Source organism: Amyelois transitella, chromosome 23 (genome assembly GCF_032362555.1).
Source record: "Amyelois transitella isolate CPQ chromosome 23, ilAmyTran1.1, whole genome shotgun sequence".
NCBI lineage: Eukaryota > Metazoa > Arthropoda > Insecta > Lepidoptera > Pyralidae > Amyelois > Amyelois transitella.
In genome coordinates this window covers 4,058,066-4,202,244 of record NC_083526.1, presented here as the reverse complement: position 1 = coordinate 4,202,244, position 144,179 = coordinate 4,058,066, and the positions used below count along the sequence as shown (strand labels likewise).

Here is a 144,179-nt window from a genome sequence, read left to right as displayed (position 1 = left end):
ACGAGTGCATATAACCAACTTAAATTTGGAGGCAATTATTAAATTAACATTTTGTAGGAGGATAATAGTGTCGAATAAAAATAGGATTCTAACTTACTCCTGTCTGCCAGAACAGTTTATTTAGCTAAATTGAAAAAAAAAATCTTCTTTAACAAAATATTTTTTTTGTAACCAATCACATCATCAATATTTCATTCATTGTGAACGCCAAGTTTGAAATTGGAATTGGTCTCAAACCGGCTCCGCAAATAGCTCCATCCAAGTCTCACCACCGTTTAGTGTAACTTGCGCAGTTCTATCTCAATTACTGCGATAGGGCTTAACTTATATCGATATCGATTTGAATGTTATTTGTTTCTTGTTGTCGCCCGTGGTTCCCATGTAAAAAGAACCCTTTGTCCTTCGTACTCCTCTTATGTGTTCGCAAAATTTCATGGAAATGGGTTTTGTCGTGAAAGAAATACACAAAAACAATCACATTTATATAATTGGTATGGATAAATAATTATTTGGTTAAACAATTTGGTTGAAATAATTGGGCAGAAAAAGTACCGAATTATTAAAAAAAGACACAAACAGGTTGTTTTAATTTTTAACAAAATTTATTGTGTCAGTGTGTTTTGTTAAAGTTTCTCGCATACCTATATACCTACCTTAGATGAATGTGAAAAAGTGTTAAAGTTTTTTTATTGGATTGGTGGTGTCGTTATTGTTAACTGTAGGTATTACAATAGTAAAAGTCACTAATATACGAAATGATTAAAAGAAGATTTCTTTGAAATTAATTTGAAGAAAAAAAATTGGTACCGATTATTTCTATACAATTTTCATTGAATTTTAATGAATTCGGATTAAGAAAATAACGAGAAACCCATCATCAGATATCGATATCTGGATGTTGGCAGTGAGACATCACTAATCGTTGTAAGAATGAGATGCCCTAAACTTAAATTCGATTCCCGCCATCGCATAATCTGTTCCATCGAACGAACCAATCAGAATTCAAGAGGGCGGCGCGCCATGACTAATCCTGACTTCCCATTGGTCCAAATCGTTAAACGGGTTGCCTGTAATAAAAAAAATACAAGTAAAGCTTACAATTGAGTGCTACTTTTTGCTCGTGTTAAATTGATGAAAAAAGACTGCGAAAAATTGGTACAGAGATGAAATAAAAAATGATTTATTATACCAGTCCGGTAAATTTTTAACTTATTGGACATTAATGACTTTTGATTTTGCACGGCGCGTTTTATAATTCGTGCTTCTGGCGATTTTATTTTTATAAATCCGACAATTTTGATTTGGATGCATGTACTGAATGGAAATTCCTTTATTGTTCTGTTCTTTATGACATTAATAATGCATGATTGCATTCGACAGATTTTTGCCTGTAGGTATATTTGAGAACAATAAAGAAATAGCCTATATCTACCTCAATTAGTGATATGCTTAATGATACTGATATGAAAAATTATAAGCCTCATGGTACCGAGAACGTACTAACGAACAAAGGTTTGAAATAATTTTGTTTTAAGCGATGTCTATACGAGTAGAACTATTGGAACAGGTAGGTAATATTTGTTCAGATTTCTATGTTAAACAGACAATCAAAAAATTGACAGTTTTTTTTAAATAAATTCTTTTACCTAAGTAAGTAATCTACGAAGTTCTTACTGCAGCCATACTTTTCTTTCAGTTTTATAAGTATCTATTTATGTATGATGTTGTTATACCTAAGTTCGTCATATAATTTAATTTCCTTTAACATTTATAAATATGTGCTGACTAACATTATTATTTTATCTAATCATTTGTATGAAGATATTCTCAAAGAGACAAAAATAATAAAGTAAAGTAAAACACGAGCTTCTACGAGATAGGGTGAAACAGACGACGAATCCCTGAATAAAGCATAGTATGCATGTAGGTATTCCATATTTTTAAGGCTTTCAATCATTGCAAAATTATGCGACAGAAAAATGCTATTTTTATGAAAATAAGTTGAAGCAACACTGTCATTACTTATTTTAATTCCAACATCAAGCCTTGATAATATGTAGGTAGGTATGTATGTTAGTATTTAGTTTAAGTTTTATATAAGAAAATTACCAACAGATAAGAATTGAATTGAATTTTGAATTTGAATCTTACAATACAATACAAATTATCTTTGAAACATACATTATGAATATGTTGAGCAAAGGCGGACTTATCGCTAAGCAATCTCTTCCAGCCAACCTTTGGGTAGTGAAAGGTAAAATCCTAGAACCAAGGGGGCAGCATACTTAAGAGATGTTAGTTAATCTTATGTCTATGTGTCTATGCCGCAAGGTACCTACCTAAGGACGTGCTTTGAGCGTGTAGGTAGGTATAGGTAAAAAAAACTGAATAAGTAAGTGTGTACAATCCTAAACAGTTTATAAGACGCGTGGGAAGTCGACGATACGATATCGTGACGACTTTATTCGCGCTCGAGCGATTTATTTGTCGCGTCGTGTCGCGTCGCAAGATAGCCCTGATTTGAAGCTTACACTATCTGGTTTATGCAGTTTCCATTCTGAAGGTTCATTTTATTGGAGAGCAAAATGTTTTGATGTTTGAGGATCGTGCTTTTGTAGTGAAAACTGAGAAACATCTGGTAATGAAAATATTTCATTTCCTACTCATATATGTACATACATAAATTACTAACGTCTTTATTCCTGATGCAGTAGCCAGAGCTTTGAGCCTCAAAAAGACTGAAATGCCATGATGATATTTATTTTTGTCAATGAATTCCAAAAAAATAAATCTGTCAGAAAAATGTATTTAATTTTTTCTTGTTATTCTCTTGGCATTGGTTTTAAAGTTCTTATGTAACTATCAATTTTTATTTTAAAATTTACTTACCTACGGGTTGTTCTGAGTATTTGGTTGATTTTTAAAAAGCATGATGCAAACGATGAAAGCAAAAAACTTGACATGATGTGCGTGGACCACTGCAGTGTCATTATCAAACATAAGCAAGGTTTAATATTTTCAATAAATATATAATTTGTCCCGTATATATTTATATACGGGACAAATTACACTGATTGAGTTAGCCTCTATCTACCTATCTTTTTGGTTAAACCATCCTCCTCCCTCGTGCATCTAGAAAAGAGGCGAAATTTTATATAGAGTATGTAACAATATGTAGGTATTCAATGACCCAGCTAGGTTTAAAATTAATTCTGCGGATGAACTGAAAGGAGAAATATACGAAAGCGGATCCATGCCCCAAAGCATAACGATGGAGGGTGCAACTGGGAACATGCAAAGATGAGAGAGGGAGCGAGAGAACATTAAAATATATTGTCAACAAGCATTCTATTTTTTACGAATCGATCGATATTAACCTTTTTTCGGAGGTCAAGCAACCCTTGACCATGGCATCATGGAAGTGGGTCGGTAACAGTCTAAATTTAAATTTATCCTTTTTTATGTTTTTCTCATTTGTAATTCATACTAGCGACCCACCCTTCCCACTTCGCACGGGTAGCATTTGTAAATATAAACCTTCTTCGGAAATCCCTCTCCACAACATTTCAAACAGGAACATAATCCATCCACAACTTTAGGAAATAAGCGCATACATACATACATACAGATAGAGGGATTTGATAATATGTAGTAACTCTGTACTACAACACTATAACTAAGTCACATGACTCAATAGCCACGTAAAATGCATTAATATAATTAATAATACTATTATAATACAATACACGTTAGTTATTGATTGTATTCAAACAATAATAAATATGATGAAAACCATTCGCCTTATATTGAGATTCTTCTTGTAGGCGAGAGGCTGCTAGGAATCTGTCACAATTTGAATCTAAAGTCCATACAGTTGAACGTGGTGTTTTAGTCTTTTTAACACTGTTGGCTTTATATACCCCACAAGGGATTTAGACGTGATATCACGGTGATCATATGTATGTATGATAGAAGTAATCATATATTTTGGGAAAGGTAATGAGCCATTTATTTGAAATTAGTAAAGTAAGTAGTTTCACAACACAAATCTAGAGTAAACCTGTTGTAATTATAATGTCGCGTAGAGGGGTCTACGAACATCTACAATGCCTACGGCGTAGCACATAAGACAAACGAGAAAACGACTTTGCATAGCAAAATCTTAAATTTACATCGATTAATAAAATTATCCTCATTCCCTGAGGAGAAGCAAAGACTACATATTCCATTTGACGCGATTCCTGCATACAACATTCGCTTCATTCACGTTCATCACATTAATTCATCATGCAAGCTCGTTTTATAAGGCACCTGACCTGTACTTATACCAGATCGCTCTCAAAATAACGCTCTTTTAATATTTTTAAAACTGTAGTTGCTAGAGATTTCCGTTTCTTATTTGGTTCCTATAAAAGATAGTATAATCAGTAACTCTACTGGTATTTAATGAGTATCCGAAGGTAATAAATAGAAAAAAAAAACTCAATTCGACTTTTCATCTTAATTCTTATTCCGTCTCACTAATGCTAAATTTTATGACGATAAGTATAAAATACCACATGCGCTACAATTTTACGCGGACGAAGCCGCGGGCGGGAGCGTCAGAGAGTCATAATTTATTTTATTTCTTTTCTATATTACGGCTTCCACCGGACTTTCGGTGATTCTGCCAATGTCATGTTTTAAAGAGACAAGAAGTTACAAAACTGGACGGTATACAATCTGAAAGGAGAGTCATAATTTGGAGAATAGCTTGTTAAATCAGCCGCCTGACAGCTACACACAGCTACACATGTAGTTGTGGACTACACACAAAGCTACACGTGTGTCGGTACATCGCTCTTTATCGCGCGTTCATTTGAATGCCATCGTCTTGTCGCGACAGCGCGCGGTATGGCCGCGCGAAAGTACTGCCTGCACATTTTTTTTAATTTGGTAAATAAACATAGTGCCGTGTGGTTCCGGACACTAAAGAGAAGGACCTCTCTTAACTAGCCATGGACGTCGTAAAATGCGACTAAGGGATAGGCTCATAAACTAGGGATTCTACGTGTAGTGCAATGGGCTAGCAACCTTAATGTTTGATTGTTACAATGACTTTTTTAATGAAAATATTTCCCTTACAGCGACTTAGTCTTGGATACTAACAACACTAGGTATAATACACACTTGAATTCTACCAAAATTAAGCTTGTTCAGGAAAATATCAATAAAAGAAAGAACACCTGTTTTATCTTTGATTCTACTAATATATATTGGTTACTTTCCATATTTTACTATCATTAAGTTCGATTTTATATTGTAAAAAAACCTTAACTTATTAAACAATAATCGCCCCACCAACTAAACGTAAACACTCTTAAATATATTGTTCAAATTTTTTTTTCTATTTTTTATTCAAATTAACCCACAAAGCCCGAAATTCACGCCCGCCATACCGAACCTCCATAATAAAGTTTGTAAGAAACATAATATTAAATAGCTTTTAACATTCCTCCAGTTATCTTAACGTCTCTCCGAGACATTTATATTTAGTCCAATATGTGTTCAATGTTTACCTTGCTGACTCTTTATCGGGCCCTTTTTATTTTATCTTCTGATTTTGGGTTCCATATTAAATTGTGTTTCGAACAGTGTGGGATAAACTAATGCCGTGTGGTTCCCGGCACCAATACAAAAAAGAATAGGACCACTCCATCTCTTTCCCATGGATGTCGTAAAAAGCGACTAAGGGATAGGGTTACAGACTTGGGATTCCTTTTTAGGCGATGGGCTAGCAACCTGTCACTAATTGAATCTCAATTCTATCATTAAGCCAAATAGCTGAGCGTGGCTATTTAGTCTTTTCAAGACTGTTGGCTCTGTCTTCCCCACAAGGGATATAGACGTGACCATATGTATGTATGTATGGGATGAACTAAATAACAATAACGATAACCAAACTGTATGAAACTGTCACATCTCAGGCAAAAATAGTTTTGCACGATTTACTATTGACACCTTTATTGATAACGCTATAGTGTAATTAGACGTAAGCTGTAATCAAGCCTTTTAAAAAGCTTCTACGCCTATTAGAAGTTATATTTTAAAGAGACACATAATTTATTTTTGCTCATACGGTGAGTGCAAAATTGCACAATAAAAGATTTAGTTCCCTCCTACGTTAGGTAACGGAGGAGGAAAAAGAAATAAACAATAAAAAAATAATTTTATTTAAAATTTAACTATAAAATTATTACTTACTAGTGATTTCGTTGCCGGTAAACATTTGAAGAAACTTTATCGAAGTCTGCTGATGATTTCACTGTTAGGTAAAAAGTATATTTATTGTTAATTTGATGAAAAAAAATTATTTTTGAACCTGCAAAAATAATTCCAATTTAATGTCACGTGATACGGAACCCACTGTCTCGGTTGCTGTACCACACCGAATGCTAACTATGGAGTGATTTACGAGTTTTCGCTTCACATATTGAATGTTTTAAAACCTTTTAAGTTTGGCTCAGGCGCCGATAAAATCGTTATAAAACTGTAATTAATTGGACGTATTAAATCGTGTATATATTTTGTTGGTATAAATCTTCTTTAGTCATAAGTTATATATTGAATTGAATTAAATCTTAAGGGGAAAAGTAATTGACCTTTTATTTTTATTGTACTATAGTTTTTATAAAACTTTTTCATACAGGGCCAATCATATACATAGGTTGAGCTAGCCCTGGAGTAAGGTCGAGACTTGTGTCATGGGATACAAACTCAACGATCTTAGAATACCTATTTTATAATAAATACTTACTAAAAATACATAATCATAAAAGAACTAGACCAATAAGAAAAACTTTTTCCATTACGACCTGACCGGGAATCAGACATTTCGGTTCAGAGGCGAGAATCCGATAACTACGCCAAACAGACCATCAAATAGTATAAAAAACAATTACTAACGTGTTCGTATAAAAATTTAATTAACCTAACGATAGTACACATACATACATAAAATCACGTCTCTTTCCAGGAGGGGTAGGCAGAGACTACCTCTTTCCACTTGCCACGATCTCTGCATACTTCCTACGCTTCATCCACATTCATAACTCTCTTCATACAAGCTCGACGGTTTCGGGTACTTTTGACCTGACCCTTTACCAGGACGTTCTTAATTTGATCAAGATACGTTCGTCTAGGTCTTCCCACTCCGAACTTTCCCTCCACACTCTCCTTGTATATCTGCTTAGTCAACCTGCTTTCATTCATCCTCTCCACATGTAATAGTACACGCTTACTAAATAGGTATAAACAGTACCCACCAACCAACCGTTCAATTCGCCAATACCATTGTAATCATAAGGTAAGCGTTCCACCGACCACGTACCAGTAAGAAATGTGCCCGCAGCGTCGTAAATGTCCGACACAAATTATATAACAATAACATACACTCGAACCGGCCTTGTTACACGCGCTTCGTAGGCGAGGCACGTTTCTATGGCGTTTTCGGCTGCCTTTCGGTGGTAGACGGATCGATATTCTTGATCGTTGTTGTATTAAAAATTCTATTAAAGATATTTTATAATTAATAAACTTGGGTTTAAAGTTAATAAACGTTTTTTGGGCGATTGGCCAGCAATTTGCCAACATCTGAATTTCCATTCTACCATTAATTAAAACTGAAAGATGAAAAGCCTAAATACTGAATACCGTTTAGTAAAAAAATGCAAAGGCGGGATCGATGGGGACATTTTTACAATTTCATTAAATGTTGTCCATAGTATTTAGATATAGGTATTTATACAAAAATGTTCAGCTTTCTGTACAAGGTATGTTCAAACGTTAAAAAGGGCTTGGCTATTAAATAGTTTTGTTAATTTGAAAACAACAGTTAATTAAAATTTTTGTATACTAAGATATAGTAAACCGAGGCCAAACACAGACTGCTTATTTATAACCGAAGACAAACTTAAAAAAACTCATTCCTATATATGTTTCTTATATCTAAAATTTTTTTGTTCGTACCTATTTAACTATACTAATTACAACGAACAAGTGTCAAGACTACAAGTCGCGGTATCACACAAGAAACGGCACCGAAATACTGTATTTAGACGATACGCGTATCATTTACAACATAACCTCCAATCACAATACAATACATTACAATACAGTGGGACTGACGATAACTATAAACCTTGATAGTGTATTGTAAGAAACGGGTGTAAATAAAATAGAGGAATTACTTATATGTTAAGGGTTAGTCAGAAGTCTTGCGGTTTGTTGACATTTTATTGCAAGGGAGGTAAGCTAGGTTAGTAAGTAAATGCTTTATTGTTAAATAAAGGAGCACATTACAAATATAAAGCAGTAGTACAGTACAAAGGCGGTCTTATCCCTAAGTCCTCGTCCACCCAATCTAACATTAAGTTTGTTTCAAGGTAATGTTAAGGTTGATTTATGCCTTAAGAAATGTCTTCAGATCCACCAGGAGATAAAGGCACAGGTAATAGAGAAAAAGGAATAGAATTAACTTTAGATACCAACAAGAGCTAGTTATGTAGCTAATATTAGAAAATTTATACTAATTTCCAGTCTACTAGTAAATGTTTATAGAGGTACTAAATCAAATAAAAAAAGTATTTTCAATGAAAATTCATTCAAAAGCGATCTCGTCCAGATATGAAGATTCACTAAATTGGAATATGATAAGTATGGAGGTTACTGAAACCAGTTAATTAACTTGAACAACAACAGATATTCTCCTTTTAAAGTCTTTTAAGTTCTCCATGTATACCACAGACCAATACATGTATGCACATTTAAATTGAAACATATTGCGTACTATGTACGGCATCCGCAAATTTTTACCAATCAAGTAGGTATGTGAAAGCGCGTAATGGCAACACTGACTGCGAGGGACATGTCATGAAACAAAATATTTAACCTAAACAAAAACACAACCTTCTCTTTTTAAAGTCGGCCAACCACAGACTCGTAAATATGATCGCATCTGAAACATATCGAGTATTGGCGCATGAAACATGCATGGCATGGCATCCCCAGATTTCTACCAATCCAGTACGTGCAAGTACCTACATTTTATGGCAACACTGATTGCGAGGGATATGACATGAAAAATGTAACCTCCATAGAGAAATAGCTCATTGCCTGAAAGGATATTGCGATCTTGTACAAGGTTATTGATTTACTAGCATTTGCACGCGATATAAAATAACTTTAATGTCGAAGTACATAGTATTTTCTACAAGTCAATTAAAAACTTCAGGTACTTGTAGAAGGTAGGTTTGAGAACCGTAGGTAACTAGTCATTTGTATGAGTTTGTCTTCTCATCCCTTTTATTTTTGCTTCCTTAAGGACTTATGTAGGTACAACGAGGTTCAATTTATAACTATCACTAATTTCCAAAGCAGCATAGCGTCAAACATAATTAATATCATCTTATACAGTATTTTTCTCATTTAATAAGCAGTCTCTATGTAAGTGTCAGCAGACTTTTGCTTAAAAATCAACGAGAAAGATTATAAACCTAATTAAAACATTCTCAAAAATAATTACTTCACCACCACTATCAACTCGAAACACAGCAATAACGTTAATGACACCATTATATTTATTATCAATAAAACTACAGCCACCCTAAAAGCATTAAGTTTTAGCAAACCGCCCGAATGGCCTACGCAACCATTGGCGTTAAGTAATTATCCATAGTGGCTTTATTAATTGTAGTATTAAAATTGCTATTAGTCTACTACTCGAGATACATCTTGATTGGTTTTACTTTTCAGTTAGTTTGTCCCTTCATAATAGTCAAAGTTTAAAAGTCTACTAAATCATTTTCATTGATTCTTCGTTACAAGTGATGGATAAATAAAAAACTGAACCTGTTAGATTAAAAATAGGAGTGTGCCCAAAAAAAAAGGTATTTAAAAGCCATCAGAGCAATATTTCACAAAATTTTAATATAACACTCATATCATTTTTTAATTGGAAATTTGGAATTCATATTCAATATACATAATTATATTTTATTAAAATACAGTTCGGGCGACTAAAACAGTATAGTCAAATGCAGATCACGGGACACCACTCCGGGTTATAGGCCAAAAGAATAACGATAATTTTAAACATCCAAAGTGAGGTAGTCGGCTAATGCAGCCGCCGCTAACAGCGTCAGATTCCAAACGCAATTACCGCGTAATTCCGCGCGCTGTTCAAATTTATCTCCGCCGCGTAATCAGATTAGCGTTGCGGAGTTATTGATCATTGCCGACGCGATCGCTCCGGGTATTGTTATGACTCAATACATTTTTAATAGCTGTAATCATAAGGAATGTTGGGTAAGACAATGGGCGTTAATATACATAGGTAAGCAGTAGTTGCAAGTTTTAGTGGAAGCCGGACTAAAATTAATAGATGTGTTGTATTTTTTGCGCTTACTAAATTTTTATGTGGATAGAGGCATTCCCCTTTACTTAGAGTTTGTTAGAATTCCTAAAATCTTATCCTTGTGCAGTCTTATACCAACCAAGTAACATGATCATGTGTTTTTATCACAAATTTTGTAAATAATCATTCTCCCTTGGTGTTCTGCTACACTAACCGAGAAACAGGAAAGCATCGTCCACGAGAAGTTATTTATTATTATTTATCAGAAGACTACATTTTTGTCTGAGAAATCTGTCTGATCATGATCACAAAATGTTGGAAATAAAAATATTTTAGAAATTAGATAGAACCCCGGGTCTAATGTACACATGTGTAGTGCAGGTATTGTGCTTCAGGAGTACTGTGACGTATTTAGAGGATGTAAATTATATTAGTAACAAAGCATACTATAACCCTTTTAGGCATTGTGCATGCAATAATGCATTATTTTTCTCGCATTTTTAATTACAAGAACACGAAAACGCATGTGAGATAGAATTAAGAACATGAATAATCCTATTGACAATATAAATTTTAATTTTTCACATTAAATAAAGTAATTCATCAATCAAAAGCTAAATCCTTGTTAAATAATCTATTCCAGGATTCAACACCTGAAATCGTAGACGAACCGCCCTCCGAGGACCAGACTCCGAGCTGTTTCCAGAAGTTTGTCCAAATTGCTCTCCGCAGAGGCCTGTCTTAATTAATATCTATCAGGAGAGCTATTTAAGGATCTGACGTTACTATAACTAGATATAGGTATGTAATTGTTCCATTTTAATAGTCTTGTCTAAATTGTCGCGTGATAACTTATAGCCTTGTTTCTATAACAAAATGTGATTTGAATCTTTCGATGAAAGGAAATAACTGTCACAATATACTGATATAGACGTGATTATATGTATGTATGTATGTATGCACATACATACATACATATAATCACGTCTATATCCCTTGCGGGGTAGACAGAGCCAACAGTCTTGAAAAGACTGATAGGCCACGTTCAGCTATTTGGCTTTATGATGGAATGAAGAAGAATATCAAGTAATTATATAAGCCTATCCTTTAGTCGCCTTTTACGACATCCATGGGAACGAGATGGAGTGGTCCTATTATTTTTTTCATTGGTGCCGGGAACCACATGACACGTCACGTCACGTCACAATCTGCATTACAATTAATTTACTTATCTAATCTTCATATTCCTCTTAAATGTGTAACGTTTATATAATATTGTGTCTGTCAGTTAGTGTATAGCGAGAACTGATTTAACTGACTTCGTGATTGTGCTTTGTTTGGTGAAAGAGCTAAATATATAATAAATTTTCTTTAACAAAGCGTGATTCATAAGATCAAAATACTATATCTGGGTTTACGCACCGCCTTGTTTGTAGGCGTCATTAAATACAAATTATAATGACACTTGATTTATATTTCACAATCGTGTCAGCGACCGCGGATTGTATCAGCTTAATGAGCATGCAATAATTAACGCACAACTGATGATTAATTAACACTCAATTGAAATGAAAACTCACTTGAAATGAAAACTCAATTTATGGCTGTTTTCATTTTCGACAGATATTTAATAGGTCTAGTTCAAAGTTTTTTTTTTTGACAAATTATTATGGGCATAATGATGCAGAGCTACATAAGGTGCTTATTTTAAATATATATATATAATTCCAACGCCTCCAAGAGGAAGAATAGTAAAGTAAAGTACCTAGATAATAAAGTCTTATTATAACCATATTAAAGGAATAAATTAATATGAAAAGCCAGGATGCCATACAATCATTGATTTTATTTTAATACACGTACTTACATAATATAATTATCTTATTTTATGATAGGTACTAACTTTACCCACAGTTAAAACAAACAACAAAACTATCTGCCCTGTCCGAGTTCCAATTGGACCAATCGAATGACTTATTCGCCCCCTTTTTAATTCGTCAAACCTAATCCTGTGATCAGCTCCCCTTTCAACTGCAAATTCAATTACAGTACTATAAAACACTATGATGAATGATTGCAATTTTTAATTCTTGCTCGACTAAAATTATATATTCTTTAGTTAATCTGGTGGGTCTATAAGTATCTCCTCCCATTATGCCCGATTATGTTGACTGTTCTTTCCCATGGATATCGTAAAAGGCAACGGAGGGCAAAGCTTATAACTTGGGTTTCTTTTTGTATAGGCGACGGGGCTACAAATTGTCACTATTTTCATCTCAATTTCATCATTGCACCGTACGCTGAACGCGTCTTCAACACTGTTGGCTCTGTCTAGGAATATAGGCGTGATTTTAAGCATGTATATATTTTCAGTTGTTATTTGCGAAAGGTTAAGTGTCCGCTAAAAATTGTTTGGCAGCCCTTCTGACATCCTTAATCTGACTTTGGGACATTTTCACATATTTTGAAGTATTTATTGTTATTAATCAATTAAGGGAAAGTTGATGGGTTAACAACCTGTCACTATTTAATTTGAAACTCAATTTCCATCTAACCCTAACATGAACCCGGCCTTCGCGTCTTGGGTAATTGTTGGCTCTGTGGGCCCTGCAAAGGATGAAGACGTGATAAATGTTTGTATTAATTTAATTAATCCTCAATTTAATGCTCCGGATTTTATGAAATTTCGTAGAATGACCTGTTCTTGAAAATGTCTTTATGAAATATATGAAACACTTTCATTATGAATTTTTTTTTTAACTTAGATATTATTCGCTATTGCCCGTGGCAATGGCCCACGTAAAATGCACCCATTTACTCTACCTATAAGTATGTTTAAAAAAATTCATGGAGATCGGTTTAGTAATTTTGAAGTGAAAGACGGAGAAGCAAACAGACTGTCACATTATTAATATTGGTTTAATTTTAAGGTTTATTTTTTATATTATTATAACTGCCACAGATAGTAATAATTTGAATACTTAATAACGAGTCTTACTAAAACAAACCTTAACGATACTCTCATGTTGTTCCGGTTATGGGGAACGATTAACTTATTGCACTGTTTGAGGGGTTGTCCATAGAGTTGACAATGTTATAGAGGCCGACTTTTTAACCCAATCTTACACCTACACCATATAAATCAGAAATATGTATCAAAACAGTGAATATAAAAATTTTAACCAATTATTTATCTGATTTTGTGTAGTAATTGTGATATGATAAAGAAGGCACCGAATATAAAAATAATTGTTGAAAAAAAAATAAGTATTTAACTTATTTCTTAGTTAAAAAGCAATGGAAAAATATATGCGGTTACAATAAGTGGTAATTGTAAAAAGATGCTTTTTAATTATTATTAGAAATGGTCCCGGTTCTATCTAATCGTTTTAATCTCTATTTACTAAAACCAGATAACCCCGCTCTATTGAGTTTTAATGCGCTTTTGAGGGTTAAATAATGTGTCCAGTATAATATGAGCCGCTGACCTCTAACTTTTCTTTGAATTTACAAAAGACTAATAGCTCAATGTAACCTGGATCAGTAAACAATTTGATAAAATATTTATTTGTTCTTGATCAAATTATAATCGACTGTACTTCGTGATAAGAATTTTGATGAAAATAAACAAATAAATAGTGAAATTTCGCTCAAAAGTTACCACGAAAGTAGTTTTATGATATAAGAACTATATAACTTAGCTTAATTTATTTATCAGAAATAAAAAACTTTTAACGCCACGACGATTTTATTTCAATCTTCAATTTTGATAAGAAAATGACGATAAAAGTATGAAAGAAGCTTTACATTATTTAAAATTATCGATGTAAAAACATCGAAAAGCTGACCCTTTGCCCCGAGAAATAGTGATGTCGTACGTTTGAGTCAGAATTTCCTATCCACCAGCCAAAACACGAAAAAATGCGTAAAAAAGTTGTAAGTCTTTTCTCACAGACTGAGGCTCTGCCCACCCCATTCGGGAAAATGTGCGAATATAAGAGTGCGGCGATACGTTTCTGGGTGGAAATCATTTTAAACGACCATTTCGACATAAAAATTTGTCCTCATGCTATATTTAAAAAAATATTATCAATTCTACTGCAACGAATACATACAACTATAGAATTATACCTTGCCTAGCTTAATAAATATAATGTATTGTTTTTTTGTACCAGTATTTAATAATATCCTTCTTTTTTCACACCGAACCGGAATTTTCTCCATACAAAATATTTTGTCCTATTCACGACTTGCGTTACAAAATACAACCGAATAAAAATTCTAGTAACGATATTAAAACAATTTGTTTTTTTTCGGTATATATTATGATTTGTAATTGATATCAGGGAAAGCTAATTACATTTATATATATTTTTATAATAAATATTAATTTATAAATTGATGTCTATAATTATCTTCCATTTTATTATTCATTTTTGTCACGACGAAATTTTGGTAATATTTGATATTTGTAATTGTCAACACCTGCTCTACGAGTAGCCAATCAGGACGCTAGAAGCTACTTGGATCGGCCATTTTGTCATCGTATGTAAAAGTGTGTGCAGGCGTGTTTCCTTATTCTTCGTGAAAATTCCAATTTAAATTAATCAGCTTTGTTGTTTTCAACAAACAATACAGGTAAGCGAATACATAATTTTAGTTATTGATTTATAGACAACCATTGTCGACTATTATTAAGGTTGAAGGTGCTTTAACTTATTGCAACTCTTGTTTCATTAAAAATATTTAAAGTTATATTCTAAGCACAATATGTTTTCATTTTTGTTATGTTTCGTTACTTTTTTTTGTAACGTCACAAAAATGATATAACAAAAATGAAAGAAAGCCGCATCCACACAGCAATAAGAAGCTGATTTTTGTATTTTTTTATTTTTAAAATGGCGGTAAGTTATATTAACCTATAAACATTGTTCCTGATTTTTTTTTATCTTTTTAGAATGCCGATGTCAGCAGCTGAACGTCAACGACTATACAGACAACGATTGAAAGACCAGGATCCACAAAGAATTAAGATTAAAAAATTTAAATAGAATAAAAAAAAATTATGTAAAAGTTTCCAAACTAACAGAAAATCATTTTTTTATTTGAATTATTGATTATTGATTAAACGAATTATAAAAAGTAAGGTGTTTTAGTATTATTATACTTTATCAATCAATGAAAATAATTATTTAGGTACCTATAGTATGTCCGTATTATTTATGCGAATTGTGAAGAGACCCTAATAATTTCATTTTTGTTATTTTTTGTTACGATTTTCATTTTTGTTATGATTTCATTTTTGTGACAATGGTCGTTTAAAATGATTTTCACCCTTCTGTACAAATCTAAATATCTGAAAAATAAACTTATATCAATTGACAAATATATCTAAAACTAGCTGACCCGGCAAACTTTGTTTTGCCATATAAATATAAGTAATTTCTAGTTAAAAGAAAATGTTAAGTGTGGACAACCCTTATCACTAAGGGGTATGACAAATAGATGTTGGCCGTTTCTCAGAACAACTCAATATGCTCGCAAAATTTCATGAGAATCGGTCAAGCCGTTTCGGAGGAGTACGGGAACGAATATTGTGACACGAGAATTTTATATAAGAAGACAATGAACATTAAACAATTGTTTATAATAAAATATTACAGTTACAAGTGAGCAGTCTGTCACGTTAACAAACAAATAGTTGATTGTCTATGTGCCACACTGAACTGGATTAAAAAGTTAAAATAGGGTTGTTGCATTATTTAAAACATTTAAATTTAAGTGACGAGAGATATTAATGTGTATGAAGCGTAAGAACTTTGTAGGGATGGTAGCAAGTGGAAAGATGTAGTCTCCGCCTACCACTTTGGCAAAGAGGCGTGAATTTATATATGTATATGTAAGGAATTTAACTAAAGGCAAAAATAAATTATTATCTTATACTGACTACATATCTTACATAGAAATATCATTTAGTGCCTGTTTTGATTTATTTTTAAATTTATTACAAAACCTAGGCTAGTCGTTAAACGTGTCAACTACTAGAATTAATATTATTATAATATATAAAATTCCTTTTTAAAAGTATTTATTTCTATACTATTAACATACTCCAGCTAAGAAGGAAATGTATCCTTCCAGATAATAGTTGTCGCCAAATCCAAAAAAAAAACACTAAAAATACAAACCGTGTCTAAATTCGATATAAATTTGTACGGCCCTAGACTGAAGCGTACAAAGTTACACCCAGCTAATACAGTGGCAGACAATAAAAATGGCCCAGCGGAGGGTCCTGATTGAATTATCCCATAATATAATACGTCTGTAATATGCAACAGTGCATCTGATATCATTGTTGGGGTGTGCGAATTAAATTATTAATTTATTTATTGTTATATTGATCAACAATGTAATGGAGTGAACGACTATCAAGTGATGCGTTTCGTTTGACCGATGCGATTGTAATTAAAATGTATTGGTTTGTCGTGGCACAGTTGCGAAATTAATTTTCTTAACTTCATTGGTTGATCCACACATTGGTTTAATAAAACTATAGCTAATGAAAGTCTGTATTTTTTTTATAATTTTTGTTCATTTTCAAGTCTTTCATCAACAAAGCCTCCAGTTCCTTTTTCAATTTGATAAATAAACTCTTGGACACTTTGAATGCAAGATATTATTAATCCATGATTCAGGAATAAGAGTCTATAGGTATATACCAGACAGCGCCAGAAGAGCATTATTTCTTTTCATGTGTCTTACTTCAAATAGATAGATAAAATGTTTATTCGACAGTGCTAAAACACAAACAAGTATAACAATAACAAATCCTTAAAACTAACACAAGTATGCTGTAGCAAGTCGAAATGGTCATAACTCAGTGATCTTTTTGCACTGAAAGAGTACAAAAACGCTGATTTTCAGTTATCACCATTTGATGTAACAAATAGATTCTTAGCGGACATTTTTATAGACCAAGACGTTTCAGATGGAACAACAACTGTGTATATTAAAAAGCTAAAAATTGCAAGTTTAATTTATCCTTTCACTTAGTGTTATATTAATGTATGGAACCTTTGGCGCACGAATTGAAAACAATTGTGCCGTCCTAACTATGACCAAAGTGGTCAGAACTTGTGAAGCACTCATATCTCAATGGCCAGAACAAATGTTTGAACCATCAAAATTAGCCGGTCCATTGCCTTCTAATCTGCCAAGTGAGCCGTGAGAAAGTGGCGAATATGATACAGTCGTCAATGTACACCAGTGGGACAATCGCTCACGCACCCCTTCTGTCCTCCAACAAGATGTTATCCAAACATCGCTTCTGTACCTACAGTCAAGTGCAAAATTTAGTACAGCACCATGCGTTACAGATTATGGGAATCACGCCTTACTTTTTGATTACAAAACGTTTGAAAAACGAACATTCTAGAGTTTTAATCTGTGTCTAGTCTTCTTATTTTGAGAGCCGAAATTGCCTTGAGTTTTGAAACGCTAACAGCAATTACGTCTTTTGAATCTAAAACCAACAAAGTCTCACTTGAATTATTTTTGAATTCCAATCTTATGAGGATAGCATTAAAATAGGAAATGGAATGACACATAGAATCAATATCAAGTGCCAGTTAACACTGGTAATCCCTGGGGGCTAGGAACCTCAAAGCTTTGTGGGGTCCAGATGGAAGTTTATGGGGCGCACTTGTTAGCCAGGGGAATTACAAAAACCGTGTTATTGTTTTGTATCGGAGGGTAGGTTTTACGAGTTAATAAAAAGTGGGGAAGTAATGCGGCGCTGTGAGATCCGTATGATGCCGTTTTGATAAATGTGATTGGTGTTAGCTCTGCAGTGTGGCTTATGAATTGTTTATTGCTCATTGCCTTTGTTTACGCTTCTTCGTACGTTTTAATAGCAATCACACCGTTGAATTAAAGTTATATTACCTATTTATACCTGAATAATTATCAAGGTATTGGCTTTTAAATCTGGTGATACATGTGAAGCCACAAGTTTAAATCTTTTTTGATTTATTACACTAATTCAATTGCAAACCGATGCTCTTACGATGAGAAGGAGGAAACCTACACAGTTTTCTGTTTGTGTAACAACGACACGACCCTTGCAGAGGTTGCGGAGGTCAGACGAGAGTTGCTTCGTGTAAAGATTTGACTCATACAATCTACGAACATCATAATGTATACCCCAGGATGTCTCACTTCAGAGGAGTGAACGAAATCGGGATTTAAACCAGGAGGATGACGTTTGACGTATAAAATTCAGTATTACTTAATATTATCATTTATGCCTTAATTAGATTAATTAATATTGAACTTTATTAAATTTGTTTAATTGATACAGACATACATACGAGCTTGTACGGGTCTATGGTCTGATAGGTTGTGTCTGAATAAAACAGAATTTTGGATGTTCAAGCCGTCGTCTTATTGTCGTATTTGTCTTAGTTTTGATTGTCCTTATTTTCATCCGTCTGTCAGTCAGTTTTGTTCATCTAGAATGTCAAGTCAAAGTGTCTGTCTGTCCATGGAGGCTGAACGGCCGCTACATTGTACATGTACATATAGGTACGTCAATATTCCTGACGCGGTGTTCAGAATCAGCTGTCTTGAAAAGACTTTAAAGGTCGCATCATCTATATAGCTGATGGAATTCAGATTCAAATACAAGATTAAACAATACATAGACCACACATACAACTTTACGCCTCTATCACAGAGTGAAACCGTGGGAGTGACTCAAATCGGCGTGACGATTTCCAAACTTTACTATTTGTCTCTTGAGAATTCCATAATTTTAGGGGTCGTTGTTTAATCACCACTATAACTTGACCGATCTTCCTTTAATCTTACACACGCAAATGAGCTCCCGTTATACTGGTTGTTTTCTATGGCTGTTTACAGAATTCGCACGGCTATCTGATCCTATGAGAATATGGAGTATATGATATAATTGCTGATACGGTGTGGGTCAAAAGAATCCCAAGAGATAATTACTGGATTACGACTGGGTCCAATTCAATGTTAATTTGTGTATGATGTTATCAAGGATAATAGCACAGAAACCTGATTGATCTAGCTTATAATATTTAGATTTCTTTTAATAACTCTTTTTTTTTGTTTCGTGTGTGTGGTTGATTGTTTGTTTAAAAATGGAAGTCGAAAGCTAAAGAGATTACTTATTATTTCTCGTAAACCGTTAAACATACAAAAATCAACTAAATATCAAAACACCTATTTTCGATAGCAATAAAAATATTTGGAGGTACAATATATTACAAAAAATAGTTTTTAATTTAAATTAATTATGATATGATTAATTTTTGTAATTTTTGTGCTGTTGAAGAAAACGCTGCAGTATAGTTTGTTCTTCTTTACTTGCGCTTCGAAAACGGAAGTATGTAGCTATAATTATATCTGTATTATTATACCTATATCGACTCCAATATTATGAAATAAAAAAAAAAAACTTCAACTTCAAAGCACCATATGCTCACTTCAAATTTCATATCCTCAAATTGGCACGCGTTTATTTCAGAAGTTTGCTATTTATATGACTGCACCTACATCAAGTGTTGACACCCCCTGAATTTTTGAGAAGAAGACACCGGGTCACCTCCTCGTGTCATCCGTCAAAGTCAATTTAAACTTAAAACTCTTTATTCAATTTTTTTTCTGCGGGGGAACGAATAAAAGCGTTATCGAGTAAGGGCGTTGAATAATAGGGGATATTTCAAGTGAATTAATATTGAATGGGACTGTTCTGTACCTAGATTTTTGCTATGCCCGATGTTCCTAATGTAATATAGATGGACCTAAATGGCCCCCGAATTAGGTTTTATATTGACCTTAATTGGTTGAAGCTTTTTTTTTAATGAATGCACTTAGCACGTCCAAAAAGAGTGTCTGTAAAACCATTCGTTTCAGCATTTATTGCACTCTGCCATTTAGCCAATTAACCAATGAGTTTGTAGATGGCAGAGGGAATATTAAAATTTGGTACATACTGGAACATTTTTTAACTAAAATTAGATTAAACATTGTTATCTACTAAAACGTTACTATTGCTGTACGTTGTATAAAAGCCCAACATTATTCCTATTGTATTTTGACAATCTAGTTTTCATGATACATTAATCATAGAAAATTAACACCAGTTCAAATATTATAAAGGCATAGAATTGCATACAGGTCTACTGTGGCTTGTTAATGAGACTGATGAATCCTGCTTGATCCCCGTCCGCGATGTGCTAAACTTTTGTAGAGTTTCTAATTACTTAAAATAAGGAGGTGAGAAGAAAACATTTAAATTAGTCGCTAACTATCTGTAACAATTTGAAGGAAGTATAAGATAAATAAACGAGAACTGAATTTTCTTTTTAGAAAGAAGTTCTTTTAAAAAGAAAAATCAGTTTCCTTTTACTGGTTTTTTTCACTCTTTCCTTCACTATGATAATGAATGTCGTAATGTCGCATTCAACAACTGCTATCGGAAGTGCAGTGTAAGTTGAAAAGCCGTTCCTCTATTTCCCGATACCTACAACTAAGGGATTTATAAGGTCAGAGTGAATAGGCATCAGGCAGATTAGGTTCAAATTCACTCGATTCCCAATAAAAAAAAGTTAACACAATGTCGATGCACACTTACGTTCTTATAAAACACATCCTACGTACTAAATCTTTGACCAAATATTTGCGAACTCCATTCCTTTCCAGTGCTCGGTATCTGTGTGAAATTGCGCGCCAACTCCTGGATTATATTTGAAGCCCCGCTAATCAGTCTCACTTACCAGCTAATTGCTTCCCGCAGGTTCACTAAATAATTGCTGGCTGTTTATGATGATGTTTCTTTGCTGGAAATTAATTTGGGTTGAATAGAATTGTAGATTACCTAGTAGATAATTGGTTTGGATGCTTAGAGGGATTCTGGTCATTGAACTAATCATTCTACGGTCTCTCAACTAAACATAGCTTATTCAATATTTTCAGCTTTTCGTCTACACTCCGAGTCATCACCACCAATATCTTTTAAATAAGTAAATCTGACATACATGAAACTGGAAGAGATCCCATCATGGGATAAGTCCGCCATTGCAAGTGATTTGTTTCTTTTATACAAGTAACTATGTACTATTTTATTGTTACTGTGTAAATTTACATGCATAAAAGAACATTACAAACAAACAAACATGCGTACCACCTACGCCGTGTCATATATTTTTCCTTTAAACGGAATAACGATTTTATTGGGTTAGGAAATCTGTATTTTAACGATAATTATGAATGTATATGAACTTGGTGCACTAGTATTTTAAATTTTTACATACTTATTTGCTTGTAAAACAAGGTGTTTGTTTACCTTATATCAATACGTAATGAGAAGACTTCTTCTTGTTTGTGACTCAAACACAAACTACAGACCGATTTTAATGATTTGGGCACAGAGATAGTCAAAATATCTTTCTACATATAATTGATTGCAGTTGAAAAAGTTAGGAAAATAAGTAGGTAGGTATGCACCTTAATTAGCATCTCGTGACAAATTATCCGTCACGATAAACAGAATCTTTTGACATCAAACACCACTTAATAAGCTTGAAAAATTTCCAAATTTGCCTGTGATTGTCCCAAAATAATAGAAAAACTCTGGAAGTAGGTCTTCAACTGTCTATAATGATTGCTCGTTTCCAGCCTCGTGGCGTGACAACGAAATTGTGCACGAAGATGTGACTGCCGACAAATTTTGTAATTTTCGTAGTCTATTTGTTGTGTTTTGGAATGAAATATAATAGGGAAAAAACATACATACTAAAAATAGTCTATATACATCTGTGTCCCTTGCGGGGCAGACCAGCAGTCTGGAAAAAAATGAGGGGATACATTCAGCTGTAAGGTCTAATGATAGAATTGCGATTCAAATAGTGACAAATGTAAATACATAGAGTGACGTAAATATATACATACTTATATGTATCCCTTACGGGGTAGACAGATCAGTCTCGAAAAAAAATAATCAGCTGTATGACCGCAGGTCAGATCTCAATTTTTATTAGGAAGAGTCTTAAAGGCTGCAAGACCTAATGATGAAATTGCGAAGCAAATAGTGACAGGTTGATAGCCCATCGCCTACAAAAGGAATCCTAAGTTTATGAGCCTTCCTCTTGGTCGCCTTTTACGACATTCATGGTAATGATATGGAGTGGTCTTTTTTTAAATTCTGGAAACCACATGTGAAGCACACTTATAAAATAAACTATAACAGCCATTATATATATATTTATTTATAATAAAATTTAACCAATTCGAGACATCACCACTACAGTGAATGACAACATAGTTCGCACGCCACCGCGATTAAAACGACGGTCGTGGGTTTGATTCCCGACTCGCCCTTACGTCTCATTATACGACTAATTTGTATAAACGTCACGCGATCTCTGAACACAGTTTTTTTAAAAGTAATTTCAAACTTTTTGTAAAATAAAGACGTTTCTTAGAAAGTTTGTCATTTTAATCACAAAGGATTTGACAATAGATGGTTTAATCGAAAATGCCATAAATATTAGCTTGGGTTGTTCAGACAAACAGTAGTTATACAGAATTTCTATGTAGAGAAAATATTTATCATTCATTTATCCATTCACATAATCACGTTTATTTCCCGTGCGGGGTAGACAGCGCTAGCAGTGTTGAAAAACTAACAGGCCACGTTCAGCTGTGAAGCTTAATGATAGAATTAAGATTCAAATAGTGACATCTATGGGAAAGAGATGGTGTGGTCCTATTCTTTTTTATATTGGTGCCGGGAACCACACGGCACACTGGTATTTTATTTAAAATAATAATCAAAACGTAAAATAAACAATTACCAGACCAAAGATTAGATAATATTAATTTTTCAACATACAGAAAATCTCTTGGATTATGCAAAGTACAGAATAAGTAAATACAGTTTTTTTACTTATGTTTCGAGATACAAAATTATTTGCATGAGTATTAATGTATAAATTTTAATTTATATTGGAATACGGACACGAAAATAATAAATAAAATATACATATATATCATTAGTTTGTTATATGTATCGTTTGGGTCCAAACTAAAAAATATAGGAACCCTTCTTCCTGTAAACGTCGAAACATACTGCTTAAGGGTAAATCACTTACAAATTATGAATCAACCTTTGTCAAGCAAAAAATATCAAAGGAACTAGATAAAATGCATCTCTCTTGGTGTAAGTCTCGACTAAATCCTGACCTCTCTGGAGAGGATCTAGGAGGACGGATAAATACATTTTCATTACACTGGAATTAGTCACGTAGTAGTCTTCTTTCACGATGATTGTTCAGTATATGTACTACTCTGTCAAGAAAGTAGCAGGAAAAGATCAATAATACACAAACTGTTTGTTATTCATCCAAATTTATTTTATCACCTTCAAAATATGCTCCTTTAGAAACGATACACTTACGCCAACGAATAATCCAATCATCAAAACATTTTTTAAACGCTGTTTCCGGAATTGAGGTCAGTTCTCGCCGCGAATTCTCTTTTATGTCTTCTACCGATTGAAAACGGGTGCCACGAAGTGGTAATTTGAGTTTAGGAAAAAGAAAAAAGTCGGCTGGAGCCATATCTGGTGAATATGGTGGTTGCTCGATGGTATTTGTTGAGTGTTTGGTTAAAAATTCGTTCACAATGATGGCCTTGTGCGAAGGTGCATTATCATGGTGCAAAATCCAAGAATTTTCTTTCCACAAATCTGGTCTTTTTCGTCGGATTTGCTCTCTTAAACGCCGCATAACACTCAAATAATATTCCTTATTTACCGTTTGACCTTCCGGCAAGAATTCCGAGTGCACAACACCGCGATAGTCAAAGAAAACAGTCAACATGACTTTGACTTTTGAACGACTTTGGCGTGGTTTTTTCGGTTTCGGTTCAGTTGGAAGGCGCCACTCCGAAGCTTGTTGACTAGTTTGCATGTCAAACTCGTAAACCCACGTCTCGTCACCAGTAACAATGCGTTTCATGAATGTTGGGTCGGAATTGACTCGTTCTAGCATGTCCTCAGCGACTCTCATGCGATTGAGTTTTTGAAAAAAATTCAGGTCTTTTGGGACTAGCCGAGCGGCAACATGTTTCATACCCAAATTATTAGTTAAAATGGTACGGATCGACTCGTGAGATACAGAAAGTTCGGTGGCTATCTCTCTCAAAGTTGAATGAGGATTTTCAGTCACTATTTCCTTCACTTTTGCGATGTTAACTTCAGTTGCAGACGTTGATGGCCTACCAGAGCGAGGCAAATCTTCCATCACATCTCGACCGCTTTTGAACGCTTTGTACCACTCATAAGCACGAGTTTTTGATAAAGTCGATTCACCGTAAGCCTTCTGTAACATTTTCAGTGACTCCGAACACGATATTCCATTGGCAATGCAAAATTTAAGACAAACTCTTTGTTCGATGTTTTTATCCATTATGAAATTAGCAATACACACTAGATATGATATAACTAAAAATAGCACTGTATTTAATGTAAACAACAGATGCAACTCAAACTCCGCGCCAAAATGGAAAACAGTTGTGCCAATCTAACAACAACAAAAAAAACAAAAATTTGAATTTGGAACCATAAATAAATAATCCATTCCCGATACTTTTCTGACTGAATGTATATGTGATTTATGTATTGTATATGTATGTTAACTATTTAAAGTGAATGATTAAGACTGAGATGGATAAAAATCTACAAATTACTTGACCCTTTTCGTAGGAAGGTGACGTCACCGGAAAATGCCGCCTCTTTTTGCCGCTTTATATCGATTACAGGGACATCCTTTCGAGAATCATTTCAAACTATCATCACTCCATGCGATATTATAGCTAATGTATTGTTACGGCATTCTTAAACTTCATCGCTGCTTTTGTTATGGTGTTATAAAGTTAGAACTAAATACCCCAGCATTGGATTACATAATTGCGATGTAATTTTTTTACTGTGGTTTTGTGGTAAAGGTATATTAGGGGTTTACAAAATAATCCGTTTATTTTTTCTAAAAACAAATGTAATGATGGCACAGAAGTCACGTCTGCTATAATGCTTTGTTATTACGTTGCCCACGGGATATTAAAATTGTATTACAATCGTAATAGGGGTCCTAATTGTCGCTAAACAGAACGTTTTCGACGACAGAAATCATTTAAATCGATTCCGTAGTTTAAGGACTGGAGCTGATGTTCAATTTTTTTTAAATGTTTATTGCCAGTTTTAACCGACTGAAGAGTTGTTGTTCAATTTTAGAACACATTAAAATAATGATGATTTAAACGTCTCCGTTGTTGTTAAATTTGAAGGAAAATAAGAACTTTTTGTAAATTCATGATATTGCCAAACAGGTTAATTTGGCCTTTCAGTCTTTTCGAAACCGTAGGCTCTATCTACCCTGCAAGGAATATATGTTATTATAAGTAATCTATGTGTATTAATTACAGTTTTTCAAGCATAACATTGTTGCATTTGTTTGATTATAGTCTGCCAAAAATGATAATTTGTCAAGTGATTTGGCAAGTTTTTAGGTTCGCTGTTTGCCTGTACCTACAAGAAAATTTCCATCAGCAAGAGCTCGGCAATTTTCTAAAACCTGCTTCCATAATAAATTATCAAGTCTTCTTATTTAATAATTCCATTTAAAAAATAGTTGAACGTGGACTTTGAGTCGTTTAGAGACTGTTTGGTTCTATGTACCCCGTAAGAGATAAAAACTTTAATGTAAGTATGAACTTATGTATTGATTAAAGTGTGGTCAAAAAGCGTACCCAGGGCTCCTCTACAGAGAAGTGAGGATGTAACACCAGGAGGAAGAAGAATTTATTTAATGAGCCATATGTTTAATCTATACTAATATTATAAAGCTGAACAGTTTGTTTGTTTGTTTGAACGCGCTAATCTCAGGAACTACTGGTTCTAATTGAAAAATTCTTTTTGTGTTTAACAGATTATTTATCGAGGAAGGCTTTAGGCTATATAACATCACGTTGCAACTATTAGAAGCGTAGAAATATTGGAAAATGTGAAAAAAAACGGGGAAAATTATTCATTGTTGTGGGCTTCAATGATGCCCAAAATAACTATTACACGCGGACATAGTCGCGGGCGCAGCTAGTATTTTATAACATATTTTGATTTTGATACTGCATACCCTAGTGTTTAAACTTTATCGCTTTGTATATCTTTTCCATGGATGTTCTAAAAGGCGACTAAGGGCTTGGTTTATAAACTTGGCATTCTGTTTGTAGCTGATGGACGAGCAACCTGTCACTATTTGAATCTCAATTTCAACATAAAGTTTCAGTTTTTCGAGACAGCTCTGTCTACCCCGCAAGAAATAAAGGCGAGACTATGTGCGTGTGTTACTTACTCTAGAAACAACAAAACAAAGACAATTATAAAAAACCTTTATTTAAAATGGCTGAAGTCCATATTTTTTTCAGAAATTCTTTTTCCGTAGTCTCAAGATCATCCCTGTACTATCTGAGCAGTCAATATCTTAGGCCTACCCTCATAATTTCCTGAAGTGTATTGAGCTAATATTGCCAAGTCTATACGATGTGCATGAGCTGACTTGGAGTGAGAGTGGAGACACTTTTATAATTCTGTCTCTCTTATATACTTCTTTCTCTCTCTCTCCTTAATGTTTTGTTTTAAAGCCCTTGTCTATGAAAGCAGAATGACACACAACCTACAGTCTATTGTTTTGGAAAATTGTTTCGGTTTTTAGTTGTTGTAGTTCAGAATTTAGGTATAAAATTAAAAACATTTTGATTTTTTTTTCATATTTTATTAAAATTTTCAGCATTTGTTGTGGCAGCGTATTTTTAAACATGTAAAAGAATTCGGTTGAAGTATATAAATTGTAACACAAACTTTTAAAGAAACAACACAATTTAAATTTTGCATTATTAAATTGGTACAATTCAAGTAAGTAGGTACTTTATATTTTGGCTAAAAATGTAATAAAAAAACAGTCTAAGTACAATTTTTTCCATATTTATTTCTTTTTACATGATTGATGGATGATGTGAGTGTGATTATAAGAATAAAACTAAATAAATGCGTAATATTTACACCTTACTATTTCTACATGGAATGTCTACCATTTAATTTTAGTATTTTACAAATTGTAAATAAGTATTTTTTGCAATTAATAAAGAATAATCAGAGAATAGCAGTTTTGAAAATATTTGAAAAGTTAGGTAGTTAATAAGTAACTTTTTAATAAATTTTTAAATTAGCGATTTTGATTTGTGAACCAAATTATACTTATAAAAAGTCTGGAAGTCTGATATTAGAAGTTAATATTTAAACATTTCAGGTTTTCAATTACCTATATGTTACTTTTTAGTATGTACATAAAACAATGCTAAAGCAAGAATTTTACATGATTTTAAAATTTAAATTTACAGTTACTCGTATATTACCACCAATTTATTTCACATTAACTATAATACTGTTAAAATAGCTATATAATGCTATAAATAGGTTACTGTACACATTCAACTTTCAAAAAGAGGCATAGCTAAAAATGTTAAACTTTGTAAGAACACAAAATGGTTATTTTTTCTACTACATAACCCACCTCCATAATCTGCATATTATGAAATAAAGGTAATATATTTTTAATCTAATTAAGTATTTACAATTGAATAAAATAACTTAAGAGCATACGATCAGCCTCAAGATAATATAAAAAAAAAAAAACAAATTTGAGATCGCATAGTCAATATTTACAATGTAGCTAGCTTACATTTTATAGCGTCAATTTAAGAATATTAATTTCTAATTTTGAATTATTTAACATATTGGGGAGGCGACGGGTGGGGGGTGAGGAGGTGGCGCGGTCGTTGGCGGGCCGTTGAGAAATCCATTTTGGTTTCCAGCCCATGGCTGTAGATTTTGTAAAGCGCTTAAAGCGGTGTTCGAGGGCGGTGCAGCAGATGCGTTCGCTGGATTTTGATAATGTAGCGCTGACAGCGGCGCAGCACCTGGTGGTTCTGGGATATACCCTTTGCTAAGCGCTTCAGCTTGTAGTGATAACATCAAGCGATTAGCGGCTTGACGTTCAGCCTCCCTTTCTTCAGCTGTTTGCCGTCTGTAACAAAAATAAATTATCATTACATTATTTTGTCAGTCATCTCTTTCTCCACAAGTTTTTTTGGTTTAAATTTTTTCGTTCTGTTCGTTCGCTTGTGGTCTCATAAGCCGTATCTTTCAAAAATTTTAACAATCAGAAAACTGCCTGACATGAGTACCTACTAAATACTTTAAAACCATGAATTGTTAAATCTGGTCCCCCGACTTCTACGGTAAAAAGATTATATAAACTTCTCTGCTAGAATCTTTATTACCTAATTATGATACGGAGTAACTATAATAATGTAATACGAATACAAATGTTTCTATTTATATGTGTGCCATTATATCGTTTGTACTAACCATAATTAAGCTAACTAACAAGTGCCCACTAGATATTGGTCCTGAACCAAACCAGCAGTATACTAGTTAAATATATCAGCAGGCCAATTAAACGCGGAGGTTCATTACTAGAACAACGTTTGTATACACGCTAATGGTCGCTCTGAATTATTGAGCAATAGACGGGAATTGGTGCTGACTGATGAATTTTGCAGCTAAAATGATAATTCTACCTCGTCCGTCCGGTGTACATTATGATTAATACTTATAATTATTTGAAATATTTAGGAGATTTGAATATAGAACAAAATTGATTTTGAATTTAGAAAGGAATTTAATTATTTAACTAGAACTGACTTAGATAATTCGCAAATATAGTTCGTCACTACATAGTATAAAACAAAGTCGCTATTTTAGTCTGTTTGTCTGTATGCTTAAATCTTTAAAATTACGCAACGGATTTTGATGCGGTTTTTTGTAACAGGTAGAGTGATTCAAGAGGAAGGTTTTTATGTATAATAACATTTATAATTTTGCACCCGTGCGAAGCCGGGGCGGGTCGCTAGTTTCTTATAAATCTATGATAGTATGTTACAGTTTTACGTAGAATTATTTATGTGTGTAGTCAGAGACTTTATTTTAAGCATTTATAAATATGTAAAAAATTTAATGTGCCGTTTGGTTCCCGGCACCAGTACAAAAATAATAGGACCACTCCATCTCTTTCCTATGGATGTCGTAAAAGGCGACTAAGGGCTATGCTTACAAAGTTGGGATTCTTTTTTAGGCGATGGTCTAGCAACCTGTCTCTATTTGAATCTCAATTCTATCATTAAGCCAAATAGCTGAGCGTGGCCTATCAGTCTTTTCAAGACTGTTGGCTCTGTCTACCCCACAAGGGATATAGACGTGACCATAATATATATGTATGTATAAAAAATTAAACATATAAAGATATAAACCTTCAACCAAGTGATAATTAAACCTCTTAACTTTAAAACCCGTGCATATAGTATCACTTTAATATTTAACAAGGTGTTAGGTGACCCTATCAAACAACACTGAAACAATTATCTCAGACTGATACTGTTGAGCTTTTGTAGTTGTATGTTTTAGAGTGTGCGTTGGTTTGCTCAAAATAGAATTTAATCCAACTATAATGGTATTGCACTTATCAGTTCACAAATAAATCATATCACAAACTTAATAAGAGGAACGACGACTAGTGAACTTTTTCTTTTAAGAATTCAGTTAAAAATGGTGTAGGTTCGGCTTATAGTTTGAGAGTAAAAATTAATTATATTATAGAAAATACATCTCTTATACACCAATCGTCAAAGATTGATGTAACATGCCAACTTAGCTGAGTACTAGCATTAAGAAACCGTGTACAATCTTTGTTATCTATTTACACTATATTATGGATTATGGATAATATTATTATGGATTTCCCTAAAGTTGATGTCGATGAAGTTCGCATGGTATGCGCTCTATTAATATGATGGTTACTCTGAACATCCGACTACATTTTAAGCGGGACCATCTGAAAGGCTGTAAATAATCCATGAGGTTCAAAATGGCGTTTCGCTTCTAATCCGATTTGCGTCAATTAGCTAATCATGTTTAAATGACGACAGGACGATTTGTCTGCGTTACATAAGGATGGTTATACACAATTGATTTTCATGATATAAAAATACAGGTTTATTATTAGTTCGGGTTAAGGTAAAAGGCCTATTGTTAAAAATAATAACCTTTGCTTGTTGGTAAAAAATCAAGCAAACAAATGTTTTATAATGATGAAAACTTGTATAATTAAAAAATAAGTTTTAAAATATCACACATTTAATAAAATTGGCAAATTCATATTCTTATCAAATAGATTCTCCGTACATACAAAAAATTTCATATTCAATCAGAAAATGGCGCATATGGACTGTGTTACTGCATATCATCAGTTGATCCCAGGAGTCAAACGCACCGTCTGGAACCGTAAACTTGGTCTGCGGGAGACCCCGCTCTTTACACCCACCCCTTCGGTGCATATTTTATGATAAAGTACACGATCTATCGTCATACTAGTCTGCAGACTTATCTTGTCAACAATACATACCGTTGTTTACATGGATGATGTTTTGTTTGCACACTTTTTGTTGACTGTGAAATGTTATTTGTCTTATTTTGATTTAAAAAATCACATTTTTAAAGTGAATGCATATAACCATATCTTTATATCTTAAGGGGTAGACAGAGCTAACAATCTCGAAAAAAGTGGAAGGCCAGTTCAAGTTTGAAAGTTAGGTAATGATAGAATTCAAAGTACTTGGAAAAAATATTGGAGAGCTTTATCTTGAATTTGATCAATTCAAAAATATATAATAATTGAAATGAAGTAAATGTTAAATATTTGATAACAATGTTGTCTTATAAGGTTGTTGAAACGTTTTTTGTGACTCACTAAACTTCAAAATATAATAGCTTCAAATAGAACAAGAATTACTTTTGGTCTTTGTGTGATGCTACTATTATATAAATCTTCAACCTTGGTTATCATAATCGTGGAGTCACCACAATTTAACCACAATCCAAATTTGGATCTGTTGAGCAACAGATCGACCTCGGATATTATAATTTAAGACCATTTTCAACAACGAATAAAACGCTGCTAGAAATGGCTGTGTATTTTGACTTTCAATGATTATTTTATGTAAAACAAAGTGTCTTGTCAGGGATTTAAAATTTAACGGTTTTATTATTTTTGTTATATTGTTCATATTTGTTGAACAATATTTTCTTTAATACTATTTTGTACAACAAGGAATTTTAAAACGAACTAACAGTTAGCATTTAACGTTCTCTCAACACAACTGTAAATACTTATATCGTAAAATTATAATTTATTTGGATCTTTATCAAAATCAGTCATTTCTTGCCATAAGCTTTAATTCTTTGCAAAGTAGAACATTGTGCTTAAACAACTTAACTCTTAGTGGCCTTTTCTTAAAAGAGGTGAACACACTTTAGTCTAAGTATCTCTTAACATTAAATTTTAATTCACTGAGAAGGTTTGAACTTTTGCGTAGCGAAATTAATAGACATCTTACCTAAAGTGCCTTCTAATATCAAACATGTTTAAAATAAGACAATACATATGATGGTACATAAAACAACAGGTAAAACAATTTATAAAATAATATACCCACTTATAACCGAAATTTTAGTAAATAAGTCATTATCGACCAAGCCTTCACGAAATTATTAAGGTATTATTAAAAAAATACTTGATAAAATCAACCACATGTCAAAAGGGATAGATTTACGGAAACTGCTACAACAGTATTTATGTCGTATTATTTTAAACACACTGATTTTAAAGCTTACAGCTGAGAATTCATCGGATTTGACATAATATCAAAAGAGAGAAAAAATATACGATTTACAGACAAATAACAACTCATCAGTTACATAACATGAACTCTGGTCCTTATTAAGTCTAACGGACCCTCACGAACTCATGATTCAGTGTTCCTCGTCATTAAGATACACTGCTACTAAGTACATGTCCTTATGTCTGACTAATTAAGATACCAACTCTACTCCGAGTGGTCTGTTTAACATTAATTTGCATGTAAGAAACAAATTTATACATGACTATTTCACTGACTTTAAATATAAAGCCGTAAGGTTTAATACTGCATGGTTTGCTGCAAATGAGCTTTGCAAGTCGAATGATGCTTTTAAGCTCGGGAGAATTATCGTGCTGCGTCGACTAACTTAAAGAGACTCAATTATATAGAATGCTTTTATCGTAATTGAAATTTTTCTCTTGCAAGCCGATAATAATTGCGACACTTAACTTTAAATGTTCATTAGGGTAACATGAGCATCGGCTTTGGGTGATATCGGCTGGTGATAAGCCAGTGATAATGGAGTGTGTTATTAATAATATATAAAGGATTGGTTTAAAGTAATTAAATTTATGCAAGGTGATTTATAATAAACTTAACATGTATGCATTGAGGATAATTTTATTATGTACTGTTTAAAAGTAAAATGCATTAATAAAGTGTTATAGTCTATGTAAGTACGTATTACGAGGGAAGCCATGGCGGGCCGCCAGAATTACATACTACTTAATTTTTTGGATTTCAAGATTCATATTGTGTACTTCCATATAAAATTGTTGAAAAAATAGTTAATTTTGCTGGCGCACAAATTAATTATATTTTCAACAATATATCTACTAACAAGGAAAGAAGGCTGCCTTTGAAATTATAATTTTTATTCACGATTAAATTTGACACCATCAAGTTTTAATCAAATAAAGAGAGCAACACACCTCCTTTCTTACAGTCTGGTAAAAACAAGAACGAACGACGTAACAAACTCCCAATGTATTCATGGGCCAAGAAACTTTGACGCCATAACTCAAGTTTATTAAAACCGACAAGCGGTATGAATATAAAGTTAATTCAAAGTTTGTGATATATGAGCGGCCCGGAGCCTCCATATTGGTTTATCCACCTAATTACTAGCCTCCCTGGTAATGAGGATTTAAACAAGGGCTGAGGGTTGGGTTTCAATTCAAATCAATTTATTTTGGTGGTTAAATTTTGTATTTAGGTTATATTAGAATGGGTATATTGATAAAATTAATATTTCATTTGTTCACATATTAAGTAAGGTACTGAATTTCCCATTTTTTATTTTTTCTTTCCCATGGAATTCGAAGGGAGGTGCAATGAATTTCAAAACGGACTGGTACCGAATAAAAACATAATTTGCGCTAATTACTTCCTATCCTTCACCAATGTAAAAGTCAATTCAGGAAAGAGCTTATGGAATTCTTCTTTATTGCGCTATCGTTAAAAAAGAAGAATTCCATAATTAACAACCTTCAATATATCTGAAACTCAAATCCATTATTGATCCATCCAGTTTAACGTAGCTTTTGAATTTTGTGACGTAATCACAAGTTGTGTTTTTCACGATAATTTAGATTTTACAGGGAAGTTTTCCCGCGTAACTTAGACAAGTTATAAAAAGAAAAGTTTTCAACACTTCAAAATATTGGACCAAATTTGATGGTTTCGACATTAAGACAGGCAAAATTATCATGAGTGACATAGGTTACCTTTTTCTGAAAATTGCCAGGGTAGCGATGCTAGTTGTTCCTAATGGTAGTCGTGTCAATTCAGGAGTAGACTGGTTCAATCCCCAAAGTACGTTTGGGCAGCCCTTAAGGGTACCCATTATGATAGGAGTTCTAATTACCCAGGGCGGAGAGACCGGCTATAATGAATGATTGAACAAGGCGTTAAGTCTATTATCAAGGAACTTTATTAGGCCGGTTAATGTACGAGTGGAGATTAGAGTTGGGACACTTTTGTCGATATCGATATTTTAAATCTATACTTTGGCAATTGTGAAAATATGTGACAGTCCCCTGCAGAAAATAGTGGCCACCGTAAATACGAGCCAAAACCATAGACATTGACGTCTTCTGTGGCGCAGCGGTAATACGCTTGTGTGTGACACCGGAGGTCCCGGTCAGGGCATGATGAAAAACGAACTTTCTCTGATTGGTCTGGGTGTTGGATGTTTATCTATCTAAGTATTTATTATAAAATAGGTATAATATCGTTGAGTTAGTATCTCGTAACACAAGTTTCAAACTTTCTTCGAGGCTGATTCAATCTGTGTAATTTGTCACGTACATATATATTTATTTATTTTATAGGGGATCTAGTTTCTCTGCAGGTAACTGTACTTCAGGCGGGATCCTAGAACTGGCAGCAGACGATCTTGGCAGGATTGCTGGAAGGAGATGGATAAGCTCAAAAAAGAAAAGAGTCGCGTTCATTGCTAGAGATGTACCTACCAACATTCAGCGTGTAGTATGTAAAAGTTAATAACAACTAAGTAGCTTCTTACGGCTTAAATGCTTGATGTTGAACATTATCAGATGTCACACATTGATTTGAGAAAGGTCGATACAAATTATAGTGCTGTTTTTATAACAACAAAAGATTACATAAAACAAAAACTATTACGTGGTAAAATATCATATACATATATATAAGTAGAGACGATTAAACATTAAAATAAATGATATATTTTTTAATTAAAGTAAGTAAGGTATTAAATGCGGTAAGTTACCTAGTAACATTTTTTTTATCAAATAATTATCAGCAATACAAAATAAATAAACAGCTACATATCGATAGAAATCCCAGCACTAACGATTCGCGGCAAATTCCGTGTTAAGCCGTCTTTATAATTAGATAAAGTGAGGTACAATTAAACTTTCCTTAAATAAGCCAAACGTAGAGGCCCCCAAATTAGAATTTCAGGCTGATTATTTTATAAGTCTTCCCGCGGATGACAGGAAACTGGAAGTGGTTGAATTGTTTTCTTAACTTGGCTAATGATGATTTCCAATTGTCGAGTACTCATGCGCCACTTTCAAAGAAAATCTGCCTTGACAAGTTCACACTGTTTAAAAATCGAAATACGAGTTCTTAATTTTGAATCGGAGGTATTCGATTCCCGGTCAGGTCAACTCGTAAATTACTTATTTTAGATTTTGTATGTATTTATTTGTATCGAAACAAAAAAAATCCATTGATTTAGTGCACCTACGCCCTCGAGGGTAAGTCTTCGTGATTTCATGCCCCTCGTAAAATACAACCAAAAACATTAATAAATTTTAGATGGAGCAGACCTGCTTAGTGAAACATTTTACAATAAAAAAATATGTCCCTCATTCAGTCAGATTAGCTCATTATTTTAGCTTTTGATTTTATATTCCAAAAACCTCCTCCATGAAATCACATCCAGTCGCGGTCTCATTTCACCGTCGGCACTCGAAACGGCAGCAGAGGAATTCAACAAATTTATAGATGATTAAAATCTGCTTTATTAATTACTTTCGTAACCAGCATTTTTTTTATTTATATTAAACGTCTGGACAAGTTAATTTGCGCCAAAATAAATTTTGAAAAGCTTCAAAAATGAATTCAATGAGGAATCTTTAGTTTATGTTTGTTCTGTTATGTCCCATTTAGTAACACCGATTTGTTTGATAGTCATTGCAAATAATTAAGGAGGAGTTATAGCCTTTAATTTAAAGATTTCACTATTGGACCGAGTTTGAAACTACAAAAAGAATTGTTGTTCAATACGTTAAGCTCAAGAATGTTATGGTAATTTTTGGTTCATTATATTTCTTAGATTTTATTTTTAAAGATTGGCAGGGATTTAAATCTTTTTTATTTTTTACTATACCTATAAAACCAACTAGTATAGATTTATATGAGATTTTAATACGAATACTAACTTGATAGATAGCTTAAGTTGTTAAAACTAAAAATCATGTCTTTTTATTCTAAAACTTTCTCTAGATTAATTAACAAAAACAACCGTAAACATCATGTTTTATCTTATACCTACTAAGACAACAAGATATAAAATTTTCTTAAGATGAATCCGGCAATAAAAAAGCCAAATATTTATCTGAAACTGGCAGTTATCAGAACACTCGAATAAATCCAAAGTTAAATCTTGAAGCGGCGGACTTAAAAACTCCATGCATTATAGATGAACCTCTGAATTTATGATCATTTCCAAATTTTCTGCAAAGCGACCTGCTTTGTTTAGAGAAAATTAATATGAATGAGGGAGAAAGAAATCAAACGTGGCAAACGACGGAAAATAAGTGTTTATTTAAAATAACATCTTTATTTAAATCGACATTAAATATGTTCTCAGCAGTTTTAAAGAAGAATCAATTGATCACATTCGGTATATGTTTAAGGACAACATCAAAAACTAGTGTATCGAAATTAACTATGTCTTAGATTATGTAATGTATGTAAATTATGTAAAAGTATAAGACAAGAGATAGGCCGTTTTGTTTCATATGATAAGAGACTGAAATGAAAATTTCTTACGGAGAGGTAACTCCTTTTAATGCTCACAAAATAACTAAGATGGGGCGTGTGTTACGACATCAGCTGAGCTGCCAAAGACGAAGTGCAATAAAAATTAACGAGAGAAAAACACACGTTCTCCCCTCGTATCAATCGGCAAACGGATTTGTTTCCTAATTCACGAAGAGACAGCCTACACGCAGCAATTATCCGAAGACATCTCTCACAACACAAACACACAATACAGAACCTTATCTTCACGAAATAAAATCCTTTATACATTGAACATGAGAAAATCTACCAGAAATTAAAGGGAACCCAAAAATCTCAAGCAAAAATAAACCTTTACGTGTAGTGATAACAACTAGATTTGAACCCTCGGAAATTCACCGAGTTTTAATATTCTTATACAAGGGAAAGAATTACGGAGAGAAAATGAGGCTATGTTAATAAATAATAGCATTTATGTACGTAGTGGTGGGAGCATTACGTGTTAGATCAAGTGAATTCGATTTGTCGATTGTCAGAATCGAATCCTCAGACACTGCTGCCGACCTTTAGGTATAAATACAAAGAAATTGCCCGCGTCAGTTGTAATCGTTTCAGGGAATTGAAAGGTTAGGGCTATATTGTGAAAGAGTTCGATAAAGTTCTACTACGTTATATAAGGAGCTATAAACATTCGTGAGAAAAAATCCGCTACGTCTATTATCACCGAAAAAAAAAAGTTTTTTTTTATTAGATATTTATTAACTTTTTTGAGGAGAATTTTCACTGTCAAACAGTATTAACTAAATTCAGTACAAATCTATCAACCAGCATCTGTATAAACTAGTTATTAAATATTATAATATATGTATTCGTATCTATTGCAAATTCTTATTACATTACATAGGTAATTTTAGATTATAGATTGCAGAAAATTATTTATCTTAAATTAACGAATTCTATTTTCAAATACTTTATTCACTAAAACGAACTCTCAACAATTACAATGACGAAAAAGCGGCCATAGATAACAAGAGGTACTCGTTAAAGTCACAAAAATAGGTAATAAAGCAAACGAACGGGACAATGCATGTAAAAATTCGAGTGTTCGTCTTTCTGTCGTAAATAATTGATCACGCAAACTGCCGAGTTGTGTTCTTCATACAATATTTAGCTCCCTAGCCACCCTGCGTTACCGCTTGAATATATACTGTACTATATGTTAACCGTGGTACTTTGTTGCGATTCAGCCTTTTTTACATTGCAAATGTTGTTTTTTTACAGGATTTTTGCTCTTGTAGTAATATTTCTGAGGTGAGAGTTTTTAAATCGTTATGTTAAAATTAAAAACATAGGTAATTTTAATACTGTATTTATCTCTAGAATAAAGTAGCTTTTAACAAAATGAACACAAGAAAACAATGTGCTATTATTCGTTCGTTTGGTTATACGACAATGAAAGGACAGTATGTATAAATTATTTTGTTATAAACTAAATCAAAATGGTATATAATATTATAATAAATACATCCTCGTGATTATGGAATCTAATAGCTTATTTTGGAAATGGATAAACCAACTTTCAAATATTTATCTAAAATCCACTACAATTTAAAAATAACTTTTAAAAAGGCCACAAATAAATCCTCGAGTCAGATTCTTAAAAACTTAAAATACGTACAATAAAAATAAAAAAAATATTGTTTACTATTACTACGTCTTGTACATATATATACTCTGTGCTACAACCAAAGTAATCGATATTGAATCAAATTACGCAAGCATACGAGCACGAATTATCGATACCTCATTTATTTCAATGTCACATCCTTATCTGTTTGTATAAGATATAGGATAGGTGTGGATCTTAACGTATGATTCCATTGTCTTCTTTCCAATCGCATTTTAAACTATTACTTACGTGCTCGTATATCTCACGATTCATAATATTACATGGTTATTGTTTTACAATTACAATGGTATTGTATTGATGCGTTTTTGTTTGTTTGGTGACATATGTTGTGTGTATTTTATAATTTTGATTAATTTATTTGAAATCATTGTAAAACACAAATACGAAAAGGTGTAGAATTAAATCTACCTCAATATTATTTTAGATTCTTATGGAAGCGAACAAAACAGCTTGTAAAAAAGTGTTTTCTTTGAAGCAGCTCAGATTTACAACAAATTACCCTCTAGCATAAAAACGCAGTCGTTTCATAACTTTAAATCAAAGTGGCGCATTTGTCTCACTGATAACTGCTGCTGCGTCTATAACTGATATCACTTGAAATTCTTTGTCAGTACAGTGCCTGCTTTTAGTATATTGTTCTCATGTTAAGTAGATTTATATGTAATCTTTAATGAGAATAAATTATTTATACCTAAACCTATTTCAGAGGCATTATTCTTAAAGTTAAAAAAACGCAATGTATGAAGGATATCCCCCAATTAACCAAATTAGTTGACAGGTCTCCCATTAATATATTTTATCACCAATAAGATTCCCTTACCTCTATCTCAACAGTAGCCCTATATTTTCTCTCAATCATCATCACTAGAAAGCTGATATATGAGGTCCATTTGTCATAGATAAAGTGCCACTTAATTTGGGTGTCAATGTGCTTTTAATCTATATTGGATTCAGTTGTCATCTTAATAAAAAACTACCGTTCCATCTTTAAAATTGTTTAGAGAAAGGAACAGCACAGATTATATTTAGCCGATTTGTTTACACTTATCAAAGAATTTCAGTCCACACATGTTATAAAAAAATGAAGTATAAAATAATTTACGTAAGTAGGTATTTGTTTATCGAATACAATAGTTTTTTTTTAGAATATAACTCAAAAATTTGACATGTCAAGCCATCAATACTCTTATTTATAAAGATCTATAAATTTAAAGGTAGGTACATATGTATAAATTCTAAAATATTTTTCTTTTAAAAGTGCTTTTTCATAATTATTTTGTCTTAAATACGTAAACATAATTTATTTATTTACTTATATATAATAACAGAATCTCTTCTACTAAGGAAACTACTCTGCCATTTACGTCATAGTAAGAAACAAATGGCTATCAAAGTGTTCCAATTCCTACAATGAATTCTTTTATCGTTATCTTTTAAAAGAGGATTTTATTTTAAAGTTGTCTCGATGGTATCGTCAGCGCTGGTCCAAATTCCTTAGCTCTGTTAAAATTGTTCAAACGTGGTGTTGGTATTTTGAAAAGGCTTAAGTATGTTTCTTTGATTTTGTGAGCTCTGATCTCTGTTTTATCGGAGTTACATTTTTGGCTGTGATGCCGCGTTCCCGTAAACCACTCGGTGATAAAATAAAAATTCTTTACATGACAATTATTATAATTTTTGGATGTGTACTTATTTACACCAAGCTGTTTAATGTTAAAAACAAATCTTTAAAGATAAAATAAAAAATAATTATTCTTAAAGCAAAATTAAATATCGAAATAAAAGGCCGATTTAAATTCGAATTTAAATTTGGAATATGCTCAGTTGCTAGATGTATATTCTTATTAGCAAAACATTATAAGCGCAAGACATAATATGTACAGTCAGGCATATACCTAAAACGCTAAGACAAAGTCGAAAAAGGCTGACATTTACTGGTAAGTAACATTTAAAAATACTATTATCCTCTCCGCTCTAGCCGTCGCCTCTGGTTAGATAACCCGACTTTTAATAAAGCACAACAAAACAACATCAAGGACCCAGAGATAAGGTGACCATTAACACAGTTGGTTAATATAAAGAGACGGCTGATAAATTAGACGAAAATGTTTCTGTCGTCAAAATATGTAGGAAGAATTAGAAAATGGAACAAGACATTCAAGTTACCAGCCAGACCATTTAAAATTCCTCATAATCGTGATTCTACATTTAATTATTATTATTATTTTTATTTTTTAGATTTTCCTGCCAGTTTCACTTTTATTGTAATATGTAAATACAAAAACTGTTGTTGTAAAAGTTACTCATGCTAAATCAATAATTCCTTCCTGTTTTGGTTTCGCAGAAGTCGAGTATATGTGGAACATTATCAATGAATAAATTTAATAAGAGCACGTATAGGCGAATATTAATCTTCTAAGATAATTCTGTGGCTATCTGAACAGCAAAACTCGCTGCAAGGTATCGGAGCATAATCAGACAATAGATCATGAGTGTTCAATATATTTTTAGGGTTCCTTAGAGAAGATATATACGTTAATATATATGGTCCTTTTGGGAATAAAATAAATAGGTAAATATAAAGAGAATTGAGTTATTGCTTCAATTCTTTCTCTCATCTTTGCGTATTCAGGTTGCATCCTGCAGTGTAGTGCTTTGGTGCCCGGGGTTTCCCTTCCAATTTTTCTCTTTCCACTTGGCACGGTATTCGACGTCCTCAGATTTAAGTTTACCTAATCCTTCGCAATATTGAGGGCTTAGGCTAAATGAGGTCTTGCTCCCAGAATAAAACCTCCTTCAAACTTATAAAGAACCCCGTACCCAACATTAACCCTTGCCCGTCTTTTTGTACCGGTGGCCTGGCGCCGGCGTATCGACCGGCTTATCAGGGCCCTACACAACATAGCTTGTCCATTAGAACGCAGTCGGTAGTGATGCCACCAACCAACAAGGCGACTCGCATTGTCTCGCAGTTTTTGAATTTGGAATCCTGTTTTATCTGTTCGAAATGTTTTAAAGAGTTGTTTGGATTTAGAAGGGATTAATTCCTTTGCATATTCGATATTTGTATTGATATGACAGAAATTAATGTACCTACGTAACTACTTATTGTTTTTGGTTGTATTTTCGCTTTTTAATTCCAATTTATTATTATTACCCTCGATAATTAGTGTATACCTACCATAGATAAATAAGGCTATATAAGTGGATAGTTTTGAACAAATGATGACCCTTATGTAGGTATGACTGTTATATAAAAATTAGGAAATAAATAGTATTCGAATTTTTACAAAATTCAAAATATCTTATATACTTATAAAATTCTTGTGTCACAATGTTTGTCTCCGTACTCCTCCGAAACGGCTTGACCGATTCTCATGAAATTTTGTGAGCATATTCAGTAGGTCTGAGAATCGGCCAACATCTATTTTTCATATCCCTTAGTGATAAGGGTTGTCCACCCTTACATTTTTCTTTAACTAGAAATTACTTAAAAATTATTTATATGGCAAAACAACGTTTGCCGGGACAGCTAGTAAAATTGTAAAAAAGCTCAGCCAGTAAGATTATTGAAGATTGATTTTTTTAATTGAATCCAAATTATATATCATAGTGACAAGAGTAAAACACATAATATTCTGCACTAGACAGATTTACTAATAAATAGCCATAAACAAGTTTAGCTATCATGTCAAACAGAGAGGTGCAGATAACGATATAACGAGCCTAATGAATTATTACACAACATGTCTTTACACTATAAAACACCTTTTAAAAGTTTTAAAGTCAATAAAAATGAAATACATCGTAAAAGCCTGATAACCTGTTAATAGTCTAGTTACATTAGCATAATTAATATAAAAACTAAAAGATTTGTTTGTATTGATTTAAAGTTGTTTTCGATATAGCATTATGTTTGATAATATATTTTCCCTTGATTTTTTTAAACTATTTTATTGTGCGCTACATCGTAGGTTAGGACTAAGGTTCAAAATTGACCAAAGTTACTAATGGAACTTTTCAGGTTGATGTGATATAGAGTGCAAGTTATACTAGATGGGTTATTCGATAACACATGGTTTAAAAATGTTAAGCGCAATGGCCGCTTTCAAATAAGTAATATCAAATATATATATATATATATTTGTATGGATGTATGGATGTTTGTTACTCTTTCACGCAAAAACTACTGAACCGATTACCATGAAATTTGGTATGTAGGTAGCTGAAGACCCAGAATAACACATAGGCTACTTTTTATCCCAGAGTTCTCGCGGGATTGATAGGGTTTCCATGCGGACGAAGTCGCGGGCGGCCTCTAGTAAGTAATATTTTTATGGACGTCAATTTTTAATACTTTTATTTTGCACTCAATAGTATTTGAGAAATTTTTGTTACGACTTTTTTTTTTTACCAACATGCTATATTACATTTTTACCAATAAAAATACAAAGTATAACATTAATGTCGTTAAATTTTAAAACACGTGTACCATTTAAAACCTTTTACTTGTTGATTGAACGCTATTAATTAAATGATGTTCATTATCAATGATAAATTATCGTCAGATGGCGTGTTGGAGATCAATTTTAATGATGATAGCAGATTTTAATAGGATCCATTTATACGTGGTTTTTGCCTGAGTTTTTTTTTCCGTACTTTTATCGGTAAAGGCTGTATCTTGACTTATTAAAACGCGCGACGCCGTTTTTATCGCGCGAGAAGGCTATAAGTATAATAACAGTGATTTTGACCAAATTCAATTCTATCATTAAACCAAATAGCTGTACGTGGCCTATCAGTCTTCTCAATCAGTTGACTCTGTCTACCCCACTAGGGATAGATATAGACGTGAACATATATATGTATTTTGACCAATGCGGTTGTGTGTGTGGTGCCGTGTGGTTCCCGGCACCAATAGAAAAACAAAGAATAGGACTACTCCATTTCTTTCCCATGGATGTCGTAAAAGGCGACTAAGGGATAGGCTAATAAACTTGGGATTCTTCGTTTAGGGCTAGCAACCTAAAGCTATTTGAATATAAATTTTTAAGCCCAACAACTGAACGTGGTCCTTCAGTCTTTTCAACACTGTTTGCGCTGTCTGCCCCGCAAGGGATATAAACGTGATTTTGTATGTTTATATTCAACTAATGTCGTTTGCATAAACGTCAATAGCATTTGATTGTAATCTGATTGGTAGATAACATTGCGTGCCTGCCAATCAGTATTGATTTGTATTTTAACATAATTAAATGGTTTTTAAGCTGGATTCGTTAGCTTTCTATATAGCAGCTAAAACTGTTTGTTTATTTGTGTCTAGCTATTGACTTTATATAATGGTAATTGAAATAATAACAACTGTAAACCAATTTGACCTAAGTACGCCGATAGAAATTTTAATTCAGTATACTTTTAACTTACGAGTAGCATGCTCCTACGGTTCTAGTAAAAATAGTATGATTTTATTAAAAAGTTAAAAAAAAAACTGCCACAAATTTGAGTAAATGGTTGATTTGAACAATGGCCAGCAATGTCAGTATTCAAGTTTGGACTCTGTCTATCCCTTAATCGTCAAATATCAATACATTATATTTATATTTCACGATATAAGGTATAGAAAAAAGGTAATGTCATGTAGCAACAATTATTGTTGTCGTTCATGAAAGAAAACTGGCAAATAATATTAGTTGTTCGTTGATGTCTTTTAAATGCCGACGGGTAAGTATTATTTAGGTAGGAATAGAGGAACAAGAATAAATTAATTTATGAGATGATTTTTTCTTTCGAACTCAAAGCGTGACATGTCGTATCTTTCCGTACTAACATTAATATTGTGAAAGTGTGGGAATATGTTTGTCTTTCGCGCCAAAAAATACCTACGTCTAAATTTTCTTATTGCATAAAGCGTGATACGGAGAAGGATATAATAGTTTCTCACGCGGGTGGTGCCGCGTGATAATTCTAGTTCGCTATAAATAAAAGGTTTTAATGACGTCATCGTTAACTTAGGCGTTATCTCAAAGACGTCATGTAAGAGTTCTACGCCGGCTAAGATTGACACCTTGACGCGGACGGCAATAATAAATTCACTTTAAATAATTACAGGCATATTTAAAGTGAATTTATTAGTCAGACTGAAACATACTTATGTAAGTATTAGCATGTATGTATAGTTAAATATGTTAAACGATATAATAAACCGTGTGGTTCCTGGCACCAATACAAAAAAGAATAGGACCACTCCATCTCTTTCCCATGGATGTCGTAAAAGGCAACTAAGGGATAGGCTTACAAACTTGGGACTCATTATTAGGCGATAGGCTAGCAACCTGTCACTATTTGAATCTCAATTCTATTATTAAACCAAATAGCTGAACGTGGCCATTCAGTCTTTTCAAGACTGTTGGCTCTGACTACCCCGCTAGGGATATAGACGTGATCATATGTATGTATGTATGTATATAACGATATTTATGCTCACGTCATACCGCTACAATATTCATCTCTCCTCTCATGGGTCTACTGGAAGAGATTTCTATAGAAATAAGTAGCAGCACCTTTGTACTAGAATTACTGTATTAAATGCTTCTGTATATAATTTTGTGTACATAAATAAATAAATGAAATTGTGTCCGAAAATTTTCCTCATAACGAAATATGAAATTTATATTTGAAAATAATAAATACCCACTTTAAAATAAATTTAAACCTTTCCCTAGCTAAAACTTCTTGGAAGCGAAGCTTGTTGTTTTGTAGTAGCATGCTCGTAGAATATTTGTATTTTTGGATAGGTATCTGCATTTTTAGTTATAACTTACACTACACAAACAATAAAGAGCCCGGTTTGACTAAATCTGGCACAATTAAATCCAATCAAACTCTTATTCCTAAAACTTCCCACGGAAACGAAACCCAAGGCACAATTCTAAATGTTAATATTTCACTCATGAGTACCTACTTTCTATTATTTTGTTAATAAATTACCATTTTTCTGATAGAAGACTTAATTGATATCTAACTAAATAAAAACATACCTCCACTTAGTCCTGCGATTCTGGAACCAGGTCTTGACCTGAGCGTCCGTCATCTTCAAGGTCTTGGCTAGGGAGGCCCTCTCAGCCGAAGCCAGATACTTCTGCTTGTGGAACCGCTTCTCCAGCTCGGCGATCTGAAGCCTGGTGAAGGAAGTCCTGGGTTTCTTCCTCTTGGGGGGCGTCCGGTTCTGGTACGGGTGCCCGATCCGCCTCGTGATGGGGAATGATGCTGAAAAGTAAAAATTTCATTTCAGTTACTTTTTTAACTTCTCTTCAAAATATTCTCTGACTTAGAATCGAACTTGAGGCTTCAGTTTCAAGAACTATGCTACAAAAGATCAAGTCTGTAAAAAAAGCTTGTCGGTAGCTTCTTTATTTTATTTAAGTATATGAACACATAGTTAATCGGTAATTATTTTTATACACTTGACGCCCTGAGCCAATAAATAGGAGTTGGTTAACATATCACAAATCACATCAACAGACGAAGACATTGAACAGATATCACTATTTTAGTGATTCCTGACAATGTAGGCTAAGAAGAAGAAAATTAGAAATTACTATACAGTTTCTATACGTTGGTGTCAGACCTAAATTAAACTTTGAAAGCCAGTTGTTACTAATAATTCAAGTGAACAACAAAATGAACTTAACATTTTCATCAGCTCTATAAGCAAAGGCTACCTTAATTCAACTTTAATATGACTTCAACCTATCATTAAAACTTATAGTAGGTCTTACAGAACATTAAATCCTATCTTGGTAATTGAAATCACGAATTTACAATGCAAAGAAATATAAATAAAAAATCTTATTTCCTTTTATAGTTGTTGAACTGCCTACATATAAATTGAAATTACCATAGTCCATTATTTATATTGTACTCAGTGGTATACGTCAATTATAGTGAGCAATCACAATGTAGGTACATGTAAAATTACTAGTTTCTTGTGTTAATTATTGCTTGTATGATGTATGCATTGAATAAAGTAATGGAGAAATTATAAAAGTATTCAGAAATAGGTCAAAGCTACATAATTATAATTATACTTTTCCATACTAAACATTATAAAGAGGAAATGTTTGTGAGTTTGTTTGTAGGGAATATTTGGAACTACTCAACCAAATAAAAAAATAAATCTTGCGCCGTTAAGGAGAAAAGCGTATTAGGATGATGTTTTTTCTAGTACAATTTATTCCAAATATTTATTCAAGATCTTTTTATTTAATTAGTTCATCTGTTCATATTGTAATCGTGTAAAATATACCTATAAGTTACGACAAAATAGTGAAATTTTTACATAGATTTATGTAGTTTTCTTCTCTCTGCTCATCTCAAGTTGATTGATCATGTGGTACAGGATTCACACGAGCAAACCTACAGACAAGAGCTAGTTTATGTATAAGAATTTATTATTTAGATTTAAATAGTCTAACTAACGATATCTGACAAAATTAATCTCTAAATGCTCTTCTAAGAAACACCCAGTAGTTTCAGCTTTACGGCAGTAAGTCAGAATTCAATTATTTATAGATTGATTATTGATTACATAGAACGTGGGACGTGAAAGTAACTGTCATTATTTTCTATAAGTATTTCTCTTTCAATCTTTAAAAATATTACTATAAAAGTGGCGAGGATAGGACGAAGTGAAGAAAAGACGTTGATAGGCAGACTTTGAATAAAGGAATATACCTATTCTTTTCGTAAAAAAATATTTATAACATCAATCGAACCATTTTTGCTGTAAATTCACTTCAGGAGTTGACATATACATATATTGAAACACCGTGTGATGCTGAATTATTCTTGCGAGTGCAGTGAAGCCCAATTTTAAAGTCAAGTAAATTCTATATATGTATTCAAAATGATTGAGTAAATGCCGTATACTCTCTTCAAAATTACCCAAGATGGCGGCGAGTGGTTACTTTTTTAAAATTCGAAACTCTATAAATTACATTCGTTTAAACGGAGCTCTGTGATTGGTCGGTTGGTCGGTAATGGCGGTGTTTTTCATAATAGACCTATTTGCATTAAATCGACCGTGGAAGTACCTTATATCGTTAAGTACAAATTTGATTCAATGTCGATTGGAAAATCATAATCAACATGAAAATGATGATAAAATGATTCCGGTATAATATGTTTTGAATCCGTAGACCGTAAAATTAAGGTTATATTAATATGTTTTTCAAATAAAGAACATAAAAAAGTAAATGTTTTTCAGCAATTGCTATGCTATTTTTAGGAGTCAGTGCCATTTTTTGACATAATACAGTAAGTATTTTTGGAAGTATTAAACTAAAAGCGACGACAATATAACCACAGTCAACGCTACACTTATTCCAAAGGTTTAAATAACGTTCTTTTTTCTTTTTCAAATATGGAATCATATTAAACCGCGCGCTCTTATTGGCCAGTTCTTAATGGCTCGCTCACGTGACCGCAAATTGTTCGACAATTGCCGGGGTAAGCATAGTTTAAGACCGACTTTAATATTCACCTAACCATTTAAGTTTTACTTCTCGTAATTTATTTTTGATTGCATGCTTGCCTACATTATTTTTGAGGGTTATTTATTACTTATGTGTTTCGTTGATCACTATTAGAGATAAAGCCTTATTTTATGTGTAAGCTAGGTACTTAGAACGTCATTAATGTATGTAATATGAGCTAAATAACACATAAACAGGTTTTGATAACAAAAAAGTAATCATTTTGTCTGATCTATACTGTTATAACTATATTAGCATAAAATCTATTTTATAGAACATCATAATTTATTTGTAGCTAACAGTTTATTCTGTATGCCAAAAGTACCTAAATTAACAAAATTTTTCACTCCTTTATCACTCTTAATTGCATACTTCTTTTTACTCAATTAAAATACCTACCAGAAGCCCATAAAAACAATATTAAGTTATTACTAACACACTCCGTACACGGTGAAGCTTATTCACCAACGCACCAATACATATAGTGTCACATAGTATCAGGGCCGAAAAGGGTGCGTAACAAGATTCCGTGGTCCTAATCTTGTTAACGTGTATGATTCATGAGTGTAGCGAGATCGCGTGCGGATCGCGGGGTTTACAGAATAGGGATGTTTGTAGCCTTTTATGCTTATTATTTGAACGAGTGAGCACTTTCATTTTATAATTATTTTTTGCTAGATTCGTACTTATACTAGCAAAAAACCTAACTAATATTATAATTGCGAAAGTTAGTTTGTTTGTTCGCTACCTCTTCACGCGTTATCTACTCAACCAATCAACCAACTACTCGTTAGAGCCTGAAAAAGTACAAATGGTGTCTTTCATCCCGGTAAAAACTAAAGATTTTTCCGTGGGGTGTACTCTTTTGTAGGTCTCTAACTACTCCGTAACGACCCCTAAAGAACAATTGTAGTTTCTTACATGCATACTTTTAGTTTACATTATGTTTATGTTGACCTGTAACAATTTAAATTAATTTTGCACAAGATTGTTCTTTAAATAAAAAATAAACATAAAATTATTTTTATTTTCCAAAATTAAAATCTTATTTGGAAGTTTCAAATAGGAGGTTGTCATAAAGTGATGTAAATAATTGAGGATGGCTAACCGTAGGGCGGAAGGGTTGGGTAATATCGTAAGGATCACCCTTGACGGTTAAGCTTTCAAAGTTAATTTGTTTGTTAATTTTTCTTACCGTTTATCTCTGATATAATCTGGTTAAGCGTTTGATAAAGGGGGCGCGTTTTGTTACTTTTGTGCAATTTGATTATATTGTCTTCTATAATAATAATAAAAATGTGAAATTCTGTTTGTATGTAATATAAAAGATTAAAAAACTTATTTTTGAAAACTTGTTCTGTTTTTGTTCTACTCTCTTCTTCTACGATTCTTGGAAAGGCTTGGTAAAACCTGCACTAGGTGAGCCTATTCCTTTAGTCGCGTTTTACAACATCTATGTGAAATAGATGTCAAGTGCTGAAGTGCCGGCATTATTAAATTTCAGCTTTCGAGCACTACCTTAGAGCTAATTTTTTTAAAGTATTTATCTAAGTAAATTGAGCTCACAAATTTAATATAAAAGGAAAGAGGCACTCGGCTTCTTGCGAAATTTTATATAATTCGCTGTTAACCTGTATGAATTAACAACAACATACAGTCATATAAGTTCAGCTATAGCAAACATTAAATATTTAACTATCCAATATTCAAACACCAAACAAAAACAGTTTAAAAATTCGCACAACGTTTTTAAAGCTCCCACTTTTCCCCGAAATCCGGGTAAACTGGGCAAGACGAATGCCTGACGTCTAATTGGGCCGGGACGTCCCCCGGGATTGCGGGGAGACGGGGCCTCCATCACTCAGATGGCGGCATTTGTCCGCGCCTCCTCACTGTTATGATTCACCGACTTTTCTTACTAAATTCTCGTATGAATAAAGGAAAAGCCAAGTGACTGATTCACAACCGGAAAAACAAACGCTGATACAAAAATATAATTTGTAAACCATTCACCCATCTTAATTAACTTAATACAGCATAAATATAATAACTTATTTATTCCTTACTGCGTAGACAGAGCTAATCGTTTCGAAAAGATTCGAGGGTCACATTTTGTTGAATGTTGGCATTGAGATGCAGAGATACAGAGATGTAGTAAATTCATATAATTCGAATCTTGCGACAATTCACCCAGTCTATCCTGCAAGGGATCTAGACGTAAAACCTATGTTATCGAGTATGTATTTCGTGAAGCCACCAGAAATACGCCGAAACAATAGCACCAACATAAAAATCAAAGTGCACGCACACATTTTTCAATTACACCGGACAGTGGGGTGAACGGAAAAATAAATGGACAAAATCTCATACATATTTGAAGCAACAAGCTATACCAATTCCCACTAGTTACGGCTACAAACGAACAGACACTCATGGAATATTCAGAAAGCCGGAATGCAATCGGAATGGCTAAGACTGAGGACATGTTGGTAAAGCGATGGCGTGTTACAGCGATTTGGTTTTGCGTCAACTATAGATATGATTTTTCAATAGGCTTAGAGAAGCCTTGTAAGTAATTCATGTGCAAAACCTGATTTACTGACTTCAAGATCGTGGTCATAGTTGGACTTCTCTCTAAGAAGAGGAAGAGTGTACTGTGTTCACAAAAATTCTTGTGGTTTCTGGCATTTTAGAACCATTTAATATCTATTCCATGGATGTCGTAAAAGGCGACTGAAGGATTGGCTTATAAACTTGTGATTCCTCTTGTAGGCAATGGGCTAGCAACCTAGCTAAAAAAACCAATTCCAAATTCAAACAGTGGTCTCTCAGGTTTTTCAAGACTGATAGCTCTGTCTTCCCTGCAAGGGATAAATACGTGATAATATGTGTGTATGTATCGATAACATACAGTCGCGACTTCTACGTGTGAAAAGGTAAAAATTTGTAAATGAATGATTATTATGTAATGTTTTTTTAAAAACCATAGCACGAAGAGAAGATTTAACGATATTTTTCTAAGGTAACAGCTGTATGAATTGGTCGTCTAACGTCGGCAAAGCTGCGAACACATTTTAATTTAAGAAATCTAGGTAGATAAGTAATTGATTAAAATTGCGATGCGCTCGCTATCGACTGTTCGCATGACCACGACCTTATTTTGCATTTTTGTAGCGCAAACAGAGACGGCCTTTATGACGCTGCAGTGTTAGACATTGCAGGCGCTCCAACGCTTCATATATTAATTTAATTTTCGTTTTACATAATGGCGTCCGGGATTCAAAAAAATATAAATATTTGCGTACAGTAGGTACATACATAATTTTTTGCATTCCAGATGCCATTTACCGAGGATTTAATTGTTTTATAGATAAAAAGGAAGATATTTTTTTAAAACTTATCTACTGTTTTATTAACTAACAAGTCTAAAAAAATATGACGTAACAAAGTCTTGTTCAAAGCATAAAAACCAGGCCAAGTGAGAGTTGGTCCCACACACAAAGATATCCGTATAATATATTTTTATCCTATAGTATAAGCATACTCACAATAAACTTGATGGATTTTATTTTAACAATTTTTCAAAACCAGAGGTACCATTAATAAAAATATCAATTTAGGATCGTAGTCATAGGAGCACCCAGACTCCAGGTAGGACAGCAAACGGAAGATCGCACGAATAGAATAGAATAGATTTATTTTCAAAATTGGATACAAGGTATCACTTATTGACGTCACATCACATAAATCTAATTATAACTACTACTGCTTCCAAAGCGCATATGTAGAAGAAACGGCGGAACAAACTACACTGCAGCATTTTCTTCATTTAATTTTCTCAAGTCAAGTCTTCAAAATTCATTCAAGGAAGATTTAAACTAAATAAGTAAATCTTATAAGTTAGTTTGTAGAAAGTGATTTAAGTCAGTCGGTCAAGAAATATTAAAGGTCTAAGTTTTTTTACACAATGGTTGTCTAGTTTGAATAACAATAGTTCATTGTTTGTCCGCAATAGTTTAAGCAATTCGAATATGCCATAATCATTACATCATTGTAATAATTTTATTTTACTTTTAATTTTCGATTGATAGGTATTGTTTCGATACTATATGGTTAAGGTTATGGATGGATTCTTGTATTAAAAAATATATCTCAAAATCAAATAATATCGTTTATCTAATAAATCAGTTTATTTATATTATTATAATCAAATCAAATAAAAAGAAGAATCCCAAGATTATAAGCCTATCACTTATCAGCTAAGGGAGTCGCCTTCTACGACATCCATGGGAAAGAGTTGGAACAGTCCTATTCTTTTTCTATTTATGCCGGGAACCACACGAATTTTAGTTGTTCTTCTAGATTGCAGTGAGCGAACCCCACTACTCAATGACAAGATTCAGTCACCACGTGTCCATCAAAAGTGTAATATCCTACTACTATTATAAAGGCGAAAGTTTGTATGGATGTTTGTTACTCTTTCACGCAAAAACTACTGAACCGATTACCATGAAATTTGGTATGTAGGTAGCTGAAGACCCAGAATAACACATAGGCTACTTTTTATCCCAGAGTTCCCGCGGGATTGATAGGGTTTCCATGCGGACGAAGTCGCGGGCGGCCTCTAGTTCTTCATATAAATGTCAGTTAGCATCTGCACTAGCAATGCCAGCGGCCCCGAGCGCCGGCGTTACGTAATATCACTTAACGCGCCCCGACTTTGCCAATCTTTTTAAGCAAAGTATGAATACGATATAATATTTTATGTAGCATGTCGCGTACTCGTATATTTCTGTGAAATACGCGCGCTTTTACAACCTCCTTGCTTATGGATTGGCGATAAAATATTATCAATGTATTTATGCCGGTTTGTAGTCTTTTCAAGACTGTTGGCTCTGTCTACCCCACAAGGGATATAAATGTGACCATATGTATGTTTGTAATGATTACTAGAGCCCGACCGCAACTTCGTCTGCGTGAAATCGATCCCGTAAGAACTCCGGGATAAAAAGTAGTCTATGTGTTATTCTGGGTCTTCAGCTACCTACATAAATTTCATCGTAAAGCCAACAGTCTGTAAATACAGATTTTTATTAAGTTGCTTACAGTATTGAAAATGTTTTAAACAATTTGATAAAAACCTTTACCGTTTACTTCGGTGACTTATAATTTCCAATACATAGGAGCTGCTCTTGTTCTTGTTGAGAATAATCAAATCGTTCTTCTTTTCAAGTCCCACTTTCATTTTTGTTTAGAGTCAAATTTATATTAAAAAACTCAGTTAAAATTCTTATTGCATCAATGTCTTTAGGGGAGATGGGGGTATAATTTCACACATACCATAACGCGAGGCATATCATCGCATATAGCCATCAAATTTTCATAGCGCCTGCGCCCCCGAGGGGGCAGACCCGTTTTAGTGTATCGATGATTTTCTGCCACCTCCCATAAAAAGGTATCATAAAATTGGGTAAAACCGCTTGTGGGTAAATATTGGGAATATTCATGTTATAGAAGGGTTAGGTTATTAGTAGGTACCGATGTTGTAGTACGTACGGTTTGCAATGTTTCAATGAAGTTTTACTCATTATTGAATTGATGTGGATGAAGCAATAGAAGTATGAAGGGAGCTTGGCAAGTGGATGGATGTAATCTCTGCCTACCTCTCCGGGAAAGAGACGTGACTTATGTATCTATATATATATTTTCATTATAATTCACAGAGCAAAGCACTCATACCGTACAGTCCAATCGGATCCATAGTCTAAGGCATACCCCGGGCTCCTCTCCAGAGGGGTGAGGATACAACCGTGACTAAAGCTAGGAGGAAGGAGATATCTACCTACATACATCACCATAAAAGCGTCTACATTTTTGTATAAAATCGAAAAAACACACAATAAAAAACGTTATCATACAACAAATTTTACAACAAATCCTCACAATAATTATTTTATTACACAGGCGATCTTTTCATCTCTCTATGTAAATGCCGTCTAAATTACATAATTATTTAATTAAGCTACCAGTAGGTAATTACTTTTCTAGTGTTGTATTACGATATTATGTTTATTTTATAGAGACGGCTAATTTTGGTCTATAAATGTTGAGGTATAAAACATTTAATTTGCCTACCGGTCGGTTTAATGTTATTTTATTGTAAGTAATTGTGGGTAACATTTTAATTTACTCATGTTATTGATTTTGTTTAAACGTGAGAATTCTATTAATCGACTTAATTGGTACAAATTGTATTTAATTTTATGATTGTAAATTTTCACACGATCTTTTATTGATCAGGGGCCTTCCATCTTTAAATTTTGGCGGTAAACATGTGAAGTTAATCGCCTTTTACGACATACACTAGAGTTAATCCTAGTTCTCTGCCGGAAGTGACACCTGAAATTGTATTATACGGATCCTATTATATTAGTCATAAAATCTTCGAACTCATCCAAATAACAGCTCAGTAATGAAGCCTGGTTGTTTGGTAGTAAAATGCGGTCAGTTTAATGATTCAATGACGGAAATGGTCCATTACTAGAAATATCATTACACTTAAGTTGAGGATCGATTTTTTTTTTTTACAAATTTTACGTAAACTCTTGTACAGATGAATGAATAAAGATTCGGTAATATTTCTTATGTAATTCGGTTTCATGGTTTCATTACATAAGTCAATAAGTACTTTTATAGAAATAGATTTATTTTAGAAATATGCTACAAATTAGGATAGTACCTATCATTCGATAATCCTAATGACGGCAACACAACTTATAATTAAATACCTACCGCTTGTAAAGCGGGGAAGCGGTTGAACAAACTGCACCGCAGCATTTTTCTCTCTAAGCAGTATGTGATAGTTATTATCTTACATTAATTAATTAATTAGATGTAGTCTCTGAAAAACAGAAAAAGGCGTGATTTTGTGTATATTATCTTATAAAACTTATCTTTTAAAGTTTCCTATGTCAGTGTAGCAAGGATTTTTTTTTTTATAAAAATTTAACCAATAACTCTGCTATATTTCTATCAAATTTATATCACAAACTTGACGCGGCTTTGTGTTCAAAAGCGGAAAAACCCACAAAAACCATAGTAAAAACCACAGAAGTACGGGTCTCGTCGGGACGTCACGCTTCGCGACTAGTCGGTAACGATTACAGTTAGCGTTCTACGTAGGTAAATACTTGTAATCCGCTCTTGAAAACCCTTCGCGCTTCGTTTGTCTTTTGATCTTGTTTTTTTGATTAAAAGATATTTAATCATTAATAGTTGGAACTTATGTAAAATGGAAAATATTTGTCAGTATTTTAAATCTCCGTAACCGAATAAATACAACCAATACAGTAGTTAAGGGAAGCAAAAAGTTTTGTTTTAGAATATTTTTGACCCAAAAAAATTGGCGTGACGGAAAGACAGCTAATCCTAAGGCTAGCGAAGCCGTACATAGGAGAAAGAGGAGCCTAGGGTGCGCTTTTTGGCCATGATCCTGTTACACAACGCCTCCCCAACCTTTGTGATCCCCCGATTTCGTCCGTGTGGAATAGTTATTTTGGGCATCATTGAAGCCCTCAAAAATGAATAATTAACACCGTTTTTTTTTTACATTTTCCATTATTTCTTCGCTCCTTATAGTTGCAGCATGATGTTATATAGCCTAAAGCCTTCCTTGATAAATGGTCTATTCAACACAAAAAGATTTTTTCAATACGAACGAGTAGTTCCTGAGATTAGCGCGTTCAAACAAACTAACAAACTCTTCAGCCTAAGCTAAAAGCAGCATTAGAAGAGTGTGCCTATTTCCTATTAAGTCGACTTTTGCAACATCCATGGGAAAGAGATGGAGAGATCCCATTCTAAAGTGCCAGCAACCTTACAATAATGTCTTTTACACCATTTCCAACCTAGTTCCAAAAGTTGATCAGCTAAGAACACAACTAAAGCTCAAAGCGATTAAAAAACATCAGTCATTTGTATCACCACTTAAGCATTTCCGATTCACGCACGGTCCGGCGCTATAGACTCAATTACAGAGCGGAGACTTCCTCTTTGCCGGTGGTCGCAAAAAAAAAAGAAAAAAAAAAACTAAGTGGGCCCCACGCGCCAACATTTTGTGTTCTAATTGTTTGGCTTGGCAAATTGTCACGGTCCCAGTCGGTTAAAAAAAATGTTGATTTCTTTACTCTACATACATATATATAATAACATCTATATCCCTTGCGAGTCAGACAGAGGCAACACTTGAGAGAGGCTACGTCTTGAAACGACTGATAGGCAATGTTCAGCTGATTAATGATAGAATTTTAAAATTATAAGTACCTAATATGACATACTTGTCAGTAAAGATCGATCGACCCCGAGAATCAGAAGATCAAAATTAAAATACCTACTGTTTGTAAAGGATATTTGCTTAAAGGCTTTATTAAAATTTTCTTTAAAAGTATTATTAATGATTAAGTTAAGATTTAAATTATAGTACCTACTATTCTGTCAATCTTTCAAGACCGCTGGCTCCGTCTACCCCACAAGGTATATATAAGTATTAAAAAAACAAAAAAGGATCAGTTCCATATAAAATACAGTTTCTCTTACATGTCTTTTAATTACAAGCTCTATTTTCTGGTTATTTTACGATACAATCCATATTATCGTTGGCATTAAAAATTTTCAAAATTTATGTTGGTAAATACACTTATATTCCAGAATCCCAGCCCAATATGTTACAAAAGCACAATAAATTATAAAACTGCAACACTAGCCCAATAAAATTCAAGTCATAGACAACGCCATTTTTTTTTTAATCATAGTGTCGATTTCCTACCAACGTGAGTAGACGTGTCAACCAATTGACCCAAAAAAGTCATTCGGCGGTGTCCATAGACAAATTACAATGGAGCAGGCGCCTCCGATCCCGCTTGCCGACGGGGTTTATTAAAAAAAAATTATTTCTTGTGTCATCGTCATCACACGCTAGGGGTATAATAATCACTAAGGATATTGCCACTACTCTTTTTGGGGTGCTGTGCTGTAAAATTGTATATTGGAACCACAAATATACTTAAGATATTTTGTTTTTTTTTTTATCTGCTAAAATGTGTTATCTGTTAAAAAGTTGTAGAATTATTTTTATTGTCTGCCTAATACTATAAAATGAGAAAAAATTGTGGCGAATACTTAAAAAAACCTAAACAAAAGTAGAAAAAATTACCTTTAGTAAAAAAACTTTACTATATTCTTAAAAAAAACAAAGAATATACTTACCTTAAAAATATATAAACAGAACTTAAGCTACTCAGCAACCCGAATACCAAGGCTTGGAAATTTAAAAAACAAATAGATGTATTGGAACCTGAAATCTTAGTTCATCGTACGAAATCCGAATCGCACTTGACCGATATTTTTTTCTTATTTGGATAAGGAAATTGCGCAGCGGGGATTGTGGTCCTTTGATAAAACGTACTTAAGATATGAGGACAGGTATCGAATTTTATTTATTGTTTTGACCGGATTTAAGGCTTTTTGTATGTTTTGATCTAATCCTCGGAATATTTTTAGCTTTCTGATAAGACTGGTAATTGACTGTGGTTAAATCGTGCGAATCAGAATGTGATCGTGGTTTAGTCATTACGATATTAAAAATAAGAAATATCGATGTTTTCTTTTGAATATTCGTTTTTATTTCTTCTTCTCACTCGAACAATTCTTATAGCAAGCCAGTGTTGCACTCTAAGGGACTGTTTAAGACTCAAAATTGCTTCAAGAGCAAACTAAATATCCAGTTGCTCTGTTAGTAAATAATGATAAAAATTGAGGCCGTCTTTTGGGCAACGTCCAAGTTATTAATTAAAGAATAAAATGTTGTATAGTTCTTATGTACATAAAATGAAATTAATGAAAATAGGTAGATATAGTTTATTCGTTTATTTTCTAATCCATCAATTCAATTAATTATTCATAATCTAAACTATCTGATCAGTTGCCAGTCAGCCGAAGCCTTTAGCCATGGACAAAACAGTTATGTGTGTGACGAAAAACTATACCTAGTACCATTTAAATAAGTATTTTTAATTTTACAATTACATTTACCTCCTAGTCAATAATCATATTTTTGCGGTCATCAGGTTTGTTAGATCAATAATAATTTGACCAATGACTGAGTTATAAACATTAATTTGATTGTTACCTAATCTAGGTATGCTCTTGCGGTGAGGTAATAACAACTATTCACAGTAAGTTATTTAAATTACATTTCAATTGGTAAAAAATAATAATCTAAGAACATATTGATTTTATTTTAATGATTTAGTAGACTTACCATTTAGTCTATCTTTGACGACTTGATGCGCGAAAGCTGCAGCGGCCGCTTGTCTCATAGGGTCTAAAGCCACGCCCCATGCACCCAACGCACCCAACGCTCTATGAGCCGGTACTCTCACTACCCCAGGATTACTCGAAAACCCATAACCACCCCCCAAACCCAATCCAGGCCTTAAAAGCAACCCAGAATTAGGATAAAGTCCAGGATTGTGCGAAAAATTTAAAGGCAAATTTGTACTGTCCTTAACATCATCTTTAGCACTTTCTGATTCAGTGTCCTGGTCACTTCTATCGTCACTTTCTCCTGAATGTCGACGTTTCTCTATATCTTCAAATTGTTTTCCTAATAGCCTGGATATACTAAACGGGAGGTTTACTCTCGGTTGTGGGTCAGTCATGTGTTCGTTGGGAGAATCATGATATCTGTCATGATAACTGTGCTCTGAATCTCTGTCTTCGGAAGCGATGCTTCGGTCGCACTGACCAGATAGTCTACTATCAGAGTCTACATTAATCTCCTCTTGGTCATCATCTGAATGCACTGAAGACATTTTAATTTCTATTCTTATTAGTCTCTTATTTAAAACACTGGCACTTAATAGTTATGTTCACTTAACATTTGAGAGATTTTAGAAAAAAAATAAAGAGATACCACTTTTACTATTCCAAATTTAATGCCTAAACGACAAGTAAACTCGTATTCCTGTCCTATTATTTGAAAAAGCTCCGTTTGGCGCGCTACGCTCGACCGCCCGCGGCCAAATCGTTATACACAATATCAGTGGAAACGAGCCAATCAGCGGCACCCCCACCGCTTTTCGAAAACCGAACACGATAGTTTGACTTGACCGCACAAGCGCCTCAACTATGCCCGTTGAGTGGAACAGTTCACAACAAAAGCTTAATACGATTTCCAAACATAAAAACTCGTTTGGACTCAGTAACTTAAACGAAACGGCTCATTCTGTCTCTTTCATGGAATGTCTCGCTTCAATTGAGTCCCCCCATTTTTATAGCACTATTGTAACTTGACTTTTAAGATATCTTTACCCAAGGTTTATTTCAGAAGTTGCTTTAGAGGCAATTGGCACATTTTTAGAAGCCTTGTAACAAGGTAAACATTTCCAAGATCATTTGTAGAATAGAGACAGAACTAAGCATTTGCTGTGGGGTTTTAGTGAAAAGGAAAGAGAGGGGTATAGTTTTGTCAGAGGGCGGAACCCTTTGTCTCGTAACGCGTCGTTTAAATCCAGTTATGGCCTGACAAATGGTGCACATATTAAGGGGGGCAATGTTAGGAAACTATTTTTGAATCTTTTAAGACAGTTAAATTATTTACGTTCGGCGGTCGACCGCGCTACTCCATAGCAGACAATGCACTTTATAATAAAATAGATCCCAAGTTTCGTGTTATGGCCATAGATAAGTAGGGATAATGTATTGGAGAAGATAGCCACTTTATGGTATTGACTTTGACAGCTCGAGTGGTAAAGGGTGTTAGATTATGGTTCTGAACGATAAAAGAGCTGGTTTGCGATTCTCTCAGCTATGGTTAGATATAAAACTATCCGGAATAAAATGGTTATTTATGTAATAACAGGCGACGTCGTTCCCGTGCGAATTTTGAAAATTAATGTAGGTACTTACCTACAGCTATTTTACTTACTTATTTTTATCTAGTGGCTACAATCAAAGCAATTTAAAATCATTAATTTTAATTGCTTTAGCCGCTAGCCATTTATTTATAAGGCATTTTAAAAAAGATCATTGCAAAAAGATGATTACCTAACTCTTCAATTCCATGTAGTCTACCTATAAATATTTTAAAACAGTCACTACCGACTAAAGGTCAGCTTGCGACTGCACTAATACCTACCTATAAGTAAGAGAATTTTTCATGTCTAATAGGTATATAAGATCTTCATAAACAAAAAAATGTGCCAGATGCGTCTCTTCCTTCAAAGAAAATAAGTTTCCTATTCTTCTGTAATAGGTATATGATGGACTAGCAGCTAAATGTGGCTTTCTAGTCTTGTTTATAGTCTACCGCTTTGTCAGTAAAATAATTTTTTTTTTATTTTACGACTATGGAAGTCACAAGTTTATTTAAATAATATTTATCATTTTTAAATATTATATATAATTATATTTTTGTATTAAAGAGTAACACTCATTATCTACTTATCAAATGAATTTTACTAACAACAATAAGTAATTTTTTTTATTAAAGTGTAAAAACGAAATACTGTTATATAAATTGCTATAAACACTTGGTACATAAAATGATGATAAACAAAATATAACAAGAAGTTACAAAAATTATAAAATTTATCAAGTCACTGTGAATAAAATGTCACGGCCTTTTTCGTATCGTGCCAAGTTTTGTTACAATGGCGGCGGCCGCGTGAACCTCCCAAAGTTTCTGATTCGATTATTCTAAAGTAACAATGAAAAATGGCTAGAAATTGATGTGTTGTATAATAATTCATTTTAAAAGGGACCTCAGTTCGACAATTTTGTTGGCACGTGAAAACACATAGATACGAAATAAAAAAAAATATTGCCAAAAAAAAAATATATACCTAATAATAAGACAACTACTGCTTATTTTGATTATATTTATTAGTCTTATCTGTGCTCTTTGTACTTTCCCGAAAAACATAAAAGTTTAATTTTCGGAAAAAGTAACAAAAATAAATCTGATTAGAACCAAACAAAAGAGTAAGGGCACAAAATCATTCTTTAAAATATCTGACATACTTTTCTTCCTTCTGGTTTATATCCCGGATACGTACTTCTTTGGACAGAAGCCCTTGGTGCTACTTTCGTTTCGACAGCGATCCTGGATTGGGTGAGTCAGGTTTCGACCACAAAGCTCAGGGGCTAATTTTACAAAATTTTATGTTATTTGACCCAAAAAAAAAATTTAAGTTTTGGCAAAAAATATCGAAATATGTATTCTGATAAGTTCAAAACAAAACCACACACGAATTAAAAGGCTGGATTTAGGATAACTACCGCCATCTACTATCGAGTAGCTGAACTAAATATTTAAAGCAAATCCCAAATATTATAAATGCGAAAATGAGTTTATTTGTTTGTATGATAACGCTTCATGACTTATCAACTGAATAAATAATTTAAATATCACGTATACATAAAAAAGATACATTAAAAACAATAGTCAAAACAATAGTACACCTACTTGTAAATTAACTTCCAGTGAGAATGATGCAGTGTACTTTGTTCTGCCGTTTCTTCTACACATGCGTTTTGGAAGCGGTAGTAGATATAATTAGACTTAAGATAATGTTGACGTCGTCAATGAATACTTTTAACCGAAACCGTCGAGCTTGCATGAAGAGCGTTATGAATATGGATGAAACGAAAGAAGTATGCAGAATCGTAGCAAGTGGAAAGATAAGGACTCTGCTTACAATTACGGGAAAAAGGCGTGATTTTGTGAAGGTCTGAATGTATGTGATTTATTTTCAAAATTGGACAAAGTATTCAAATTTTAATTCAAATTTAAATTGTAAGATTCTATGAAAGTAAATAACTTACTAAAACTATTGTATCAAATCAACAAACACAATTTTTATCATTTTTGTTATTTACAGCGCGCTTGTTTTACGACATTTTGCCGCAGTAAGTAGATTTTTACGCCATTTTCGTATAATCTTTTGAATTTAATTTATTCTCGAACTTATCACGATTTACATGGGCTTACTTGCTGTACTAAAATGTGAATTTTTCAATTATTCCCAATTTTTATTAGAGTGATTTAAAAACATGTTATTTTATCTTATTTTTATCGTTAATTTAGTTTGTTTCTCTGATCTCAATGCAGGTAAGTTTTGGACACAAGTTCGAATAGATGGTTAATATTACTTAGGACATTGTATCACAGCACTATATTTAAACATACATACATACATATGGTTACGTCTGTATCCCTTGCGGGGTAGACAGAGCCAACAGTCTTGAAAAGACTGAATGACCACGTTCAGCTATTTGGCTTTAGCCTTAGTTTAGTCCATCACCTACTACTACACCTTTTACTACATCCATGGGAAAGATATGGAGTGGTTCTATTCTGAGACTACACATTAACATATTATTTTTGGATTCAGTACCTCTACAAAAACACGAGGCGAAGATCCTGAACAGCACACGGAGAATTTTGGGCGGACGGGATGTTGGTGATACAAGACCGTATATGGTATGAGCTAAGTGTCAGATTAAACTCGGGATTAGTACAAAGATAGAAGATTTTGCAGAAATAGACGATGTAACATATTATTATACTGAAAAAAAATTCAGTAGGTAATATTAATTTGAGACTAATAAATACATCACGTTTTATAAAGTAATGATAACTAGGTATTTTTCGTCTTTTTTGATAAACCTCACAAGGGTCTACACTGGGTCAATTATTCTTATCATATGAGAACCTTTGAAACTGACTATTTTCTGGGTCATTAGTCTGATTACTGCCCAATGTTCTTACGGTGAAGGGAAACATCGCATTCGGACTATCCTCATCTTCTGGTAAAGTTTGAATAAAACTATTCGTCTATCTTAATGTGTATCACAAGGGTTTCCACTTGGTCAAATGTTTTTATCATCATTAAAATTTCAAAATAAACATCGTTCAAGGTATACCTTCGTGCCGCCAGGCCTGCTACAGGCGTGAAAACCACCAATGATGACTGGCTTTGTGGGGGCACCATCATACACGATCATTACATCCTCACATCCGCCGCCTGCATCGAGGATGTTCAGCAGTTTTATGTCATATCTGGCACACATAGGTAATTGAACGTTACAATTTTTATTTCTGCCTTTACTTCTTTATTGAGTGGCATCCGATGAATTAGTGCAGCATATTCTGATATAAAACCTTTTTTTAAACTGTCCCCAAAATCCTAATATTTTATTTGTAAGAGAGTCTTTTGGATTAAATTCTCGAAATTTAGCAATAAATTAACATACGCCTAAAACAATCATTAACCCACTTTCTGGTTTCTGGTAAGCAAACTAACTTTAGGTATATAAAATAATATAAAATTTAAGCACAATATTTTTCAATGATAGGTCAAAATAGAATTTTTATTTAATATGTAACGTTGAAATTAGTTATAAGCTTTTAAATTTATTTACATATAGATGGGTGCCACCGACGGTTACTAATGATGAATGCATATTAAATGGTGCCAAAAAAGCGGTTTGGAAATGTGTACCTAAATGTAAGTACCAAAACAAAACAAATGACAAAGTTCACTGCAAATCTTTTGATGAATATCTTCGTAATCTAGTTATATGTAACAGTATTCTAGTAACTTCATCGGATTAAAAACTAAAATTTTCCAATCTAGCTTACGTATTCGACGGCAAAGAATTCAACAACGTTCTATGGATGGCTAATGACATAGCTGTGGTCAAAGTTGAAGATGACTTCAACTTCAAGCGGCGTGTCCGTGGCTGTGACTTTGTTCCTCAAAAGATTGCCTTCAACAATATCAGTGATGAATTCGAGAAGGCTGGAACAATTGGGAGTATTGCTGGTTGGGGATCTTCGGACAGGTTTTCTAGCGTAAGCTATTTAAATTATAATACTTATCTTAAGCAGACCTTCAAACAAATAGACTTGACAATAAACTAAAAAAAAATAGAGATGACAAACACAAAAATGTGATGTATATTATTCCAATTTTTTCGAGAAAAATCAACTCATACGTATTTATTTTCATTATTCAAATTTTTTATATGATTTAATATGGTTAACTTAATATGATATACCTGTGTTTCAAATTGTAAACTGTGATAATTGTAATAGGTGTAAACCGTTTTTGTCACAATAAATAAATAAATAAAATAAATAAATAAAATTTGTTGTGATATTTTTGATTAGCAGAAAACTAGACATAAGATTCGAGTTTTGACAAGACACTAGTCATGATGATTCAAGAAACGAAGAAAAACAATAATTGTGTTTTATTTTTTACACAATAATTTCCAGGGCTCACCGCCAATCGATAGACAAAGTATAAACTCCCCGATACTTCAAGAAACAGAAGTAGTTCTGCTTTCGAAGCGACATTGCAAGAAGCGGTGGGACCCTAGGTACCACCACATTATAGATGAAAGCATGATCTGCGCAAAAGACGGTAGCGATGGTAACGTGATGAGCGAAGCTTGCAGCGTAAGTTTTATACATACATACATACATAAAAATCACGCCTCTTTTCCGGAGGGCTAGGCAGAGACAACCTCTTTCCACTTGCCACGATCTCTGCATACTTCCTATGTAAGTTTTATGTTTATCGAAAATATCTATATTGATAAACATATCGATATCGGTACATAGTACTCGTATAGGTAGTAGGTTATCGGACAACCACACGTCAAAGACAAGCCTGTTGTACATTTCTTAGTTATTATTTTGAAGTCTTTATTATACAGTCTGTCAATGTGTCCATCCAAACTGACCCCTGTCCTTAGATACACTATCTGTTCTGAAAATGAAAATACGGTTTTAAATCATCGCTCAAATATTTATATTTGAGCTTTTAGGTTTTTGTATAAGTACTTTAATTGCTCCTGGTTCTGGCAGCTAAGTGCCAGATTAAATAACCTAGTGTGTACCAGATGAAACCTTAAATAGATGACTTTTTTATTTGCTACTTTATTAGTTAGGTACATAATACACACACACACAAATTAATAACAGAGAATTTTAGTTGGTTTTGGTACAACTGGTTAGTTGTAACTTTTGCACGATATGAGAATTGAGATTTAAATTGTAACAGGTTGTTAAACCTGTCACAATTTAAATCTCAATTCTATCATTAAGGCAATACAGCTAAACATGGAAAGTCTTTTTAATTTTGAAGTATGTTCCTTTAGTTTTGAAGTTAAGCACAGACATAAAGCGGTTATTTCTCTTGTTTCTTCTCAATGTTAGGACCAAGTGAACTGCAAGGAGCTCGCTTACTCTGACGAGGACGAAGACCCAAGCAGACGCTTCTTAGAGCCCACCAACCTCGTCGTCCACGATCCCAGGCACGAGAGCACTAGGAGGGCGACAGAAATTGGCGGGTTTTGTGAGGTATAATACAGATGTAGGGATTTTCACAATTTATTAATTTTAATAGTTTTAATTGTAAATACATAAAATAATAAATAAAATTATATTTTAGTAACAAACGGACAACCTATATCACTACTCTCTCGTCCCGCCATTTTTTTTCGTACTTTCTGAAATGTGAACCGATATTTTTCTTTTAACGTTTTTAAATATCCTTTAGATGAGTACACTTAACAGTTAAATTTGTGCAGTTGAATTAAAAGTCACCCTGTATATATATGTATACCTACATGTGTATGATTTTAATTTTAGAACGACCACGGTGGTCCCCTGGTGGTCGGCCAGGGCAAAAGCGCCAAAGTGGTGGGAGTCATTTCAGCGTGTATGACCAGAGAAATTAGCAAGAAGTGCTATGGACCCTACCTCTACACCAGCGTGTGGAAGAACCGACACCTCATCAACTGCGCCATTGACAAGGAAATCGGGTATAAAACTGACTGAACAATGGGCTATATAGAAAAGTATATCACCATGTGCACTGTGCCGTGTGGTTCCCGGCAATGCCGTGTGGTTCCCGGCACCAATACAAAAAAGAATAGGACCACTCCATCCTTTTCCCATGGATGTCGTAAAAGGCGACTAAGAGATGGTTTACAAACTTGGGATTCTTTTTTAGGCGATGGGCTAGCAACCTGTCACTAGTTGAATCTCAATTCTATCGTTAAGCCAAATAGCTGAACGTGGCCTATCAGTCTTTTTAAGACTGTTGGCTCTGTCTACCCCGCAAGAGATATAGGCGTGACCATATGTATGTATGTATGTATATCACCATTGAACCATCGACGATACGATGGTGGTATCCCTTTCCATGTGGCATACTGTACTCAATAGTCTGAAATGCCATTCATATGAGTGTACTCATACACAGGAGACTTTCAAGTAACATAAAGCAGGTTTAAAGTCTCAGAAAAAAAATCCAGATCAGATTGCAGAGTTTAGCTTTTAATAACAGAATAAAATTCAGCTCTTTCGTTTATATGAAGAGAAAGGGAACACAAATAGAAGTAAATGATTTCATGATATTGTGAACAGTTTTGAAAACTTGTAAGCTACGGTCTAGCAACCTGTTACTATTTGAATCTCAATTTCATCATTAAGCCATACAGCTGAGCTTTCAGTCTTTTTCGTCTTCGTCTTTTCACTGACTGATGGCTCTGTCTATGCCGTAAGGGATAGGGACGTGACTATCTGTGTATGTACACTTTTGTACGTTCGTTATTTGTATTTCAGTTTGACATGTAAGAAATTGTTGCGATCCAGTAAGACGCACATGATAGAGACTATATTCAATTGGAACCAAAACTCAAACAGGTAAAATGTTTTACTCGTATACAATCTGTTACCATTTTGATCCCTAACAAACCATGAATAACAACAGCATGCATGAATATAACAAAAAGCTGATTTAATTTTAAGAGTTGCATTCATATTGAGATATAGTCTATTTTGTAAAATTACGTACAGATTTTTTAAAGAATCCTCACCACTAACAGATCTGCTGTAAGAAATATCTATAGGCTGCCACTTTGTACTATATATTTTTTTGTTTATTTTTTGTCTTGTATCAATGTTTTTTACACGCACGTTTTAATTGCCATTATTAATTAATGTACTAACATGATTGTTATTTTCAGAACGAAGAATATGCCCGAAAGAAATAAACAGCATAAGAAAATGAGAAGAATAAAAAACAACGGCACAATTACTATGGTTAATTAAATCATTATTTTTATAACTATATAGCTGTGTTTTACTTCCCCATAATGAGCGACCTTGATAAAAGATATCAACTCTATTGAACTTTGCCATAGTGAATGATTGCAGAACTATAATCTAGAAAACTAGTTAGCTTTAGGATCACCTAAAAAATTCGCTGCATAATAATCCATATTTGTTATAAATAATCATGAAAAGAAGTGGCAAGTGAAAAGATGCCTACTCTTTGTACGTATGTAATCATTAGGTTTAAGTTTCTTACGAAGATTATCCACTTTGACAGTAAACCGCTTTCTGCAAACTTGTTAAGGTCGCCAATATCTTTCCGGGTGGAAGAGGCGTGGGAAATATCTTTTATCAATGATAAATGTACACAGGCATCCTAAACTATTGCTCCATATCACTAAGTATATATTAAAAAGATACCTAGTACGGGTGGTATGAAAAATGTGAATGTAAATGTACTTTTATTTCAAAAGAATAGAAGGGAGTGAATATATTTGATGATATTGTTGTTGAAAATATTCTAAAAGCTGATGCTTTATGTCAAGCCTAACCTAAAAGAACTACATCAAATATATCATTTACATATCTTTAGCAAGATATTTAGAGAAGAGTCCGCGTCTTCTATTTCATTCGAGTCTTAAACTTTACTGATAATATGTGTTAGAGATATTTCTTCCGATTTTGTAGCATGAGTAAAAATGTACCTATTATCAAAAACAAACCCGAAAAAAAATTATATCATTCATTCTTTCTCGACGTGAAAACCATTTAATAGCATTCTCTTTTACGTCACAATTCACGTTATTTCGATTGTAATATGGATTCCAGGAAATGGTTATCGAACTGTCAACAACCGTGAAATGACTTTTTTCAATTACTCTAGTACAAATGCTCTCTTTGGAGAGCTTAGTTTATCAACATGAAATATATTATTTACATTAATTATATAAACTGTATTTGTTTTATTAGTATTTTCATTATACACAATGTTTTAGGTAAGGTCGAAAATTATATTTATAACTAGTTTATCTACATTAACAATTAGTATTAATTTTGAAGACAATATTTGGGTTTCAAATTGAGAATCCTTACAGCCTTCCTCTTTTCTCTTAATAAGTGCAAAAGTTTTCTTTAAAATCGTCTTCCACCTGGCGTTAGTCCTAGTTGTGTCCTCACCTATCTGAAGAGAAGGTTGAGGTGTATTTAAAAATATACATATAATCACGTCTACATATATCCCTTGCGGGGTAGACAGAGCCAACAATCTTGAAAAAAATGATAAGCCACATTCAGTTGGTTGGCTTAATGATAGAATTGAGATACAAATAGTGACAGGTTGCTAGCCAATATAAATATAACCGTAGAAGTATTCTTCTTTTAAGATTAACTTTATTTTCAGTTGTGACATCAATACCAGTAGAAACAACAATCCCGCCAACCGTACACACCGTATTGAGAAACACGAACGGCAGCGATGTCTTAAAGATTCTAAACAACACTCGGAGAATTGTGGTCGGTAGCGAAGCTGCGGACACTATGCCTTTCATGGTACGTGACCACATACATATTTAATAATATTCAGAAATTAGCATAAAATATTTATTCTGATTAATACACTTATGTGATCTTTCAAAATTAGCATGCATTAAGTAGAACAGCAGAACGCAATAGAGCCTAAATTTGTTAATGTCACTAGCTATTGACTGCAGGAACCCTTCGTTCATTTGTACTCGTATCTCCATATATTCCAGATAAAACAATTCAGTGGTTATTATGTTGATAGATACGTTAACTTTTAACTTTGAATTCATTCAGCAGTGGAAACAACTTTTATAAACATATACTTAATCAATGTTTTCATAAAATTTATAATAAATAGGTTTATTTGAAATTACCCACGAGCAACCCCAAATACAAGGACTACCAGCGTTGGTTGTGTGGCGGAGTCATCGTCCATGAGGAGTACATCCTCACGTCTGCAGCCTGTATTGAAGATGCCAAGAATTTCTATGTAGTGTCGGGGACGTACAGGTAATATTTAGAGAAACCTGCTAGAACTATGTATGGTAATTATCGTGAGGAGGCTGATTCGGTAATCAGAACGTAGCTAGGGAGTGTATCCTGAACAAGAAGGAAAAGTTATTCTGGATAAATCGATGATAAAGTAATAATAAGTAGCCATAACAAATAGAAGGCCACGTTTAGCTGGATAATTATAATGATGGAATTGAGATTAAAATCTAGCACTCCTAAGTTCGTAAGCCTTTGTCTTGAATAACAAACAGAAGAATCAGATACAGATGGCACATACTCTCTTCCTTTTGATAAAGACCAGCATGGATGTATATTCAGATGTAAATAATAATTTAATTACGCCTACAGGCATGATCAACGCGACGACCGCTACAACAACCCATGTATAAAGTACGGAGCCAAGAAAGCAGTGTGGAAGTGTATTCCGAGGAGTGAGTGCAATATATATAAATAAATAAAAATTAAATTACTACACTATTAAAAAGCAACAGGTCGAAATATGCCAGGTCAGGAAAATTATCGCGACGAGGTATAAATGACGTGCATTTACGTCTGTTAATGCACGTCGTTTATACTTCTCCTCTCTCTCATTGTAAATATCATGCACACGTTTGGTATACTTTAAGTCTTTAAAGTGTGTGCATGATATTTACAATGTTAACGTTAGTTAATAAGCATCTTTTTTTGCTAGATTCTTGAAATAAAGATGGTACAAATATCTTCGTGTGTTAGCTGTTGCTCCTATCACCCCTAAGCTTCAAGGCCTGGAGTTTGCCTCCTTAGGTATATTTCTTTTTCCACTCTGTCAGGTCTATGTTATAATTATCTTACACAAATTTTCAGAACAAGTCTCTATTCTCAGATTACGTATTCGACGGGCACGAGAATGACAACATCAGATGGATGAACAACGACATTGCCATCGTGAAGGTGGACGAAGAATTCGATTTCACCCGCAGAATTCGGGGCTGTGACTTTATTCCCCGCCCGATCTGTTACAACAATCAGAGCGCCAAGTTCGAGAATCCTGGGAACTATGCTATTTTAGCCGGTTGGGGAAGTACTGCTAAATACAATGATGTAAGTTCATAGATCAGTAGCTTACTAACCGTTGTTGCATCTTCATCTCCAACTTGATCTGTTATAACAATCATATTTCCAAGTTTGAGAGTCCTAGAAACTATGCTATTGTGGCCGAGTAGGGCAGCACTATCAAATATAATTATGTAAATTATAGACCATAATAGTAGCTAGGTGGATCTTAAGTTGCTTCAGAGCGACGTTTACGAGGAAAAATCTCAGGAGTCTCTGCTTTCTCCTCAAGTCAACCTCTCCTTATAAGTGAGGATCATATCATTAATACAAATAGACGCGCAAACAGAAAAAGAAGACTGACAGAAGCCTTGCAGAAAGCTTATTTCCGTCTTTTACGGTCTTCACTACGAACAGCTTGGTTGCTTGAAGTTAGCAGTAATTATTCATTTTTCGAGGTCAGTCGGTGTAACCAAAGTATAAGGATATCCGGTAAGGAAAATCACAATGCCTTAATTCTTTAGTATATTTTCAGATGTCCACTACTAAACAAGATCTTCTAGTGACCTCCGCGCAGCTAATACCAAAAAGTCGGTGCAAGAGACGCTGGGGCAAACGCTACCACAACATTATTGAGAACTACATGATTTGCACCAAGGATCTCAGTCAAGATGTCAGTCAGATATGTGCGGTGAGATTTTTATTAAATATTTTTTAGATCTGAATATTATGGAAAAAAAACGAGGCCTATATAACATATGTAGCCAAGAGAAAGTCATGAAGTAAATGTTTAAAGATAAGCATTTTTTTAATTATAGTGAAATTATTATAGCATTATTTATCTTATGGCTGGATGAAAAAGAATAAAATCAAGATTTTGCAAAAACACAAATTTTTAGCCAAATAGTTTTCTTGGCCAATAAGCGTTTATTTGTATTAATGTTAATTTATAGGTGATGTACCTACTAAGTCAATGTGCGTGTGTCATAAAGTACGAATTCAAAACAAATCGTTTTTACCACTTTTCCAGGAAAAATATGTCGATTGCACAGATATAATGTACGACGAGGATATGGATGATGAAGAAGAAACGAGGAGAGGCCTGGAGCCAAGCCAGCTTAAGCTGCATTCAGCCTACCATAATGAGTCCGGTAGAAGGCAGCAAATGTCTAGTGGTGGATTTTGTGAAGTAAGATAATAATAAAATCAATTTTTTCGAACAATTCATTTTTGACAATAACAGATTGACTCAAAATCTAAATATTACCATTATCATAAGTAGACCATACCGTATTTTTGATTTAAGTTGAAAAATTTGTTCCTTCAAAAATTTGTTCCTTATCAATTGTAAATCCTTCTAGAATGACCACGGTGGCCCGTTGATCTACGGCGAAGGCAGCAATCAGATTGTGATCGGTGTGATATCAGCCTGCCTTGTCAGGGAGAGAACAAACATGTGCCACGGACCCTTCTTGTACACGAGCATCTATAAGAACAGGGTGCTTATCAACTGCGCCATTTATAAGAACGTCCCGTATGTTCACTTTTTTTTTTAATTTTTCACAGTGTTTTTATAGTTTTTATCTGTTATCACAAGAATGTATGACGACATTGTCTATTTGATGAAGCTTATTGCCGATTAATCCTAGATATTTATTTTTAATTTAGAAACGTTCATATTTACTATACACAGAGAGTTAAAAAAGCTAGATTAGTTTACTAGTCAGCAAGAGAATAAATTATAATAAATTGGAAGAAAACTGGAATAATGTAATCTCCCGATTTCTATGAATCTAACTGTAATTAAATAAAAGTATCACACGATTTTAAATTGACCTATTGAAAACTAAAATGACGTAACTGAAAGCTAACTTATCCATTTGTTACAGAGACAATTGCAATAAGCTGTTTAGAGCTAGCGAAACTCACATAGAAGTCGAAATGAGTTGGGCAGATCATCCAGACGGGTATATTCATTGCCGATCCAATTCCATCGTTATAATTACCATATTCCTAACATTCATCTCGTTCAATTAAAGTAATAAATTTAAATTCATCTATTCAAGCAACCTTTTAATGTGCTGCTGCTGCTGTCCAATAAATCATGTGATCATGGGCGAATCCCAGTTTTCTCTCCAATGGCGAGGATATAACTAGGACTTTAACTAGAACGATGATGATTAGTACTACTTTATGATTAACGAAAATAATGTCAGTACTATGCAATAAGTTTTCCAGGAGCAAGGGACTTGTGTGGTCAACAATTTTCTTTAATCTTAGATGTTTCCTTTTCTGATTATATTTTGTTTTCCTAGGCCAGCGAAAAATGAAATAAAGAAGATGAGGCGACAAGTAGGAGAAGTGAAAACCAATGCCACCTTGACAACAGACAAAGTGGAACAACATGGAGGAGTGGTGATACGGTCTAGAGATGTAAATGGAAGTATAACCGCAACACACTCTACTGCTTCATATGATAATACTACAATTACTACAGAATTTCATTTGACAGAAGTAGTTAAAGTATAAATATAATGCTAGAATTCAGTTTTTTATTAATCCTTATCCGATACGATTAAGTTTATTTTCTTTTCGAGACTGTACGTACTGTACTTCTTTTGGGGACGTTATATATGTCTCATCATTCTGGAGAGATCCTGGATTGAATAAGTCGGTTTTTACACGAAGTAACTCCAATCTACCTCCTCCTCCTTTGCAATGGAACCCAACCCATACTTGATGTATGTGCCTATTTTTTTTAACGATAACATCTATGAAAAATTAATGGAGTGATTCTATTTTTAAATGCCGGAAACCACACGGCACACACACGTACACAAGGTCAACGCACAACCGAGAGATAAACGATTACTTAATCTGCACACGTACACAAGGTCAACGCACAACCGAGAGATAAACGATTACTTAATCTGCAAATTAAAACCTTTCACTGCCCTTACATTTTTGCTTACTTCGGGAACACACCCAAATATCCCCGCCACGGCTTTAAAATCGCTGAACCCATTTCTGTTTGCCAAATTATACCCTTTACCGCTAAGAGTACGCTTACTTACTAAAGAATGGGAGCCACTTTACATACATACCTTAAAACACTTCTCTTTCCCGGATAAGTAAGTAGAGACATTTATCCACTTGCCATGATCCCTGCATACTTCTTTCGCTCTCTATACATTCATAACTCTTAATGCAAGCTCATCGGTTTCGGGTACTCTGGACCTGACCATTCGTCTGGACGTCCTTTGATTTGTTCAAGCTTGCGATACATGTCGCAAATTACATAAATACAGATTTCTGGAACATTTTGAATCCCACCAGATCATCGCTAGAAGAATAGTCGAAGGCCATCTTTATAACTAAGAAAATGGAAATAATAGAATGTTTCGTTCTATATTTCTCCATGACTAGTGTTCTATCCTTATAGTAAAAATTCGGACCGAATGGAAGTTTAACTAATATGAAAAACTTAAGCCTAATGCTGGGAGTCATTTATTCTGTCAATACTTTTTAGACCTAAGTCGGTGTATGGGAATAAAAGATAGATCCTGTCTGTAAGTTAACATAAAAAAATCATAAAATCAAAGCATATTTACTCGTAGACAAGAAATTGATATTGTGCATACAAATTGACAGGCAAATGCTAGTCAATAATAAGATAGAAGTTTCTTTAGGAAAGATCAAGATAAACTTTTGATTGAAATTATACTTTATTACTCATTTCCTGTGATACAACGAAATGTGACTGTCTTTGAAATATTTCCATTATTTGGTATTAATCAGTCTTAAATTAATATTGGCTTACACCGTGAAATTGTTATTTGACGTTCAAATGTTATTACTTTCGATTGCAAAGTCTTCCGGTTAGAAAATTTTTGTGTCAAGATGTGGATTATTTACTGTTGTGGTATATTATCATGTTTTATAGGTAATTGGTCTTTATATCCTCTTTGTCTTCTTAATAAACCTGATTTATTCCTTACTTGTTCTTCTTCTTGTTGGTGTTGATTTATCAATGCAACAATTAAGCTATCATCAATAATACCTTTTTTAATTTTCAGGACTAGATGCAATAGAAGTAGCGACACAAATGCCTGCACATGTAGAAAAAATGCTGAATGAGACGCGGAGAATTATAAACGGCCAAGAAGTGACTGATAACAGGCCTTATATGGTAACAATACTTACTATTATGGACATATAAAATATTTTTAAAAGTAAATTTTTATGTAATCAAAATAACACACAATTGAATAAACTCAGGTAAAATATTGATATTCATCAAGTCAATGCCTAACTAAAGCTTAAATTAATCAAGATTAAGTTAGACATTGACAAAATTTCTAAATTATTAAAAGTTAGGAAGGCCTAGTAGCATAATATAGTTTGGATAAGAGTGACTGCTGACAGATAACAGTGGAAAGAGTTGGAGGAGACCTTTGCTAATAGGTACACCGAAAAAAGAAACATTCTTTAATAGCTTTTCCGACCTAATGTGTTTTTGCAAATTATAATTTCTTTTTTCGGAAAATAAAGGCTACTATGTTATTATTATTATGAGACAGTAACAGCCATAAGTAGTGGTGTATTACAATATCATTTTAGTTTTTGCTACATAGTTAATAACACTAGGTGCATCTGAAACTACCGAGGACTAATAAGAAGCAATCGAACTATCGTACGTGGTTATGTGGCGGAGTCATTATCCACGAAGAGTATGTATTGACGTCTGCTGCTTGTATAGAGGACGCTGAACATTTTTACGTTGTATCGGGAACTTACAAGTAAGTGTTCTAGTTCATTCTTGGACATAAATGACGAAATGATTAATCACAAAATGACATAATATTAATTGCTACATAAACATCTTAACCTAAGTACCTTTCTATATTAGAATTTGACCTATTTAAGAAATAATGCATGTTAGAGTGTGATTTTGTATGATGTCAATTGGTTTGAGTGGATAGACAAATAAAAGACGCCGAACTTCGATTTGAACTATAGCGAATGTAATTTAGAATATTCAAAGGAAAGAAAAATAGAAAGTTGTAATACAATTTGTTTTTTTAAATTTTACTCAGGTATTCTGATGAAGACGATAGATATAATAGTCCTTGCATCAAATATGGCGCCAAAAAAGCTATTTGGAAGTGTATCCCTAAAAGTAAGTAAAACTTATATATTGCTTTTCGTCTCTCTGGACTACATTACTAGTGGAAGATAGACAAATTTGAAAAAATTAAAAATTTGATACAGTTGTACGAATGAACTTAGAAACAATTAAAATGTCATCCATGTAAATGCTATTTTTAACTCGTTAGATTATGTTTTCGACGGGCACGAAAACGACAACATCAGATGGATGAACAACGATATTGCTGTCGTGAAGATTGAAGAAGGCTTCGACTTCACTAGAAGGATCAGGGGCTGCGACTTCGTACCTAAACCCGTCTGTTACAACAACCAGAGTCAGACTTTAGAGAACCCTGGTACGGGGGCTACCATCGCTGGCTGGGGTACTACTTCAAGGTACAATGATGTAAGTAAATTATTATATCCATAATAAATAGTATACCTTACTAAAAAATAAAAGATTTTCTAAATCATATGACAATCTGAATTTTTTTAGTTACAGATAAAAAAAGTAAAAAATTCAGCCAATTATAATTTATATCAATCAAAAAGTAGAGGTTTTGTTCTAAAATTGTAATTAAAGTAGATATAAATTATAAAACGTTTAGGTATAACACGTTTATATCTGCAAGTAGTGCATTAGCTCACTTTTTTGTATTTATAGCATTTCGGAAATTAATTTTCTTTTCGTTTAAGTGGGTGAATCGAAGGAAAGATAATCAGCAAAATCTTTTGGAAGCACACGTAGAAATAATATCGAAGAACAGATGCAAGAGACGATGGGGATCACGCTACCACAACATTATTGAGAACTACATGATCTGCACCAAAGACATTGGACAGACTATGTCTGAGATCTGTAACGTATGTATGATTACAACTTTTTTAGGAGATTTTAGGCGGTCAAAGTTCAACGTTTTTAATAGTCACATTTATTCAATTTTGATGTTAAGTATAATAATATGCTTTACATTTAATTTGATACCCATTTATAAAAGTTTACAATTTCTTCCCTTCCTCTGGGTCTAGTCATCCTAAAGTGTAAAATTCAAACTTAATTTATCTATATATGTGTATATATATATATATATGTTTTAATAATTCTTACAAGTGATAGTATCAATATGAAAATTTGTTGTTTGTAGGAAAAATATGTAGATTGTCAAGATATAAACTACTCAGACGAGGATGACATGAGGCGATCTGAAAAAATACCTACTAATCTAGTAATGCACTCCGCACATGATGATAGAAACCAAACCAACAACGTAACGATTGCTAGAAGATACCCGGGGTTAATGGACGGAGGTTTTTGTGAAGTAAGTATACTTATTGACCATATCAAACTTTTAATTAACAATTTTATTGGTTTCCCAACCGAAGAAATTTACTAATGACTTGTATGTTCTAATTTTATCTTTTAGAACGATCACGGTGGTCCATTGATCTACGGTGAGGGTGTCAATTCAATAGTGATCGGCATTATCTCGGCTTGCCTGGTCAAGGAAAGAACAAACAAGTGTTACGGTCCCTTCTTGTATACTAGCATTTATAAGAACAGACAATTCATCTCTTGCGCTATCTATAAAGATATTGAGTAAGTATTTTTCAGTAAAATGTTTTGGACCACTTAATTTAGGAAGTTTTGTGAATACTTTTGTGTGCAGGTATAATATATCGGATCAATATATAATATAAACAATAATAATTTTCAAAGAAATTTGAGCAATAAGTTCTTATTCTTCATTCTTTTTATACATTCTTAATGCTTATTAAATTCGAGCTGGAATTTTCAAGGTCTAAACCAAAGGATGGTTTGGGCCTTGATAATTCCAGCTCGGCCCTGGCCAGTTCTAAAGCAACCATTAATTTTATTTTATTTTAGACCAAAATGCAGGCGCCAATTTAGATCCGGAGTGACCCATGAAGAGAAGGTGCTATCGTGGAAAAATCATCCAGATGGGTAATGACTATTTTTATATCCTCCTTTTATATTCTTGGTATTATTCTTTTTTTTTAAATACATAAAATGAAAGAAAACATTTTGACAAAAACAATAATGCACATTCATGGACTTCATGTTTATATCCCTATTGTTAATAAGAAACTAGGCATATTATGACCCATCATGGCAAGTGATAATCACACATTATTAAAGTCAATAACGGTAAATATCTCAATCTCTCATCAAGATCGTGATCATTCTTTCAAGTTTAACATTATTTTGGAATACTTTTGATCCCAAAATAATGTTAAAGAAATGGCCACCCCATTGCTTATCATAATTCGGGATCCTAATTCCATTACTAAAGCCAATCAGCTTAATGTGGCCATTTAGTTTCTGATACTATTAAGTCTGACTGTCTCGTAAGATGTGATGTTTGTGTGTAATTAAGTAACATTATCTTATTCCAGACCAGCGAAAAATGAAATCACCGCCCCAGAAGTGCAGCCCAAGCCAGAAATAGTCCAACGAGCCCACGAAACACCCAACCCAGTGGACGTGAGGGGAGACAAGGTCTTTGCAGGTAGTGGCTTCATTCTCCGGGCTACCAACATGACTGCTAGTCCAGCAATACTTAATGCAACTGTCACAGTGGCGGCGTAGTTATATTTATTATTTGGAATAAATAAACATATTTGGAATATTTATTTCATTGGTGTTTTTATTTTTCTTTGTAATGGTGTGGTGTGATCATTGTGAAAAAAGATGTCAATTATGTATTACAATGAACGAATCAGGAAAAATAATTACTATATCTTATATATAAAATTCTCGTGTCACAATGTTCGTTCCCGTACTACTCCGAAATGGCTTAAACGATTCTCATAAAAATTTTGTGAGCATATTGAGTAGGTCTGAAAATCGGCTAACATCTATTTTTCATACCCCTAGTTATAAGGGTTGTCCACCCTTAAATTTTTTTAACTGGAAATACCTTAAAATTATTTATATGGCAAAACAACGTTTGCCGGGACAGCTAGTATAAATGTATATATAAAACCTTTAATATAGTTTAGATCGAAGGGTATTTATATTCTCCATTTCTCTCTTTGGCTAAGATCGCCAAAGCACAAAAAAGGTTAATTCATAATTTATTTAGGGCAACTTTGCACGAAAGGATTTTCTTGTATTTGTAATAAAATAAGTCTTAAATACTTATTTCTTTGCTTGTCAAATAATTGCAACCTCCATTTCGTGCTTTGGATAAAGCTGATGAAACTGCGAAAAATGCTTTGAATATGAAAGAGAAAATCGGAGTGGCAGATGGGGAATCTAATCATTAGGTTAGGTTCCTAACCATAGACCAAAAATCATATACTCTAAGGATTTGCTAATTTCATAGATTTACTTATTTCTCCTGCTTTAAGAAATCTTAAATAGAACGATGGTTTCAAAAATACTTTTTGAACATACATATATCACGTAACATAATCACGTCTAAGTACTCGTATATCCCTTGCGGGGTAGAACTATAGATATACATTTACAGAATAAATCTAGCAGTGCATCTGCGTCTCTTTATAGATAGGTAGATAATTATTTTTTTAAATCAACAATCATGATCTTTAGTGCTCAATCTGTGGTATTTTATTTATTTAATGTGAAAAATAAAGAAAAACTATTAAATAAGATAAATCGGATTTGAATACAATTTATTGAAAACAATGCTGTGGTTGTTATTAAAGTCGAAAGACTTGATAACATGAATTGGTATCAACAGAAAGACAATAAAAATTTATAACTTCCTGCATTTTCAATTAATTGAAATTCGATGAATTGTAAAAGCCACATTGATTGCGTCGGAACTGAGATAATTGGAAGTCAGCGAGGCGTCGCCGACCAATCTAGATAATAATTATCGAAAAACTCAATTTTCTGATTAACATTTTGAGCGATCCTTCCCGGATCGCCGTCGTGGATACCATGGATTGTTTGAACCTGTGCTTATTTGTAGTAATTATTGGTAAGATGGTTTTAATTATACTTTATCAAAGAAATCATGAAATTGTAATTTTCGGAAGGAGAAGAACCTAAATTAAATTGAAATACCTTCAACATACATACATGTAATCACATCTTATCCTGTTTTATTTTTTGGTAACAGGACAGTATACAGCAAAATTTCTTTTGCAGGTAATGTTGTTTCAAGCCCCACAGAAAGTAAAGTTGAAAGTACTTCAGAAAGCGCTGGCACGACTCAAAATGTATCTAAAGTCAGTCCAAGAGCGGACGCAAACAGTACAGACCCCGAAGAAATCCCGGACGAGGGGTGGGAGTACGAAAACAAGACACAAGTAGACTACAGAAGAATTCTTTATAGTAAAACTGTCGGAAAAGGAAAGAGGCCTTACATGGTATGGTATATCTCGAAATGAAAACTCTCGTTACAACCCGTTCCAATACAAAACTAGGGATATCCTCTTTACAGGCTACCCTACATATCTCAGAGAACTTGTTTGCCAAATTCCAGATTCAAACGCCTTATAGTTTCAGATATATATTGATTGGCAGAAAGTCAATATTTAACGCAAGTTTCAAATTTTATCTAAATTGATTATAATATTTTGTATAGGTAGGTAAGTAAAAATTATGAAATAACAATAATATCATAGGGGCACCCCGTGTTCCTCACCTTTTTGAAGCCTATAGTAACGAAGTTTGATTGATTTGGATAAACATAGCATTAATAGGTGTTCAATGATAGCCAATTTTCTTTCCAAACAAAAGGTATACTTACAACTGACGAAAGAATCGGCGAAGGCTCACAAATACCGCGGCTGGCTTTGCGGAGGCGTCATCGTGGACCACTGGTACGTCCTCACCTCAGCCGCCTGTGTGGAAGACGCCGACCACTTCTACATCGTCGCCGGCACCACCAAGTTCGTGGACAGCTTCGATTATAAGTCCGACCAGTGCGTTTGCAAGCACAGGCGCAGGGTCGTATGGAAGTGCATTCCTAAGAGTAAGTAAATTAAGGAAAATTATGTCAATTTCTTTAACTTCAGCTTTTTTCATTTCGTCTGACAAGTATTTTTCACTGCTTAGGTATTTATTTCAATACCAGTATTTGTATTTTTTTTTGTCTTTGAATATGCTTCATGCGGATTTCATATTCTGGAATTTTTAATATTTTTAAAAATAAATAGAAAAACGGTATTAACGAACGGCCGTCACAACAAAATTTTTGTTGACTGTTAAATTCTTAAAAAAGCCGAGTAATTCACAGAGCAAAGAGTCATATTTCTATCGCAAATAATAAAATTATACTTCCAGATTACAAATTCGACTTCCAAGACAGTATAAAATGGTCGTCCAACGACATAGCCATCGTGAAAGTGGACAAACCTTTCAAGCTGAAGGTCTGCGAGAAGGGGTGTGAGTTCGCTGTCGACCGAATCTGCTACAACAACGTGAGCAGAGAACTTGAGAAACCAGGGACTAAAGGCTATATTGCTGGGTGGGGAAGCGGAAACACATTTAGAGAGGTTTGTATGGCATTTTGCAGTATTTTTAAATTGAAGCGGGAGCGATGATTCGGCTCGACCGCCACCAAAGGGAAGATCTTCCGCCAGGAACCGCGTCGGGAACCGTGGCTCCGTTTCTTATATATATTATACTAGCTGTGCCCGCGACTTCGTCCGCGTGGAATAGTTATTTTGGGCATCATATTTATTTTTGCAAACATCCTCCTCGGCTTTATCAATTATAGCTGCTAATTGTTATGCGACTTGGCGACGACTTGGCCCACATCATTACCCGCGACGGAACGGAGACCGTAGTGAGATGAGAGGCCTTTGCCCAGTAGTGGGATCTTACAGGCTGATTACTTTACTTTACTTTAAAATAGTAATATCTTCTAAGATGTTCTTTGAAATTAAGTGATATCAAAGACAGTTGTGTTTACAATTAAATACTCATAATCAACAACAATCTTAAAAGATAGACATAACCAGTTTAAAAGTAGGTAAGAGGTAAAAACAGACAAACATACAAAGGAAGTATTATAAGTAGAATGATACCTATCTATATGTAGGAAGTAGGATAGAGCAGGGCGATCGAAAAATGCGGGGTGAGGGGCGGTCAGGCGGTCACGCGTATTAGAAAGAACGCTGGTTCGCCGTATTAAATGTTTCGCTGCAAATTGCTTATAACGACTATATCTCAAAACCTATTCGTCTGATTTATATACTGTAAATGGCAATTTTAGTCTACATGAAAAGCCGAAAGTAATAAACATATTTATTTGGATAAGGATTAATATTGAATTAAAGAAAATTGGTTTCAAAATAACTTATGTTTATAGTGAAAAAATAATCTTATAAAATGAACATAAAAGTGGTTATTGTAAGTAAACCTTAAGAGATAGATATATGCTCTCGCGGACTTTTTTGTGGCAAAAAATGAGTACTTCACATCTTTAGTACATTGTTTTACTATATCTTTGTTGGTTTGCGCAGCGTTCGCGTGGAAAGCTCGCAGATGCCCGACTCATTCAACTTTCACCTGCATTGTTGACGTTTCCCGTAGGAAATCCGGGATAAAATGTAGCCTATAGCCTTCCTCGATAAATAGACTATCTAACAGTGAAAGAATTATTCAAATCGGTTCAGTAGTTTCTGAGATTAGCGCGTTTAAACAAACAAACAAACAAACAAACAAAACAAACTCTTCAGCTTTATAATATTAGTATAGATATATCTATTATATCCAGGTAACTTTTCGGTTATTATGGTTAAAGGTAACAGTTATATTCATTGGGTAAGGTATTGATTCTTGATGGTATGTATGTTGGTAGCCACAGTATCTTCAAAATTTAGGAAGAAGTAATCGAAATAATATTTTTATAGGGTGTTTACCGTCGGCAAAGGAATGGCCAGAACCCGACAAAGCCGGCTAACGCGAAAAACCTCCAGGAAGCCAAAGTTTGTATTATGGACAATGAGCAGTGTGCCAAGAAGTGGGCACAGAAATTCAGAAGTATAATCACTCAGTACATGATCTGCACTAAGGATGTTATGAAGAGACTCAGTGAAAACTGTGAGGTACTCTATCTTTTCGTCTTTTACTTGGGAATTTGATCATTTCGCTGATTTCTCCGGTCAAACGGTTTGTTTGTTTGTAATATTTTTATTCCACAGAAATTTAAACCCTTAAAATAAATAGTACATTATTCGTATAATGTCGGACTTATCACATGAAAGAATTTATTTGAAATTAAAAAATGATTATGACTCGTACAAAACTGAATGATACATTTTTGACATCTCTAAAAACGTGATAATTTCCCAGAAGAAGTATGCCAACTGCACGGATGTTGACGACGGGCGCCGAGACCTGGATGAGGATACGGATGTGGCTTCCAACAGCATCACCTTGGACCTGGGCAGGCACCTACGGGACCCTGACGACTATACTGCCAGGCGGTCGCTGATGCAGGGCGGGTTCTGTGAGGTAGGTAAACATACATACATACATATAATCACGTCTACATCCCTTGCGGAGTAGACAGAGCCAACAGTCTTGTAAACACTAATAGGCCACGTTCAGCTGTTTGGCTTTAAGATAGAATTGAGATTCAAATAGTGACAGATTGCTAGCCCATCGCCTAAAAAAGAATCTCCAGTGTGTAAGCCTATCCCTTAGTCGCCTTTTACGACATCCATGGGAAAGAGATGAAGTGGTCTTATTCTTTTTTGTATTGGTGGCATTGGTGCCGAGAACCACACGGCATCCGCCTACTTTTTCGTGTCTTAATATACCTACCCGAAAACTTGGTCATGTTTGTGGGTTGCTGGTGCATACAAACAAATGGTTCATTTCCTTTAGATGTGTCTTCGATGGTTGATGCTTGCCTTTTAACCTCTCAGATGCTAAGCGCCCGTACTACCGAGACACTAGAACTGCGGCGGATTTGAACGAAAAATGAAGCGCGCAACTTGTTTCAGAATTTGATGAAAATACAGGAATATTTCCTTTGAAGTTAATAAAACACTTTTGTACAGTCAAAGCTATATATGTATTGAGTATTATAACACCATATTATAGCAAATAAATTAATTTCATTTTACTTTATTAGACCTTTAGTTACAACTTTCAACAAAAAAACTTGCGCGATCCATAGTAGTCTTTATTTCCACATTATAACCACATAAAATTAGTTTTTAGGTATTATATGATCAAGATGAACAATTATCTTATTTTTAATAAATCATGTTATTTCTTTCAAAAATCCAATATTTTTCAAAATAAATCTCTCAAGGTCACGCACTTTTGAAACAGGGTCTGTTTTGAACTGATTTTCAACAATTTTTATTTTATACTAACAGTGTAATTTCTGTTGTCTGTGGTTACTGAGTATGTCTGGAATGTAAATTAAACAATTTTAAACCATAACGATATGTATTTTAAGCTTAATATCGAGTTTTAAGTTGTCTCGGACAGTTGGCGCACATGTGCGCCACAGCAGATTACGGTAGTGGCGCATATATGCGCCACAGCAGCTGAGAGGTTAATTACAAGGGCCCCGAGTTCGATCTGATCCCTATATACCTTCTGATCTGACGTCAGGACAGAAGTAAAACACAAAGGGACAAGAGGATTATGATCATCAATCGTTCTCAATTTCCATACCTACTACTACCCAGGTATGTACATCCATAAATGTGTTATGGTTTTACCTTCTCCAGAATGACCACGGAGGCCCTCTCATAGTCAAATACCAGGGTAGAGAGCGCGTGGTCGGCGTGATCTCAGCTTGCAAGATCGACCCGAAGTCCCACAGTTGCCATGGACCCTTCCTCTACACGTCTGTGTACAGAAACCGACAGTTCATAGCGTGCTCTATTCATAAGGAGATTGAGTAAGTTTATTAGTTTTCATTAAAGTTTACATTAGATGCTTTTAAAATCTGCCACATACCAGTTTAGAGGCGTCCGCGGAATGCCATTGCGTCGACGCCGCCGCTGTCGTTGCGTTGTTCTTCAAATTAATAATCAAAATGATCACACAGGTGTTGCGCTTGCGCCTTCGCAGCGTTACTAGAACGAAGTCCTTACTTTATTTAAATAAAATACGCGATAAATAAATCAATGATCACAAGTCAATTATGAATGTGGATGAAGCGAAGGAAGTATGCAGAGATCGTGGCAAGTGGAAAGATGTAGTCTCTGCCTACCCCTCCGGGAAAGAGGCGTGATTTTATGTATGTATGTATGTTTCACTAATCATTTTTAATTGTGGTCAAATTTGCAAATTTATACAATTAAAATACCGATATTGGTGTCGCCATGTTTGTTGCGATATTCGTTAGGCTTGAATAACTCAGAATTACGGTAACAGGATAAAAAACATAATGAATGCTGAAGTCGCCCAGTATACTATGTAATAATTATAAAAAATAACTAATTTTTTTCCCCATTTCATATTAGCGAAAACTGCAGAAGAGTGTTCCGTACCGGCATAACTCATGAAGAATATTCTGTGGATTGGGATGGCGTGCAAGAGTAATATCTTATTATTTTTTTTTATAATTATTTATTTAAAACTTTATTTTTCTTCCTGGTGAAAATTCAGGTGACATCCTCACCAGGAGTCCAGGGTGCGATTTTAATCATGTTCCTGGACTGTGTATAGCAGAATTCATAGCAAAGCAAATAAAGAAGCTAGAACATATTGGATCACGGTTAAAGCTACACTAAATGAATGTGCCTATTATGTTAGTCGCCTTTCAGAACGTCCATGAAAAAGAGATAGAACAATTATAAAATACAGGAAACCGCACGGCACAGGACTGACTGTCACTTTAAATGTAATCAGGTATTGAAAAAGTTTATTGAGTCTTAGAGTAAGTCAGCTTTTGCAGGGAAACTAGTCCGTATTTTATTGTCCGGATATTATTATTTTTATTAATTGCAGGGACGATGACAATGATGGTATTCAAGCTCGAGCGAGGTAAGAAAGTTTATTGAAATAAAAAAAAAAACTACAACTACTTATTAAAAGTTTAAACGTGTCAAACTCTTAACAAAAGCTCTCTATTCCTTTGTCTGATGGGCTGTCCGCTCGCTATTATCTGTCTTCTACTGGATAAACGTAATGAAGTCATTTTCCTTTTATGAAACGTACCCAACGTTTTCCTCCAGACTCATAATTATATAAGCTTACTTGCTCATACGCTAATACATGCTTATACGCAAAGTTCAAAAATATCGGTTCACTAGATAACGCGTGAAGAAATACAATTAGCAACTTTACTAACTATTATTAAGTACATACTCAAAAGGTTGCAACTGATTCTCTTCTTCTTTCACTATTACAATCTGGGCGAGAAGAGAAACCGCTGACACACACTATGATTTTTATTCCGTACCAGATCAGCATCGAAGGCTTACTGGTCACATTAACTTATATCCACAGATCTCTGTTAAAATAAGTTAGGTATAATTAATAAATGAATTTTCTGTTACAGCGAAGAAAAAAACGTACTAAGAGTGAAAAGGTAAGATAGCTCATATTGCAGTCTAGTACCTGAGTGACCGAGCTAAGCTCGGTGGATTTACATGCAGTACTTTCGAAAATTCTACTAGAGTGGATACGCTTAGGTATGAAATACCACACCAATTAAATATGTACCCTTACAACGCATTTTGTTTTTCAGGTAACCTAGTCTTTCCTATTACTGAAAAGAAAACTGAAAAAAAATATCTATATAATAAAACTATCAAGACAAATAATATTGTAAACATGTTCTCGAATTATGAAGGTACAGATGTAGGTTCAGCTGTATTGGCTAGGCTTTACAATGGAATTGAGATTCAAATAGTGACAAGTTGCTACCCCATCACATACAAGAAGAATCCTATCACTTAGTCGCCTTTTACGGCATTCATGGGAAAGAGATAGAGTGGTCCTATTCTTTAGTGCCGGGAACCACACAGAAATAAAAAATGAATTAATTAAACATTGTTTGACCAGTGATAATGCAACGGTGAAGGCTGTGGAAGAAAAGAAAGAAGAATCTGAAGAAGTAACTCAAGGCAAAACCATGCAAGACGTACCCAAAGAGCAAAAGAAAAAGGCACAGACAGAAAAACCGAAGAAAGCGAAAAAGGAAGGTAAGAAATTGAAAGGAAAAAAAAAGGTTAAAGCCCAAAGAAATTTGCAAGAAAAAGCAGAGGTTTTCTATGAGTCTAGCAGAGACGATGATGTAAATGAACCTGATCGTGATGAGTAAGAAATGAACAGTCAGTGTTATTAAGATAATACATTTAATTGACTTTAACGATGTTTCATTTGTTCTGGGTTTGAACGTAAACCTTGGTTAGCAAATCGATACAATTTTATTGATATGGAAAACAGGAAGGATTTATTATAGATAATTAATAGTTTTGGTTAGAATACCTACTGAAGAATATCAGTATGGAACAAAGGTGCAGTTTATTTCAAAAGAAATTTCTTCCAGCAGGCTCGTGATCGTGGGTGGAGTATTGAAAAGGCATCGTGCATATAATACCAATATCATAGATATTAAACAAATAAAACAAATCGTATGTTTTTATATAATATTTTGTATGAATTCCTTGTATCATTTCAATTGTATTGTTCTACAGTTAGGCGAAGCTTCAAACAGAATAAAAATTTCTTATTTTCGTGGTTGTCACAGTCGCCCTCGAGGTTCTCGTGAGCAAATATTGTTATCTCATAAAATCCTTCGTGCGTGGCGTCCAGTGGTAGGTCATCCTCTCCTGGGACGAAGTTAAATACTAATATAGGACCCTGGAAGTTCACAAATCAATACATTAACAAAACAGTAAAAACAAATTTGTCTTGTACATTGAGTATATTTGCAAAAAGATAATTTATAACGATGAAGAAATACTTAGTTAAATTAAGAAATAGTTAAGTAATTGCCGTGTGGTTCCCGGCACCAATACAAAAAAGAATAGGACCACTCCATCTCTTTCCCATGGATGTCGTAAAAGGCGACTAAGGGATAGGCTTACAAACTTGGGGTTCTTTTTTAGGCGATGGGCTAGCAACCTGTCACTAGTTGAATCTCAATTCTATCGTAAAGCCAAATAGCTGAACGTGGCCATTCAGTCTTTTCAAGACTTTTGGCTCTGTCTACCCCGCAAGGGATATAGACGTAACCATATGTATGTATGTATGTGAAGAAATAGTTACCGAGCAGGAATTTGCAAAAAAAGTCTGTGTTTGTATGTTTGTTTGTACACGCTAATCTCCGGAACTACTGAACGGATTTGAATGAAACTTTTTTGTTGTAAAGCTCTTATGGGGTATTATTTGGGAATCTGGTACAGCTGATATCGAAACATAAAAACTCAGCTATAGTATAGGAAATATCACATCTTAACAAAAGTTGTTCAACCTGATGAGCATTTACTGTTGATGTATAAAAATCGAAGATCTAGAACACCTCATGCAGAACCATTATAGACCAACTAAATCATCCGAATTATGGAAAAGACGTTTTAACAGAGTTGTTCAACTTGATAAGCATTTTCTGTTAGCAATAAAATAATGGAGGCTCATGTGATATAGAAGCCAAAGGGACCAGCTACTCTGTAATAGGTATGTACGGAAATTTTTAGTAAACAAACGGAGTTGCGGGCAACAACTAGTAATTAATAATATTTATTTATGAGACAAATTACAAAGATTGATCTAGCCCCAAAATAAGAAGACTTGCGATAAGGGATACTACCAAATTCACTCTTCAATGTAGGTAAGGGCGTCAAACACAGAAATCAGAATAGGTACCTATTATGGAATATTTATGTATTATTTAATGTACATACATATAATCTCGTCTTTGTCCCTTGCGGGGTAGACAGAGCCACGTTCAGATGTATGGCTTAATGATAGAAATGAGATTCAAATAGTGATGTAAGTATGTATGTTTAAATTATTTACTTTCTTTGTGTTTTATAAGTAGATACCTATGCTTTGAATTTGGAATTCATAATAAACTAAACGTAGGTATTTCTTTCTTTCTTTCTAATAATGGAGAAACTTACCGCTGGAAAAGGACACTCTTTAGGCACTCCAAAATAAACCAAATACTTCGCTAAGTCGCTATTTGGGCCCAATTCGTCACACAGGTCGCAAATCTCTTTAGTTAATAGCGTTTCGTAGCTCCCTGATACTTTTTTTTGCACGATTATCTCAATCTGAAACATGTCGGTTGTTGTGACTTCAAAAGTTTTCTGTTTTACCTTATTTTTTTTAATTTAGACCTAAGTACATGCAGGTGAAATTTTATCATGATTCAATACAGGTTTAGTACCCCTGAAAGTGTTGCGGAGGTCAGATGGGAGTCGCTTCCTGTAAAGACCTGACTAACCCAATCCAGAATCATTATCAAATGCGCACGCACGCCAAGCTACCTCACCAGGGAGGTGAGAATGTCACCGGAATTAACGTGAGGAGGAAGAAGAATGTGAGCTTAATGCAGCATTATCAGCCAGTCAAACTTTATAAAATGGAGAAAATGTAAACATTTTAGGCCTAAAAAACTTTATATCTTAAGCAGAAGTAGGAACTTATGTTACCCGCGACTTCGCTCGCCAAAAATTAACTAACCTCACGCCACACTTCCGTTTATCAAGTAGGTACGTAGGTATATTGATTACTTTGAACTTTTTATTTTAAGTACTTACTCGGAATGCCTTTTCCGGCAGCGACTTCTTGAACAGCATTATCCCGCTAATCGTGGAGAAGGTCTCATTATGACTTATTACTTCGAGCTCGGAAGTGTTAACACTGGCAACACTGATGTCGTCGGAGCACCCATATATGGCAGAGTTGAAGTTCAAAACATATTTCGCTCCTGACTTAAAATAAATAAAAACAATTATTATGTATCTCTTTATGGAAGCCTATTATATATACTCACCATTTGTATTCGAACATACACGTAATGACATCTTTACAAGGGAGACAGAAAAGTAGTTTAACTCGAAGGCTAGACGACAACGTAGCAACGTTTGGCGGGACGGCTAGTATATATAAAATTCTCGTGTCACAATGTTCGTTCCCGTACTCCTCCGAAACAACTTGATCGATTCGATTCTCATGAAATTTTGTAAGCATATTGAGTAGGTCTGAGAATCGGCCAACATCTATTTTTCACACCCTTTAGTGATAAGGGTTGTCCACCCTTAACTTTTTATTTTTAACTACAAATTACTTAAAAATATTTATATGGCGAAACAACGTTTACCAGGACAGCTTGTCTCTTTATTATATAGGTAACCTAACAGGTATGGATAGTATCCTAAATAGCATTGAAGTCTATTTACGGAACTGATATAAAATAAATATAGGTACCTACTATACATGGTAAGAAGCCTCAGTAGCAGTACCTATTATATATATATATATACTTATACCACTGAATACGGAACCTTAAATAAAAAGCCTTACCTGACCCCCTCCTGCATCGCCCCCTGCCTGACCCTTACATAATCCTATAAAACTGAACAAAACTAAAAATATGATCATTTCAAAACTAGACATAGCTGCGAAATGTAATTATTGGAAGCCTTCACAGTTTTATAAACGCTATTAATGGTTGCGTGTGGAATCTGATATGTCTAACACGTTGTAGAATTATTTTTATCTGTCGTGTATCAAGAGAAGCGATCAACAAAGGACTTTGTTACATTTAATATGAATTTATTATAAGCTGTTGTTGTAATGTTAGTACCCTAGGAAAAAGTCGTGAGATCAGTTTTGTTAGCATCGCTGGGTTTAGCCTGGCAACACCGATGTTCGCCCCGTCTTTGACGTAGGGAGAAGTGTAGATTCTTGGTTGTCTCACAAAATAAGTATGTACATATTATATTATTTACTGGCTATTGCCAGCCACTTCGTTCGCCGCAACAGTTCACTGAAAAGGTTGACCCCTGCATCGCCCGGTGATAAAGGGATTTTAAAGTTTAATTTTATTTTAATTAGATATTTTAATTTTATGTGAATTCGTGTTAGATTTAAAAGTATTAATTATCCAGAGCAAACCAAATATAGCAGTAAAAGGTGTGTACAGATTCTGTTTTATGTTGGATAATTTTGTTGCATAACAATGTGAGACATCTTTAAATCTCTCTTATGAATATGTAAATATATAAACTCCATCATAAAGCCATACAGTTGAACGTAGCCTTTTTTCTTTATCACAAAGTCACACAACTGGAACATGTCTTACAACATCGTTATTTAATATGTTAAGATATACAATCTTTACGCACCTTTAGGTTTTAGTTTTTGACTACTTATCTTATTTATGATAGGTACCTACCCCAACTAGTTTAGAAGATATTATAAATTCTCATCAGGTTATGTCAAGGAAAGCCGTCAGCAACAGTTAATATAATGTTAACATATTTTGAAATGTGCTATCAATCAATCAAATTAACGTAAAATATAAAATCAATTTAACGTGAAGTCAGTAGTCTATAACCAGTGGACGTCAAGAGGCTTCTTACGACACCTCATGTATCTAATTATGATAACTAGTTATGAGGGAACAGATGAACATCAATACGCACATACAAACATATAGGTCAAAATCAGTCCTCCTTTTTGCTTTGTCGTAGTTGGGTAATATAACCCGTGGTGGATGTTTCAAACAAAATTAAATCTCACGTTATAATAACACTTAGCATTATTTAGGAATGAAACAGCCATTGGCTAGAAAAATAGAATTTAATTTGACCCTCAACCCTACGGCGAGAAATATTAATACAATCACAACATTAACGTCAAAACTACCTTAGCACGGGCCCATAATCACCGAACAATGAATGAAAAAGGTGAAAAACAAAAAAGTGTTTAATAAATTTATTAAAAAAAAATACAAAACAAAAAAAAACTCATCCATGCTGCTATTTCAACGTAGATTACAAAATAAACTAAAAAAATATTAATGTTAACAAGTTATATACATAAATATCGAGTGCTTAAAATTGCAAGAGAGTAACAATATGCGGGGGAATCCCCCTGTGCGAATGATACCTTGACTACGTTAGAAAAATGCTTAGTATAATGCTCAGCCGCAGGAGTTTCGGAAGAAAGAGCGTCTAAATACAGCCCGTATACATATTTTTACGCCTTCTTCCCTAAAGGGTAGGCAGAGACAACATCTAATAAAATCAAAATTTTTATGAAATACAGCAATATCAGATGTAAAACTTGATATACATTATACATTTCCCGTTAAGGTTAAATACTTTAAATAATCATTAAAAATTAACGAACCCCAGAGACTCGAGTACGAGAGAACAGGTTATATAATTTTGTTAAAATATTACTTTTTGGAACTTCTTTGAAGCGCGTACGAACTATTTTGGGAACACACGTTTTAGTAAAATTGCCAGTTAAACGCTCTTTGCTCACGAAACCTTGTTGCTATTACCTTATAGAATAAGAGATATATTTATTATGCTGCCGAATTCAATCCAATAATTTAGAAAAATACAACAATACAAATCCACTGTTTCTATATAAAATACATCTTTGTTTACTCTAAGAGACCAATAATTCCGAACTCGCGTTCGCTAGAAGACATATAATCACAGTTAGGGTGTATTCTCACAGAAGCAAAGTCAACAACAGAAATCGACCAATCACAGTAAACCTGGTTGATCCGATTTATTTACTCAACACCGCTTATATGAAAATACACTCGCAATCTGTACTACCATTAATAAATTACTTTGTTAAAAGTCTTACATTATAAATATATAGCCTAATACTGAAAAAGTTATCTGACATCAAGTGGCCATTACACAAACTTACATAAATGAGATATGTTATAGATTCATTCAAATTCTACGGTAGGGAACAGCGAATTTTAAAGTTATTGCAATATATGAACTCCAAGTTGGCACAAATATACAATAGGACGAAAAACGGGGTCCCAAACTTCAAATTTAAAATAAATATACTTAACACTAGTCAAATCCTTCCAAACTAACCTCTATGAGAATTTTAGAACCCCGCTCTTAAGCACCTTAATAGTTTAAAAAATATATTACTTTCCTTTTAGTTTTTCTATACTATCATACTAAAAATATAGCTTCTTTATCGTAATAATTATGGAAGAATGCTTAAAACGTACCGGCATTGCAAACAATCGTAAATAAACCTAGTTACACAGCGGTACATCTAACTTTAGACTAGAGAAAACTAAAACATCCATAAAGAGATACAGATTTCCGTTAAGTGTCTTCTAAACTATAGCTCACTCTCTCTAACACAGGGCCGGCCTTAGGAGCGACAAGAACAAAAGACCATCTAGCGAACAAATCGAAAATCAAACTTAAAATCGCATCGGCAAAATAGTCGCAGCTGATTACTTATCCCAATAACGTAAAACTAACATTTACGTGATTCTAAATTGTAAAACCCTCACATTAAGTAATATAAATTTTACTCTCAAATCATTTATTAACAAATGATAGACCTCAATTTGTAGAACCACTGATATTAACTTTACGTTTATTCGGGTTTTTATAATTCAACTACAACTTTTTATTGCCGATTGCATAGCACCCGATTTTGACACATTACTTTAACACTAATGCTTCTTATAGTAGTGACGAATGTGTTCTAAGCTTAGATAATTTGCTAATTTATCGTTTTTAATACATTTTTTTTTATTTTAAATCTGTATAAAATACCTCTTTGTAATAAAATCATAATTGTAATCAACTTGTAAACGAGACACCTTTTACAACGAAAAACGATTAAAATAGATTTCAAAAAACCAAATTTTCAAAAGACTAAATTTTTATAATAAATGGCAATACGGCTAAAATCAAAAGTAGTGTAGTAGTGAAAAAGTAACCATTACTTTAAGACATTACTTTTGTTTTTGTCCTTTTTGCAATTTATCTATTGAATATATTTTATCTGCCTATTCAACTATTAGGTCTAAGTTATTATTTTAGACAAATAAAAGATCATTAGTAAAATAACCAACCAAATGACGAGAAATATAGTAATTTCAAACATTTCTAAACTTGGAAATCGAGTACTATACGACCGGCAATCGCTCTTAACGGCCGGGCCAAAGGAAAATCAACCTTAACTCTAAACGATTAGTGTCGGAATGCGACGGCTAAGCCGTTTCCGGTGCAACCAAGCGAGCAACGTTTTATATGCGTGTATCGGAAACAAAAGGGGTTCGTGTCAAGTCGTTGTCGGCTGTAACAAGTCATTGGGCGACGGCCACCGGCTCCTGATTCGCCTGGAATTAAACATTTCGTTAAGTAAAGAACAATAAAGGAAGAATAAAAATCTAGTAGATTTAAGAATTAAGCGAAACGTTCCTAGGTAATTTGATGGTATTGCAAAAAAAAAAAAAAAACCAATGTGATCATCGTAATTTAAGCTGTTTCACAACCTTCACCTAATAACCCACCAGGCAAGGGCCTTTACTGACTTTCTGATTAGCTGCTTTCTCTAACAGCGCCCTCTCTTTAGTCTGCCGACTCGTATTAATACTCTATGCCATCACTCGAATCTGTTATCCTGAAGACCTCAGGTTATTTCTAAAGGGTAAAATTATAGTACCCCATCTATTTTTTCTCGACAGTCAACCTCACCTGGAACACTGTTCCTCGCGGGTCTACCAGTGAGCAGACGCGCTTCACGTTCGCTTTTGCTCCAGCTATCTTGTTAGTCAATCCACGGCATTCACTCACTCTTCTAATTTCTCTGGCATTATTCATGATAACATGAGAGAGAGAGAGAGAGAAAGAGAGAGATAGAAAGAGAGAGAGATATATATAGAAAGAGAGAGAGAGAGAGAGAGAGAGAGAGAGAGAGAGAGATAGAAAGAGAGAGAGATAGAAAGAGAGAGAGAGAGAGAGAGATAGAAAGAGAGAGAGATAGATAATTTGGAGAGCCCACTTGGATCTTTTATTGTGTAAGTCGTAACGTGACCGTGCGTGCTAGCTCACCTCGGCGTTCCGCGGCGGCGCGGGCTCCACGGTGAGCAGGCGCGGCTTGTCGTCGTCGGCGCCGCCCAGCGACATGGCGGCCAGCGCCGCCAGCACGCCCGCCATGCTGGCCGCGCCCGCCGCCGCGTCGCCCTCGCCCTGGATTTATAAACATACATATATACACTCTGACTCCTGGCTTTAGTCCCGGTTGCATCCTCACCTCTATGTACGGCACGACTGTTTATCTGTACGGCCTAATGGTGTAATTCGGGTTAAGAAATCTTTATTCTCATAAGAAAAATATTCACTTACATGAGAACTTAGAATCTAGGCTTAGAATATACAAATGTAGGTATGTCGTTGCGTGCAAGATGCAGTATAAATACATTTAAAGGTAAATTAACAAACAAGTTTAGTTTATAATTAATATATTAATTAATATAATAATTGAAATTTAAATCGTGACAGGTTGCTAGCCCATCGCCCAAAAGAAAACTCCCAAGTTTATTAGCCTATCACTAATGCAAAAAACCCATATGCAATCACAAAATTTTACTAAATTTTCGAAATAAATAGTTGTATATTTTAATCGCGTTCACTTAAACAATCGATCCTTTATGGGGTTCGTTTTTTCCCTTTTGAAGAACGGAACCTTAAAAAAGGTGAAAAATTATCAATTTGCAAATTGATCTGAATGCTATATGCAAACGTTTACATTTTCACAAAATTAACGTCTTGTAATCATGCACACAACGTTAGAAAATTTAAATTATAAGATTAATGTCAAAAGCGTGTTTGTTATTGAAGTTGAAACTTTCATGTCTGTTTCACAACAATTTGATTATTATAAATAAATAAATATAAATATATATAAATATATATGGGACAAATTACACTGATTGAGTTAGCCTCGAAGTAAGTTCGAAACTTGTGTTACGAGATACTAACTCAACGATACTATATTTTATAATAAATACTTATATAGATAAACATCCAAGACCCAGGGCAATCAGAAAAAGTTCTTTTCTCATCATGCCCTGGCCGGGATTCGAACCCGGGACCTCCGGTGTCACAGACAAGCGTACTACCGCTGCGCCACAGAGGCCGATTATTTTAAACATGAACTTTGTTTTTTTTTCTTCTGATTACTGATCTACTCATATCAAACTATCCTCACCTTCTGCGGGCCAGGCTTGAAGAAGTGCAGGTAGCAGAATCCCCGGAAGCCCTTCCACACCATCACTTGAGGTTTCACTCCGCGTTCAGACAACGCTTGCTTCAGGTCGCGAACTCGGGTGTTCGGGCCAATGTTGGATATCTGTTGGACAAACGGAATACATACAGGTAAGTATTAATCAAATTGATTGATAGAAAAAGTCTTAGCGTAAACATACATACGGGGTTCAGCTGTGTGGCTCAATGATATAATTGAGATTAAAATAGTGACAGGTCGCTGGCCCGCCGCCTACAAAAATCCCATTTTAATAGCCAAATATTGTAATTAAGTTTATTGCGTTTGTTATCACGCTTTTTTCCTGGAAGGGTGGACAGGGATTACATCCTTTCACTTGCCACAATCCCAGCATACTTCTTTAGCTTCATCCACATTCTATTCTTCATGCAAGCTTGTCTGTTTCGGGAACTCATGACTTTTTGCCAAATTGGAGACAATTTGATCAAGATATATTCGTCTAGGCGTTTCCACTCAAAGATTAGTTAAATAAATAAACGTAAGCTCGCCAGTTTAGGGTACTCCTGACCTGACCTTGAGCTGGGACTTGATCAAGGTAGGGCTTTCTCTCCTAACGTCTACTCCGTAAGGAAAAAAAGACAAGATTTTAAATATGTATGGAAATATCAGATTTTGCAGAACAGTCGATGGCGGGTTTGGGCCAGTTTGATCTCTTTGGCAAAGTTGTGGCTTTACGAGATCGTTGGCTCTACTTACTCCGTAAGTCATAAAAACGTAGTTGTATGTATAAACATGTGTTTGCTGACATGTCTCGTTATTTGGACTCAGCCTCTTTAACTTCGGGCGATATCGAAGAAGAATGATATATAACCTTGACGGAGAAGTCGATGACAGGCTTGGGCCGCTTGGGCCTCCTGTGTCGCTCGTCCCGCTTGCCGTCGTCCCTGGCGGCGGCGGTGTTGGCGGCGGCCTTGTGGCTGTTGCGGCGGCGGCTGGCGCGCCGCGGCTTGCCCGACTTCGCGTCGTCGCCTTCCGTCGTGTTGCCCTGCGGAACAAATGTATATATAAACAAGTGTATTAACGTACCTATAATATATTGCCCTGTCGGTACAAATGTAAATCACTGGGTAAAAATAAAGGCTTAAACGCAACATCTATAGGTGAAATTATGACAGCATGTGGCCAGACAGTGTGTTCGCGATGATTTCTTCTATATAAATAATTTTTTCAACATAGTCTATCGCGCGGTTGGCCAGGCAAAAACCAGCCTGGCGGAAGATCTTCCCCTTTGTGGTAGTCAAGCCCGAAGTATCGCTCTCGCTACAACTTCTTATAGATAAAATTCTCGTGTCACAATGTTCGTTCCCGTACTGCTCCGAAACGGCTTAACCGATTATCATGAATTTTGTAAGCATACTGAGTAGGTCTGAGAATCGGCCATCTATTTTTCATAGACACAAAATGCAAAACAACGTTAACCGGGACAGCTAGTTATTGAACAAAATATTAAAGATATTTATAAGTTTCTCACCTCCCCTTCGCTATGGCTCTTGTGAGACCGCGTGCGGCGGCGCAGCTTGCGCGGGCGCGTGGTGCCGCGGTCCTCCACGTCCGTGTCCACTTCCTTCAGCACGCAGGAACGCCCGGCACTGTACAATATCATTACCAAATTATTTATCGCATAGGTAAATATATCAATAAAATTTTAGGTAACAAATAAAGGACAATACAGAGGACTTAATGGCGTATGGCATACTAATCAATCAAAATATTGACATAACAGATGTTAAGATTGAATAATAAGAAATGAATATTATAAGATCCAAGCTGAATTAGGTCTTAAGTTTCTCGCCAGGGTCAGGGAGGTCAGACCCGAGTCGACCCAGACAGAAGAATCCTGATAGCAAAATTAGTCAAGAGATAAATCTTTATAGGTATACAAATCTCTTACGGGACTGACTGAAACACAGCCCAAACCGCTGGGTTGACAAACTTGAAATTTGACATTTTAGTTCTTTATGTACTCTAGGGGTGCATTTATAGAGGATTTTTTCGAAATTCCTGCGGGAACAGAAGTAACAAGGAATTTTTAGTTTAACACGGATGGACCTGCCTGCGGGCGTTCTGTAGTGAACAAATAACACTCACAGCATCTCGATGTCCCTCAGCTGACCCAGCACAGGCATGAGCTGCAGCCGGCGGTTGGACAGCAGATGCCACAAAATGCCCACCGGACGCTGACTCATGCGCTGGGTTTCAATCACCTGAAATAATTTCGATTTAGACATACTAAAAATACAATTATATATCCTCATTTCTTAATAATTTAATGACTCCTACTCCAGGCCTGTGTAAGAGAATTCAAAAACCTATTAGTAAATCAGATAAAATACGGTCGCATTGAAAACCTCTTTCTTTTCTGAAGTTGGGTAAGAACATTCTCAATAGACTAAAGCAAGCGAAAATTGTTTTATATAAACTTACTGCCAGTGTCTAGTATATATTACAAAGAAGGTTGTGCCATTGTAATAAAAAATAGGTACAAACAAATAGTAATAAGATCGATATATAGATAAACACTTTATTGCACAAAAAGAAAAAAAAAGTTTAAAAAGTTTTGACATATACCTCGGTTGGCGTGACGATGATGTCGATAGGGACATCGTGCGGGCCAAACAGCTCAGCAGGCAGCGTGTCAAATACCTAAGGAAGGATAATACAATATTTAGTTTAGAAATAGGCTACTACTTTAAATTAAAAAAAAAGTACTAAGAAAATGCAATCAGTTAAATTGTAGTTTGGTAATATCTGTATTGCACAGAAATTTACACGGTTAGAAAAATAGTAATATATTCGTGTTTAGGAAATATAAACTAATAATGCAACAGTAGATATATTTTTAAGGTGATATTACCATTATCTTCAAATGAGCAAAAAAAAATAGAAACACTTTGTCTTGTTCATTTCAAAATATCAATACTGCTAATAAACTACTTTTAGTTACCTGACAATCATGAACGGTGGTCACCACTATGGTGTTGGGCTTTATAGCCTTCATGTGCATCATCAGACCGAACTCCAAGTCGCCGTAGCCTGTAAAAAAGAATTTTAAAGCTTTTTTACTTTGTCACTTCATAATCTTCATCGATGAACTTGCAAACAAATTATCTTTAATTTAATGAAATTATGCCTCTTTACTGAAGGGATACACAAAAAATACTTTTTTGCCTACATAATGCTTTATACTTATGTTTTTATACATTGCCTTATAAGTTTATTAAGACTGTAATTTTTTTTTATTTTGTTTTATTAATTCGTTGATTTAATCACTCTGTGTAATGCTGTATTAAAAGGATGTACCTCTTCCTTTGCCGATGCGATACCCCTCTTTGGAGACGGCAACAGAGCCCATCACGACCAAATCGAGTGAGACTGACTCTTCAATACCTGGAAATTAATTTAATTACGATTACAAAACTACTACGTTTTACTGTGGTCTAATGTAACAATAATTAATTTCAGTTATTCATTAATTTTAAAAATATTTACAATACAATACAATACAAATTATCTTTATTGCCCATAAAAAATACATACGTAGTAGAAACATACATTATGAACATGTTGAGCAAAGGCGGACTTATCGCTAAGCAATCTCTTCCAGCCAACCTTTGGGTAGTCAAAGGTAAAATCCTCCATCCTCTAATACAATGCGTATGGTGTTCAAAACTTAATTGCACAAATATACGTAGTACAAAGGAATTTAAAACCAAATGACATTCGCGAGCTTGATTAACTGATTCTAGAGATTTGACATTTTGTGTCAAAACACAAAATTTCAAAATCAGTGAATCAAGCTCGCAACACCAAAGTGTTGTGTGGACCATAAACATGGACTGGGAATGTATTTCCCGGAATTCCCGCGGAAATCACCGAGATTTTTTAGCGTAGACACTCAAGTGTAGGTACGCATATTTACCAATTGGTTTCCCAAATGTCTCCATTCCTTTCCTGGAGACGGCCTGCTTGATGGCTGCCTGTCCATTCTCCTCTTCGGGTAACTCAAGACGGTTCAGGAACCCGTTCTGAAGCCGAGGCACTGGCACATACAGTGTCTTCTTCTGTTCTAAGCACAGCACTCTGCAAGAATGTAGTTTATTCATACAGCTTATTTTATTATCTTAGTATTAAGAGGAGCTCGCTGCCGCAGTCAGTGGACTGACGCAGTGAGCGAGTTAAGGTCATTTTTAGTCCAATCGTGCATTGGACTGATGGCAATTAGTTTCCTCTAAATTGGACCATTCGCGCCTAAAGGCCCAGAACTATGACTCTAGTTATTTTAAATTTAGAAGGTAGGTATATAGGCTCCTTATATTGTTGAGGGGTTCAATAAGAGGATTTCTCGAAATTCCCGCTGGAGAGGGAATTAATGTTCATCAATTTACGCGTGCGTATTCTAGTTACTAAAACATGACAGTCTTAAAACACAAAAATAAAAAAGTCAAAATGTCAAATTAACTGATAAACTTGATCTTTCTCCTTTTCAAATACAACCGGGACATCAGGAGGATTGTTATAAGAGTCATCAGCTCGACTTAAGTTGTTCCAGATTTAAAAATAAGTAAGAAGTTCTCCAACCTTGCAATTGTAATCAAGTTACATTGACTCCAGGTTATCGATTACATAAACAATGTTGTGCACTTCTACATTTGTATCATCTCACATTTTATCGCACTAGGAATTCAACAGGATATTATATGTATAATACCCAGATATAATAGGGCTGCCAACGCTTAAATAACCAACGCCAAACGAAAACTTCAGAACAGAAGGGGAAAAGCAGATTTTGAATCTGAAGTTAGCACCTGTCTAGACTATTAGGGTGGGGGTAGACTGTAAAAAAGATATTTATAATTGTACAAAAAAAAAAGTATTTCATTGTTCAGACTAGTGCCGTGTGGTTCCCGGCATAGGACTTGAGAATAGGACCATTCCATTTCTTCTCCATGAATTTTGTAAAATGCAACTAAGATGAAGATCTTTCGCCAGGCTAGGTGTTATGCCTGGGGAACCTAGTTTAGTTTAGTTTTAGGTTTAGTCTAATAAACTTGGTTTCTTCTATTAGGCGCGATTGGCTAGCAACTTGACCCATTGAATCTCAACTCCATCATTAAGCCATACAGCTGAACCTGGCACCTCAGTCTTGGCGAGACTGTCGGCTCTGTCTACCCCGTAAGGGATAAAGATGTGATTATATACATGTATGTTCAGACTATCGCCACACTAACTAGACCTAGATCAATCTGTTAATAAAAATTGGAGTGGGCACTTTTTTAGAGTTTCTTCCCTTCATTTCATGACTTATCCGCTAAAAGTGCGGCCGCTATGACACCCCTAAATTTAGGTCAAATCCGGGGAATCCCTAATGATTAAAGCCTCTCTCAATCTAAACAAGCATGGATTAAATATCTCTAAAATGAAAAATGACAATTTACTAGCTTCTAATCACACTTCTAGAGAGTAATTGTTGGATTTTACATAACTATAGTTATAAAACGATATATGCGGAACGCATTACCCAAGATATTGGCCGCTTGCATAACTTAAACATACCAGCACTGTATCGAATTCACACTAAGACTCAATTTTAGAATTAACTTTGAAACTATACTATAAATGTGAAGTGAATTTGTTTTTTCATCACTCTTTCTACTTTCGACCAATCTCCATGAAATATCGCACAAAAATAGAAGTATTAAGAAGGACATGTTAATTAACATTTTATCGCGGAAAACGTAAACGGTTCCAATGAATGACGTACGTCAGCGAAGCCGCGGGCAAAAGCTGGTAATATTATAGAAACACAAAATTTGTATTTTGTTGTGTAAAAAAACTAACCTACTTAAACAATTCCCACAAGAAAGAAAAAAAAAATCTTAATTTTTCAGTTTTATCCATAGACGTTGTTCTGTAGAACCGCGAACACACGTTGCGTTACCCGCAGTGGATTCAGCGCCGTAATAAGATGTCATTTTCCGAGTTACTCAAAATGGAGAAATAAACCATCCACGCGAAGACCGACATCCGCGCGGACGGAGTCGCGGTCGGAAGCTAGTGTATTAATAAAAAACAAAAATACCTCACAGGCTCCTGCGGCTTATCAGGGTTCACTTTGATCGTGGTGGCGTTCTTGAAGACGTCCAATTCAGCTAGCTTGGCTGCCGCCTCGTTGGCTCCCTTGAAGTTCGGGATCCTGTTGTACACGGGCCTGGGGAACAAGGCCAGGCTGTTGCTCTCAAGGTGCCGCCATACTTTGTGGCGAAAGGATTGCTTCGTTATCTCCTCCGGCACCTGCTTCTTGGCTGGACATGTTGAAGAAACATTCCATATACATACATATCAGACATCTAGTATTCGATGCGAGATTTAGAGATAGGTGTCTAGCCCATTCGGCTAAAAGTGATATTTACAATCTGCTCAGAAATGTTGAAGGAATTGTAACATAACATACTGCATAGAACAAATTATATTAGTCTAGGCAACACCTCCCTTCACAGCACGGTCCTCAATTTCAACATTTCTGGCAGAACAATAAATAAATAAAAATGTTGTATAAGTTTCATAAAAAAAATTGTGGCGTATAGGAAGCTTGATCTTCATATTAAAAACATTAATACACATTACAAATTGTCCGGAAGATTGGAAAGTGTAAGTAAGTAGTCTTTGGTAGGAAAAGAAAACTCCTCCGGGAAAAAGGCGTGCTTTTTTTATAAAAATTCTCGATTACCGCCTTATCATAAAAGTGCAAAAATTGATAATAGATCAATTTATAATTGTACATTCAAGTTTGTTATGTACAACCAGTTTCGCTTCGTTGCTCAAGGTGATGTACCTAGTGTACGTTGAAATTCAACACTTGTGTACACCTATAATATAGAACAATAGTAGAATAATAAGAACACAGATACACACAATTCAAAGTTTGGATTTTCTCAACTAAACCTATATAATTTACAAATTGAATGCCTTTAAAACTAAATTTAAACTATGGCTTATCGAAAAATCGTTTTATACCGTTGACGAATATTTCGATAAAAAATAAATTTTGACAAGAACATTTAATATGACATTATTTTAATTTTCATTTAATTTAAATTTGAACAACCAGTTGACGAAAGTGGAATAAACTAAATTTAAACCGTTAAACTTATAACATTTACCTAAACAACTAAAGCATGTTCAGTTTACTGATTTTATTTCTGCCCACACATACTTGAGAAGATCATCAATAATACCTAACAATTGCCTAAAACAAAAAAGGCCCTTTGAGAAAACAATCATCATCAAAATCACACTTTGTTTGGGTGCTACAATTGTACAGACAAGGTAGCTACCTTTTTTACTACTAAAATATTCTTCATCAAGTGTAAAACAAAACGCATTTGTTAATACATACCCTGTCTATATGTATTAAGTAATGAAGTTAATAAGTTAATTTTAACTTAAATTTAAGTCCCCAATTGTTAACATGTGAATCAAGTTGATATACACATAGATATAATCACGCCTATATTCGTAGCGGAGTAAACAGAGAGAACAGTTTAGAAAAGACTGAACATTTATGTTCAGCTGTTTGGCCTAATGATGAAATTGAGATATAAATAGTGCCATGTTGCTCCTAGCCCATCGCCTAAAAGAATACCAAGTTTATTCGAATTTCCCTTAGTAGCCTTTTACAGCATCTATGGGAAAATGTGTATAGAATGGTCTATTCAAAAGTGCCAGAAACCACAAGACACTATATAGTATACACAACACCATATGTAAAAATTTTGTTAAAATAAACAGGCTGTACTGTAAGTCTGAATTCTGTCCTTTCATTATTTTACAATTATTTTTATAACTTTCCTGTGTTATCTACATAGATACAATTGAACTTGTGGCTGATAAAAATTAAATGATAAGATACATATTACTTAATTGTTTTCAAATAGGGAAATTATATGCACTACCCAAAAAAAAACAAAATAAACATGTTTATCAGTATTTACTATGTCACATCACAAGATAGCAATGTAACCCAATCTGCAGGAATATTACGAAAATATTTGAAAAAAGAAACCAACCATTTTATTTCACTGAGCATTCTTTTCATAGATCTGAAGGTATTTGTACTCATTTCAATATCTACTAGGTTGTAAGGTCATTGATCTCTATATAATAAATAGCCCCACATATAGGTACTGAAGAGTTGATATTGTGAATTAAATTTAGCACAGTGTGATTTCCACTATAACTATTTATTCTTCTAGCAATGAACAATCATATAATTTCATTATCTGTAAATTCATTTGCTTAGCTATTTAGCTAATATTTACTAAATCAGTGAATGCTTAGAGAGGAATATTCTCAACAAACAAACAAATGTTTGTGTTTGTTGAGAATCAAAAAGTATTAGTATTCTAGCACAGAAATATTCAAGACAATTTAATCTTGTTGATCGTATTTTTGAGGAACCAAATGACGACATTAATAAAGTAGGTATTTGAACACTTGTTCACTTAAAAGTTATACAATAGCTGTTCAATGTTTAGATTTAACAAAGGAATTTTTTATCAAGTGCAATAAAGGTACAATTAAAATTTGTATATTTTATGGATCCACATTAACATTCTACTAATATTATAAATGCGAAAGTTTGTTAGTATGTCAGGATGTCAGTGTGGATGTTTGTTACTCTTTCACGCAAAAACTACTGAACCGATTACTATGAAATTTGGTATGTTGGTAGCTAGACCCAGAATTACATACAGGGTACTTTTTATCCCAGAGTTCCCGCGGAATTGATAGGGTTTCCATGCGGACGAAGACGCGAGCGGCCTCTAGTTTCAAATAAATTTAAAACTTGGAAATAAACATCTTTTAGGCAATGAGCTAGTAGGTATACATAGCTATATCCTTTGTGGGGTAGACAGAGCCATCTGTCTTGAAATGACTGACAGGCCACATTCAGCTGTTTGACTTATTAATAGAATTGAGATTTAAACACTGGACAATATAAATAATAATAATGAGCTAGTATACCTAGCTGAATAAGACATTTCAGTCTTTGAAATTGTTGGCTCTGTCTACCATTTTAGGGATTAAGACATAATTATATGTATGTATAAAAACTTGGGTAATATACAATTTTAATAACTTTGATATAATATTTGATAACTTTGATTTTTCGTTCATTATCTCAGAAATTGTATCCACCAAACAATATCTGGAGGATTTCCTCCAGATATTGTTTGGTGGGCTTATCAAGTAGGTAGGTACATATTTATGTACCTACCTACCTACTTGATAAGCCCATTAGGTTAGATACATAATTATTGACCTATTACAATTGAATAAAAAAATATCAGCCTTTATTAAAAAATATATATTAACCATACAGCTAGACTTGGCCTTTAAGTCTTTAAAGACTGTTGGCTCTGTCTACTCTACATAATTATATGCGTGTAAATACAGACTAACAGACAGTTATCTATGCAACAGGTAACTTTTCTGATGAGCTAATATCTCTGCTTGTACGGCATAGCCTTCACTGTGATGATTCAGAACAAATGAAAATATAATGACCTTAGCCATTGACATTTTTGTAATGTGAAGGTAGAAAAAAAATCAAACGCAAAAATCGTCGCGACTTCAATATTTCATGCTGTATTTTTTACGCATTACGATTAATAAATCGGTCGCGCAAATGCAATGCATTGCATCGCTTATTTACCTACCTAAATCATTTTTACGGAAAGTAGTGGGCTGCACACTGGAATGTGACTCACGTTCACACTCCAATTATTCTACCCACAGTATCATTGATCAAAAGTAGACGAAATCGTTAACATATGCACGATAAACTATTTCAACAAATGCAAGTGAAATTAAAACTGCAATTAAATTCATCATCTACTATAGGTATAACAATAGCATTTATAGTACACATCGATATTTCAAGATGTGGGTATTCGCATATACATGCTGGAATCTATCAAATTTGTTAATTATTCGCATTTCCTAAGGCTATCGAAGCGGTATTTTCTTATTAATTGCAAGAAAACAGCGGAACAATGATTGTTATTCCAATAATCTGACAACAAAATGTGAAACTTACTGGTTTCCCCGGCCGCCAATGTACTCTCTCCGTTCTGCATATCGATATTTTAGTGCAATCTGGAGATGTCCTCGAAATAATTCGGTAATCTAAATGAAATTCATCAAGATTTTGGAAAAAATATCTTTCTTCAGCCGGACGGAACCGTCACACACAAAAATAGAACGCGAATAAAAAACAAATGTGTCCAACTTGACGGCCAGAATATGTCGGTACTGTCAACATTACGATAAAATATAAATACGTTCTTATTTATAAATTTGATGTTTATTGATTTCTGTTGTTTTCACCAATTGACAGGTTAAATTGGTGAAACAATAAAAAAAAATTTAGGCAAATATTTAATTCTCTTCTACATTTGCCAAATTGTTTATTTGATATATTCTACTACGATAAAAATATGTGACAACTGCATAATCAGTAATAGCAACATTATTTTACCATTGTCAACGATAGCAACACTATAAAGCAGAAGCGGATGTTGTTTAAGAGCGCTAAATTCAAAATCAATTCTTTAAAATAAAACTAGTCAGTAATTTTGTTAGTAATCAAAACACTAATTAAAGTAGATTTTTATTCCGACCAAGAATGTAAAAGTATGTGTAAAGGTAAATCAAGGGAAAAGCTAATAAACTTGGAATTCTTATTTTAAGCGATGGGCTAGCAATCTGTCGCTAGGATGAATACACACAAACTAAAATGTATATTGATTGCGCTTCTTAACTGTATTGTATATGGTACTGCTTTATCGACGGGATACAGGAAATAAAAATAACATTTGAAAGCAAAAGAGTAAATATATTAATTTATTTATTATTTATGGTAAGTACACATTTTTATCGAGTCCGTATTAAATACAGTTTAAGAATAACAAATATGTAGGCATTTAAATATAAAGTTATACATATTTTAATGCAAATACACTGCATATAAAAAGGCGGCAAGAAACGACATCTTTAAGGTTGTAACTAAAAGAGCGTAAACAGCTCCGGAGCAATTTTAAAGATCAAATTTTACTCAAATATTTTGGACCACTTCCCGTGAGAAGGTGGGTGATGGGTACCTGTCCTTTATACATCCATATGTCGCAGCGAAAGGGTTAAAATAGCCTTTCAATTAAAAAGAGGGAGTAGATAGAGCCAAGAGTCTCGAAAAAACCATGATTCTTTTTTTGTTACGGCCTGTAAAGCGTGCTAACCCAAAACATATCCAATTTTTTGGGTTGCAAGTTCATGGCAAAGATATGAAATATATCGGTTCAGCCGCTTGGAGAAACGTTACTCCCATCTTCATAGAAAACCTTCGCCCACTACACAATTTCAGCCATTTGGCGAATAACTAGTGTTACCCACGATTGAATATAAAGCTAATTTATCTAATAGTCTGGGACATGTGGAGCGGAGTCAACATGAGTTCGAACGCGGCGTCCTTCAGATTGGCGCCACGCAAATTGGCTTCGTGGAGATCGCTTCCTGAGAGGTCGCAACACTGTAATCATAAAAAAGTTTTTATACTTTTATACCGTCGTATTGTTAATTCCACATTATTTTATTTTTCAAAAATGTGCACTTTATCGTTTCATTGTGCAGTGCAGTTCCCTGCACTAATAAAAAAAAATAGGACGACTCAGTCTCAAGTTTACATGTCATAAAAGGCGACTAAGGTATTCGGTTATTATAAATATAAATAAATAAATATATAGATATATACGGGACAAATTACACAGATTGAGTTAGCCTCGAAGTAAGTTCGAAACTTGTGTTACGAGATACTAACTCAACGATACTATATTTTATAATATAATACTTATATAGATAAACATCCAAGACCCAGGACAATCAGAAAAAGTTCTTTTCTCATCATGCCCTGGCCGGGATTCGAATCCGGGACCTCCGGTGTCACAGACAAGCGTACTACCGCTGAGCCACAGAGGCCGTCATTATAAACTTGGGATTCTTGTTTTAGACGATAGGCTAGCAACCTGTCACCATTAAATTTCAATTCTATCATTTAAGCATTAATGTCTGGCGTGTTATACTCTAAAACAGTATTTAGTTTTGTTACGAGACATGAAATGTCCGAAAGGGAAATAAGTTCACCTCTAAATCCGCTCCCGCTAAAACAGCACTTCTGAGATCACAATTTTGAAGGTTGGCATTCTTCAGTGTTGCCACCCTCAAATTGACACCGGGCATATTACTGCCCTCTAAATTAGCACCTGTAAAACAAATGAAACGATCAATCAATTTAATTTAAAATGCTTAACAAAATTTAAAATGCTTTCGGTATAATTTGTATCTTCTTTAAATAATTAAATATTAACAATTTACCGCCGACACAATTTTATCATTCTGCACAGTATTATTTTACTAATGATGATTATTTTATTTAATAGTCATATTGAATGAATTGAGATAATTTTTCCTGGCGCTTTTATCAAACATAGCATAAGAACACTCTCTACTAATTAACCTTACAGACAAATACTTAAAACTAATCATAATCGGTTCATCCATTCGAGATACGATGCCACCGATAGTCAAACTTATAACACCCCATATTTTTTTTCCCCGGGATTTTAAAATAGAATTTATTCTCGAGAGTAACAGCAAACCTAAGACTTACCTTTTAAATTGACGCCTTCCATCACAGCCCTCGACCCTGAAGGGTCTTCCATGTTACATCCCTTCAAATTTGCACCTAAAATGGTAGATTTATGATCAGTCAGGTAATTAAACACTGCAACACCTTCTCCACATTACTAGTTAAGATAATGGGTGATGAACTAGATAAAAGTGCTAAATAAAATATAATAATTGAAAGATTGCATTACCAATAAGTCCGCCTTTGTACCTCATATCCTTTTTTTTGTACTTCTGATATTTGCTTTTTTTTTTCTTGGTGCATTAAAGAGTTTATCTATTTAAATATCTTAGTCGCCTCTTGCACTTCTACAAGGGCTTCATGTTATATTGTATATTCTTTCAAGGTAGAAATAATATTGGTCCTTCACACTGTATGGTTCCAAAACTATAATAAAGCCACTCCATTTCTACGCATGACACAATAGGTGCATTCATTTAGTATTTTTAGTGTAGATTTAACCATGATCTAATCTAAATGAGAAAGGTTCCACTGCAAGGGTTGCAGAGGTTGGATGGGTGTCACTTCATGTAAAAAACCTGACTCATCCAATCCTAGATTATGGTCAAAAGGCTCACCCTGGGCTGCTCTCTAGAGTAGCCAGGAGGAAGAAGATAATATTGAACATACATACATATGGTCACGTCTATATCACTTGCGGGGTAGACAAAACCAAAAGTCCTGAATGGCCATGTTCAGCTATTTGGCTTAATGATAGAATTGAACAATATTGAACATTTCAGAAGTAATATCAACCTTCCATATTAGCACACAAGGCTTTAACGCCTGGTAGTTGAGCACCTTCCAAGTTGGCATGCGACAGGTCCGCTCTCTCCAAGCAACAGTGAGATAGATTCGCACCGCTTAAGTTGCATCTGGATAAACAGGCATACTGTGAAAAAGTGAATAATTTGTACCATAAATATTCATTTCTTTGTAGAAATTAAAAAAGCAAAAGAAATTTATTTAAACAGACTGTTTTGTACGTAATTGACTAGTATTCGAACAGCTGAACTACTCTCCTTTCTTTCCCTACTACTCTTTTCAAGACTGTTGGCTCTGTCTACCCCGCAAGGGATATAGACGTGACCATATGTATGTACATATGTATATAGCCATGCAATGAAAAAGGGACTTTCAGTCTTTTTAAGTCTTTTGGGTCTGTCTACACTGTATGGGATAAAGACGTGATGATATAGTAAATAACTCATACATAATACTGTGCCATAGCTATCATTAAACCTTTTGAATTTAATTAAAAACCCACCTTGAAGTTAATATTCCTCAAATCCAGTCTATTCAAATCTGCGCCAGCCAGATTTACACCCTGGAACCTTAACTCGGTACTGTGAGAAGTCATGATGATTGAGCGGACTACGTCCATCCTTGTCAGAGCCTGGTTCTTGCCAAGGCTACATTTAGACTCCTCAATGAGTTGATGCAGTTGTGGCACCATAGACTCTATGCCTGAAAAGTTGATGTTTGATAACAGCATAAGAAAAATCTGGAACAAGCTCATTAGCCCATCAGGGGTTTCTTTTCAAAGTTGAGAATGCAACTGGAAATAACACCAGCTTTCATACAGTTTTATTGTGCATGTATTTTGACTAAGTGAATAAAAAACGATTTACTTTATGTTTATATAAATAAGAGCTACATTTCCCTTTTATTTCGCGTTTTAATTTATTCTGAGTGGTTAAGCATACATTTTACTTAAGATGTACAAATAGTGGAATATTACCATAAAATACTGCTTCTTCTAGGACACCTCTAGGGTTCACATTATTATCAAATATAACTTCACCATGCCTCAAATAATTCAAAATAGGATCGAAATATTCCGGACTTCTATCAATCAAATACGCGCCTTTCTCATCCGTGGCACTTGGAGTCATTAAATACACATTATTGTCATCAGCAAACATTCTAGCTAGCATTGAAAGAGGTTCTTTGGCCAGGATCGTAGACCTGGATGTTGTGAAGTGTTTCCCGCCAACGTTTAGCGTAATCCAATCTGAAACTGATCGCGAATCTCCATCGCCGACGTTCAAATTCGCTATTGATTTTTCTATTGTATCACAGCTTTTTGTAACACTTCTACTGTCTAAACTCAAGTATATTCTCTCTTCGTCTCTTATGACTCTGGCATCAGTGATTTCACAACCGTTTGAGGAAAATAACTTAATATTTTCATAGGGCTGTTGAAAGTGTTTAGATATTTCTGCTTTGAACTCCTCAATCGAGTTATCCACCGCTAAAACTTTACCATCTTGTTCTTCTTTGTTTCTGTACACATATGCTCGTTTCATCCCGTTCCCGTGCTTCCCAGACTATTTAATTTAAATCAATAATATTATATTTTCTAAAAAGAAGTTTCGCTGAATAATGTGCTGAATAAATAGACTGACATTGACACTATTGAATTGACAGAGACATACTTAAAAAAATACGTCGTATATTTTTAAGTGGCAATGATCTCTTCAAACCATGACATTGGCAGAATCACCGAAAGTTCGGTGGAAGCCATAATATAGAAAAGATAGAAAAGTGGCAATGAAAGCACAATTTCCTACCCGTACTAACAATTTTACCTACTCAATTTTCTCTTATTCTTCCCGTGTGTAGGTTCGACATCATCCACATTCAATAACTGTCATCTCAGAATACCGATGCACATGGAGAAAGATTGAGGCGGAGTAGGAGCAACTGAGTAGGTATAATTGCTATGTTATAGGAATTGCCTTGTTAGTATATACTGAATGTATTAACCAAAGATATTCATCAAATAGTATAACTATACGAGCTATAGATGGGTAAGGTGCTCTGCCCTCACTTTTGCTTTCTCTAACAGGGCATACCCGTAATCATCAATAATATATTAAGCATCGCCGAATGATCAAATTATCAGTTACTTATGATAATTGGGTTACGATGGTTTATACTCGGAAGTGAAGCCCGTATAAGCCGGAGTCCCGCAAGGTTCTTTATTGTCGAGATTTTATGTGGCGTGGCACCCGTTATGTCCTGAATATCAATCAATGACTTATTCAAAGTAAAAATAGTTTATGGTGACTAATGAGCCGTTACCAGACATTAGTTTTTTAACTGTAGGCAAAACCGTCGATTGTTATTGAGAACAGCTGTAAATGAGTAAGCAAGTTTGTTTCTTTTTTTTTTCAAATAATCCATCTTTATTTTTTTTTTATTGAAACCAATTTTAATACATAGGTACCTTTAAAATATGTGGAATTTCCTTGATTAATCGAAATTTCCATCTGATCGAGATCTATTTATTTTGGGATCTTCTCAAGCAGGAGTAAAGGTATTTAAAAAAACAAGGAATCATCAAAAAAGGCTCGTCAAGGCTCGTCAAATAAGTACCTACACGCACGGTTTTTTCCGCGTTGACTTACACTCATGACCAACAGTGTTATTTATTATCCGCGTCTAAGAAGTTAATTCTCTGACAGTAATTTTAATTTTCTGTGCCAAACTTCGTCAAAATCGGTCACGGAGTTTTTGAGTTATTCGTTTCGTTACAAACGAAAATACAAAAACCCAAATAAAAGCCAGGAGGATGATGACATATAATTATTAAACAACCCTAATAACATAATGTAATAATAATGTACCTATCTTCTTCTGACAGTTACATGCTAACTTATGACTTATCAAGTTGAAAGTCAGCATAAAGTTTGCTTTGTATTAGATTAGGAAGTGCTAGTAATGCACTTTAGTTGTATAAGATATTACCTACCTACTTACCTAGTAAATTTAATATTAAGGCCCATCCAGAATAATTTGTTTGCCCATCAGAATTCCGAAAAGATCAGCCCTGTCATAAAAAAAAATGATGATGAGTACGCTCATGATGATCATGGCTGCAAATTCTAGTACTTATAAAGATTTAAGTATGTACCTAGATATGTAGACAAAAGTTGACCTATGCTCCCATCCGTATTCTGATAAAAATAGATGTAAGCGAATTTACAAATATTTAGAGTCTGCAATGGCACGGGCGTCGAACGAGCGTTTAACGATCTGTTAATGTAGTGCAAGAACACTCACTATGTGTTCAAAATATTTCGTGGACAGAAATGGAGTAGGTCTAACAAGCAGACTATCATAAGTACAAGTGTGACGTGTGGTTCCCGGCACTTAAGAGGACCGCTCCATATCTTTCTTATGGATGTCGTAAAAGGTAACTAAGGAGAAGGCTAATAAACTTGGGATTCATTTTGTAGGCGGTGGCTAGCATCCTATCATTATTTAAATCTCAATTCTATCATTAAGTCATGAAGCTGAATGTGGCTTCTCAGTCTTTTCAAGACTATTAGCTCAGCGTACCCTGTGGGATATAAATGTGATTACCTATATGTACTTATGTCGTATCTTTATGACAAATGTCTAGCCGTGACCCCTCCGTCAGGAGCAGTAAGAAAGATCAGGCCAAATAAAACTTGGCTTGGCGACGTTAAAGACATTGGGTCCTACTGAAGACGTTGTAGATCGGAGAAGGTAAAAAGACAATGGCGGAAAGCGGACCACATTCACTGAAGCAGAATGGTGGAGGAATTATCTTTTCATCTGTAGTAAGTCTCATGTGCAGCGAGTCTCACTTACCCATGGACCACACATAGCATGATGGAGTCGAACATCTGCACATCTTTTAATTCATGTATCACCGTAAGAGCAGTTTCACAGAACCCCCGAACGAAAACGATGACACAACGGGAAGCGCCGGCTTTATTTATAAAATCAGTGTACAGTCACGACGGGCATTCGCGGACGTCTGTATTTATATGAGAGTAAAACAAAATTGTCATCATTCGCGTGACTTAGGCGCCGGCGCCGCGTAAACATGAGTCTGGAAGTACCCCCGGAGTACGCGCCACCCCCGCCGCCGAAAAAGATAGTCCGGCCAAAGATAACACTGCAGATTCCTGATGCTTCAAGTCATGCCAGTCCACGAGGGCCGCCCACAGCCACGTCTGTTTACTGGGGACCAAATAGATACCATGGAAGGCCAGCAGGCACCCCCGCTTCTCACATCTCCGACCCACAAAACCCATACTTTAACCCCTTCCTTCATATGTACCATAACAAGGCTTCAGAATTCATGTTCAAGCAATTTGAAGGTTTCAAAGATTTTACTATGAATACGGCTAAAAGTGGTTTAAGTGTTGGTGAAAAGAGCGCGTTCTGGTTCTATAATAAGTTAAGGTTGTGGTCCAAAAAGTGGTTTACGCATTTCTTTTTGACTATTTGTTTGGCGCTGTACAGTTTTATGGGAGCTGCTATGTTTATGGCTTTAGAAGGTAAGTTTTCATGTTTATTATTTTTATACCTTGTATTCAAGTTAAAATTTGTCGTCATCAATCATTATTATTTAGGTCTTCAGTTGTGTAACCTGAAATGTTACGTTCAGTAGGCATAGGAAGCTGAAACTTGGCATGTCTTTTTCTTGAGAAGTGTATTGGGTTCCTAGCGAAGAGAAAGAGTAATAATGAGATTTTTAGTTCCCAAGGCATAGCTGCGGCCACAATCATAATCTAGTGTGCATAAAAAGGTGATTGACATAAAAAATATACTGATCAAGATAAATTTTGTGAAATCTAGAAAATATTTATACTCATGTATACCTAATGATATGATATGGTATGGTAGGCATTATCTGGAGAACATCTTTAAATTTTTACGCGAACGAAGCCTCGTACTTTATTTTCGCTGTAATGTTATGCTATATTTAAGAACAAGCAGGTATGTATTGTTTTACAAGAATTTATTTAAATAGCAGCAAGATATGTGTTAATACTTTTTTATATGTAGGTATTTCTACGTAGGTACATGACGTGTTTCAAGAATCATTAAAATTTAGGTAAGTACTATGAAATTTTAACAATCACTACAGATGTAAATATTTATTTTTTTATATTAAAATTTCTAACCCACTATTCGTTTAAATCTTAGTATGTGCATTTGTGCATCTACTTGGCTATTTGTGTTTTGTATGCGCAATAAATTTATTTATTGAAGCCGTCTGATCCGTCTGTCAAAACTCAAAACTAATATAATCATTTACTTTGAGCTTTCATCGTTCACGAATATTTTTAGATCAATTAGCGAAATTACTGCTAAATTGATAAGTAGTTTATTTAAGTTCTCCGTCGTAGCTTTGAACTGTATATTCCGAGCGAGCGCTCAAACAACGAAATCAATCTAAGACAATCACAAGTTCGTACTGCAATCCTTGAACTTCTACTGTCACAGGGCTGTAAGGATACAAAGATATATAAATAAAATCACGCCTCTTTCGCGTAGGGGTAGACAGACATATCTACTGCACATTTCGGGCAACGGAAAGTGTAACCATATTTCAAAATGGGTTAGGATTAGGAGATAATTAAGACTGGTGTCGCTCTGGGTAATTATTTGATCTCCCTATTTCAATATAAGTAGTGATTATAGGTGGACCAAGTACCTACCTACTTAAATAAACAAATGGCTGGAGAATGATATGCAAAAGGTGCCAGTTTATGACTTTTTTGAACGAAATGTTCATAAAAAATCGAAATTATGTGCATGATGCTATGTTAACCTAATGCTTATAAATATGTTTAACTTAAGAAGATACGTCTGTGGAAGTGCTCGCGTGAAACGAAAAAAGTGCGACAAGTTACGTTACCACGAATTTAGGAAAACCCTAATTACTTATTCTTAACATCATGCCAATTTTAAAGTCTCCAGACCCAGCGGTTTGGGTTGTGCGTAAATATGTCAGTCAATTTCCTTTTTTATACCTACGTTGATTTATTTATATATTTACGAGTATGTACATCAAAGAAAATGATGTTGATGTTACATAAAATGTGTTTATTTGGCAGCCCTGCGACCTCTGCCCCGTAAGGAATACGTTAAGTTTCAGCGGGCTGGGTATATTGGACATAACACACGTCCTAGTTGCTAAAACTTTACTTGGGTTACGTACATCCGCTTATGTCTTATAAGTAGTTTTAGTGCTATATTCTGACGCTTAGGGAATATTGAAATATGTATCAACACACTTGTATACGTTTACATTACGTATAATCACGTCTTTATCCTTTATGGGGTAGACCTCAGGGGTAGACAAAGACAACAGTCTCAAAAGATTGAAAGGCCATAAGATTCAAATAGAAACAGGTTACTAGACGCTAGCTAGAGCTTGAAAGAAGAATCCCAAATTTAACAGTCTTACCTTTGATTGAGTTTTACAATCTGCATGAAAAGAAAAACTGCTGGCACTCATTATGTTTTTGTACCGAATGGGTATACTTCATGTCTACCCCACAAGGAATAAAGACGTGACTATATGTATGTAAATTACTATTATTTACGTACGTACCTAATCAATCATTACCTTAGTTGGCGAACGTGGCTTTCGGGCCCTTTCGAGACTGTAGACTGTCTATCCCATAAGGATAAAAGACGCGAAGAGCAAAGAAAAACATAGTGTGTGCCAGTTGCTGCTCTTTGGCTGAACGTGGCCTTTCAGTCTTACCGACACAGTTAGCTCTGTCCACCCCGTACGGGGTAAAGCCATGAACATATTACAATTGTATGTAATTTTTCCCTTTCGGCCACTTTCGAAACTAGCCAACAGTTTTAAATAAGATTTTTTTTTTTCCTTTCGATATTGGTTTCAGTAAAAGAATAATTATTTGTTTCTTATCTTGTTTGTTTCGATGTTCAGCCCACAGGACTTTTCATCTTTAAAGTAATCTACAGAATGGACTCTCACTTTTCTGTCGACAGGGAGACTGAGTAAACAGGAAATTGCTTTTACAATCTGAACGCGTCTATGTGGGAGGTATTATTTTTGATAGCATTAAGTACTTACTTATTTTAAGCGACTTATTGGGTGTTTAAATGCTTAAAAGTATTTAGTAGAAAAACATTTTTTACTGGTATCAAGTAAATGTTGGCAAATTTTATACATCGGATTTTTTATTAATTTAAAAAGCAGGAAGCCGTGATGATTATTTGATGAGCAACTATTTATTTTAAAATTATAGGACATCCCATGAGTCAGTATTTTCTTATTGGATAACTAGCTGACCCGCGCAACTTCGTTTGCGTGTATCCCGCTACTTCGACAAATACAGTCAACGCACCAACACATATTGGATACTAATTTTCAATTCACAATAACTTCTCTTTCCCATATCTCCTAAACTATATGTCTAAATAACACACTGTAAACTGCAAAAATAATCTAAATTAAATGCTCGTGATGATGAACTTACTTATTTTGATAAGGATATATGTATTATTGGTTATATCACCAGTTAAACATCACCCAACGAATTAAATGTTTTTTTAATACAGAAAAGTAGTTTTTGTGACTTAAATAAAAAAGCTGCATCGCGGACTTTTTTGTAGAACTAATAAAGACCAATGTTTTTGCTATACATTGTTCTTACTTGTATCCAACGGTAAAAGCGGCGCACGCACAAATGCAATCTTCAATTAGATTTTTTTTCTGACTTCTTGGACATAAATCGCTATAACTCAGCTAATATAGTTTCAATGTATTTCATATATATAAAAACCTGTCGGAGAAAATACTCTTTCTATTAGTGAAAACCGCATCAAAATCCGTTGCGTAGTTTTAAAGTTTTATGCATACGAAGGGACTACAGACAAAATGGGCGACTTTGTTTTATACTATGTAGTGATGATGATATTCTGTATCTTACTTCCAACTCATGTGCGAAATTTCAAGAAGTTCGGTATAGTAGCTAGTAACAACAAATGATAAAAAATATCAGATTTATATTATTTGTTATTTCGTGAAAAAATAAACAATGTAAACATGACAGTGCCTGTAAACTTAATTCCAATTTTCCGACTGTTGTCTAGGATTTTAATAGAATACAGAACAAGTTTTGGTTAAAGGTTGGTACAACCTAAACTTTTAATAAAAAACATTATATAATATTAACCTTGATCGCAACAGATTACCAAGTTTAATTCGCAACTTAAGCCATTCGGTTTTATTATTAAAAAGTTATAATGTTCCCATGTTGGGAAGTACTCAGTGTGTTAACAGACTTTTAGAGAAGTTTCGGAGTTGTTAAAATAAGATGAGGAAAAGATTCTCTACGCTATTTTAGGGTTCCATATTAGAAACTTCAGAATAAATAGATTTGGTCTATTTTTATGTCATCTTGCATGGGTTATGAATGTGGTTGAAGCGAAAGAAGTATATAGTTATCGTGGCAAGTGGAATGTAGTCTCTGCCTACCCCTCTGTGAAAGAGGCGTATTGTATCTAACTTATGTATATTTAGATCATACGGTGAAACCCTGTGTTTTAATTTAACCATAATTTCTTGACCTATATTTTTTCATGACAATATATAATATTACTTACTAGCCTTGCCCGCATCTCGGATTGAGTAAATTTTGCCAGAATGTATCCTATTTGATCAAGATACTCGTACGTTCTTCAGGTCAAGAGTACCCGAAACCGAAGAGCTTGCATGAAGAGAGCTTTGAATGTGGATGAGCGAAAGAAGTATGCAGGGATCGTGGCAAGTGGAAAGAAGTAGTCTCTGCCTGCCCCCCGAGAAAAAGGCGTGGTTTATGTACATATGTATTGTATTATACTTTTTTCAGATTGACTGTTACTACCTAATCTTAATCTTTATCCAAGAAGGAAGCCCTACGTCAAATTACGAGAAATATAAAATTATGCGGGCTCTCATTATTCATTTATGTAAATGGCGAACAAAAATGTCGTCGTTGGTGCTTTGTCTAATATGGGTATTATGGTAGGTATTATAGTGATGTAACGAACTTCTGATTTTTCACGATCTGTAATGGGAATTAAGAGAAATAAATAATGTCATAAGATCTTGGTGCTTGTATCTTGAAATGTTAAAAAGTAATTAAACTTGGATTTTAGAATTAAAATTATTTTCACTAGCGACCTCGTCACCATCTTTTTAGCTAAACGTGGCCTTTAAGTCTTTTCGTGACTGTTGCATCTATTAACCCCTTAAATGTGATATTTAAATGCAACCGGCTGCGGAACCCACATTTGTTTTTAAGAAGTGCTTTCTTTTATAATTTTTATCTTTTATGAGGGTTTTTAGGGAATTTCAGGGTATTATAAAGTCAGGGCCGGGCGTGTTAAATTTATCTCCGATATTTCAGTATGCCAAGGTGACTACGTCACAGATCGTTAACATAAACAATACAAGTAAACGATTATATGATCGACGTACAGTTATTGTTATCACTATTAACGCTTTCGCTAATCTGGACTGCTTAAGGGCATACATTCATATAATCACGTCATTAGAAAGGCCACTTTCATCTGTATGGCTTATTAATGGAATTAAGGTTCAAATAATGGTTCCTAGCGCATCGCCTAAAATAATCCCAACTTTATTAGTTTACCTATAAGAATTGTTAGTTATGTGTATTTTCCTATCACTTATTTGGGGTCAGCTTTTCTACCGGGGCAAATGTCAGAAGGAAGTTACTTACATACTCGTACAATTTTACAATGTTAAAACTTTTCTGACCGTTCTGTGTCTTGATATTTTAAATTGATATGTACCTATGTATTCGTTCGTTAGCTTTCTAAACGATAACTGAGAGAAGATCCTTTCAGCTGTTGTATTGTAAGAGTTCAATAAAGTTTTATAAAAAATAATAACTGAATACGATCAATATTAACAAGAGTTAACTAATTGTCAGTTTTGGCACGCTCATAAAAGCAGATTAGGTGCTTAAGCGCCGCAGTAAAATAAACTATATTTTGGAGGTTGTGATTCATCCTATTTTACGCCTTGCTCTTGACAAACATTATGAAATATTTTTTTAAATATTATTTTTAGAACTGCACCTGTCTTGTTTCGTCGTGTGCAAACTGATATATGTTTAACACTACCATATATTTCGCATTTGTAAAATTTGGGTAAGCTTTTTAAATCTAGTTATCTTTTTGGGAGGAAAGGCATGAATATACTCGTATCTATCCATGCTTTCCAGGTATTTAATATCTATATCATTTGTTTGATAACAGTTACCTGGTGACTATGTTCTGAATTTGGTTAAAAGCTTGCCGTGAAAGCTTTTCATGATTTTATAAGCAATCAGATAAGTAATCATGTTTAATTGGATAAGATAAGAATTTAGGTTGTAGTTTGTCATTTGTCGAGTGTTCGAAGTAAATCCATTTCCCAACAAGGATTTTTGTAAGTTGGAGAAACCGTTGGATTAGACGTTAAAACGAAGAACTATCTATGTATGTATAGGTTAATCTCGGAAAGATGTGGACGGATTTTGTTCTAGTTTGAAATATTGGAAATTTCTTATGTTTAAATGCTATCCGTCCGAAGCCGGGGCGGGTCGCTATTTACTAGAATGTACTAGGGACAACCTTCAAAGTATCCAAAATTTTTAGTTGCATTGACCCTTTGAACAGAAAGAATTACTTTTTGCCCAAAGTATAGACCAGCAGATTGGTCACGAGTACTATATCTGGTGGCCTGAATGTCCTTTCTGTACATTAGTACTCTCTTATTACGTGATTGTGTAATGATAGAGTTGTATTTTTGTCGTCGAAGTTCAATGCACCAATTATAATTCTTTTTTTTTTGTAATTGTCTCAACACTGTACCATACAGATTTGCTTTTGCGGGCATTGTTATCCCATTGAGAATTTATAAAGAGATTTGCTTATTCTAATGGAAAAATAAGCCCCTACAAACATTGACTGGGTAATTTTTCTTAGGCTTATAGTCGTTTACAAGGGAAATCCCAAATAAGCTCTAATGAAAGAGATTATCTTTCTTTTTTTGGATTGTCTTCAAAGCTTAAAGACCCGTAAAGAGAGCATATTTCGTATGATAAGAACAGATAGTTTGAATTATTGCATGCCTTCCATACATTTTTAATAACCAGATGCCTTCAGATTAAAAGGCAGATTGTCTAAACATAAAGCTGAATTAGTTGTGTGGAAATACGAAATATATTCAACTAGCTTTTACCCGCGGATCCGTCCGCACGAATTTAGCGCCACCTACGAAAGAATACAGATTCAAACTATGACGGTATTTACCGGAATTAAAGGTACCCTATGTCCTTCTTCATATGTCAGGCTTTTAATTATATATATCGCGAATTTCCAAGAAGATTGGTTCAGTATATAACGCGTGAAAATATAACAAACAAACAAAATTTACTTTCGCATTTACCATATAAGGAACTATTAACCACACGAATGGCATAGCTATGTCCTGAATATATATTTTTTTACACAAGTTTCGAACTTACTTCGAGGCTAACTCAATCAGTGTAATTTGTCCCGTATATATTTATTTATTTATATTTTTACTTTATAGGTTCCCGCGGGAATATAATAACCATTCCCGCGGGAACCTATAAAGAAAAAAGTTGCCTATTATTCTGGATCTTCAGCTACCAAACCAAATTTCATCGTAATCGGTTTAGTAGTTTTTGCGTGAAAGAGAAACAAACATCCATACTGACATCCTGACATACTCACAAACTTGCGCATTTATAATATTAGTAGGAAGTAGGATTTATGGTTCAAAATTAATGTACACCATGAAACGGGCACGCTTTTTAAGTTACATACGAGTAGCTTAAGCAATTGGAATTGATAGACTTTGGCCAGCCAAATATAACCAGAGTACAAAAATACAATTAACACTGTCCTCCAAGTTATAATTACTATTTTAAACTGTTATTAGTTGGTGTAGTTTTCGTGTGCGTCCAGACAGACCGTCAAATTGTTGGCGACCCGCCGAGAGGCGCGGGCCACTGTTTATTTGGGTTTTACTTCATTACTCTATGCTGGACTAGTCTTGTTTTAAATTTTCATGAATGTGCATCACATTCATGAAAAATTGAAAACAAGATTAGTACTCTTTATTCCTTCACTGTGTACGAAAATCGTACCTACTACAATTATGCGGACTATACCTACAATATATACTATAATATGCGGAGGTTAGATTAGAGGCGCTTCATATCGCGCGATAAACTATCGCTATCCCGTTTCACGTCATAATAAAAGGCGAATCGATTATCGCGCGATAAAAACAGCGTCGCGCGTGCCATGCTAACATCGCTGACTAACCCAAACATATATGTACACATATAATAGTCACGTCTAAATCCCTTGTGGGGTAGATATAGCTAACAGTTCTGAAGAGACTGATAGGCCACATTCAGCTGTTTGGCCTTATGATAGAACTGAGATTCAAGTAGCGACAGGTTGCTAGCCTGTCGCCTAAAAGAAGAATCCCAATTTATAAGGCTAGCCCTTAGTCGCCTTTTACAATATCCATGGAAAGGAGATGAAATGATCCTATTCTTTTTTCTTTTGGTGCTGGGAACCATACGGCACTATACACTGCACACGGCTAACTAAACCCAATCCAGGATAATAGATAGAAGGAGCATCCCGGCCTCCTCACCAGAGAAAGAAGGATGTAACTAGGACTACTATACCAGGACTGCCAGGACGAAGAAGAACGATAAAAACGTTACTTATTTCTTCGAATAGGTACGCTGATGTAGAAAAAAGAAGCATTAAGAGACAGGTATATTTTCAAAGGAAAATTATCCAATCAAACCGAATCTAGGACGATTTATTATTTAATATAAATGATTAATTTCTAAACATCACACGACTTTGAGTCAACGGCCTATGAGTAATGAAATTAAAAGTGATATTTTTAAATCTATATAATTTGGCTCGGGAACAGCGATTTCTGAGAAGGCGCGAATTTCACGGATGAGGTCACATGGCCCCTGGGCTTTGGGTTTTACTTGGAAATTGACTTATATCATGGGTCATTAGTTTAATGATACCTCTGGATATAGCTGATTCTCTTGAATTTTCATTATGACTCATCTTTATTTTAAGATTGGTCACTTTTTGTAAAAGAACGAACATAATATTATAATACAAAAGGCTTTGTTACAATGTTCGACTAGTATGTTGTGGATTTTATATTTTTTAAAGTGAAGCGTATTCATAATTTATTATGTCTTTCAATATGTAACGCGATTTACCACACACCCTAAATATCGATGTTTTCTATTGAAACATCCGAATGTTAAATTAACTATGTCATTTCATGGCATATTAAAAAGTATCTGTTTGTGGCCGTTTATTTGCCTGAACCTTGTTTAAAAATAACGAGAGAATAGAAATTTCTCGATCTTATTAATTTCATCGGGATTGTGACTCAATAATTATATTATATAAAATAATCAAAACCGAAGTGAATTTGAATGACGAAATCCAATTTTCATATTAACCTGATTGAGTTCGATCGCGAGATTTCAGGTTAAGAAGTAAGATCAGTAACAAAAATCTACCTAAATAGCGAAAGACCAGACGTTTGTTAAATTATGGTTTGAATTTTAGTAAGTCGATTAACAAAGCATTTACATGGACAGTGTAACTGGTAACGTTGGAAGGTCACGTTCAGAATAACGTGTGTGTTTAAATCGGGAATGTTCTTGTGAATCAAGTCAAGTCAAGAGTCAAGAGTACCCTACACACGTATATATGTAGGAAACCGTGGCAAGAAGGACATAGTCTCCACCTACACCTTGTAAAAAAAGGGCTTCTGTGTTTTCATTAATTTATACTTCAGTCGTCAAATCTTTTATGACATTCCTGCAGTAACCATTGCTTTTGAAATTTGATTCGTAACTCGAACTTATCTAAAGGCTGCAGAGTCGAAAATGGAAAGTAGATTTTGATGATTGTGATAAATTTTATTATTTACTGAAGGAGACCACATTTTTGGGCTATCAAATGAAAGGTGTCCATTAATTTTGTCGTTATTTCCCGCCAATGTTTGCTGTTGAAACATGAACCTTTTTTGAAACATTTGCAGTTGAGAGTTATGTTATTTTAAAATGTCTTTGATTTACGTACATTTTCATGTTCCCAGTAGGCCTTTCAAAACTGTCAGCTTTCTCTACCTTGAAAGGGATAAAGACGTAATCAATGGATCATATTTATATATTGGGAAACAACTTTACGTGTTTCTTTAATCGGTCAACCTGGGCTTTTGGTTTGATGAATATAGTTCCTAATATTCCTTACCTACCTATTGTCTTTGTAAATAAACAACAATATTAATTGTCTATTTATAACTACTTAAATCATTTTACAACACACAACGAAAGCATACACTTTTATTTTTAAACTGAACTTTCAATCCTACGTGTTAGACGTCACTATGGAATGCAGGACGTCGGTTTGTTAGTCACATAGTCAAATCTGGTGGTTTACGTTAGTTTAGAGATGACATTATGCTTTAAACTAGTGGAACACTACAAAAATATGCCGTATTTTTTAAATAAAATTATATGTTGCGTTTACAGCAAAATAAAGAATTGTGTCCAGAATATTTATGTATTAATGTAGTAGATGCTTAATGAAGGTCTAATGGAAATTTACTCTTTTTAGTCGATTCATCGGTTCATACATCATTCACTAATATAGTGTAATTGTTTAGTCATTTAGCCACTAATAAATAAATATATACGGGACAAATTACACAGATTGAGTTAGCCTCGAAGTAAGTTCAAAACTTGTGTTACGAGATACTAACTCAACGATACTATATTTTGTAATAAATACTTATAGGTATAGATAAACATCCAAGACCCAAGCCAATCAGAAAAAGTTCTTTTCTAATCATCCCCTGGCCGGGATTCGAACCCGGGACCTCCGGTGTCACAACATGCGTACTGCCGCTGCGCCACTAATATTGCATTATCAGATGTATGTAATAGAGCAAGAGCGGAGTATATGTAGTAACTTGGACTATAAGTATAGTATAGATCCTTGGGTATTGGTGGTAGGATATCCGGGGCACGATGTCAACTTTCATTTAGTAATGTACCTAACATGTCTATTGCATACTACTATCATGACTCTATGGACAGAGACATAAAAATGTTTGCCAGGCTGTAATTTATATCACAATCTTATTATTATGACTATACTTATGTAACAACCCTCGTAGTATTAACTATCAATAAACCATAATAATATAACACAATGACCTATAAATGTTTCAGAGTTTAATAAAATAATCGTAAATATCACACTTTATATAGAAATTGTGGGACATAATAATATCGAAATATAAGTTATTGTGTCTTTTATCTGGGCCAGAATATTAATTTGAAGTGACTACAAATTCGATCTGCTTTAATTTTACTTGAGTTTAGGTACCCCAGATTCAAACATAAAATTATGGGACTACATCTTTCCAGCTTTAAGGGGGAAGCTGACCTATCGCCAGGATAACCCCGATTTGTTTTTTTTTTCTATTTACGAAAAGAAGTTCTTCAGACGAATTTAGGCCACAGACCTTTGTGAAAGCCACCAGAAGTTTTCATCATTTTCTTCTTGTCGGAAACGAATCTTTTAAATTAATTTTAAATGTGAATAGTTGCAAGAGTTGACGCACTCAAATGAGAAACTCTGGTATTTATGATTTCGAGATCCAACAAAATTAGATTTGATAGTCTAAAATTAACTTTAGAATGTTATAATAATAAAACGACGCTAGTATATGAAAATCATTGAGCCGATAACCTTTTCCAAGGTTTTTATACGTAGGTTGTACATTTTTAATTTATTGTATGAGTAAGCCACATAATATATATTGAATTTTATTGCAGCAACAGATATTTACAAAAATCAAAATATTAGTCAAGGAAACCTTAGTAGCATTACTTTAATTATTACTAATTTTGTAACATTTACGTGCAAAAATTTGTCAGAATGCCCAATGGGTACATTTTTAATAATAAAATTCTTAAACAAGAATACCTACGTTTTTAATGATTTTTTTTCGAAACATTGATAGAAAAGAAAAATGTTGACATAGCTGAGTGTCAGATCATTTCAAAAATGTGGGCTTTACAAATTTTACAATAGCAAAATATTTATTAAGTTAAAACTAAAAAAAATCCCTAGAATAATGAAATAATTGAAAAAATAAAGAAATAAAACATTTTCTAAATTTAGGAAGACGTTTTGAAGCAATAATCCCAATTAACCCGTCCGTCATCATGGCTAGTAAGTTTTTCTACGTTATTTTTATTACGTTAGTTATTTAAGAATAGAATTGACATTTGTTATTATAATTAAAAAAAAGAAGTAATGTGAGCAACAAAATTCAGTCAGTTTAACAACCGACTGAACCTCCAATTTTTAGACACTTTACTTGGGTGATATAGGTTACTCGCTATTGAGATTTGTGCCGTAGAAATATAACATCAATACAGAAATTTATTGCAAATTCGTCACTATTACCACGTCTTAGAGTTCCATGCAGGGTAACCTAATATGTGGTTGACTGTACTAACTGATGGACCGCTTTTATTGCGACAAGTTGATATACTTTGGTGTCCAAGTTCTAGTTGTAATCTTATAATTCCGCTAATCAAATTGAGTTAAAATAGAACAGTTCCCTGCAGAGACACTATCCCTCCTAATGAGTTTGGTAATTTTTCTGCAGATTATTTTCGTCATAAAATCGGAATAATATAAGTCAGTATAAACTCCATAACACTTATACGTAAATTACATGAGGGGTAGGCACAGACCACATCTATCCACTTGCCATGATCTCTGCATACTTCTTTCGCCTCATGCACATTCATAACTCTCTTCATGCAAGCTGGGCAATTAAATTAAAACTTTGTACGTATCCATGGTAGCGGTAACCACTGACTAGCCTAACCTAAAGGGCTTATTTAAGTAGTACCTATAAATTCAACGTTCCTTTTCCAGGATACAAGGAGTATGACATATGCGACGGCAGACGTGCCGATAAAATATTCAGCTTCAAAGAAGTCATGTCTTACATCTGTTCCTACCTCTTTTTTATCGTTGGAAGATCTATACCACTTCTCTTCTACCTCAGTCTGGGAGTAATCTATTGCATCAGTCAAATCTGCTTCTGTATCGCTTTCTGCGGATAAAGTTTTTGGTGCGCTGTTTAAAAGTTGCTTTTCGCTCGTGTTACAGTATAGTTCAAATGAGGTAGATGTAAAAGTAAATTTTTCATAAATATTTGTCACAATATAAAGTTCCTTACAAACTGTTTTGTTATTTATCTTAGACTAGCGCGAATTTAGTGCCGTCTACACGTGTAAATTTAGCGCCAAAAGAATATAGGTTTTTCGTAGTAAGTGGAAATCCATAGTCTTTGCCTACCCCAATGGAAAACAGGCGTGATGGTATGTATGTAAGTATGTAAAGAATAACTCCTAGAGTATCATTTACAGCGAACGACAATTTTGAATTGGTTGATACATGCAAATTTGAGAAGGTTATTGTTTCAGCCTTAAATGTTGTAAAGCCTTTGTTTAATTAACAAAATGTAAATAATTCCGTTAACTGTAAACCAATGTTTGCACAACGACGTAGGTTTTGTGTAAACAAATGGTGGTTTTAAAACTGTTTATTTTTACTGACAATCCAGTCCCTTTGACTACGGGAGTAAACAAAATACAATCGTAACGTTGACTAGAGGACGCCAGCGGCTTCTCCCGCAGAAACGTACAGTAAAAATTCCCGTTTATTAACGTTCGTTTATAAACGTGGGAATTCAGTGAATCATGTCTTAGTGCATTCCTATATAGATCACATAAAGGAACATGCCAATGAAATAGAGCACAAAGAATTAGTGAACTTTTTTTTTTGTTGGAAAAAAGTTGGAAAAAAACAGCGATGAAGGTGGCGTTAGTGATGACACAGATAATCTAGTCAATTCCGAAAGTCCCAGTAACTGAAGTACATACCGGGATAAATAAATATTTCAAAATCGTGCCACAAAGCTAGCCATAGACTATAAACGCTAGTTCACCCCGGATGTTCGTCCATTTGTCAATGATCACCTTTACACGAATGGCCATCCATCAAGGCAAAACAAATTTATTTTCCAACTCTCTGATTGATCGTGTTGTACTGATATATACTGATACTTGATCTTAACAAAATTGGTGTCCGAAGATTCATTCACTTTGGGTGAAAAAGCGAAAAAATTAGTACCTTCATATTGACCTTTGAAGTTTACTAGTGGATACTGCAGAAAGAGAGAAAACAAAAATAAATAAAGGAAATTCCATATCAGAAGAGTATTTTCAGGGAAAACTACGGTGCGAAGTAATGGTTTCCAGTATCCTCGCACTGAAAATTTGCAGCCAAATTTGTAAGATTAAATGTGCACATTGAAGGCAGAAATCTTGACACATTTCTAGCTACGAGAATACGAGCGAGAAATTTAACAATTCTGTAGCTCTACCACTGGTTTTAGAAAACTTTAGTCGCTTGAGACAGTTTGACGATATAATATTTTATAATCACGTCTTTGTTCCGTACGGGGTAGGACCAAAAGTAACAACTTGAAGAGGAGTAGAAATTCAGATAGCGTCAGGTTGCTACCCTATCGTCTGAAAGAAGAATACCATGTATTAGCCTTTATCTTGGATTAATTAGTTTTTACAATCTACATTGAAAATTGTGTCATCAAAATAATTTATTCATAATTATGAATATAATTATATATGCCGTGTGGTTCCCGGCACCAATACAAAAGAGAATAGGACCACTCCATCTCTTTCCCATGGATGTCGTAAAAGGCGACTAAGGGATAGGCTTACAAACTTGGGATTCTTCTTTAGGCGACAGGCTAGCAACCTGTCACTATTTGAATCTCAATTCTCTCATTAAGCCAAATAGCTGAACGTGGCCTTTCAGTCTTTTCAAGACTGTTGGCTCTGTCTACCCCGTAAGGGATATAGACGTGATGATATGTATGTATGTATGTATAATTATAAAAACAGATCGTTCGCCACGAACATGGATCTCGCTTTTATTTTCGGCACCACCTAAGTAAGAACTTTTGTATTACAGTCATTATCATTATTACCTTGAAATTATTCGAACTGATTTTGTTGTTTTTTACTAAATTTCAGTCTTCATCAGTCAGACCAACGGTTTTAAGTTAACGCTTTACAAACATACAAAAAAAAAATTTTCTTCTGATAGATAATTTGTGCATCTACAAATGACTACAATCGTTAGCGACTCTGGAAAGACTCGTGGTAGACATATTGTATGTTTAAGACGAGGAAATGTACCGTTTAAGCTGGATGTTATTTCCGTGTTAAATGTTAGATATTGTTCAGGTATACCTTCCGTGGTTTCGTCCTGGTATGACAGGGAAAAGAAAATAGTGCAGATCGTAAAAAGCAATCAAGGGAATGGCAAATAAACTTTCTTTTAAACGATGGGCTAGCAACCTGTTACTGCTTATTTAAATCTCGATTCCATTCTAAAGCTTTATATCTGACGTAGTAATAAAGTTGTTAAAAGACTGTTGGCTTTGTCTACCCCGTAAGAGATAAATACGTGGTTTATGTATGTATGTTAATGTTTAGGTATACGTATATTCCGTTTATAGAATATTCCGAGACAGGAAACCAAAACGCTATTGTTTTTTAAACATACATACATACTATCACGCCGATCTCCCATTAAAAGACTATGGATTTCCATTTGCTACGATCCTTGAAAGTTTTTTTTAAATATACATATATACCTACAATCACTTCTTTATCCCTTATGGGGTAGACAGTCATCTATATGAAAAAAACTTCCTCTATAATGATTTCTGATATAATTCATCTTCACAATTGAAATCTTCTAAAGAATTAAATTAAAAAGATGTCAGTACGCATAGCTATACAGACGTTGTTATGAGAATAACAAATGTAGCACACCTACTTCCGGAGGGTGGGTTCAGGAAGTCGCCATCTGCGGCGGAGGCTGTTAGGCTGGGTAAAGGTGAATGCATATCAACCCTTTAGTTCAGAATAAGCAAATAATAATATCTTGCTAGACTGTCCATTGTACTGGGAACACTATAAGAAAAATGTCTATGTAACTTATTTTTATGATTCTAGGGCGAAATAGAGAGTCTCTATGGATGAGAAAGTAACAAAAAAAATCCTTTAGTAACTAAAGATAATTTATTGTCTTAAAAACAATTTAATCCAATGTATTAATGTTTATTGTCTAACAAAAAAATTAATCCAACCTCCTAATATAATGACGAAGTACTAAATACAAAAATAAAGGGAGACAAGTGGAAAAATGTAGTCTCTGCCTACCCCTCCGGGAAAGAGGCGTGATTTTATGTATGTATAAAGGGAGTGTTGTTGGCTCGCTTGGTCGGTCTCCAAATAAACTTCCGAAATTCAATACAGTCTTATTCACAGATCCACACGATCTGATTCACAGACAGCAGATTATTGCTTAAAACTCCAGTTTGAAATTGTTATATTCCCTATCCATTTTCCACAAACCCTTGCAGATTAAAGAGGCTTAACTCGCATTTAGCGGATTAACACATTCGACAGTGTTCACTTTTTCGCATAGATAAAAACAATTGAAGATCCATTTATAAATAGTACAGAATAGACTTTAATTACAAATGATTTACCAGATTGAAAATGACGGCATTTTTCCGTTCAACTTAAGATTTTTTTTTTATTTATTTATCCACAAAACTGAAAACCTATTCACCAGTAAACCTTCTGAAAACGAAAAACAAAAAAAAAAATACAGATGCTTTAACTCAAACACGAACACAAAACTATAATGCAAATAAAAAAAAAAAACTTTAAAATTTAAAAAAGTTTCTATCATCAGACCAAGTTCCCAGACTACTCCGAATACAAATCTGATATTGATGGAATTTTGCAAGTAAGTATAGATAAAATTTACTTATGCGTCTTTTCTGGAATTTTTGTACGAGATTCAAGCGCCGAGCAAAGACCAGCCATATTATTATGTTTTATCGTTGTCTAAAATACTCACGTGATATTTCACGAAACCTTCCAGGTTCACTTCAAACAATATAATATACAAGTATATTAAATTATGCTGTTCTGATTTTGTGTCTACAGGCTTTTGTTATAGGGATGTATTTACATTGGTTGTCTTTTACAATGACGCCTCAGGGGAAAATAAATGAAGTAATACAAGTTACACTGCACGCCCTTAGGTAGAGAGTAGATACATATATCGCAACTTAACCCGTTACGTGGTAGACAGAGCTAATAGTCTCGAAAATTCGAAATTTATTTATTCGAAAATTAGCGATCCAGATAGTGATATACCTACTGTTGCTTACATACATACATAATGGTCACGTCTATATCCCTTGTGGGGTAGATAGCGCCAACAGTCTTGAAAAGACTGGTAGGCCACGTTCAGCTATTTGGCTTAAGATAGCATTGAGATTCAAATAGTAACAGGTCGCTAGCCTGTCGCCTAAAAAAGAATCCCAAGATTGTATCTCTTAGTCGCCTTTTACGACATCCATGGGAAAGTGATGGAGTAGTCATATCATATTTTTTTTTGTATTAGTGCTGGGAACCACCCAGCACACATTACGGTTGCTTACACATCGCCTAAAAGAACCTCAAGTTCATTTGCTTTTCCTTGATTATTTTTTACATTACAAAGTGAAGACAAGTGGCCGAAATTACATTTTTTTCTCTATCAGACGAGCATGGAAGCTTGCACTAGATCAATGTTCCTATTGCCTTAGTCGACTTTCACAAAATCCACGTAAAAAGATAGACTATTCTCAAGAGCCAGGGTCCACTCGGACCATGACAGTTTAGCACTTATCATTATGGTAATCCTATGCCAACGTTCTATTTCGACACTGCATGAATACCTACCGGAATCCTAATAAAACCTTCCCAGCTCAAAAGATGATATTAAAAATTGAATATCGTTTGTATATATTTGTCTGATAGCTTAAGCCGAGCCAAATGGATAAAACGTGTACCTTTATCGAGTTTTATGATTGCCAACTCCAGACTGATGTTTTTAACGTAAAAGATAAAAGATAATTGGGGCTCAGTTCCCTTTGTTTTAGGAAAACATTCGGTAAGAAAGTTTGTGAATCTTCTAACATGATCTTTGGAGTGTAAAGGCGCTTCTATTGTTGGTATTATTCGCGGTACAAAGGTATGTTTTTTGTCAGTGGTAGAGTGATTAAAGAATACAATTCATGTGGGAGATGTACCGGCTTCGAATCTTATCTCTTTTAAGATTTTTTTATGAGAAATATTCAATCACCGATGCTTCTTACGTGAGAAACCTTCTAGCCTAGTAAATGTAACTATAAAAGTAACTTATTTTGCTAGGTTCCCCAGTAGACAGCGTCACGAGCCCAAGACCCTAGACATTCCCATAAACCATTGGTTATCTGCAAAAAAAGTGTAAAAAAATAAACAAAAAAATATTTTGTGAAATAAAGTACAGTTAATGGCAAAAGTAATGCATTATGATATATCTGTTTCATTTTGCATTTACTTCTCAAGGCAGTAATTAAAAAAATATATATTTTTTAACAAAAAGTCGTTACAAGTTCGTTTTTTTTTTGTTGACTTTATTTCGCAAATGGACTATCTATCAAAAATAAACTTGTAAGAGACAACTTATTGTCTGTATAGAAGATAAACGAGATTTGATACAAGTAAACATTCTCTCTTCATATTTAAACATAGTCTCACCTGAATAATATTCCGCTTAATTCAGCACCTCTAAAGCACTTCATGTCACTAACATGTAAATTCAGAAAGCTGTTCAAAAATGAATAACTTCTGAAATATCTTTCTTCAGACATCTAGGAAAGTAGGTCAGTGGGTTAAATGTTTATTTCTGTTTTTTTTTTCTTCTGTCATATGAGATGAACAGTAAATTAAATTAGCTTGTGTGTGTAGTTGAGTGATGTGTGACAAATGGATAGTTAATCTATTGAGAAGGGTTAGCCAATAGCGATTTCTTCTTAAGACTCCAAAGATTTCATAATGTAAGTTATGAAACATCTTTGGCATACTGGTAATGTTTTTCCCTTTGAACTTTGGGGGTTGGGCTTCAAATCTCAGTCATGTTATACAAATATTGACCCTTATTTTGAACTTTTCTATTCGTTTGATATATATTCGTAGAAATAAAAATGAAACTTAGTTATTATTTTTAAAAGTACTCATAATTATTCCAATTTGTATAGTTATTAAGTATATCTATAGTTAGACTTTGTATCCGTCATCAAGTTACTTTACAGTTAAAAGTAGATCTAAGCTTATGATCACAGTTCTTTGAAAATATTATGATTGATAACAATGATGCTATCAGAAATGCGCTACGATATGATAATATAAACCTTCTAATATAATAAATGCCGTGTGGTTCCCGGCACCAATAGAAAAAAGAATAGGACCCCTCCATCTCTTTTCCATGTCATAAAAGGTGACTAAGGGATAGGCTAAACTTGAAATTCTTCTTTTAGGCGATGGGCTTGCAACCTGTCACTATTCGAATCTGAATTCTTTCATTTAGCCAAACATTTGAACGTCTATCAGTCTTTTTAAGACTGCTGGCTCTGTCGACCCCGAAAGGGATATAGACGTGATTAATTCGTGACATAGACGTATATAATAAATTAATATGAAATTTATAAGGATGTATGGATGTGAGTTTGTTAGATACTCATTCACGCGAAATCTACTGATTTGACGAAATTTTGTATACCGGTAGAATATAACCTGGAAAATCATAATAAGTATCTATCTTCTTTCAATCCCGAAATTCCCTCGAGAGCGAAGCCCCGGGGCGCAATTAGTTTGTAAATAATCATACCCTAGAATACGTAAACCCAATTATATATTGACAGTTACCTATTTGACAGTTAAACTTTCTTGTTTCAGGCCCACACGAAGAAAATTATGTGAAGAACATAACGCTTGTCAGAGAAGAAATGGCGATGAAGATACATGAATCAATATTTAGAAATCACACACGATTCCAAGTGAGTACCTACCTATAACTGAACAATCAATTTTATTTACTACTTACCGAGGCCAATAGATCCTGCATCCTTTGGTGTTAGAGTTTATGTACAAATATATACCAAGTGTTTTTTTTTTCAAATTAGTGACTCAAATATTATAGACGAGAGAAATATAAATTATTTTTATGGAAGTATTAAAGTAGGAAATATAACGTTATATAATCAGCCCTCTTGATAGAAGTTTTGCTACATGGTTGATTACTAGGCAGGCAGATAGCTCATGAGACGTTTCGCTTTGTTGAACATTTTGTTACTTAAAGTTTCTGATAAAAAGGGGTAATATTTAGTAATTATTTGATCCTGCATCCTATATGATAGGATGCAAGCAAAGCATATCATCAAAATAACATAAGAATCATCACATAGAAGGTTTTTTGTTTTAGAAATAAAATTGATTCCTTATTCGTAATAGTCTGTTCGAGGCATCTTGCAAATCTTAACCATTTTTCTATACAAATACAGTCGCAATTTTGATTAAAATGGGATTGACATAACCTTCACTTCTAAAAAAGCAACTCTCTTTCTACAGGACAGAAACTTCGATATTCTTAGTGCAATCGTAGAAGATCTAAAAGCCTACGAAGCGAACTACACAGAATGCATGAAGCATACCAACAATGACGGCTCCAAAAAGAAGACTTGGACCTTCTGGAACTCTTTATTCTACGCTGGAACCATTTACACTACAATTGGTAAGTTATTTATCTCATACAAATCACGTCTTTATCCCTTACAGGCTAGATAGAGCCAACAGTAATGAGAAGACTAAAAGGGTACGTTGTAATGCTTAGTGATGAAATTGTTATTTACATAGTAACAGGTTGCTAGCCCGATTGATTTTACGACTTCAAAAGCGCTTAACTAATATGAGGAAAGTAGGTAATTGATCATGGTGTAACATGGTGTAATAATGGTGGGTTATGTTCACCTGGGAAAGAGATATAGAGATAAGATGAAAGTAACACAGTATATACTCGTATATCTGACCAGTCCGCTTTGGGATCCCGGTCCTTCCCCAGACATGACAATGATGGTAAGTCTGTATTTAAGCCGGCAGAATAGAATGGAACAAAATCAAGTCCTAATTGATGTCATAAAAAGTATTGATAAATTGTGCATCAGAAATTTTCAAGGCGAATTTTTTTATATGCCGATAGCCCACCGTAAAAAACAACAAGTCCTTTATAGTTTTAGACAATGAAAATTTAATAACAAATACTAAATTTTCCGTCATGTGGTCATTGGCGAATCCACATTTTCCGAAAAGGCAATCTTGTAAGAAAATATATTGAAAACAGGAGATTCTAGTTTTTTTTCTTAATTTGAAATGACATAAATATCGAAAGCCAATATAGAATATATTATACGATGCTACAATTTTCAGTTAATTAAAAACAAAATACAATCTGAGAACAAAATAGGTTTTTTACCGACTTTATTAACAAACAAAATTACGTTTCATTATATTCCTATAATATTTTTCGATAAATTATAATTTTAGATGTAATGGCTTCCTTACAAGAACCTTAATTACCTTTGGGTAGATTCAATTCGCTAAGTTTACAGTCTTTAAAAATTTTATAAGGTGAAGTTGAAAAGTAATTTTCTCATAAAAATTTCCATAGTCCATCTGCTTCAATAAAATTAACGACTCTCGCGGTTTTTAGCATATAGATGGCTAGCATTAACTAGCTTTTTGCCCGGGAATGAACCGGGACCTTATGGGAATAACCTATCAAAAAATATAAAAGTAGACATTTTTTTTTTCTGAAAGTTTGTTCTGTGTGTGCCAAATTTCAATAAAATCTATGCAGAAATATGGGAGTACGTGTAATATTCGCAAACGAATAGTATTAAAAGAGAAAGATACAAATATTTGACTTTCTTTATGGATGTGGATATTCATTAAAATGGAAGTGTGGATTAGCATGGATGCCAGTGATTTAGTTACGTTAACGGTCAGTCTACCATAAGTGGGTCACAAGTCTAATTGGATCAAAATACTCATTCAGGTACTTACCTGTTATTCGTACAGTATATACTTATATACTGTAAGTTTAAAACAGAGTCCTAGACATCTTATGAAGAGCTTCCCAGAGTTAGAAGATAATTATTATGTTTGCTTCCGTCGGTTAATAAAAAAAAATTATCAATAAAATAATTAGTAGATACAATTTGTGTTTATCCAAGTCATCTATAAGAGTCATTATATTTTGCTTAAACAGTTGATAGAACAAAAATAGATTTATCACAGTTATATTTATCTTTTCAACAAAGAAGTTTCTGAATTGAAATACCTTTTCGCCTGAATTATTTTCATAGCAATACTGCAAAAGCACCTCTTGGATTTCATTTTAAAACAGCAGGCGTTTCTTAAGCGTCGACAAAACAAAGGAATTCACACTAATAATAGTAGTGCCATCAACAATTGTAGTCTTTGAAATGAAAGTTAACTTATTTATTTCTTTAGAAACGCGACAATGTTTATATTTGGCCCCACAAAAGCTTACACAAAGCGGTTCGGATGCGTTAGAAAGAAAATTCTTTGTTTCCCGTTGAAATATTTCAAACGCGATATTTATTTAGCTCGTTATTTTCCTTTCTGTTTTAACTCACAACAACAGTAATGAAATAAAAAAACTATTCTACTTCCTATTAAGTTGGATAAAAATATTGGAAGTTGTATTATTTAACGTCTCAATGGCCTATTCAGGATAGTTGACTTGGTATTTTTTTCCTATTCGTAATTTTTCACTACCTTTACTTATGTATAACTTTAATGAATTTCTGACATTCACTGGTAGAGATTTCTTTAGAAAATAGCAAATAATAACGAAAACCCTTAAAATATATCCAACTGTGACAATTTGATAAATATACTCGTACACATGACATGATGAACATGGAGTGGAAAATAAAAATGAAACGCAATTTTTCCCTGCATATATTGACAAAAGCGCTCCAATGTGGACCCAATTTAACCTGAACTATTCACGATGTGGGATCACACTAGTCTCTTTGTTATTTGATTGCTTTTAGCATACGACGAATGTCTGATTATTTTGGTCGTGCTTATTATTATCAGTGTACGCTATACGAACTAACGTGAATGTAGTAATAGTTGTTTTAAATTTGGATCAGTGCCCAGCGGCTTGGCTTTTCGCTCAGTTACTGCAAGCTTGAACCGAAGAGTGCATTTAGAAATTTCACGACAATCCATGTTTACGAATCGAAACGTCGATAAATAAAGACTTTTATCAAGACATAGAAAGTGTAAAGTGATATCCACTAGGAAGAGTGACAAAAATAATGTGTCCCGCACATGTTTGTTTACGCGTGTCACGATGAGGCGTCCAAAATAGATTCTTTTCTTAGGCATCTGATTTGACCCCGTTGAAGTTTATATCGGCCGATACAGAAACGGTAAGTAGTATTGAGTGCTGTGTAGATTGCTGTTGTCATCTCATACAACATTGGCAGAAGACCTATTGATGGATGCCAAAATTAGCGGCTCTTTGTGTTCGAATAATCAGTATCGATTCGCTGTTATCTAATTCACGCGTGTTTTTTTTTACAGTCGCAACGTAAAGGAGAAGATAGGTAATGAGTGAAGTGAGGAAGGAAGAAAAGAATGTCCTTACCCTAAAAATCCCTACAATAAAAGCAGAATCCGAGACACAAACCAGTGGTCAATTAGTTTCAAAATCTCCTGATAAAAAAGAACCCGACGAAATGGACACTGAACAGAAACAGCAAATGTCAATCAGAAAACGTAGAAACTTATCAAAAAATAGAACTCAAGCGGCAAGACAAAGAGAGAAGACTCCAGAACCTGGCAGAACGCTTGTACCACATGAAGACACAACTACATCCGATGATGAAGATTTTAAACCACAGCGAAATTCAAGAGAAATTGAAGCGGATAAAACGTATGAAGAAATGCGGCGCATGGTTCAAGAAAAATGTAATGTTAAAGATCCTGTTTACGATTTGAACACAGAAGAAGTTTTAGAAGCTAGGGCTATGGCTGCTAATGAAAGGAGACGAAGAAGTGTTTCACCGTTCGCAATTCCCGATAAAGAAGAACTTGTGCTATTACAAAGAAAAGGAAGTTTTATTGATCCAACAAATAAACTGTTAAGTACGAATTACACTTTAAATCTCAAAGATGAAGAACCTACTCGACGTAATTCTCTTACTATCGAGTCACCTAAAGAAAGACGAAATTCTTTGTCACCTCCTTTATCAAGCAGCGGATTACCAAAAGAAAGTGAATTTAATTTCCCAATGCCAACTACTCCTAAAAAGTTAGAAGAAATGGTATACCCAGATGAAAAAAAGTCAGATGACTCAGAGAAAAAATCTAAAACTCCAGTGAAAAATGAACAAGTCTTCAGTTTCGACGAGAAAGATATTAAACAAAATAATAAAGTTACAACACCAAAAACACCAGAAACACCAGCTCCGGCTCCTGGTGAACTTGTAACAAAGGTTATAGCTATTGAAAGAACCCCAAGCAAGAAATTAATTCCGGAAAAGAAGCCAGTAGTTGAAGTGCGGGAGCGTATTGTTAGAACTCCTAGCAGAAAGATGTCAACAGATATAAAGCCGGTTATTAATAAACAACAACCACAAAAGCAAACTAGAGAAGAACAACAAAGTAAAGTGCCTCCCGTGAAACCAGCGAGAAGTAAATCAGCAACTAGATTTGGGGTCAGTTTTTACATCAAATTAGTTGTGATTTTGTTTGTCGCTTTGTTAATAGCAATATATTTTCAACTGACTTAAATATTGTCAAAGTATGGTGATCTTGTCGATTACTTAGCATAAGAAGAATAACTAATATTTTATCCATAATAATATTTACAGAGTAAAACTAGTGAGAGTGAGATGAGTGAGGATCAGGCAATTCTTCAGAATACGAATGTCGCTGGAACGAGGCGCAAAGCAGTACCTACTCCAAGAAGATTTGTCAGAAGTAGATCTCCAAGAGCAAATAGGTCTCAATCCGTTAATCGAGCAGATTTAGTTCAAGTCATAGATAAAACAGGTACAGGTATGAGTCAAACAAGCCGAGAAATAATCGAATTGATGCAAAAAGCTCGAGCGCGAAGTCTTTCAATACCAAAAGATGATCCTCGGCTTCCATCAGAGTACAAAAATTATAATAAAAATTTACAAACACCAACTAAAACCCCATCAACGCCGAGGCATGCTCGAGGTATTTCATGCCCTAAAACTATTCAAATTATAAGCGATAAAGAAATTTTATCAGGATTAAATGTCAGTCAAAAACAAGCAACAAAACCTCAAAAACCTGCAAGAAGAAGGAGAAGTTCTGGATATATAGATGCAAGTCAATCTGAATATACATCAAGTTGTTATTCAACATCACCAAGTGAAAATGAATTCGATTTTGATTTATCAGAAAGAACGGCTGAATTGACTCGGAAGTTAAATATTTTAAGCCAAGAAGCAGATCAGCGAGAAACTCTTAGTAATATACTTCTTTCAAAAGATAGTTATGACACTGTACTAAAAGATGATCAGATTGAACCAAAGTCTAGTCTTAGAAAGCGATCTATTGTAGATAATAAAAACGGGGTAATGAAAGAAAGCAAAGACATGGAAAAAGGAGATCTTAAAAAAATTAAATCAAAATCAGTTGATAAAAATAAACCCATTAAAAGTAGATGGAAATTAATATCGAATTGGCAGGAATTCAGACAAGAATACGAGCAAGATTACATTAAAATAAAGTTACAATGTAACAGATGTATATGTGATTTACTGTTGTTAATAATAATGTGTGGTTTAGGGGGCATGATGTTCAAGTCTTTGGAAGGATCATTTGAAAACGCTTATAAGTGTGGAACTAGGGGTGTGAAAAGAGATTTCATTGAGAGTTTGTGGAGGGGCAGCCACTATATGAAGGAAGAGGATTGGAAATCAATGGCTAGGAAAAAGTTGTATGAATTTGAGGAGCAGCTGCATACTGCACACGAGGCGGGAGTGACGTCATATAGCGGACAGAGATCCTGGAATTTCATGAACTCTTTTGTTTATTGCTTGACGTTAATTACAACTGTTGGTAAGATTAATTACTTATTTATTTATCTTGGTATTTTTTTTCTCGTCTTCCTTTTTCACCTCACTGGAGCGAAGTCCAATTGTGCCACATTGACAGTTTTTACATGAAGACGACTACCGTCCAATCTTGCAATAGCTTTTAAAGAAATCTATACCAAAAAATAATATATGATGATGCATAGATATTTTTTTGTGTAGATTTCCTATTCGCTTTCTCCCATCTCTGTTTAGGTTTTTCATCTTTTATGCCAAGAAAAAGTAAAAAAAAAAACGTTATGAAACAGCATACGTACGTGCTCAAGAGAATTGATTTAGCGCAGCGTTCGATGAAAAAGATAAAAATCATATAAAACCGGTCGACATGCTGACATGGTAGTTCGTATCTATCGATGAACGTAACATTGTTAGTAAGGATCGGAAAAAATAATATCCGCTGCCAGCGCAAAATATAGGTGTACTCTCACTGATACGTCGTACTTTTGTTGAAGATTTCAATAGGTTCATACGAGTCGCGTATGATTCCATTATGACAAAACATCTCGGTGCGAATCGTGTATTCTGGAGTCGTTATATAGGAAATATTATTTATACCTAGGTAGTTATTACAACGACTGATAAGTGAAAGTTTTAAACCTAGTTGGTGCTTATGTACTGTGTGTACTAGATTTTGGGATACTTATATACTTTTTTTTTTTTTTTTTGAGAATAATTCCCCGTCTCATTATTTTCTTTTTCATTTGATTTCAAAACGTAAAAATAAAGATTTAATATTAGCTTAAAATTTGCTTTTCAATAAAAGAGTGAAATGCACTATCAGCGAAAAATTAAATGTTTGTATAGAACGTCAATATAATATATATATGTATAGCTTTTGTGATATTTAAGGATAAAAGCTCAGGAGCATTTGTATACGATTATAATACTTCTACGGGTCTTCATTTTATTTTCTTGTACATGGGTGTGTTAGCTGTTTAAAAAAATCAATTATGTAACTCAAGAACTATGTCTGTGCAAAATTTTCTTATAGATGATTTAACAGACTTTTGTTAATTATTCATTTTAAAAAATGCATTTTATTAATAGTACGAAGGTTCAGATGGTCAATAGCTTAATGAAAAAGTAATCAAAGCTAATTACAGGGTAATTTGCGGTGGGCAAATAAATACACAGCACAATTTAGCATTTAATGGGAACTTTACACTCTACGGGAATTAAATTAAATTGAATCACAAGTTCAAATCAATGTTAATGTAGATAATTAATGGAAACAACAATGACAAACTGAAATAGTAATTGCTAATTATAATTTTCTAAGAAGTATATTTACTTCTTCGTTGATACTGATGTCCAGTCACATACACAGTCAGTTTCTTTGTATCTCAGTTTATTTATGCTTTTAAAAATTTGCAAATTTTATATTGGGCTATTTGCCTGACTTGAAATTACACTTGGGAATGCAATTGGTTTCGACTGCGATGAGTGTATAATATTTGTGTATGTAAGAGAGAGCGAGGTATTCCGACCTCTTTTTCTTTGTAAAAGTTATGTTCTAAAAGCGTTAAATAATGTGAATTGTAAATATCACCAAAAATAAACCAACGAGCATGCAAAAAGAGGACAATGAATGTACACGAAGAGAAAGAAGTAAGCAAGGATGACACCAGATGTAGTCTCTGCCTTTCCTTAGGGAAAAGAGGCGTGATTTTATATTTTATTGAAGCAGTATAAGGGTAAATCTTATATTCTTTTGTATGATGATTCTAACATAACCTTAAATATTCCAGGATACGGTCACATATCTCCAAAGACGACGTACGGGCGCGCCGCCACCATAGTCTACGCTATCGTTGGAATCCCACTCTTCCTTATAGTCCTGGCTGATTTCGGTAAACTCTTCACTAGGATCATCAAGTTCTTCTGGGCGTTCATAAGGAGGTTCTATTATACGAGAAGCTGCAGGAAGGTCAGAAGAACAGCGCCAGTACAGGTTGGTTTATTTGTAAATCAAAGTTATGGTTACATCTGTCTCTGTCTTTTTCTCAGGCTTCATGCGAGTCGTTTGAGTACAAGCTCTTTGATCTTAAATATTAAGATACCTATAGATATAGTTGGCTAAGTGATTCTTATTAATATGCACGTACAAAATTAATTATAGTCTGACTGACTGACAGAGACGCACAACAAAAACTGAACACAGAAAGATAAAAACCGGTACATTGATTAAGCTTTCTTTGGTGAAGGCAAAATTATATTGGTTTAAAACACACTGGGTAAACCAATAAATGCAAATGTAAGTTCATTTATTAGTTTGTCGTCTCTTCAACCAATTGTTTTGGTAGTTAACTACTGAACCAATCTTTTTTAAAATTTTGCGTATATAAAATTAAGAGTACTTTTTATCTCGGTAAAAACTATAGTTTCCATGGGATTTGTGAGAAACCTGTATTTTTTTGTAGGTGGTAGATACTAAATTGACGCAGGCGAAGGGTACAAGCTAGTTGTTAATAATATCAGCAATATCACTTTAAGATATCTGAAAACTTTACGTATTTATTTACTTACATATTTTTATTTTACTGATGTTAAAGACTTAAGTAATTAGAAAAAAGTTTAATAAAGAAACATTCAAGATAAAATATTTATTCCTTATATATAATATGGGTATATGTTCTTATAAAACAAATCAGAACCTTGTAAAAAATTCCTTTCTCCGTTGCGTTGTTCTGAAAAATATGTAAGACAAATAAACAATGAGAATGTTTTCCTTTATTCAGAAATGAGTAATGATTATGCCTCGGGCTGAGCGGTATGTTTTTAGGATCACCGCATACTTGCCCTTTAGAACAACAAAAAAAACAATTTCAATCAGTATATTTTTCAGAAATGTAGCTACATTTTTATGCTGTCAGTTCACACTGTACTTATGACGAAAAGTGATTAATTAGAGTTGAGATGAAATAAGATCGTGGGAAAATTTCGTAGAATTTGGAAAGTTTAAAGTTTAACGTAACATTCTGAAAATTGCGAATGAAACACAACTGACATTAAACATAATTAACTGACATTAAAAGTATGCTTTTTATATTTACAGGAAGTAATGAAAGGACTGAACATCGTCTACGACGTCGTAAGAAGACCTTCTCAGATCTTCTCAGAAGAGGAATTGGAAGTTAAAACAGGAGAGACTCCTCCTGTAGTTCAGAGAAAACCAAGTGATGTCCCTCCGCCCCTTCCCCCTAAACCTGGCCAAGTTGTCCAAATCAAAGATATAGAAAACGAAACGGATCCTGACACACCAGCGCCTTCATTGTATGAAATAGATGATGAGTTCAACCTGCCAATTTCAGTAGCCATCTTTATTCTAGTCGTGTATTTAATTATAGGTGCCGTCGGCTACAACATGTGGGAAACTTGGAGTTTCTTCGAGTCATTTTATTTTGTATTCATATCAATGTCTACCATAGGACTTGGCGATTTAGTTCCTGATCATCCAATGTTCATGATGGCTTCCATTTTCTATTTAGTCTTTGGATTGGCTTTAACATCTATGTGCATTAATGTCGTGCAAGTTAAATTGTCAAATACATTTAAGCAGGCCAGTGCTAAGTTAGGAGCGACTATAGGTTTGAAAGTTTCTGAAGATGACGGTAGCTTAGTGCCGATGACTCCACCGCCGACTGAAATAGTTCCGGTTCACAAACCTAGGAATGACACAGAAGATAAAAATAAAGAAAGTAAAGTAAAAGATGAAAATGATGATCCAAAAAATAGATAAGGTTCTTAAGTTTTTTTGATGCAGGCAGAAAAACAAAATACTTAAGGTAACACATTATTTGTACCATTTATAAATGTACGACTAATTGACAAGATAGATATAGTAAAGTGATAACGTTATGCTAGTCATTGATTTAGTGAGTAATTTTTGTACGATTGTGATAAAATTGTGTTTGAGATGAGATAAATAATGTTTTCATATTGAATATTTCGCTTTACGGCTGTATATGACTATTCTTCAGTTTATGGGCAATAAAGATAATTTGTATTGTATTCGTATTACGTTGTATTTGTATTATGTTCTACAGCTGAAATTCGATTTTTAATGGGAATAATGTAATAAAAGAGCAGAGTCACTTACACGGGCATAAATATATCGAGTTTTTTTAATGCTGACTCCATCAAATCGTGCATTCATAATCGGAGCGTAACAATGTGGTAAAATTGACGAAGTGTCATAAATTATTGACTAAAATATAGTGAATTCATCAGAGCCTACAATTTAGTAGAAGAAATTTTTAAAGTTTTTCTGCCTGTCATAGAATTAAACTTCATAGTTTAGTAGTGAATTGGTGCTAATTATATAACCTCGCGTTATAGGTGATATTGTTACTAATTTTATGGAAATTATGTTTTCTACTTTTATCGTTGCTGTGTGTGTAAATAAAAGTTTTTATTATTTAAGTTTTATAATTTTAATGCAAAACAAAGCTTTAAATATCTGTTTAATACGTACCCCTTCATGTACCCAGGCGTCAGAATGTCTCAAAGAAGATAATATTAATAGTGTACATATTGACATAGCCTGAAATCTTTAGGAAAATTTCCAACAGCACATTTAACAAGATATATAGAGCATAACATTTAAAAAAATGAAAATCGTTATGTTCTCGTCGGTGAACACTCTTT

General features: G+C 34.2%; 9 protein-coding genes across 10 annotated transcripts; 6 read left to right on the top strand and 3 right to left on the bottom strand.

The window, feature by feature from the left end:
* Nucleotides 1-28,265: 28,265 nt before the first annotated feature.
* On the bottom strand, nt 28,266-58,902 carry LOC106130720 (T-cell leukemia homeobox protein 2). The gene is made up of 3 exons (XM_013329623.1): nt 58,350-58,902; nt 45,536-45,764; nt 28,266-28,563 (listed from the first exon to the last, which is right to left on the bottom strand). Exons 1-3 carry the CDS (start codon nt 58,900-58,902, stop codon nt 28,266-28,268), a joined length of 1,080 nt encoding a protein of 359 aa, XP_013185077.1.
* A 3,241-nt stretch (nt 58,903-62,143) lies between these two features.
* Nucleotides 62,144-67,220, top strand: LOC106130645 (uncharacterized). The gene is made up of 10 exons (XM_060950896.1): nt 62,144-62,201; nt 62,485-62,573; nt 63,011-63,165; nt 63,521-63,600; nt 63,730-63,979; nt 64,394-64,556; nt 65,319-65,462; nt 65,754-65,926; nt 66,732-66,812; nt 67,136-67,220. Exons 1-10 carry the CDS (start codon nt 62,144-62,146, stop codon nt 67,218-67,220), a joined length of 1,278 nt encoding a protein of 425 aa, XP_060806879.1.
* Nucleotides 67,221-67,432: 212 nt separating this feature from the next.
* On the top strand, nt 67,433-72,818 carry LOC106130644 (uncharacterized). The gene is made up of 10 exons (XM_060950894.1): nt 67,433-67,445; nt 68,623-68,771; nt 69,103-69,254; nt 69,606-69,688; nt 70,120-70,337; nt 70,825-70,980; nt 71,320-71,478; nt 71,651-71,823; nt 72,179-72,256; nt 72,605-72,818. Exons 1-10 carry the CDS (start codon nt 67,433-67,435, stop codon nt 72,816-72,818), a joined length of 1,395 nt encoding a protein of 464 aa, XP_060806877.1.
* A 1,531-nt stretch (nt 72,819-74,349) lies between these two features.
* LOC106130643 (uncharacterized) lies at nt 74,350-78,045 on the top strand. The gene is made up of 9 exons (XM_013329540.2): nt 74,350-74,478; nt 74,937-75,088; nt 75,386-75,468; nt 75,626-75,843; nt 76,134-76,301; nt 76,583-76,756; nt 76,862-77,034; nt 77,323-77,400; nt 77,853-78,045. The coding sequence occupies exons 1-9, from the start codon at nt 74,395-74,397 to the stop codon at nt 78,043-78,045; spliced, it is 1,323 nt and encodes a 440-aa protein (XP_013184994.2). The 5' UTR covers nt 74,350-74,394.
* A 1,320-nt stretch (nt 78,046-79,365) lies between these two features.
* LOC106130642 (uncharacterized) lies at nt 79,366-85,396 on the top strand. Its single transcript, XM_013329539.2, has 9 exons — nt 79,366-79,405; nt 79,576-79,796; nt 80,170-80,404; nt 80,716-80,927; nt 82,290-82,484; nt 82,732-82,893; nt 84,129-84,301; nt 84,870-84,944; nt 85,357-85,396. The coding sequence occupies exons 1-9, from the start codon at nt 79,366-79,368 to the stop codon at nt 85,394-85,396; spliced, it is 1,353 nt and encodes a 450-aa protein (XP_013184993.2).
* Nucleotides 85,397-91,288: 5,892 nt separating this feature from the next.
* On the bottom strand, nt 91,289-105,958 carry LOC106130775 (methenyltetrahydrofolate synthase domain-containing protein). 2 transcript variants are annotated; one of them, XM_060950970.1, is made up of 12 exons: nt 105,761-105,958; nt 101,741-101,969; nt 99,581-99,741; nt 98,962-99,048; nt 98,606-98,694; nt 98,230-98,304; nt 97,750-97,865; nt 97,133-97,250; nt 96,473-96,646; nt 95,587-95,727; nt 94,428-94,565; nt 91,289-93,712 (listed from the first exon to the last, which is right to left on the bottom strand). In XM_060950970.1, exons 1-12 carry the CDS (start codon nt 105,798-105,800, stop codon nt 93,680-93,682), a joined length of 1,401 nt encoding a protein of 466 aa, XP_060806953.1. In that variant the 5' UTR covers nt 105,801-105,958; the 3' UTR covers nt 91,289-93,679. The 2 variants fall into 2 exon arrangements, with proteins under 2 accessions (XP_060806953.1, XP_060806954.1); XM_060950971.1 differs by having other exon boundaries at nt 101,741-101,963.
* Nucleotides 105,959-106,587: 629 nt separating this feature from the next.
* On the bottom strand, nt 106,588-110,809 carry LOC106130692 (BTB/POZ domain-containing protein KCTD9). The gene is made up of 6 exons (XM_013329590.2): nt 110,145-110,809; nt 109,671-109,870; nt 109,160-109,295; nt 108,386-108,460; nt 107,860-107,978; nt 106,588-107,248 (listed from the first exon to the last, which is right to left on the bottom strand). Exons 1-6 carry the CDS (start codon nt 110,710-110,712, stop codon nt 107,132-107,134), a joined length of 1,215 nt encoding a protein of 404 aa, XP_013185044.1. The 5' UTR covers nt 110,713-110,809; the 3' UTR covers nt 106,588-107,131.
* A 2,455-nt stretch (nt 110,810-113,264) lies between these two features.
* On the top strand, nt 113,265-134,936 carry LOC106130640 (uncharacterized). The gene is made up of 4 exons (XM_013329537.1): nt 113,265-113,721; nt 133,264-133,364; nt 133,936-134,098; nt 134,908-134,936. Exons 1-4 carry the CDS (start codon nt 113,265-113,267, stop codon nt 134,934-134,936), a joined length of 750 nt encoding a protein of 249 aa, XP_013184991.1.
* A 1,642-nt stretch (nt 134,937-136,578) lies between these two features.
* LOC106130776 (muscle M-line assembly protein unc-89) lies at nt 136,579-143,920 on the top strand. The gene is made up of 5 exons (XM_013329700.2): nt 136,579-136,829; nt 136,984-138,119; nt 138,276-139,497; nt 141,281-141,483; nt 142,588-143,920. The coding sequence occupies exons 2-5, from the start codon at nt 137,010-137,012 to the stop codon at nt 143,269-143,271; spliced, it is 3,219 nt and encodes a 1,072-aa protein (XP_013185154.1). The 5' UTR covers nt 136,579-136,829; nt 136,984-137,009; the 3' UTR covers nt 143,272-143,920.
* The last annotated feature ends 259 nt before the right edge of the window (nt 143,921-144,179 follow it).

Excerpts from the sequence above, each read along its gene's own strand:
- LOC106130720 (XM_013329623.1), bottom strand. The coding sequence starts at position 58,902 with ATGTCTTCAGTGCATTCAGATGATGACCAAGAGGAGATTAATGTAGAC. Across the intron at positions 45,765-58,349 it reads CGTCAAAGATAGACTAAATG|CATCATTCCCCATCACGAGG; the intron begins GTAAGTCTACTA and ends TTTACTTTTCAG. Across the intron at positions 28,564-45,535 it reads AATCGCAGGACTAAGTGGAG|ACGGCAAACAGCTGAAGAAA; the intron begins GTATGTTTTTAT and ends TTTTTGTTACAG.
- LOC106130645 (XM_060950896.1), top strand. The coding sequence starts at position 62,144 with ATGTTATTTTATCTTATTTTTATCGTTAATTTAGTTTGTTTCTCTGAT. Across the intron at positions 62,574-63,010 it reads GTGATACAAGACCGTATATG|GTATACCTTCGTGCCGCCAG; the intron begins GTATGAGCTAAG and ends ACATCGTTCAAG. Across the intron at positions 64,557-65,318 it reads TGATGAGCGAAGCTTGCAGC|GACCAAGTGAACTGCAAGGA; the intron begins GTAAGTTTTATA and ends TCTCAATGTTAG.
- LOC106130644 (XM_060950894.1), top strand. Across the intron at positions 68,772-69,102 it reads CGGACACTATGCCTTTCATG|GTTTATTTGAAATTACCCAC; the intron begins GTACGTGACCAC and ends TATAATAAATAG. Across the intron at positions 69,255-69,605 it reads GTAGTGTCGGGGACGTACAG|GCATGATCAACGCGACGACC; the intron begins GTAATATTTAGA and ends TTACGCCTACAG.
- LOC106130643 (XM_013329540.2), top strand. The coding sequence starts at position 74,395 with ATGCCTGCACATGTAGAAAAAATGCTGAATGAGACGCGGAGAATTATA. Across the intron at positions 75,089-75,385 it reads GTTGTATCGGGAACTTACAA|GTATTCTGATGAAGACGATA; the intron begins GTAAGTGTTCTA and ends AATTTTACTCAG. Across the intron at positions 76,757-76,861 it reads TGGACGGAGGTTTTTGTGAA|AACGATCACGGTGGTCCATT; the intron begins GTAAGTATACTT and ends TTTATCTTTTAG.
- LOC106130642 (XM_013329539.2), top strand. The coding sequence starts at position 79,366 with ATGGATTGTTTGAACCTGTGCTTATTTGTAGTAATTATTG. Across the intron at positions 80,405-80,715 it reads ATGGAAGTGCATTCCTAAGA|ATTACAAATTCGACTTCCAA; the intron begins GTAAGTAAATTA and ends TTATACTTCCAG. Across the intron at positions 82,485-82,731 it reads GACTCAGTGAAAACTGTGAG|AAGAAGTATGCCAACTGCAC; the intron begins GTACTCTATCTT and ends ATAATTTCCCAG.
- LOC106130775 (XM_060950970.1), bottom strand. The coding sequence starts at position 105,800 with ATGCAGAACGGAGAGAGTACATTGGCGGCCGGGGAAACCA. Across the intron at positions 97,251-97,749 it reads CTGAGGGACATCGAGATGCT|TGCCGGGCGTTCCTGCGTGC; the intron begins GTGAGTGTTATT and ends GATATTGTACAG. Across the intron at positions 93,713-94,427 it reads CGCCGCCGCGGAACGCCGAG|GCGAATCAGGAGCCGGTGGC; the intron begins GTGAGCTAGCAC and ends GTTTAATTCCAG.
- LOC106130692 (XM_013329590.2), bottom strand. The coding sequence starts at position 110,712 with ATGAAACGAGCATATGTGTACAGAAACAAAGAAGAACAAGATGGTAAA. Across the intron at positions 109,871-110,144 it reads AGAAGAAGCAGTATTTTATG|GCATAGAGTCTATGGTGCCA; the intron begins GTAATATTCCAC and ends TCAACTTTTCAG. Across the intron at positions 108,461-109,159 it reads CTTGTGTGCTAATATGGAAG|GTGCAAATTTGAAGGGATGT; the intron begins GTTGATATTACT and ends CTACCATTTTAG.
- LOC106130640 (XM_013329537.1), top strand. The coding sequence starts at position 113,265 with ATGAGTCTGGAAGTACCCCCGGAGTACGCGCCACCCCCGCCGCCGAAA. Across the intron at positions 113,722-133,263 it reads TATGTTTATGGCTTTAGAAG|GCCCACACGAAGAAAATTAT; the intron begins GTAAGTTTTCAT and ends TTCTTGTTTCAG. Across the intron at positions 134,099-134,907 it reads AACCATTTACACTACAATTG|ATGTAATGGCTTCCTTACAA; the intron begins GTAAGTTATTTA and ends TTATAATTTTAG.
- LOC106130776 (XM_013329700.2), top strand. The coding sequence starts at position 137,010 with ATGAGTGAAGTGAGGAAGGAAGAAAAGAATGTCCTTACCCTAAAAATC. Across the intron at positions 138,120-138,275 it reads AATCAGCAACTAGATTTGGG|AGTAAAACTAGTGAGAGTGA; the intron begins GTCAGTTTTTAC and ends TAATATTTACAG. Across the intron at positions 141,484-142,587 it reads GAAGAACAGCGCCAGTACAG|GAAGTAATGAAAGGACTGAA; the intron begins GTTGGTTTATTT and ends TTATATTTACAG.